Here is a 144,179-nt window from a genome sequence, read left to right on the forward strand (position 1 = left end):
ATGGGTGTGTAGAGTGTGTCTGGTGCTGAGAGTGGGAGGTGTAGGGAGTGGGGGTGTAGAGAGTGGGGTGTGTAGAGAGTGGGGTGTTTAGAGAGTGGGGTGTTTAGAGAGTGTCGGGTGTATAGAGTGGGTTGTGTAGAGAGTGGGTTGTGTAAAGAGTGCAGTGTGTAGAGAGTGGAAGTGTAGACAATGGGGTTGTAGAAAGTGCGGTTGTAGAGAGTGGGATGTGTAGAGAGTGGGGGTGTAGAGAGTGGGGTTGTAGAAAGTGGGGTTGTAGAGAGTGGGATGTGTAGAGAATGGGGATGTCGAGAGTGGGTGTGTAGAGTGTGTCTGGTGTAGAGAGTCGGAGGTATAGGGATTGGGGGTGTAGCGAGGGGGTGGGTGTAGAGTGCGGGTGTAGGGACAGGGGTTTGTAGAGAGTGGGGGATGTAGAGAGTGGTGGTGTAGAGAGTGGGGATATAGAGAGTGGGGGTGTAGAGAGTGGGTATGTAGAGAGGGGGTGGGTGTAGAGTGCGGGTGTTGAGACTGGGTATGTAGAGAGTGGGGGATGTAGAGAGTGGTGGTGTAGAGAGTGAGGGTGTAGAGAGTGCGAGCGTAGAGAGTGGGGTTGTAGAAAGTGGGGTTGTAGAGAGTGGGATGTGTAGAGAGTGGGTTGTGTAAAGAGTGGGGTGTGTAAAGAGTGGAAGTGTAGAGAATGGGGTTGTAGAAAGTGGGGTTGTAGAGAGTGGGATGTGTAGAGAATGGGGATGTCGAGAGTGGGTGTGTAGAGTGTGTCTGGTGTAGAGAGTCGGAGGTATAGGGATTGGGGGTGTAGCGAGGGGGTGGGTGTAGATTGTGGGGGTGTAGAGAGCGGAAGGGCGTAGAGAGTGTAGATGTAGAGAGGGGGGTTCTAGAGAGTGGGGTTCTAGAAAGTGGAGTGTGTAGAGAGTGGGGTGTGTAGAGAATGGGGATGTTGAGAGTGGGTGTGTAGAGAGTGTATGGTGCTGAGAGTGGGAGGTATAGGGAGTGGGGGTGTAGAGAGTGGAGGTTTAGAGAATGGGGGTCTAGAGAGTGGGGGTGTAGAGAGTGGGGTGTGTAGAAAGTGGGGTGTGTAGCGAGTGGGGTGTTTACAGAGTGTCAGGTGTATAGAGTGGGTTGTGTAGAGAGTGGGGAGTGTAGAGAGTGGGAGTGTAGAGAGTGGGAGTGTAGAGAGTGGGAGTGTAGAGAATGGGTGTGTAGAGAGTGGGGTGTGTAGAGAGTGGAGTGTTTAGAGAGTGTCGGGTGTATAGAGTGGGTTGTGTAGAGAGTGGGGTGTGTAGAGAGTGGGTTGTGTAAAGAGTGGGGTGTGTAGAGAGTGGAAGTGTAGAGAATAGTGTTGTAGAAAGTGCGGTCGTAGAGAGTGGGGGTGTAGAGAGTGGAGGTGTAGAGAGAGGGGGTTAGAGAGTGGGGGTGTAGAGAGTGTCTGGTATAGAGAGTGGGAGGTGTAGGGACTGGGGATGTAGAGAGGGGGTGGGTGTAGAGTGCGGGTGTAGAGACTGGGGTATGTAGAGAGTGGGGGATGTAGAGAGTGGTGGTGTAGAGAGTAGAGGTGTAGACAGTGGGGGTGTAGAGAGTGAGTGCGTAGAGAGTGGGGGGTTTAAAGAGTAGGTTGTATAGCGATTGGGGTGTGTAGAGAGTGCGAGCGTAGAGAGTGGGGTTGTAGAAAGTGGGGTTGTAGAGAGTGGGATGTATAGAGAGTGGGGTGTGTAGAGAGTGGGGTGTTTAGAGAGTGTCGGGTGTATAGAGTGGGGTTGTAGAGAGTGGGGTTGTAGAGAATGGGGTGTGTAGACAGTGGGGTGTGTAGATAGTGGGTGTTTAGAGAGTGTCGGGTGTATAGAGTGGGGGTGTAGAGAGTGGGGTTGTAAAGAGTGGGGTGTGTATAGAGTGGGGGTGTAGAGAGCGAGGGTATAGAGAGTTGGGGGTGTAGACAGTGGGTTGTGTAGAGAGTGCAGGGTGTATAGAGTCAGCGTGGGGTGTATGGCGAGTTTGGGGCATAGAGCGTGGGATTGTAGAGAGTAGGGGATGCTGAGATTGTGGTTGTAGACAGTGGGGGTGTAGAGAGTGGGAGTTGTAGAGAGTGGGGTTGTAGAAAGTGGGGTTGTAGATAATGGGATGCATAGAGAATGGGGTGTGTGGAGATTGAGGGTGTAGAGAGTGGGGGTGTAGAGAGCGGGAGGGCGTAGAGATTGTGGATGTAGAGAGTGGGGTTATAGAGAATGGGGTTCTAGAAAGTGGAGTGTGTAGAGAGTGGCGTGTGTAGAGAGTAGGAGTGCAGAGAGTGGGGTTGCAGAGATTAGGGGATGCAGAGAGTGCGGCTATAGACAGTGTGGGGTGTAGAGAGTAGGGGGTGTAGAGTGTGGGGGTGTAGATAGTGGGGCGTGTAGAGAGTAGTGGTGTAGATAGTTGGGGCGAAGAGATTGGTTGGTGTAGACAGTCTGGGTGTAGAGAGTGGGATGTAGTGAGTTGGTTTGTAGGGAGACGGGCATGTAGAGAGTGGGGGGTGTAAACAGTGGGGGTGTAGAGAGCAGGGTGTAGAGAGTGTAGTGTAGAGAGTGGGGTGTGTAGAAAGTGCGTAGGGTTGTAGAGAGTGGGTTTGTAGATCTTGGGGTGTAGAGATTGGGGGTTGTAGAGAATGGAAGTGTAGAGAATGGGTGTGTAGAGAGTTGGTTTGAAGGTATTGGAGGTGTATTGTGTGGGGCTTATAGAGAGTGAGGATGTAGAGGGTGGGGGTGTAGAGAGTGGGTTGTGTAGAGAGTAGGGTGTGTAGAGAGTGGGGTGTGTTGAGAGTGGGAGTGTAGAGAGTGTGGTTGTAGAAAGTGGGGTGTGTAGAGAGTGGGGGGTGAAGAGAGTGGGTTGCATAGAGAGTGAGGTTGTAGAAAGTGGGGTGTGTAGAAAGTGGAGTGTGTAGAGAGTGGGAGTGCAGAGAGTGGGGTTGCAGAGAGTAGGGGATGCAGAGAGTGCGGCTGTAGATAGGGTGGGGTGTAGAGAGTGGGGGGTGTAGAGAGTGGGGCATGTAGAGAGTAGTGGTGTAGATAGTTAGGGTGAAGAGATTGGTTGGTGTAGAGAGTCTGGATGTAGAGAGTGGGATGTAGGGAGTTGGTTTGTAGGGAGAGGGGCATGTAGAGAGTGGGGGTTGTAAACAGTGGGGGTGTAGAGAGCAGGGTATAGAGAGTGTAGCGTAGAGAGTGGGGTTGTAGATCTTGGGATGTAGAGATTGGGGGTTGTAGAGAGTGGAAGTGTAGAGAATGGGTCTGTAGAGAGTGGGTTTGAAGGTATTGGGTGTTTATTGTGTGGGGCTTGTTGAGAGTGGGGATGTAGAGTGTGGGGGGTGTAGAGAGTGGGTTGTGTAGAGAGTGGGGTGTGTAAAGAGTGGTGTGTGTAGAGAGCGGGGGATATAGAGTGTAGTGGTGTAGAGAGTGGGAGTGTAGAGAGTGATGGTGTAGAGGGTGGGTGGCGTAGAGAGTGGTTTGTGTAGATTGTGGGGTGTGTTGAGAGCGGGAGTGTAGAGAGCGGGGTTGTAGAAAGTGGGGGGTGTAGAGAGTGGGGTGTGTAGAGAGTGGGGTTGTAGAAAGTGGGTTGTGTAGAGAGTGGGGGATGAAGAGAGTGGGTTGCGTAGAGAGTGGGTTGTGTAGAAAGTGGGAGCATAGAGAGTGAGGTTGTAGAGAGTAGGGGATGCAGAGAGTGTGGCTGTAGACAGTGGGGGTGAGAGAGTGGGAGTTGAAGAGAGTTGTGTTGTAGAAAGTGGGTTTGTAGAGAGTGAGGTGTGGAGAGTGTGGCGTGTAGAGAGTGTGTGGGTGTAGAGAGTGCGGGTGTAGAGAGTAGGTGATGCAGAGAGTGTGGCTGTAGACAGTGGGGCTGTAGAGAGTTGGGGGTAGAGAGTGGGGGTGTAGAGAGCAGGGGGTGTAGAGTGTGGGGGCTTTAGAAATTGGGGCTTTAGAGAGTGGGGGCTGTAGAGAATGGGTGTTGTAGAGTGTGGGGGTTGTAGTGAGCGGGGTGTGTAGTGAGTGTGGATTTAGAGCGTGTGGTATCGTAGAGAGTTGGAGTGTGGAGAGCTTGAGGCATAGACAGTGGCTTGCATTGAGAGTGGGGGGTGTAGATAGTGGGTATGTAGAGAATGGGCATGTAGAGAGTGGGGGCATAGAAAGTGGTGGTCGTAGAGAGTTGGGTGCGTAGAGAATGGGGTGGTGTAGAGAGTTGTGTGTAGGGAGAGTTTGGGACATAGAGAGTGAGGGGTGTAGAGAGTTGGGGGCATAGAGAGTGGGGACGTAGAGATTGGCAGGTGTGGAGTGTTTCGGACATAGATAGTGGGGGGCGTAGAGAGTGGGGGTGTAGAGATTGGGGGTGTAGAGAGTGGGGATGTAGGGAGTGGTGGTGTAAAAAGTGGGGGTGTAGAGATTGGGGGTGCAGAGTGTATGGGTGTAGGGAGTGGGGGTGTAGGGAGTGGTGGTGTAGAAAGTGGGGGTGTAGAGAGTGGGGATGTAGAGACTGGGGATGTAGGAAGTGGGGTTGTAGAGAGTTGGGGGCGTAGAGAGTGGATGGTGTAGAGAGTGGGGCGCGTAAAGAGTCGGGACGGAGAGAGTGGGGTTGTAGAGATTGCGCAATGCAGAGGGGGGGGTGTAAAGAGTGGGGGGTGTAAAGAGTGGGGGATGCAGAGAGTTGAGGACATAGAAAGCAGGTTGGTGTTGAGAGTGGGGGCGTAGAGATTGCGGGCATAGAGAGTGACGGGCAAAGAGAGTGGGAGGTGTAGAGAGTGGGGAGGTGTAGAGAGTGGGGAGGTGTCGAGAGTGGGTGGTGTCGAGAGTGGGGGCGTGGAGAGTTGGGGGTGTAGAGAGCGTGTTGTCGAGAGCAGGATGCACAGTGCGCGTGTGTAGAGAGTGGGGGAGCTTCCAATTAATCATCGTCTCAACTTTAAATTTCTCATTCTTCCTCTCAGACTCTCCATGGTCTCCCCCTTGCTATACATTTAACTCCAGCCCCACAACCTCCGAGATATCTGTGCTCATTAAGATCTAGCCTCCTGAACATCCTCATTTCATTCACTCCAACATTGGCTGCACCTTCTGTTGCCTAAACCCCACGCTCTGCAATTCTTTCACTAAGCCCCCTCAGCTCATGGTCAAATAGGAAGCCAAGATTGTGAACAGGCTGATACAGTCTGAGATAGTGACCATTGCAGACACACACACAAACACACAGACACACAGATACACACACACACACAAACAGGGCACAATTTTCCCAGAACTGCATTAAGTGTGGTAGCGGGTGGGTAAAATGGAGTCCTATGCACCGATGAAAATGACGGGTTTTCATGCTGTAGCTTCCCGAGCCCGCCTCATTATTTATGCATTCCTGGGAAACACGCCGTTTCCATGGCAGACGGGCTCTCATTCGCCCTCTCGCCATCACCCCACTTTTGCGTCATGCCAGTCTCCATCTTTAAAAGGTAGCCGCCAGCAAAGCACTCATCACCACCAGCTCACCACTGCTGCCCGGGAGACATGGCCAGCGAAGGAAAAAAGACTACAGCCCCCGCTTCAGCGACGGGTCCCTCGAGCGACTGCTGGATGCCGTGGAGGCCGCCGGGATGTTCCCTACCCTGGCCCTGGCTGCAGGATGGGCAGCAAAGTCACCAACCCGGCTTGGGAGGCAGTGGCAGCGGTGGTCAGCACAAACGGCCTTCAGAAGACGACAGTCACCCAGTGCCGCAAAAGGATGAATGATCTCCTCTGTTCCACCAGGGTAAGTCACTCTATTCATCACTCTCAACTCACAAACCCATCACACACTCGCAGGGCCCTCACTCCCTGCCAGTGCAAGGGACATCACCTCTGTCGCACACACCATCATTGTCCTCATCCCATCCATGGGACCACTCACTACCCACACAGGCCAGGTATACTTATCATCTGGCCCGGCAGGCGTCCTGATACACTCTTCCCATCTCTATCCATGCAGGACAAACTGGCTCACAACAGGAGGGAAAGGTTGCAGACAGGTGGAGGGATGCCGGAATTCAAAGTTCTGACAGAATTAGAAAACAGAACCATCCAGCTGGCTGGCGATGACCGGAACTGGTCCTGTGCTGACAGTGAGGTTGGCGCTGCTCTACCAAGTGAGGGTCCAGCAGTGCAACATCCATCAGACAACCATGCTGTGAGTGATGTGTCCTCTTTCACAGGTACTGCTATGCACTAATTATCTCCCCTTGCTTTCACAGGCAGCAGGTGGAGCCCACGTTCCAGGACCTCCAATCAAGCTCCGAAGAAACCTCTGAAGAGGAATCTGCAAGCACCTTCCCTGAAGTCCCGTCACAGTGCTCAGCCACACCCTCCACCAGAGAGAGATACACCTCGGTGGGACAGTGCTTTAGAGTATCCCAGGATCACAATCTGGTGAGCACATCGCACTGTCTGATCCACAGCAGGCAGATGCAGGGACTTCCCAGCTCCCCGGTACTCAGAGGACTGCTGGAGGGCAGAACGTTGCTAAGTCCGAGTCAGATAATGAGCCTCTGGACTCGGTCATGTCACAGTTGCTTAAGCTGCAGAGGCAAGCTCGGGAACATCAGGAAGGGATGTCCGCTGCATTCCTCAGTTTGCAAGGCACGATGGAGGAGTCCGTCCATCTTCAGGCTGAGGTGATAGTGCCGGCATTGCAATGCATCGAGGTCAACACTGGTAGGATGGTGGCAGCCATGGAGACCTTGGTCCAGGACGTCGCTCCTGCACTGCTGCGCAGGCTTAAACCCATTGCTGATGCCATAGTTGGCCTCCAACGGTGTGTATGTGAGTGGGGTGCTGGGCAGCTCGGTCTCACTCCAGCTACCCCTTCCACTCATGAAGTCAGACAGGGGCCCTCGGGCACCCATAGGGAGGAGGATCAACAGGTGCACACCCCGGGGCCATCCACCCAGGTGACTCTGGGAGTGTCCGGCCCATCCAAATCCCCTCTTCCTGTGACCTCCGCAGATCTAGCTCTACAGGCCAAGGAGGGTGCCACTGCCACACAGCAGGACCCCAAAAGCAGCCCGGGGCCCACCAAGTCTCGACCCTCCAGAGGACACCCGCCAAGGTCATCACAGACAGGGCGTCACAGTCAGCAGGCTGCCTCCACCTCCACTGTTGATGTCCGGGGAGCACCAAGACATAGTGGAAGGGTTAGGGAAGTTAGGTAAAAGTAGCTGCACAGCCTGGGCACGGGTGTTGATCACTTGTACATAATGTTCACTATTGTCCATAAACTCCTAAGAACGTCTCTCTGCCTGTGGCTCCTTGTTCTGATGAGCAGTGCTCAGATGTGAAACCTTTCTGCACAAGATAAAGGTCTCAGTCCAGGGCCTCTTCCCTGTGCTCTGTGCAGCCTTCAGACCACAGTGATGGTCCAGCCTCACACTCCCTGGAAACATTACTGATGCCTGCATCTCGGCAGTGCTGGTCATTGTTGCTGGAATGTATTGGGCAGGCGCCATAGAGTTCTCTCATTCTCTCTCTGTGCTCTGAGCACATTTAAGGTGGGGCTGGCCCCCATCACACCAGCACCTGTGACCAGTGATGCTGTGCACCAGCTCCTGAAGGGTTGAGGTGCTGAAGGCGGACACAGATCAGATGCGCTTAAAATTTCATGGCTGCATCTCTGAGATGCCCCTGATCACAGAGTGCAAGCAAGCTGCCCTCGACCAGATAGGAGTCAGACATTCTCAGAGGCTATGTGAAGATCTATGGAGTGTCCTCACTGCATGTTGTCATCATCCTCCTGTGATCGAGCAACTATTAGGGCCTCCACTGCAACTCCATGACAGGAGCATTCTCACAGAGGTTATTGGCGCTGAGATAAGCCAGACTGGAGTCAAACATTCACAACTGCGATGTGAGGATCAACAGGGACACCTCGCTGCATGTCGTCATCATCCTCCACAAATCTGGCAGTTGTGAGGGTCTCCCGAGTACACCTTCCTCATCTAGCTCGTGCGAGAGCCTCATCCCAATCATCATCACCACCGAGGACCACCTCAGCCTCATCCCCATCAGCATCCTCATTGGAGGAGACATGCAGCTCCTCCATCTCCTCCTTAGCCAGCTCCTCTCCCTGTTGCAGCGCCAGGTTGTAAAGGATGCAGCAGACGACGATGATGCGTGATACCCACTGCAGACTGTATTGCAGGGCTCCACCAGACCGGTCCAGGCACCGGAACCTCATCTTCAGCATCCTGATGGTCTGCTCCACCAAGTTGCGAGTTGCTGCATGAGCTTCATCATAGCATCACTCTGCTGCAGTCTGAGGCCGCCGCACGGGTGTCATCAGCCACGGCCTCTGCGGGTAACCCTTGTCCCCAAGGAGCCATCCCTGCAGCCTCTGTGGACCCCGGAAGGCTGCAGGGACCTGCGAGCAACTCAGGATGTAGGCGTCGTGCACACTGCCTGGAAACCGTGTGCATACTTGCAGGATGCGTTTCTGGTGTTCACATACCAGCTGCACGTTCAGTGAGTGGAAGCCCTTGCGGTTGATGAAGTCCACTGAGTGTAGTGATGGAGACCTGAGCACCACATGAGTGCAGTCAATCGCACCCTGCATCTGTGGGAATCTCGAGATCAGGGTGAATCCAATGGCCCTTACATCCTGGCTGTCCCAGTCCCGGGCGAGATGCACAAAGTTGTGTGCCATGGAGAAGATGGCATCCGTCTCTAGACATGCACAGTCATTGGTGACACTGGTTCTCAGTCATCCGCAGGAATGGCAGACAGCGTCTAAAGGCCCTGGGTTTCACTAGGCGCCGACCAGCCACTGTCACTCCTGGGCAGTGTGTTCGGGAGCCCCAGCTGCCCCTTCTTCATGAGGTTGCTGATCCTGCCTTTGTGCAGCCAGATGCCTCAGTCACTCTCTCCTCCATCTTCTACAGTCCCTATAGGCCATCAGGCACACAGCTAGGTCACCAGGATCCATGATCCCAATGTGGTCCTCCTACAGCATGAAAGAGAGACGTGGTTATCATGGGTGGACTTAGCACCTTTCCTGGCCGTGTGTGACCACCCTTATGCTTCCCGGAGAGTGCTGGTCACCCCTCGGATGGTCAGAGATGAGTGCGCTGCATGGCTGCCCTGTCAACCTGCAACATGGTGGAGACTGGTCCAAACAGGGATGCTGAGATTGCAAGGGGCTGTGAGCACCTCCAGCAGTGACTGATACATGGCCAGCGTTGGCGAGGAGATTGTACAACGTGTGCAGTCCAACTGCTCCACCGTCCAATAAAGTGGTGGCAGACTCAAAGTCAGTGCCGAGTGGACGGGGGTGGGGTGGGGGGAGGGGCAGGGGGGTGGGTAAGGTATGGAGCGCTTGGTGGCACTTTAGTGTCTCCGCGTTGCTTCCATGGGCAGGCAGGCTAGGAGCCTGACCCCAATCATATCACTGTGACTGCGCCTGATCAGTCTCAGTTGCAGAGGCCTGGTCAGTTTATACAAGTGTCCCTAATGCGTGGCCATTTCCCTCGCTTACCCTGCCCCCCACCTCGATTGCCTGTGTGAGGGATGCAGCGCCAGGGCAGCACTTGAACCACCTCCACCATCCACCCCCCCCGCCCCACCAACCCCCCTCAGCAGTCGCCCCCGAAGCTGGCCAGCACTTGTCCCCAGAAACCCCCCCACACCTCAGCAATCGCCTGTGGGGCCAGGCATCAGTTGCCCCCGCCCCCCTCGGCGCCTCTGAGGCCTGTAAACAACGGGCGAGCTGTGGAGAACGCTGCTGCTCACTCACCTCAGCTCCCCCAAAGTGAAGGCTGCCAAGTGCATGTCGCCTGTGTGCTGTTGTGAAACACGTCAATGTGCTTTCCCACCAACATGGTCGGGCGGTACGACAGCTTCCAAGAGCCTGGTGGGATGGCCTTTTAATTATAGGCTAATGTATTACAATTAGCTTCCGCCGACCGATGGCGGGAAACGCGGCCCATCATTGGCGGGCTGGGCAGACGATCACGACCTGCCTTCAAACCGTCATGAAGCAGGTCCCGCCATATTTTCCGTGCACGCCACCTATCACGCCCGTTGCTAGCGGGCTCCGAAAATTCCGCCCAGTGTCTTTGTGAAAAAATAACCAAACTATTCACTGTTTCCCTCCAAGACATTCCCTGCTACACGTTCTGTGCTAAAAGGCTGGTTGAAGCTTTTATTTTGGATACTGTCGGGTAGATTCTTACTTTGTTCGACTGTATGATATGACTAAAAGCACAATTCAGCAGAATGACCTACATCATTCTACATTTTTATTTTGATTAACTTCAGAAATGGAGAGACATGTGAAACATGCTGCTGATTTGTTTTCACATGTTTTACACTATCGCTCAATATCATAATGACCCTCCTCACCTCACCCCTCCCCCACCCCCCCCCAACCCCCCCCAAGCTTAACTTGTGTGTGGGCATTACTTTCCATCACCCACCCATCTTTCCAGTTCTGTCCCTCTCTCAGCGAGCTCCTGACCTAGCATGCATGTGCACTATTATTGCCAACAGGCAACAGGCAGCTGCAGAGGGTTCTGGAGACTGAGCATATGTTATGCCTTAGGCAAGGCGAACTGCTTGTTCACAGTGGCAATAGGGCAGAGCAGCTCCTAATCCAGCCTGCACTTTCAAGCAACCAGGAGCATTGGCCCTCATAGCTTCATGCAATCTGTATCACTGCCTATAATTGGACATCACAGCCTGAATTTTACCATTAAAGAGTGGGTCCAAGTCAACGATTACTAACAGCACCGCCTGGGCAATTCTAACACAGGCTACCTCCTAAATTCTGAGGAACAAAGGGACCTTGGCGTGTGTGTCCATCGATCTCTGAAGGCAGAGGGGCTTGTTAGTGGGGTGGTGAAAAAGGCATATGGGACACTTGCCTTTATCAATCGAGGCATACATTACAAAATTAGGGAGGTCATGTTAGAGTTGTATAGAACCTTGGTGAGGCCACAGCTGGAGTACTGTATGCAGTTCTGGTCGCCATATTATAGGATGGATGTGATTGCACTGGAGGGGGTGCAGAGGAGATTCACCAGGATGTTGCCTGGGATGAAACATTTAAGTTATGAAGAGAGGTTGGATAGACTTGGGTTGTTTTCGTTGGAGCAGAGAAGACTGAGGGGCGACCTGATCGACATGTACAAGATTATGAGAGGCATGGACAGGGTGGATAGGAAGCAGCTGTCTCCCTTAGTTGAAGGGTCAGTCACGAGGGGGCATAAGTTCAAGGTGAGGGGCAGGAGGTTTAGGGGGGATGTAAGGAAAAACCTTTTTACCCAGTGGGTGGTGACGGTCTGGAATGCACTGCCTGGGAGGGTGGTGGAGGCAGGTTGCCTCACATCCTTTAAAAAGTATCTGGATGAGCACTTGGCCTGTCATAACATTCAAGGCTATGGGCCAAGTGCTTGTAAATGGGATTAGGTAGGTAGGTCAGGTATTTCTCACGTGTCGGTGCAGGCTCGATGGGCCGAAGGGCCTCTTCTGCCCTGTGTGATTCTGTGATTGTGATTCTGTGATTGTGATTCTAAATGCTGCCCGCAGACAGGCTGCCCCATTAGGGACAGCGGGCTGGTTTCTGTTGCCCAATCAGAGGGCCGGCAGCTCTGAGACCTCCATAGTGTCGCTGGGGTGTGTGGTAGCTGTAGGAGACCTCGGGAGCTGGGCCAGGTAAGCTTTATAAAAATAAAAATATAATCATGGGGCCAAGTGTCCAGGGCGGGGAAACCCATCTGGGGAGATTGTTGGGACTGCAGGGCTACCTTCCCTTCCCTGCCCGCAGCCCCTTCTTCGGACCATTGAGCCTGCCCACAATTTCCCTACCCTCCAAGGCCCCCCACCCCAGCCCAGCCCCCAGGCTGCTAGAAAACCTTAATCGGAGGTATGTTTTAAAGAGGAGAGATATAGAGGAGTGGAAAGATTTTGGGTTAGAATTCCAGACCTTAAGGTCTTGGCAGTTGAAGCAGGATCACCAATTGTGGTGCAATTAAAATCAGGAATGCACAAAGGACCAGAGTTGGAGAAATGCAGAGATCTTGGAGGGCTAGATGATTTTGCAGAGATAGGGAACAGCAAGGCCATGGAGGGATTTGAACGCAAGGATGAGGATTTTAAATTGACACATTTAAAATTTTTGAAGCTCCCACTACTGTGCTCCCACCAGGCTTCCTAAGTCCAGCCTCACACAAGCTCTAACGCAACAGTGGGACATTTCTCTATTCGCAGCACCAGCCTTACTGTAACCTCTCTGCGTGTGACTGAATGCTGAATTGGGAGAGTTTTTTTAACACTGTGAAGTGCAACAGCCAGTTTATTTAAATGTTCACATCTTCACACAACTATTTTTTTCGTTTTTGGAATTAGCAGGCAATTCTTGGAAGAGGTAGCAGGCTGGTTATCAACCTGTATCACTCCTTCCATGGTCAACAAGTGCTGGACTGGAACTTAAATGCAGAGTTTGTGGCTCTGAGGCAGGGGCGCTACCTACTCGGGCACACGACCTCTACAACAGCCAGTAAAGTTTGCACTAAGACCTGTGATAGCCTTTGACATTGAAGCAGTATACTAAGGAAAATGTGTAATTTCTTAAAAATGTCTTTCTTGAAATGAAAAGATAATCTGTAATTGTTGTTAAGAATTTTTGAAAAGGACTTATAAGAGTTTGCATCAATTATAAAGAGATCAATTGTAATTTCCTTGGATAATAAGAAATACTGTTCCAGTGACCTGGTGACATTGACATGGAAACATTACCAGCAGGAAGGAAATTAAGATAAAAAATTTGTGTGTGGCCAGACACAAAGGAGAGTTGCAAGACAAGGTAGAGCTGTAGGCAGAAGGCAATCAGCACATAGATGCCAACACAAAGAGAAAGTAGACAAAGACAGAAAGAGGAACACAGAACTCATGTGAGGTGTGACAAGCAAAGCTTTCTATAAATAGATTGATTTTTGGCAATGAAAAGGAAAAAATTGAATTCCAGAAGTTCTTGGGAAAGTAATTTACATGCAAGCTAAAGGGGACCGGATCCTAAAAAGTTGCATGACTATCTCAGGCATGTGAAATAACCAAGAGTTGTATCAGAGAACCAGGTCGTCAACCAGGTATTATTGGTTGATCAGTTGAAAAGGAACTCTGAAAAGCTTTGCCATTAAGGCTGACATAACCTGAGTGAGAGAGGGTTCATAGACATGTGCCTTGTCGGTGTTAGCCATATCCAGGGACCTCAGGTGGAATTCGCCTGCCAGTGAATGTGACTTGAGGGATAAATCGATTGAGTTGAAAATACTGTGAGATGGCACATGGTGCATCATTTGATGCAGTGCTTGTGGTTGTGTGGGATGTATTTTTGTCGTATCAACTATTTAAAGTGAAATTAATTTTTTTATTGAAGTATCATTTGTCGGTCAATTTACGTTTAATTAACGTTGATTTGTGTTAAAGTAAAAGCTGTTGGTAATTTCTTCATTTGAGGATCATTTGCTAAATTTGGTTACTTTGGTTTATCTTTCCCCAACAGGGATTGTAACAGACAGCTCAATATCCTTCACTATATGGGTAACACCTCTCCCTGAGCAAATTCTTTTAATTCTCCATTAAATATTTGAAAAGTTAGAAGGGTTCCGTGCCTGAACCAAATCACCGCCAGATCCCGGAATCCAGAAGTCCCACCCCAGAAACTGACACCCACCATTTTCACCAGGAGGGGAAATGGGGCAGGAGGATTTCACACATTCAAGGTTTATGGAAGCAGCTGCATATTTAGAGTGTTGCTGCCTTCAAACAGGAACAATTTTGGTCACACAGGTTTCTGAAATGCGATTCTGGGGCTTTGGACATTTGAGGAAAAAGTCTAAAGCTACCAGAATTCTTTGGAAGAGGTCAGGTACCCTTTTGGGAGACATCAGGTACCCTTTTGGGAGAGGTCAGGTACCCCTTTGGAGAGGTCAGGTACTCCTTTGCATTTGTTAAGAGTAGAGATGAATGTGTGTAAAACGTGGTTAAGCTCTGTGGAATTATCAAGCTGCCAAGTCATTTAAACATCCTGTTCTTTAAATTTTGAGAAAAAAACCAGCCTGTAATTGAAAAGAAATGGAGGCTTGCAATTTCACTAGATATTTGTTGACATAAACCTGAGTGCTATCATCATAGCATTATTTCTGCTTGACTGGTTCCACAAACTATCATGAATGCAGGCTCTAAATCCGCAGTTTGATTGACACCTCAAAGTGATTTGAAACAGATTAGCGTCTTTGATGTAGGGCTATGAATGCAAATGTTTGTTTTTATACTGGGTTAAGTACTTGAAGGAAATGCTTGTTTTCATAAGGGATCAAGTATTTGAAGGAATTTAAATATATTGAATGGGCTTTTATCAATGAGAGTTTCTTTTTAAATAATGAAGTCTGTAATAGATACTTAGGACTTTATTTTATTTCATCTCACCATGGCTCCTGAGATCTGCTCATGGTGGATGCAGAGTGAGTTGGTATAGATGGTGTAAGGGAAAAGCATGGTGGATGAGGGGCATGGTTTGGCATGAATTGGCACTAAGTTGGCATAAGGGCGATAAAGAACCATGGGAATAAGTGGGGGCCATGGTGGGGGTGGACATGGGTTGGCATAGATGGGGCAGAGGGATGTTTTTGGTATTTTTTTTTTAACAGCTGGGATGAAGTCCCAGTTCACTGACATGGGTCTTTTAAAAAGGCCATCTCCGCACCTGGCAGCGCTCTGCGCTCTTTCCGGGGATGGCAGCCCCAGTTCCAGTCAACACCTGTTCCACCACATCCTCTCCCTCCCACCCCCACCATCCCCCGTCCCACAGCCCCACCACCACACCGCCCCAGAATGAAAATCTGACCATTCAGGGCACTTTTTTCCCAAAGTTGGATTTGCAGAGTCACGTTTGCGGAGTCGGGAATTTGCCTTACTTTGCACTTGTGGCTTGGGATCAAAAACTTGGCCCAGAGTATGTACTGAAATATCAATTTTTAAGCAATGTCACTTCAGTATTGGAAGCTGAGGAACAGAGGATTAATTTAACTCTGAGAGAGATATTGGGTGTAAGATTTGAGATGGGACGATGGCACAATTTCATAAAATTACATAAAATATACCGTACAGAAACAAGTCATTTGTCCCAGCTGCTCTATGTCCACACATGCTTCCTTCCAGCATTTCCTTCTATTCCTTTCTCCCTCATGTGTTTATCCAGCATCCCTTAAATGCATCTATGCTGGTCGCCTCTACCACTCCTTGTGGTAGTGAGTTCCACATTCTAACCACTTTCTGGATAAAGAGATTTCACTTGAATTACTTGCTGGATTTATGAGTGACCCTTGGGCTCCCCCAGGAGTAAATAACTTCTATGACCGTTCTATCAAACCTTTTATTAAAGACCTCAATCTGGTCGCCCCCTTAGTCTTTTCTTCTCTGGAGAAAAGAGCCCTAGCCTATACAATCTTTCACTGAGGGATGAGATTTCGACACAGGAGATCATTCCCAAACCACCAGCCCAGACTTCCTGTTGATCTGATTGTGGGTTTGTTTCCCACCGAGTTCTGCAAATTAATTACATCCGAAGAATTAAGCAGCTCCCATGCCATCTGGTCACCTTATGAGGGGAGCTGGGGGTTGATGTGTGGGTGGGGGCTGTGGTGTAGGAGGAGAGAACACTGCACTCACTCTAGTGATTTTAAACAGAGCTATTGGTTCACGGAGACTCAAAATGATAATCCCATTTTAACTATGTCGGATTTTTAAATGTAGTGATTCAGAAAATCCCTGGTTTTATCCATGGTCTGCAAGCAGCAGGGCACCTGCCCCTAGGTTATTGAGAGAGAAGTTGGACAACAGTCCCACTCCTGATCTCTATCCAGTGACTCCTGCTGGAAAACACATGCGAATGTCCAGTTAGGATCAGATTGACTTTCCACAGTCAAATAGCCGATTGACACTCAAGTTGCAAAATTTGGTTGCACGATGCCCATATTTTAGATGAAAAATTTAGTTTTCATTTCAAAATGGGCTCCATGGTGAGCATGTACAGTTCTGGCACGAGCCATGCTGAACACCATCTTGGGGTAAATGTTAATGCAGACGGAGGGATCATGCACTAGAAGCATGCTGAGCAGGCAGATAATGACTTCATCAGTAACTAACGCTCATTTGATGCCAGCATTGCCATTTTGGAGCTCAATTATTAAGGGAGTCTTACCAATGCACTTAGAAAGCATAGGCCTGGATTTTATACTTGGCCCGGGAGCATGATCGGTGGGACCGGTGGCGGATGTGAAATCCACTCCTGCCCTCTGTTGGCTCCTGACAGCGATTTCATGCTAGCTGGCCAATTAACTGCCGGCCAGTGTGAAACGCATTCAGCCGGGAGCTGGGGGGAAGGGTGGGTGCCGAGACAAGTGAGAGTGCGGGCAGGCCATATTGCACGAGCTCCCTGAAGGCTGACGACTGCTGTGAAGGTGCCTCAGGGAGATGCAGAATTGCTGGAGGGATATAAGCATACAAAAAATGCCCCAAACTATCTACAATGACACGATGAACAACTGACAGCAATACTTATGAATCATCAAACCTCAAACATATTCAGGCCTTTTATCCCGCCCTGGATGGAGAATGATGAAAATATGCGAACGCTGCATGGCCAATTGGCCCGTGTGCCAAGCATAAAAAGGCACAGGCCACATAAAATTTGGGACAATTGCGTGTTTAATGGGCTTAAATCCCCTTCTAATTGTCGGTGGGTGTGCTTCCGACTCCCGTGTGCGCCCACCAATAGTAATACTTTGCAAGGGCGCCATGACGTTGGGATGCATGCCCGACGTCTTCTCACACAATTTCACACAAGTTCGGGTTAGGTGCACACCTGCTAAAGCTCTGTAAAATTCTGGCCATAGTATGATTGGAACAAGTCAACGTAGTTTTATGAAAGAGAAACCCTGTTTGACAAATTTAATGGGGATGTAACTAGTAGGGTAGATAAAAGGGAACCAGTAGATGTAGTATAGCTGGATTTCCAAAAGGCATTCGATAAGGAGCCACACAGAATGTTATTACACAAGACAAGGGCCCATGGGGATGACGTATTAACATGGATAGAGGACTGACTAACAGACAGGAAGCAAAGCAGGGATGAATGGGGCATTTTCAAGTTGGCAAATTGTAATTGATAGAGTGCCACAAGCTTCAGTGCGGGGGCCTCAGCTATTTACAACCCATATTAATGGTCCGGATCTTCTGAACAGCAGCAATGATGAGTGGAGTGTCACTGCACCGAAAAATTCACCTGACTTGACACTGCTGCTCATTACTTCTGGGGTCTTTTGATTCCGGCTCCACAGAAATGTGCATTGGAGCGCTCCTCAGGGAACTCCACTGGAGCAGAGTAGAGTCGGGGTAAGACAGAATACGACTCCTTTTTATGGCACCAGCTGCCATATGGTAAGTTTAAATGCCCAGTCTTTGAATGCTAATGACTGGTAAAGTTAATGGGTGAGTGGATGAATTAGTAAACAGATGAGTGAGTGAATGAGTAGGTGTGTAAGTGGATAAGGTGGGTAGTTGGGTGGGCTGCTGGATGGGTAGGTGTACAGGGTCCATAGGTGGGTGAGGTGAGGTGGCTAGGGTGGGTAGGTGGGTTTATGGCTGAGGTGGGTAGGTATATGGGTGGGTAGTCGGGTGGTTGAGGGGGTGGTCAGGGATAGTCGTGTGGTCGAGAGCTGGTCGGATGCAGTTGGGTTGGAGGACTAGTTGGGTGGTTGGTGGGTGGCTGGGCAGTCAGTGGGGTAAGTGAGTGATGGGGGTAGTTGTGTAGTTACCCAGGTGTTAGATTGAGCTTTAATCTAACGTTTTGTGGGTAACTATTCAGGTAAGAACCGCAGAACTGTCCAAAGTCTCCAGCCTTAACTCAGAGAAATTCCAGGAGGTTCCTGGCTAACAGGGGAATTCCCAGGGAATTCCCATGTGGGCCTGGCCATCAGGATTTGCGCAGCATCCTGACGCGCCTCTTCAGCCGTATATCCAGGCCTACAATCTGGAGCCTGGAAGATTTGGATGAATGAACTTAGACATATAAACAGAATAATGTATCTAAGTTTGCTGATGATATAAAGTTAGGTGGGATTGGAAGTTGTGGGGAGGACACAAAGGCTGCAAAGAGATATAGACAGATAAAGTGAATAGGTGACAAGGTGGCAGATGCAGTATAATGTGGGGAAGTGTGAAGTTGGTTACTTTGGTTGTAAGAATAGAAAAGCAGAAGACATTTTAAAAGGTGAGAAACTTGGAAGTGTTGATGTTCAGAGAGACTTGGGTGTGCTCGTACAAGGAACAGAAAGTTAGCATGGAGGTGCAATAAGCAATTAGGAAGGCAAACAGCATGTTGGCCTTTATTGCAAGGGGATTGAAATACAGGGATAAAGACGACTTGCTACAATTGTACAGTCTTTTGGTGAGGCCACACCTGGGATACTGTGTGTAATTTTGGTCTCCGTATTTAAGGAAGGATACACTTGCATTGGAGACGGTACAGAGATTGGTCCCTGGGATGAGGGGATTGTTCTCTGATGAGAGGCTGAACAAATTGGGTTTTTATTCTCTGGAGTTTAGAAGAATGAGAGGCGATCTCACTGAAACATTCAAGATTCTGACGGGGTTTGGCAGGGTAGACACTGAAAGATTGTTTCCGCTGGCTGGGAAATCTAAAACACAGTCTCAGGATAAGGGGCCAATAATTTAGAACTGAGATGAGGAGAAATTTCTTCACTCAGTGTTGTGAATCTTTAGAATTCTCTACCCCAGAGGGTTGTGGGTTCTCCATCGTTGAATACATTTAGTGCTGGGATAGACAGATTCTTGGTCTCTCAGGGAATCAAGGGATATGAGGAATGGGAGGGGAAATAGAATTGAAGCCCAAGATCAGCCACGATTGTATTGAATGGCGGAGCAGGCTTGATGGGCCAACTGGGTCTAATCCTGCTCTGGTTCCTTATGTTCTCATGCATCACAACTGGGAGGAATTCCATGTCCTCAGTGTCCAGTTGAGGTGTGATCATACTCCACATCATGCAGGTCAATGCCTGGTATCCTGGCAGGAGTTATGGTCCCTTCATTCTGTGGCAATCCACTGTACCATTTGAGCCACCATGACCAACCAAAAGAGAAGTTACTGGGTAACAAAGGCTTTCTGCTGACCTGAGTGAGAGAGGGTTCATGGGCCTATTATCAGAAACTCTCCCAACCTCGGACAGCCCGCTTCTACCTCCTCCCCAAAATCCACAAACAGGACTGACCAGGTATACCAATCATGTCAACCTGTTCCTGCCCCACGGAACTCATTTCTTCCTATCTTGACTCCGTTCTTTCTCCCCTTGTCCAGTCTCTTCCCATCTACACCTGCAATTCCTCTGATGCCCCACATCATATCAATAATTTCCAGTTCCCTGGCCCCAACCTCCTCCTCTTCACCATGGACGTCCAATCCCTCTACACCTCCATCCCCCGCCAGGATGGTCTGAGGACTCTCCGCTTATTCCTTCAACAGAGGCCCAAACAAACCCATCACCACCACTCTCCTCCGTCTGGCTGAACTTGTTCTCTCACTGAACAATTTCTCCTTCAACTTGTCTCACTTCCTCCAAATAAAAGGTGTGGCTATGGATATCTGCATAGGCCCCAGTTATGCCTGTCTCTTTATGGGGTATGTGGAACATTCCTTGTTCCAGTCCTACTCAGAACTCCTCCCACAACTCTTTTTTCGGTATATTGATAGCCGTTTCAGTGCCACTTCATTCTCTCGTCTGGACCTGGAAAAATTTCATAAAGTTTGCTTCCAATTGCCACACCTCCATCACCTTCACATGGGCCTTCCCTTCCTTGACCTCTCAGTCTCAATTTCTGGTGATAGACTGTCCACCAATATTCATTACAACCCTACCGACTCCCACAGCTACCTCGACTACAGCTCCTCACACCCCGCTTCCTGTAAGGACTCCATTTCATTCTCTCAGTTCCTTCGCCTCCATCACATCTGTTCTGATGATACCACTTTCAAAAATAGTTCCTCTGACATGTCTTCCTTCTTCCTTAACCGAGGTTTTCCACCCACGGTCGTTGACAGGGCCCTCAACCGTGTCCGGCCCATCTCCCGCGCATCCGCCCTCACACCTTCCTCTCCTTCCCAGAACCATGAGAGGGGCCCCCTTGTCCTCACTTTTCACCCCACCAGCCTCCAACTTCAAAGGATCACCCTCTGCCAACTCCAGCATGATGCCACCACCAAACACATCTTCCCCTCACCCTCACTGTCAGCATTCCATAGAGACCATTCCCTCCGAGACACCCTGGTCCACTCCTCCATCACCCCCAGCACCTCGCCCCCTTCCTACGGCATCTTCCCATGCAATTGCAGGAGGTGTAGCGCCTGCCCCTTTACCTCCTCCCTCCTCACTGTCCAAGGGCCCAAACATTCCTTTCAGGTGAAGCAGCATTTCACTTGTACCTCCTTCAATTTGGTCTACTGCATTCGCTGCTCCCAATGCCGTCTCCGCTACATTGGAGAGACCAAACGCAGACTGGGTGACCGCTTTGCGGAACACCTTCAGTCTGTCTGCAAGCATGACCCAGACCTCCCTGTCGCTTGCCATTTCAACACATCACCCTGCTCTCATGCCCACATGTCCATCCTTGGCCTACTGCATTGTTCCAGTGAAGCCCAACGCAAACGGGAGGAACAGCACCTCATCTTCCGACTGGGCACTTTACAGCCTTCTGGATTTAACATTGAGTTCAACAAGTTCAGATCATGAACTCTTTCCTCCATCTTCACCCCTTTTTTATCCTTTTTCAAAATTCATTTTTTTTATCCACTTATTTTTATTTTTATTCATTTATTCATTGTTTTTATCCCCTTGTTATCCTATTTTCAATCCTTTTTTCTCCACCACCGTCCCCTCCCCCACCCCATCCCCACAAGGGCTATCTGTCACTTGTTCATGTTGTTCTTTCCAGAGTGCTTACCCTTGTCCTGCTATTATCACATTCTGCTTTCTATCCTTAATACCACTAACAGCAACATTTTTAGCCCTTACCACTACCATCCCCTTTGTCCTTTTGTTCATGTCACCTTTGTCAATCTCTCCTTTGCCTCCACCAATCGCTAGCCTTCTATCCAGCTTCAGCTGCTCCAACCCCCCTTAAATAGTATAAATTTCATCACATTTCTACTTCTCTGTAGCTCTGAAGAAGGGTCATATGGACTCGAAACATTAACTGTTTTTCTCTCCACAGATGCTGTCAGACCTGCTGAGTTTTTCCAGCATTTCCTGTTTTCGTTTCCTCTTTCACCACTGCCTGGCTAGGTCTCAGTGTGAAAGGAGAAAGACACATGAGTAGGGCTGTGGTGCATTGGAGGCGGAGAGAGAAGAGGTACATCTTTATACCATCTGAACTTAATCAGACCAGAGTGTAGGATGAGCAGGAAGTGGGATATGAGGAGGAGGATGACATTTGAGAATACTGTCATCTTCCATGGTTTCAGCCTTGCTACTGGCCACAGCATGAGACAAGGCTGCTGCAAAGATGGTGCACATCATCTCCACTATCAGGGTCAGAACATGCAGCCATACCTGTCCACTGTCAGTAAGGTGCTGCAACCTGCGATTATATGCCACTTTCTCCTGCAAGACACAGAGACAGAGAAAAGTATGTCAGTGAGCTTGGTGCAGTGTGTTTGGTGTCATGATTGACTAGCCATCAGTGTGTAAGGTGTGGATGTGAAGCTTGCAGCTAAGTATGTGAGGGCAAGGTGAAGCAATGAATGTGAAGTATAAATCCTGATGGGTAGAGATTGTCAGTAGGTGAGTAATGGGGCTATGGAACATTGAGCAGTGGCTGAGGATAGTGGTGCAAGAGGTGGAATATGATATTTGAAGATGCATTCACCCATTTTGAACACTCATTGGAATGTCATTGGACTTCTTACAGCATTACATCCAAATCCTCGGGGCTATACAACTGGTATTGGCTGCCACAGATATCTGACCCCTCTGTCTTTGCACTCTCTGTCAGTCTTCCTGACCCCATGTGGATAGAGCATCTCTCTCCTCCTATCCACTGTCTCCACCAAGGCCTTCAGCATCTGGAAATCTTCAAGCATGCTCTCTCTCCCCTGTTGGACTTCTTCCAGCTGGAATACACCTCTCCTTTCCAAGTATGAACTTGGGCCCTTTGTGGTGTGTAGCCCACTCAGCAATGTCTTTAGCAGTATACTGCACCTCACAGTCATTTAAATGAACAGGAAGCATGAAGTTTGGAAGAAACAGGCCTGGGTTAATACCACATTGAGATTCCAGCATTCAATTTCAGGCACTATCCAATTTTGCTCCCTTAGGACAACACTTGACCAGCTGGAGTAATAGAGACACAGCTACAACTGGTGGAGGAAGTATGTGGGTGGTGGTCTTCCAGCTTCTTGACATTAGGGTAGCAATGAATACTTCTAATCCTTTATGAGACAGGGCAGTTGAGATTCATGGAATAGAAACTCTGGCAGCCCCAGGAGTGGAGGAGCTGGGAAGATCATTTCAAAGCCCCAAGAACCAAATAGACTGACCTCTATAATGTGATCAAGATATATTTATTAAAGATAGTTAATGAATATCAACCCTAACAGGTTCAGCTATTTCAGATACTGAAGCATTGTTTTAATCCTTTCCCAGATTAGATTTTTATGCTTCCATCCTAAAGCTCATCTCCTGCCTGGTTTGAGCTCCATTTTACCCAACTGGCCATTATTAATATGGAAATCCAACCATATCAAGCTCAGTTGAAACTGTACCTCAAGTATTGGGTCCAGTTTTATCACTAAGACACAAGAGTGATATTCATGTGTTGGAGATAGAGGAGCCCTGAGGCTGTTATGAGGGCAGACAGAAGAGATGTGGGCTTTTGAGCCATAAAAGGAAACATCTGAGCGTTGTAGAAACACCTTATAGAGGTGTCAGAGGTGGTTATGGGAATGGAAAGGGGTAATCCAGTTTAAATAAAACTGCAAAATCTGATAGGAACAGGAAAAGGCCAGTCAGCCCTGGAGACATTGTACTAAATAATGTCTGACATGTTCCTCAACTCCACTCATCCACCATTGCTCCATATTCCTTGATACCTTTACCTCTTTCTCAGTCTTGAAAACTCCAGTCTCCACAGACATTTTGGAAAGAGTTCCATTTCTCTATGTCTAAACTATCAAATCTGTTTAGCTTTTGAAGGACTCTGATTAGATCCTCCCTCAATGTCCGATACACAAGGAAACACACGCTAAGTTTTTCGCAACCTGTCTTCACAATTTAACCTTAAAATCCTCACTTCAAAGGAGAGAATAATAAGGGTTCAGATACTGAAGTAGTCAATGTTCAAATGTAGCAAGACCTTGGCAATATCCAGGCTTGGGCTGAAAAGTGGCAAGTAACATTCGCGCCACACAAGTGTCAGGCAATGACCATCCGCAACAAGAGGGGATCTAACCATCATCCCTTGACATTCAATGGCATTACCATCACTGAATACCCCACTATCAACATCCTGGAGGTTACCATTGACCAGAAGCTGAACTGGACAGTCATATAAATACTGTGGCTACAAGAGTCGGTCAGAAGCTGGGAATCCTGCAGCGAGTAACTCACCTCCTGACTCCCCAAAGCCTGTCCGCCATCTACAAGGCACAAGTGAGGAGTGTGATGGAATACTCCCCACTTGCCTAAATGAGTGCAGCACCCACAACACTCAAGAAGCTCAACACATTCCAGGGCAAAGCAGCCCGCTTGATTGACATGCCCTCCACCACAGACACAGAGTGGCAGCAGTGTGTACCATTTACAAGATGCACTGCAGGAACTCATCAAGGCTCCTTTGACAGCACCTTCCAAACCCACGGCCACTACCATCTAGAAGGGCAAGTGCAGCAGACACATGGGAACACCACCACCTTCAAATTCCCGTCCAAGCCATTGTCCAAGCCATTCACCATCTGGACTTGGAAATATATCACCGTTCCTTCACTGTCGTTGGGTCAAAATCCTGGAACTCCCTCCCTAACAGCACTGTGGGTGTACCTACACCACATGGACTGCAGCGGCTCAAGAAGGCAGCTCACCACCACCTTCTCAAGGGCAATTAGAGATGGGCAGTAAATGCTGGCCTAGCCAGCAACACCCGTGAATGAATTTTAAAAAAGGTTTAAACTAATAAAGGTAAATTAGGGGTTGTATCAAGAAATTCTTCACAAAAAGACTGTCACAAAAACACTTGGACTGGGCGTGCAGATAGAGAATTGGAGGAACATTCGCTGGAAGCATTTAAGAAACAATTGACTATTGCAACGGGTCCACTGTATTGTCTTGCTGAATGGATCAAGTTGGGCTCTACAGCATCCCTCATTGCCAGCTTTCATGTGAGGCCATTGAGTTAGTGTCAGCAGGCTCCTCACACACAAAGACAAAGCCAATTGTGTTCTCATCAGGGCAAGTGTGGTGTGCCATTTTAACCCACACACAGCCCCCCAATGCCCAATGGAAAGTGAAGGGGTGGATGGGAAAATACTTGTCCATCAGGGGCTTACCACTCCAAACTTTAACCTGCTCTACTGAGCAGAAGGCAAGGGGATCTGGAACCAAAGAGGCTCAAATGGATAAACTTGCTGACTTTTCTTATGGAGCACTTTAAAGCTTAGGCCACTGTTGCTGCAGACACTCCCCTTTCCCAAAGGCAAGGCTCCATGAGACCTAATGTCAGCCGGAGGCCTCTAGGCCAGACAATTTTCTGGGCAGGAAGCCCAGGAGTTAAAAGAGCATGTGATTCAATTCTGGAGCAGCAGCTGAGTTTCCATCTCACCTCACTACCCATCTAAACACTGAACAGCTAATTCAACACAGGCCCAGTGATCCAACCTGGGCCCCCAAGGCCTGTGTAGCTGAGCTACCCAATCCCTAAAATCAAACTAATTCCCACCTTCACTTTATTGCTAAAGGACAAGCCAGGCAGCATGAACAAACAGTGCATTAAATTCAGAATAGCTTTTTTTTATTTTTTCTCAATTGACGTTATATTACAGGACAGAAAGACACTGAATCCACATCTTTTCAGGAGCTGTACTTAAACATCCATTTGCTTAAAATTCACAGACAGAAGAAATTTTTTAAAAATTCTCTCACTTCATTTACACAAAGTACCATATAACTCGCACCAAGAATAATTATTGCTTTTTCCAGAGAGTTGGGTGAGTGTTGAGGAAGAACACAGCTTTCAACTCACTGCCAGGCACTCTGCACCTCCAACACATTTAAATACCCTGTTTTATGTTTCTCATCATTATAACTGTGCAGGAATGAATAAGGAATTATATCCTAGTTTACCCATTAACAGGAAAATACTTCTCCAAAAAAATAAGAAAACGGGAAGACTAACCCCTATTTACAAGAAGTAAACACATTTTTTAAAAAGGATTTAAGGTTGCACCGTATTTACATTACCCATTAAATTACACATAAATAAATATGTACATTCAGAACACTGGTTCCCTTATTACCCTATTTACCCTGTAGAGGAAACTCTCCCGCTGTTTGAAGAAGAACAAGCTAGTTGCTGGCTGCCTGGCAACCATACACACCCAGCTTTTCAAGTAGATTTGTAACTGACCAAAGACCAGTCTCTGGACCTCAACAGGCCAATTGGCGGGGTCAAGGTCAGAGGGGAAAGGTGGAGTTGGTACGTGTGGCATTTCAGTGTAAATGTTGCAGGTCCGTCGCTGTCATGTTCAGTGCTGGTTTGACAACAGCTGACCTGTGACCCCATGTCATGATCGTGGGAGCTCCCTTGCCCTATAGAGTTAGACTGATCAGCCAACCTTTAAAAAAAAGTGATTATCACCTTGTCCCTGAAATTGGGTCAAAGAAAACTCGCAATGCAAATGGTTAAGATGCTCGTCTGACATTCCTTTGTTTGCTGTTCTCACTCGGAGGTGTTAATCTTTTTAAAATAAACTGTCATCATCTCCGCTGCAATAACTGAGAGGAATTTAAGACAAACCTGTTGAGCATTAATCCAGTGCCAGCCCCATTTCAAGGCTTCTTTCTGATCAGACCCTCTGTAGATCTCTGTCCACAGACACAAGGAGCAGAGGGGAATAGGCCAGAGGACAATGGATAACAGTCTCATCTCCACCTCCCCTGGGCTGTGTACAAGGGGCATCACTGAGTCACAGCACCTCATATGTCTCTGTGCTCTTAATTGTTTAGATGGGGTTAATAGTTTAATTTTAAAATTTAAGCAGCATATTAGAGGACATGCAATGAAAAATCACAAAAAAACACCATAAAATGGCAAGAAGCCCAGAAATCCCTGTTGTCATTAATGGACAGGTATACATTTAATAAATATGTTTGTATAACTTCCCTCAGTTGACTATTTTAACCAGCATCGGCAGTTTGTTTTAACAGATTAATGCCTAGTATGAACCTGTCAAACACAGGGCTTGTCTACAACTATTTTCATCAGTAATTTCTAGGCTCAAATATCTTAATTTTTTTCTCTAATTTCCTAGCCTGCTCTCACTTGTGGAGTAAGTGTAAATTAGAAAGACCAAACCCGCTTCATGCTCAAAGCAGCAGAGGTCAGTAACATGGGGTCATCATTCCAATACTCAACACCCAATCATGCCCACAGACTTAAGCATTTTGTACAGCTAGCCCAGGCAGAGCTTTCAAATCAAACACAGCTTCATTTAACTTTTAAAAAGATATTCAATTGAATTTGTTTCAAATGGAGCCTTCTCCTTAGCTAGCCAAAAGTGTCTTTAAGATGGGATGGAACTGACAAGAATGAACGCTTGTTTGTATCAACACTCAGTTGGAAACCCAGTTTGATAATAACGCAAGTCTAGAATGTAGTCAAGAGTTGACAGAACCTCATTAGGTTCCACTCTCCAACTCCCCATGATGGGCTGTACGTGCAGTTAAGTTGTGAAAAAAAACATGTTTTGAGTCCCTGAATAAAGCACAGCAGTAAATTCTCCACAGGGTTTGTTCAAGTTCAGTGGCCTTTGCATTATGTAGTGAGCAGAAGATGTAAGAAAGCATTGAAGACTAAAACCCTCCATTTGTACCTGCATGGGTCAGAAATTCAATTGACACTTTCACCAGGCTGGTCCTGGGTCCTGTCAAATATATAAGTCCGACCTGCTCAATCTGCATCATCTACTTCAGAGTCCACAGATGATCGCTAGGTCATTCGAGGTTAATGATGGTAATCAAGAGCATGAAACATATTGCCTCCTTTCCAGTGTGTTTTTACATCCAAGCTTCAGCCTAACTAAAGTATTCTAGGTAACATCTATAGTGCATTGGCATCTAAAACCCTGATCCAGCCTGAGATGGTGACCATACGACAAAGTGTAAATGTCGGTGCACTGGTTCCCGAGCTCAGCCAGGGCAAGAACAGGGGAGTGACTGATCAATGATACGCACTGCAAGGCCTAGGAATCACTTGAAGTCTTTCAACCTGTGGCAGACTAGCATTTCCATCTTCCTTGAGGTCTCAGTCATGTTGGTCAGCTGTGGGATATTTGGAGAATTGAGAATCCCTCTGCTACTCTTGTTATCTAGTGAGAGACAGCAAAGGTTTGCTATTGCAAATCAGCTATTCCAGCATGCACAGTCAACTGAAAGGGCTCTATTAATATCAAAGGGCCTGAAGTTTCACAAAGCCTGTGGTTTTATTTCTTCTCTTCCTTTGAAGAAATGCCCAGGCCCCTCTCACCAACTCAGAATGGCAATTTTGAAACCAAGAGCTCACCAACTGTTGGCACAGACCCTGGTGCCAATACTTTGTGCTTGTTCAGTGTGTTGGAGCCTTTCTTGGGTTGGAGAGTGGGTTTGTGGCCTTTGAGGAGCTGGTGAAAGTGATACTCTAGATACCATCAATACTGCAAAGGAGGCCAGGTTGTTTCATCAACTCTCACACTGGCAAATGTAAGTCCAGGATCTCATTGGAAACCCAATGATAAAACATTTAAACTTTGAAGGAGCTGCTTGTGTTTGATATTTGGTATATGAATGAAACAGTTGGTCATGGAATAGTGCAGGTTTGCAGTCTTGCATCTGATGATGCATAGGAGGTACGAGGCAGCACCTTACTGTCAGGTGCCATTTTGTTTCTCTGTTGTTGTTGGGTGTTGACCATGTTCAGGTTGTCCCAGATGCAAAGTGGGGGAGGGGTAAAGTCCGCCAGCTGGTGACCGAAAGCTCATTTCCTGTGTTTCTCATCTTTGTCTGCCGTTTTGTTGGGGTTATCCTGTGGGCTGTGGCCGCTGCCGGTTGTCATGTACATTTTGTCCAGGGCTTTCACCGCTTCATTCAGGTAGTTCTGCAGTGAGGTCATGGCAGCACAGATGGCCGGGCTCCCAAAGCCATGCGTGATGAGGCTGAAGTGGGTGAGGCAGCCCTGGATGCCAGGTTCCAGGATTGGGCCAGGGCGGGTGTTCCCCAAGGGAGACCGGTCCTGGGTCAGCATGTCAGTGAACTCTTTGAAGATTTGCCTGGAAAGGGAACAGAAAAAAAGATATTCACTCTTACAAGGCTGGGCAGAATATGGGAGGATGGTGGTGTAGTGGTAATGTCACTGGGCTAGTAATCCAGAGGCCTGGACTAAAGCTCTGAGAACATGGGTTCAAATCCCACCACGACAGCTGGTGGAGTTTAAATGCAATTAATAAAATCTGGAATTGAAAGCTAGTCTTAGACTGTGAAACTACCATTGATTGTTGTAAAAACCCATCAGGTTCACTAATCAGCCATCCTTACCCAGCCTACATATGGTACTGTCCTCTGAAATGGCCTAGCAAGGGCAATTAGGGATGGGCAACAAATGCCAGCGACATCCACATCCTGTGAAAGAAGAAATAAAAAAACAGGTTTCCTATGATAATTGCAATTATGTAGGCCCAGAGCCTCTGACTGGGGCGGGGGGAGTGGTGGTACCCCAGAAGATGTGCTGGGGGATCCCCCAGAAGGGCTGCACAGAAATTGCCTGTGAATTTTAAACTTCTGATGAACAATTACCCTGCACCAGGAACCACCCGATTTTCCGATTTAAATCGGAGACTTCAGCTGGTTCTGCCTCTCCTAGCAGAATAGTTACCCAGGAAAGGTTAGAAGGATTGAAACCACTTCTAACTCCAACATAATTATGGTACTGACAGCCCTTGACTCCCCAACTATCCCCTCACCTACCCCCCCAACCCCGACTATCCCTGAGAAACGTGCAGCTCCCGACCAGTGTAAGTAAAAAGGAGCAGAGTGGCAATCCAATGGTGATCGTCACTCAACAGAAGTTCTGGAATATACTGCATAGTAACAGTCGGTACCAGTGTTTAAGCTCCACATGAAACTCCTCCCACCTTATCAACATGTCCTTTCCCCCTTGTGCATTTACCCATCCCCATTGTTTTACCTCAACTATTCCTTGTGGTCGTTACAGATGTGGGAGGCCATATTGCCCATCTTGCTTAAGCCATTCAGAGACAGTATAAAGTACCCAGCCCCCACCCAGCCACTTGTTTCTTCAATGGTTCCATGGTTTTCATCTTCTCTGCTCTGTCTGGGAGTCCATTCCATAAGTTGATCCCAATGTGTGAAGAATATTCAAATGTCAATCCTAAATTTAATGTTAAATCACTCTCCCCGCCTAAGTCTGACAATTTAAATATTCAAGCTTAACTTTTTATCATCTTAATTACTCTATAAGATTATGGGGGAAAGATGTATTAACCTGTGCCCATTGGTTCAATGCAGGCTGCACACAAGCTTTGTGCCATCTGCTCATTTAAATGATTGCAGCGAGCAGTTGAACAGCTATGCGCATGAGTAGGGGATGCAAAATCATGGGAGATTAACACAAATTCAAGCCTGTACTATTTATGCCAGCCTACACCTCTTAAAGGGGAGGTGCAGTCTAGCTGGAGCAGGTGCTCAAATTCACTGCACAAGTGAATGAGCTGGAAAAGGGTGAGAGATGGCAGTGAGCTCCAAGGTTCTCTGACATAGCACTGGAGGCTATGATGCAGCAATGGACAGTAGTGAGCAATGGGGGCCAGACTACCCTCAAGCTAAATTCTGAGAAGGTTATGAGAGCAGGTAGCTGTGCAGGTCAATGCCAGCAGTCTAGCCCCAAGTGTTGGAAGAAGTTCAATGACCTCACATGACTGGTCAAAGTCAGTGAAATATCTCCAAATTCTATATCCTACCAACTGCACCATGAGCCTCATTCACTGCTCAGTGCACCACAATCCCACCTTTCACCTACCAACAATCCCCATCAATCACAATTCACCTCACCCTCACACACTTAGCACTGCTGCAAGCCTCACACTCACATCTCACAGCTTGCACACACTGCCAGCTATTCAACCACAACATCAGCTAAACAAAGTGTAGGTAGCACATTCAATGGCACACTCTGTCTTCCTTGTAGGGCAAGGTGGCACACAACCAAAGGTTGCATCAGCTAATGGGTGGATGCCAGGCATAGGTACCTGCCAACTATCTGACTCATAACTCAAGCACACGTGGAAAGCATGCATCTAATAAGAGGCATACTGCAACACAGAATATGAATGAGAAAACCATTGGGGTGTTTAAACAACACATCCACTGCCTGGAATGTTCTGGGGGAGCCCTGCAGTACTATCCAAAGCATGTGTCGCAATTTGTCATGGTCTTCTGTGTCTGGCATATCTCACCTTCATGAGGACACAGCCTTTGCCACCAGGTATATAGCAAGTAGTTGGTGAGGAGAAAAGGAAGAACCACATACCCTTTCTGGCCTGGTTGTCCACGATCAGCTAACGTGACTGTGGTGCCAGTAAATACAACCCCAATTCAAAATTCAACATCGATCCCACACTTTACCATCCATCTGTTAAGGGGGGCGGTAACTACAGCACCCAGAACTAAGAGAAAGTGGTGTGAGCTGGACCCTTGAAGTGAGAACCAAGGTCTTCACTGCTTGCCTGACCACTCCTTGTAGACTTCACCAACTTTAATTAGAATACAAACTCCCCCAAACACTTCTGCCAACTCAGAAACAACCAGAAGCAACCATAGGCAGCTAACCTGAAAGTAGTTGATAATCACTTTAAATAACATTATTGGAGGGTCCTCCTGCTGCTGAACTCATGTTAAGCTGTGCGAGGTTAAGAGGCAGCATCAGCTGGAGCACTGATGTCAAAAATGACACCACTGCAGTTAACTAAGTATTACACAACCAAAACAACAATTTATATTTATATAGCACCTTTAACACAAAACATCCCAAGGTGCTTCACAGGACCATTATAAAACATAATATGACATAAGGGGATATTAGGTCAGATAGCCAAATGCTTGGTCAAAGAGGTAGGTTCTAAGGAGTGTCTTAAAGGATGAAAGCAAGGTGTGGGGAGGAAATTCCAGAGCTTGGGGCCCAGGCAGTTGGACCGATGGCAGAGCAAATATAATTAGGGGTACACAAGAGACCAGAATTAAAGGAGTACAGATATCTTGGAGGGTTGTGGGACTGAAGGAGATTACAGAGATTGGGAGGGGTAAGACCATGGAGGGACTTGAAAACAACGATGGGAGTTTTTAAATCAAGGCATTGCTTTACCAGGAGCCAGTGTATGTCAGCGAGCACTGGAGCGATAAGGGAATGGGATTGCTGCAGGTTAGGACACAGGATTTGGATGACCTCAAGTTTACAGAGGGTACAATGTGGGGGACCAGCCAGAAGTGTGCTGGAATAGCCAAATCCAGAGGTAAAGGTGGCACAAATGAAAGTTTCAGCAGGTGTTGAGAGATGGGGTGAGGTCGAGAGATATTACAGAGGTGGAAATAGATGGACTTAATGATGGCTTACGAACATATGAACAAGGAGCAGGAGTAGGTTATTCAGCCCCTCAAGGCTGCTCCCACCATTTAATAAGATCATGGCTGACCTGATAGTAACCTGAAATCTGCATCTTGCCTACCCCTGATAACCATCACCCCCTTGCTTACCAAGAATCTGTCCATCACTGCATAAAAATATTCAAAGACTCTGCTTCCACTGCCTTTTCAGGAAGAGAGTTCCAAAGACTCACGACCCTCTGAGTGAAAAAATTTCACCTCATCTCTGTTTTAAATGGGTGACCCTATTTTTTTTAAAGTGATCCCCTAGTTCTAGATTTTTCCACATTCTCTCCACATCCACCCTGTCAAGGCCCCTCAAGCTCTTATATGTTTCAATCAAGTCGCCTCTTACTCTTTTAAACTCCAGCGGATACAACCCTAGCCTGTCCAGCCTTTCCTCATAAGACAACCCACCCATTCCAGCTATTAGTCTGGTAAGCTTCTCTGAACTGCTTCCAGCACATTTACATCCTTCCTTAAATAAGGTGATCAAATACTGTACACAGTACTCCAAATGTGATCTCACTAGTGCTCAGTATAACTGAAGCATAACCTCCCTACTTTTGCAATAGATGATAACATTCTATTAGCTTTCCTAATTACTTGCTGTACTTGCACACACAATATCAATCTACCTACTCTGAGTACTTCCTCCACAAGCTCCTCACACCCCATACAACATAATAGCTGGCACAGTCCGCACGGCACATACACTCCAATATTAGACACAGAACAGCACCAAAACTATGGGCACTATGGAGTCAAATTTTGCAGCTAATTCCTCTGATAGCCAGATTCGAGACTGAAATGTGTTCAGTGCCCCACAAACTAGAACAGGGCTTTCCACTTATGTGAAAGACAGCCAGCACTCAAACAACTCCAACATACAACTCAACGCTTATAAAGCATTGCAACTTTAGGAGATAGAGCACATAATCAAAAAACAAATGCACATGGTGTTACTGTTTAATTGTGAACTTGATTTCTCCTATTCATTCCCACTCCCTTCCCAAATAGCACGACTCACCCTTGGTTCTCTCCATGGCTACCAGCAGCCTCCACTGCCTCACCCAAGTAGCCAAGAACTTATGACAGTGAAAGTCAGTGGGTTGTTCCACCACAAAAGGCTTCATAACCAAGTATAAAATCTGTCTCCACCCAAGATCAATGTACTGAACAGTGAACAGGAGCAGAAACCCTGGCTGGCTTTTCTCTTTTGAAATTTGCTCTGCCTACCGTTTCAGGGGGTAAGTTTTGTACCTTCATTACCTGGGTGATGATCTGGCAGGGTTGATCACTAGCCTGTTGAAGACACACCCAGTTTTAATCTCACCAGGTGGAGGATCAATCCTGTCAGAACCCAGGTAGTGAATGTGAAATTCAGCCTCTTAGTATGGTCAGCAAACTCCTCTGGGTCTTTATTGAAATCATTGATCATTGAGTGAGTAGAAATTCCAGAGCAGACCCCTGTCAAACACCATTGTCTGCTTCCAACCACTCTGAAAAACTGCCCTCAACTCTTACGTTGTTTTTTCCCTTCTAACCAGTTGTCAGCCCTATCCCACAAAGCCTGATTTCCTTACCCCTTCATTTTTCCCAATAGATTCCTGTGTGATATCTTGTCAAACAATTTCTGAAAGTCCATGTAAACCACACCCACCATTTCAACCACCTTCTCAAAGAATTGCAACAATAAACAGCCTGGTACTATGCTCTTCACACTGGTGGTTTGAAGTGTTAAGCCATTCAAAGTTGAGTGCAATGGCTAACTCAGCACAGACCCATTCTAATACTCATAATTGTGAAAACACAATCACAGCCAGGTACTTCAGTGAGGAAGTAACACATCCTCCCATTCTTCTCCACTCCTCCTCTCGATGTCTGAGTGGAGATATGCACAATCAGGTTTGCTACCAGGAAGATCCCTTGTTTAGATAGTGTGCTGTGCTCAGCTCATGGATTTCAGCAGAGACAGAGATGAAAAACACACAGCCAGCAATATAACTTCCAGCCCAGTCTCATAGGTACCAGCCTGTGATGCAGTGCCTGAAGAATAACTCAAGCACATAAAGAACCATTGAAAGTCTCAGCATTTTTTTTGAACAGGCATTTGAAATGATGAACAGAGCACTGATTAGGGGTGGAAGGTCCAGAAAATTATATAGTCATTACACAGCCTATAATTCCCAAACTACACTGATGTCAGCCAAGGTTAGAAGTCTTGTGCACTCCGTAGGATATCCTGGTTTAAGCAATGAAACCCACAGCACTAAATTCCAGGGACCAATCACAGGAACATAGGAAATATGAGCAGAAGTAGGTTATTCGCCCTCTCGAGCCTGCTCCGCCATTCAACTAGATCATGGCTGATCTACCTCACTGCCATTTTCCCACACTATCCCCATATTGCTTGATGCCTTTAATAATTAGGAATCTATCACTCTCTGCCTTGAACATACTCAATGACTGAGCCTCCACAGCCCTCTGGGGCATAGAATTCCAAAGATTCACCAGCCTCAAGAGTGAAGAAATTCCTCCTCATCTCAGTCCTAAATTGCATCCCCCTAATTCTGAGACCGTGTCCACTGGTTCTAGACACCCCCCCAGCAAGGGGAAAAATCCTTCCTACATCTATCCTGTTGAGCCCTGTAAGAATATTGTATGCCTCGATGAGTTCACCGCTCATTCTTCTAATCTCTGGAGAAGTCCAATCTCCACAGCCTCTCCACATGGGACAAACCTGCCATCCCAGGAATCAGCCTGGTGAGCCTTCACTGCACTCCCTCTATGGCAAGTATATCCTTTCTTAGGTAAGGAAACCTGCTCCCAGGCCCACACCATCCAGCTGGTGTAGTCAACTACAATATCCCAACAGTCTTAAACATATCTTAATAATTGTCTCATCAGCCAGCTTCACAAGGATAAACCTAAACACTAACACAGCCATGTATTTCCACCTTCACAGACTAGGTGAAAACCTGGTGGAGCCCATTGTCTCCCTCTATAGAACCCATGTGATTTCTGTTCCATTCATTTCTATATATGGTGAGTGATGCTTCCCAGCAGATTACTGACCAGTAGGCAAAGATTACAAACTAGCCCATAGTGCTTTGAGTGCCAGCTTGGCTCAGTTGGTAGCACTCCCAGAGACCCCGAGTTCAAAACCCACTCCAATTCTTGGGCACCAGAGCTCCCATTCACAGCACTGAGGGTACACTGTGCTCTCAGAAGTGCTGCCTTTCATATGAGATGTTAAATGGAGGGTTCTGTCTCTCTGAACTGATGGAGGTTAATGATTCCACTGTGCTATTTGGAAAAACAGCCAGGAGTTCTCCCTGGTGTACTAGATACTGTTCCCCCTCTATGGCGCCCCACCAAGAACATACTACTTTGTTATTTCTCTTATTACTGTCTGTGGGAGCTTGCTGTGCACAAATTGACTATTGCAATTCCCGATATTGCACCAGTGACTACAATTCAAAGGCATTTCATTGACTTTTAAGTGCTTTGGGGTTTCCTACAGTTGCAAATGCAAGTCTTTCTTTTTGTTTATAAAACTAAAGCCCCAGACAAACAAAGCAGGGAGCCCCCACAATAATATTATAATGTCTTTAATGCCGGAAAATAGCCCAAAGTTCTTCAGAATTACAAGGAAAGGAACAGAGACTGTGTCAAAGAAAAAGACATTAGGAGACATTAAACCTGGAGCTCCATCAACATCCTGGGGTTACCATTAACCAGAAACTGAACTGGACGAGTCATATAAATACTGTGGTTACAAGAGCAGGTCAAAGACTGGGTATCCTGCAGCGAGTAACTCAACTCCTGACTCCCTAAAGCCTGTCCACCACCTACAAGGCACATGTCGAGAGTGTGATGGAATATTCCCCACTTGTCTGGATGAGTTCAGCTCCAACAATGCTCAAGAAGCTCAACACCATCCAGGACAAAGCAGCCCAGTGGCAGCAGTGTTTACCATCCACAAGATGCACTGCAGGAATTCACCAAGGCTCCTTGCAAGCCCTCTACCACCTAAAAGGACAAGGGGAGCAGGTGCATGGGAACACCACCACCTGGAAGTTTCCCTCCAAGCCACTCGCCATCCTGACTTGGAAATATATCGCCATTCCTCATTGTCACTGGGACAAATCCTGGAACTCTCTCCCTAACAGCACTGTGGTTGTACCTACACCACATGGACTGCATCAGTTCAAGAAGGCAGCTCACCAACACCTCCTCAAGGGCAATTAGGGATGGGCAATAAGTGTTCGTCATGCCAGCAACACTCACATTCCAGGAAAGAATTTTAAATCGGAATCAGGGGGTCATAGTGTCCAGAAAAGCCTTTCACAATAAATGATCAACAATAGGCTAAGATCATGCTGTGCAATAATGGATGTACCAGCATGTTTGGATGCAATTCCTTGGCCCACGATTTTAACAAGGATGGCAATCTACTCATTCTAAATGCTTTGGAGCATTGTTAAATGTTAAATTAGCAACCAAGCTAACTGATATGAACAGATTAGTGTGTTTCCTTATATTCATTTATGGGATCTGGACATTGCTGGCAAGGTCAGCATTTATTACCCATCCCTAAACACCCTAATGGTACAATTGTGTGTCCTGCTAGACCATTCCAGGAGGTAGTATGGGTCACAGCTAGTGGGTAAGAACAGCAGATTTCCTTTCCATAGGTTTTTATGACAATCCACTAGTTTCACAATCACCACTGTTGAGACTAGCTTTTTATTCCAGAATTACTTAATTAACTGAATTTAAATTTTCCCAGCTGCCATGGTGGGATTTGAACACTTGTCTCTGGATCACTACTCCAGTAACAATAACCACAATGCTACCGTAGACGACATTATAAACTGATATCAATAAAGGCACAGCTCCAGGCCTTAACCTCCATTAACACTTGCATACAAGGATATGAGGTTCACTGCTGCTGATCTCGCACTCATGGTTAACACATCCCTCTCAGTATTCCCTTGTTGAACTCCACTGTTAAGAGAGCACAGAGAGGCAGCAAGTACACAGGACAGAACAGCATCAATCAGAATGTCAAGCCTGGAAAGTTGCCAGTACGTACTCACCGGACACTGTCCACCTCTCTGGAACTGCTCAAAATGAACTTAATGAAATATCAACTGAAAAAAAGAACCTGTTGTCTAGACTGATTTGTCTCTGCCCATTTGCACTAGCTATGCCCCACATGGTTTGAAGGAATGTATGTTCTCTTTGACCAAAAGAATGTTCTTCAAAAGTAGTCAGAGAATGGGGGAAGTTCTGCTTGGTGATATCACTGGCCAGTTGGTGGACGCAGTGTGCAGGAATTAAACCAACCATCCAAAGCCAATGAAAGCAGGTTTGATGAGAACATCGAATTGACAAACAAGGCTTTGCTAAGGGGATTGGCACAGACACAGAGCAACAGGCTCAACAAGTTCTTTTTGGAAGAGCTGCAGAGCCAGGACTGTACAGCAGGGTAAATTTGGTGAATCTGTCTCATTTTAATGCTGTTACGTTTGTAAGGAAGAATCCTTTTCTATTGCTGGAATTTTGACACCCTCAGGCACACTCTCACTGGGCTTTCTTTCCTGCTTGCTGAATCAGGTCAGTGCTCTCCTTAATAAACACCCCGTCACCGTCTGTTTCTGTGGGAACATCCCCAGCTGCAGACACATTTCACTAAAAGGACAGCATCTCTGCCGAGTTTTGGAGCCATCTGTCAGAAACTAGCCGACAACTCTGTTCCATAGCAAAATCTCAACGCACCTCATCACTTACTGTTTGATGGATCAGTTTGATTTTGTGCCATCTCTGTGGAATGGGGGGAATCAGCACCCATCTCTCCCCACTTTCCACTGAAATCAATAGTAACAAAAATAGGGAAAGATGTAAAACAGTCTACCATTCACTGTCACTGTCTCACACAACTACACAAAGTCATGATTACCCCCACTTAGACCAATCCATATAGTCCAAGTGTAGAGAGTCTTTGATAGAATTGCTACTAGATTAGTTCCTGTGCTCTGCATTTCAAACACGTACAGTCACGGGCATGCACACACGAGTAAGTACATAGACACACACGGTACAACTGCAAGCAGCACACACACGAGCGTGTATGCTCACAGGAGCCAACACACATGTGTACACAGACACAAATGAATACCTGAATACATGTACATGTGCACAGGCGAGTACACGCAGCCACTGGCAGCACAGACAGATTCCAAACAATACAAAAGGTCACAACTGCAAGAAGATGATTTTATACAATTGGATTACAAAACCAATTTAGGAGCCAGGAATAATTTTAATTTGTAAAAGATGTTGCCAGTAATGCTGCTGTAATCAGGCCTGTGCACGCACAAGATCAAACGGCAAAACTGCACAGGCAGCCGGAGCAAAGGAAGACATAGGTTTCAGCCCACTTGGCTTAAAACCAAGTCAAAGATGGCCATTAGGATGAAATCTATGCCCACTTTATAGAGCTGACCTTCCACTATTTACCCATACAGTTTGGAATGTACTTCACACATCAGTGGAAGTGGCTGCCGCCCAGCAGCCAGCTTTAAATCTCTTGTCTGCACATTGACTGATTCTCTAACATTCATCCTGGTCCAACTACAGAGAGCAGGCTCAGGCCACAGGAGAGATTTCAGACAGAGGATATAAAAAGAATTAGGCTGTTGAAGATAAGCTACCTAACCCAGCCCTAACTGCAGTCAAATAAAGAATTTGCATTCACAACCTGAGGATGTTCCAAAACACTTTGCAGCCAATGAAGTGTTTTTGAAGTAAAGACACTGTTGTGATGTAGGGGACTCAGCAGCCAATTTAGCAACCAGCTCCCCCAAACAGCAACAAGATAAATGACCAGATATTGACCCAAATCTTCAGTTCTCTGGATTGTTGGCGACTGGACGTACGATGGAAGATGCACATCAGGGTCCTGAGGAAGTTCTGACAGGTGGACCCACATGGGAATTGCCCAGGAGGTTTAAACTTCCAATGGGCTGGTTCCCTGCTCCCCGGAACCCTGCGTGAATGTCTCCAACTCTGAGTGAGAGTCAGAGACTTCAGACAGTTCCACGGTACTTACCTGAATGGCTACACCAGAAATGTTGGACAGTTTAAAACCGGGGTGACTCCACCACCTGACTACCCTGCTGACCACTCCCCACCTGACCTGACTGCTCCCACTTGACCCAGCTAACCACCCGACTACTCCCTGAAGACTGGACTACCACACCCGACCACCCAACTGCCACCCCAGCCGCCCCCATCCAACCTGACCACCCCACGACCACCTGACTACCCACCCATTGACCTGCTATGCACGCACCCACCTATCCTTCTACCCACTCACCCACCCACTCATCCATTCACTAACTCGCACTCAAAGACAGAACATTTGGACTTAACTGAATACAGCAGCTGGTGCCATAAAAAGCGGCGTGTCTGTCTACCTCTGACTCTACTGGGATCCAATGATGTTCCCTGGAGAAGCTGCGCTGCCCATTTCTGCTGCAGCTGGGATCAGAAGATCCCGGAAGAAATGGGTAGCAGTGTCTGGTCAGGAAATCCTTTGCGGGCAGCAATGGGCACTGACCGGAAGTTTCAGGTGGTTTTTGAGGGATATTGGCAGGACATGATGAGAAAGCCCCAGCTACGGAATTTTTTACATCCAATTAAGAGGGTTTAACATTTCATCTGAAAGACAACACCTCTGGTGGTACAGCTCTCCCTCAATAGTTCAGTGTGAGTGTTAGCTGGTACTGCCACCTATCCTCTAACAATTTTACCTGTGGCAGGAGAGGCATTGGGCACCCTGCCTCCTATCAATGAGTCAATTGAGCCCCTTAAGCAGCCAACTAATGGCACCCCCATCCAAACCCAAACCTCCTCACCAGGAACTTCTAGGCTGGCCCTGGCAATAGCACCTCTGCCAACATACCTTTCACTGGTGGTTCCAGCTCCTTGGCATTTGTTTTTCTTTATTCTTTGGCGTAACTGCAAGGCCTGCATTTATTGCCCATTCCCAATAGATTGCTAAGCCATTTAAGAGGGCAGTTAGGAGTCAACCACATTGCTGTGGATCTGGAGTCACATGTAGTCCAGACCGGGTAAGGCGGCTAGCTAACGGAGATTAGTGTACCAGATAAATTTTTACAACAATCAATGATAGTTGTCCTAGCTTTATCTTCCAGATTTATTAATTGAATTCAAATGATGGGAGTTAAACCCATGTCCCTAGAGCATTCACCTACGCCTCTGGATTACTAATCCAGCGACATTACCACTACGCCACCATCTCCCCAAAGGGGGCTGTTATAGTTCTAGCAGTGGCCACCGCTCCTGGGTGGCACTGCTGAGACCAGCGAGCTGCCAGCCATTTGACTGACCAGCAGCTCTTTGACGCAAGACTTCCTGTCCAGGTGAGGGCTGAAATCCTGCCTTAAACTAATTAACACCCCTGTGAGCATTGAATCCCTTTGGAGGCAACCCACAGAAATAGGGGCAGGCTCACCCCTGATGTTTTTGTCTGGCAGGCAGCAGGGCGAGGGGTGGTTTGGGGGATCTGACACCGTGTTAAATCCAGCCATATGTGTTCAAGTGTCTGAAATGGGGTTTGACCCAAGATCTCCTGACTAAGCCCAGGCTGAAAGCCAGTGTTTAACATTTCAGCACCAACTGCCATCTCATCAGATGTAAAGATTCTAACATGATGGGCTATGATTCCTATTACACCACCAACACCAAGCCTTGTGACAATGATGCTTTTTACATTTTATCATTTGAGAGAAACGGTCATCTGGGTTTCACTACAGACACAGAATCCCTTTCCTTCCCCTGCACCACACCTCAAAACTGGATTTTCTTTTTTTAAGTAATGGCTCCTCACCCCAAAACCTTAAACAATAAATGTGATGCTTTCCATTGGCTCAATGGTGAACCATCAAACTGAACGTACAAGGACCCCCCACCAACTACAACCACCACCCCTCCACCCAAATTCAATCCCTAATCTAGTTTTTGGAACATAGGTACATAGGAGCATAGGTACATAGGAATGGGAGTAGGCCATTTGACCTATTGAGCCTGCTCCACCATTCAATTAGATCATGGATGATCATCTGCCTCAAAACCACTTTCCCACGCTATCTCCATATTCCTTGATGTCATTACTCTCCAGAAATCTATTGATTTTCTATTTTGAACATGCTCAATGATTGAGCTTCCACAGCCCTCTGGGGTACAGAAGTCTAAAGATTCACCACCCTCTGAGTGAAGAAATTCCTCCTCATCTCAGTATAAAATTGCTTACCCCTTATCCTCAGATTATGCCCCCTGGTTTTAGACTCACCAGCCAGGGGAAACATTTTATCTACATCCACCCTATCACACCCTGTAGGAATTTTGTAAGTTTCACTGAAGTCAGCCCTCATTCTTCAAAACTCTAGGGAATACAGATCCAGTCTTCTCAATCTTTCCTTATATGACAATCCCTCCATCCCAGGGATTAGTCTGGTGAACATCCGTTGCACTCCCTTTATAGCAAATATATCCTTCCTTACATAAGGGGACGAAAACTGTACACAAACTCCATGTGCGGTCTCACCAAGGCTCTGTATACCTGCAGCAAGACATCTTTACTCCTGTACTCAAATCCCTTTGTGATGAAGGCCAACATACCATTTGCTTTCCTGATTGCTTGCTGCACCTGCATGCTAGTTTCTAGTGACTTATGAACAAGGACACCCAGGTCCCTTTGAACATCAACACTTCCCAACCTCTCACTGTTTAAGAAATATTCTGCCTTTCTGTTTTTTCCACCAAAGTGAATATCTTCACACCTATTCATATTATATTCCATCTGCCATGTTCTTGCCATTCACTTAGCCTGTCCAAGTCCCCTTGAAGCCTCCTTGCATTCTCCTCACAACCTACATTCTCACCCAGTTTGGTGTCATTAGCCAATTTAGAAATATTACAATTGGTTCCCACATCCAAATCATTTATATAGATTGTGGAATATAATGTGAATAAGTATGAAGTTATTCACTTTGGCAGAAAAAACTGAAAAGCACTGCTGGGAAGTGGATGCTAGACGAGGGCAGAAGCATGTTCATACCTGTGGTGAGGTTGAGATAGATGTTAATGCAAGTGCTATGAACTATACTACTGATTGTAGGAATGCAGGCGCATGTCCATCATTTTCAGCTCCATTCCTGTTACTGGCGCCAGTTTTGCTGATTTTAGGCTCCCTGAAGATACTCCACCATCCACCATGGCGCACCTACCTTTCATGTTGTGCCTTCAGAGACCCAGATCAGTTACCAGCACTGACTGCCTGAAGAGAAGCTGAAAAAGCTGAATGTCCATGCAAAAGACATGTATGGAAGGTCGTCAGACTGAGAGTGCGAGGGAACTGAATGAAGGGATAGATTACATTGTACTTGTGCCTCTTTCTACCAATTTGAATTTAGGGAGCCCACTGCTCAATGGATGAAGTTGTGTATCACTGGGCATGACACTGAGATTTACAGATACTCCCCTAAAAGTCCATTGTGACCTCTGTTCGTGAGCAATGCCAGAAAGAATGCTGTTTCAGAGAATAACATTTTGGGATACAGCACATGAGTAATTTGGGTCATGACATGTGGTTCCCAAAGTTTCTCCCCTCATCCCTGGGCCTGTTGTAGACAAACTGAGGGAGATTATTGCTATAATTACACACCATCCTGACTTGGAAATATATCGCCGCTCCTTCACTGTCGCTGGGTCAAAATCCTGGAACTCACTCCCTAACAGCACTGTGGGTGTACCTACACCATATGGACTGCAGTGGTTCAAGAAGGCAGCTCATCACCACCTTCTCAAGGGTAATTAGGGATGGGCAGTAAATGCTGGCCCAGCCAGCGAAGCCCACATCCCATGAGTGATTTTTTAAAAAAATTAGTCAACAATGCCATTATCACTTTATCATGCGACTATCAGAATGGTCGAAAAACTAAATGGACCTCAACCTTTATCTAACAATTCCTATGTTCCTTCACTTGATGTCCATCACAGGTATGGTATTAGTTTTCAGCTGCATAAACATAGAATCATACAGCACAGGAGGCCACTCAGCCTATCATGTCAGAGCTTTGAAAGAGCTTTCTAATAAGCCCCATTCCCTTGCTTTTACCACATGTTTCTGCAAATTTTTTCTTTATAGGTGTAAATCTATTCCACACTTAATAGCTTAATTTTCAGGCATTGTATTGCAGATCATAACAACTCGCTGTGTAAAAACAAATTATCTTCATCTTTCCTCTGATTTGTTTAGACAACTATCCTATATCTGTCTCCTTCCTTTGCCAACTCCCCTGCCAGTGCTAACAGTTGCTCCATCAAAAGCATTTATAACCAGTGTTTATAAAGATTTAGCATAACATCCTTGCTTTTGTACTCCATGCCTGTTTATAAAGCCTGCGCCTTCAAAGTAGTCAAGGAGTGTTCAAATTGTTGATGACGACAATCTCTGTTAGTCGTTTGATCGTTTTTTAGTCAACAAAAGAGATATGCTTTCGAAGCTTTTTGTCTTGCACTTATCAGGACAGTTCACAAGAAAATAACAACAATAAAGGGAACAACAATTTATACTGCATGAGAAGAGAGTGCTGACTGGTTGGCAAGTGGACTCTGATTGGTAGAAGTGTTGCCATGGGGAATGCAATATAATTTGATGTTCCTGTTACTGTTGGTAATTTCTTGATGAGTGCAGGTGAAAGGCTTTGATAGCTTGTCTCTTTTTTCAGCAATACACAATCTCTGTTCTTTCATTTTTCTCTCTCCTCCTCTATAGCCCACTTTTCTCACCTTCTGCCTTGACAAGACCCCCAGGCCACCTCATTAGCAATCCTAACAGGAGGTGTAACTTACTTTGCTGCGAGCAACATGTTCTTTCGGCTGCTGATCTCACTGCGGTCTATATGTTGTCGAGTCAGGTACTCTGCGGCTGCTTTTGCAGGGAATTCCGTCTCGCACACATAACCAAAATCACGGGCTAGATGCACAGCTTCACCTAAAGGTAAGGTATGGTTCTGATTTAGTAACTCAAAGCTGGTAGCATAATCACCCACCCGATGGAGCTTAATGGATAGTAGCGGAATGACAAACACAGGGGAGCTTCTGCATACCTATTAAATATGACTCACATTCCATTCTGGGGCTGAAGAGGGCTTTTGACTTGGTAGTATTCCCCTTCAGAGTCAACCCTCACTACAGACAGTCCAACAACTGGAGACAGCCACTCTCACTCAGGACTCTGGGTTGATATCCAGCAGGATACTTTTGTCTGGAGGCTTTGGGCATGTGTGAGCTCAGAAAACCCTCCTATACAAAACTCAACATCCGGCTGATTGGCATAAAGATAGTTACAGCCTTGGAAAGGGTTCACATTATGGCCTGTCAGCCTGTGAATCCTTCCATTTGCATATTGTTCTCTAAGGGAAGAGTGTGAACATACATACCGGACATGTATGGGAGGAGATTATAAATGGGTGGGGTAGAGTCCATGGTACGGGATATATATACAAGGAGCAGGTTTCATGAGTTTTTCATGTCATATTTTCTTAAAATTATGATCATGTCATATTCAGATGGACGAGTACATAATTGTTTATTTTTGGTTTCATAACCCATGTAGTATTGGTTATAATATCCCAGTTGTTTCTAAGCCTGCTTGGATCTACAATGGGGGTTTCTTGGATGGGGAATGTCATGGGGCAATATGCATTAGTTTTAGCATCCCATGTTTATTCTGAACTAGAGGAGGGAAGAGCAGGTAAATTTTAATTATTTAATGTCCTTGTTTGACTGGTGAATCTTTGGCAGTATCGGTTTCAGGTATTTTAAGCAATTTGGGTTTGAGGTGGGGAGGGCATTTTCCTCAACACACTCTGTGTAACACCATCATAAACCCCTTATATAATAAATTCCTGGGATTGTCCTCGGTCTGCCACACAGTCACTGGAACTTCAATGCAAATCCTAGCTAAACTGAGTAAACATGATTTCCATCAATAAGATGATGTCTGATATGGAACAAGCCTGAGGAATGCCCAGTAAATGTGTTCACTGCACGTCTCAACAGTTATCCTGGACTTTTCAGTCCAATTCGGGTAAAATGGAAAATGGTTGTACCTTCAACTAGAGAGGTCAGCAGGGTCACGTTGGCAGCTTTCCGTCTCCCGGCAGGAAGGTTTAACCCTATTTTGTCGAGCCTCTCACGTAACGACCTTCCTCCATTTTTTGACTTTGCCCTGGAGGTAAAACAATTGGAAAGTTTACTTTTAAAGTACAAAACTGTGTGGTGCAACACAAGACAAAGGCAATTAAGAGACAAGCTTAGATTCCTCTATCTCAGCACTATTCCAATATGTGTGCAGCAGGGTGGGGCTTTCGCCTGCCTGACTTCGCCATCACCAACCCGGGTCATGCTCACTTCACAGAATCTTTATGGTGCAGAAGGAGGCCATTCAGCCCATCGAGTCTGCACTGGCTCTCTGAAAGAGTGTTCTACCTAGTCCCACTCCCCTGCCTTATCCCTGTAATCTTGCACATTCTCTCTTTTCAGGTAGCAAACCAATTCCTTTTTGAATACCTCAATCGAACCTGTCTCCACCACTCTTTCAGGAAGTTCGTTCCAGACTCCGACCACCCTTTAGAAGAAAAAAATTTCCTCACATCACATTTACTTTTCTTGCCAATTATTTTGAATCTGTGCCCTCTAGTTCTTAATGTTCTCTTGAGTGGGAAAAGTTTCTCATTATTTACCCTGTCCATACCACTCAGGATCTTGAATACATCTATCAAGTCTCTTCTCAACCTTCTTTTCTCCAAGGAAAACAGACCCAACCTCTCCAATTTATCCTCATAGCTACAGTTGTTTATTCGTGGAATCATTCTTGTGAATCTTCTCTGTATTCTGTCCAGTGCCTTCATATCCTTCCTCAAGTATTGTGCCCAGAACTAGATGCAGTACTCCAGGTGAACCCTAACTAGTGTCTTACACAAGTTTAACAATCCACCAATATGTCTATGTCCTTTTGAAGTTCAAGACTATCCTCATCACAGTTGACAGCACTTCCCACTCCCATCCGCAATCCGCAAATATCATCCGCAAATTTTGAAATTATGCCCTGCACACCACAGTCTAGGTCATTAATATATATCAGGAAGAGCAAGGGTCCCAACACTGACCTCTGGACTTTCACAGAAACATTGGCCAAACTTTTGTAGCAGTTTAAGGGGAAGCCTGGTTTACTTCAGATAAAGAGGCAAATTCTACTAATATAACCCAGCCAATCTATTGACTCTCATTCGATTGATTTTTTAAAAATATCTTTTTATTCTCCCTTTGGAGAATTGTGAGAGGTAGTGGAAGGATTTGCAAGCTGCCTAATAGTCTACAGTGTGGAGGCTCCTTCCATGGCCAACACCAATTTCAAACCAGCCGATGGGCTGGAGTGGGGCGTATTCATGGGCTCCCACAACCCATTCAAAGAGGGCATCATTCACACCAACCAGATGAGCTTTCAACTTTTCATCTAGAATTCAGGGTCACAGCGGTCAGTACAAGGCAGAGCAACATAATTATTCAGCAAAAGGTTCAACATTTCAATTACTTTGACTGAAAATTCACATAGCGTAAGTTTAGTCATGTCAACTAGATTGAGCGAGATTGATCCAGGACCAAGGCAGCATGGTGACCAAAGCTGGGAACTGAATGTTCAAGGGTATTTGACATTTAGGAAGGATTGGTGAAAACAAAAAGGAGGTGTGTAGCGCTGTTTAATAAAGGATGAGATCAGTACATTAGTGAGAGAGGGCCTTAGGTCCAAAGATCAAGGTGTAGAATTAATAATTTGGGTGGAGCTAAGAAACAGCAAGGTCAGGATCTTTAGGTCGGCAAGCGGTGGAGGGGGGGGGGGGGGGGGGTGCCGCTCGCCGATGTGTAAAATGACGTCGGGCAGAACTCCCAACTTCACCCCGCATCATTTCAGTTTTCATGTAGGTGGGGGCACAGCCGAATCAGCTGTAGGCCTGCCGACCTGTCATTGGCCTATTGAGGCCTTTGACAAAGTCATTAGCCTCATTAATGGACCTGCCCTTTCAACCTTAGGGTTGGCGGGCAGGCCGGGAGCCCTGGCGGACTTCAGAAAAAGCATGAAACCTCATCCATGGGCGGGATGAGGTTTCATGAGGGTTTTTAAAAATTTAATAAATGTTTGATTTAAAGTGATGGACATGTCCCAACTCACGTGACAATGTCACATGAGGGGATATGTCAGGGAAATTTTGTTTTTGTACCTTTACCATTTTGACATTTGGAGCTAATCTCCTTGAGGCAGCACTTAGTCTCAGGGAGGTGAGTGTGCTCTTGCGCGCATGCATGAAAGACCACACTCTCAGCTGAGGGATTCCCCCACCCGCACAGAAAGTGCATAGCACTTCCTGAGGGGCCAATTTGTAAAATGACAGCGTGCCCCCGATTGGAGGCCCGCCTGCCCGTGCCCACTTCTGCACTTCCCCCCCAACGGGGGAAAAATTCTTCCCCAAGGAACAACAAACATTGGTAGGAGTTGTTCATAGGCCACCAAACTGTAGTGGTGATGTAGGGCATGGTATAAATCAGGAAATTAGAGGTGTATGTAACAAGGGTAATACAGTCATCATGGGGGACTTCAATCTACATTTAGACAGGCTAAGCCTAATTAGCACTAATGCTGTGGAGGACAAATTCCTGGGATGTATATGAGATGGTTTTCTAGAACAGAATGTTGAGCAAACAGCAAGACAATGAGCTATTTTTGATCTAGTATTGTGCATTGAGAAAGGGCTAATTAATAATCTCCATGTAAAGGAGAAGAGTGACCATAATATGATGGAACTTTACAATAAGTTTGGAAGTAACATAGTTCAATCCAAAACTAGGGTCTTAAATCTAAACAAAGGAAACTATAAAGTTGTAAGGGGCAAATTGACTGTGGTAGATTGGTAAACTTCATTAAAAGGTATGACAATAAACTGGCAATGGCAAGCATTTAAAGAATTAATACATGGTTTACAACAAATATACATACATTTGAGGCACAAAAACCCAACAGGAAAAGTGATCCAACTGTGGCTAACAAGAGAAGTTAAATATTGTATTAGATCAAATGAAGAGGCTTATAAAGTCACCAAGGATAGTAGTAAGCCTGAGGATTGGGAGCATTTTAGAATTCAGCAAAGGAGGACCAAAAAACTGATAAAGAAAATCTTTCAAAATTCTATAGATTCTGGAACGGTACCGACAGATTGGTAGGTAGCAAGTATAACCCCACTGTTTAAGAAAGGAGGGAGAGAGTAAATGGGGAACTACAGACCTGCTAGTTTGATGTCAGTAGTCAGGGAAATACTAGGGTCTTTTATAAAGGATGTGATAACTGGACACTTAGAAAATAATGGTATGATTGGGCAAAGCCAACAAGGATTTGTGAAAGGAAAATCATGTTTGACAAACCTGTTGTTTTTTTTGAGGATGTAACTAGCAGGATAGATAAGGGAGAACCAGTGGATATGGTATATTTCAATTTTCAAAGGCTTTCAATAAAGTCCCACATAAGAGGTTAGTAAGCAAAATGAGGGCATATGGGATAGGGAGTAATATGCTGGCATGGATTGAGAATTGGTTAACAGACAGAAAACAGAGAGTAGGAATAACAAGTCATTCTCAGGATGGCAGGTTGTGACTTGTGGGGTACCACTAGGATCAGTGCTGGGGCCACAGCTGTTCACAATCTATATCAATGATTTGGGTGTGGAGGCCAATTGTAATATTGCCAGGTTTGCTGATGACACCAAACTAGATGGGAATGTGAGTTGAGAGGAGGATGCAAAGAAGCTTCAATCAGATTTAGACAGGGTAAGTAAGTGGAAAAATGCAGTAGGAAAAACAGAAATGCAGAGTATTTCTTTAAAGGAGAGAGATTGGGAAGTGTTTATGTCCAAAGGGACCTGGGTGTCCTTGTTCATAAGTCACTGAAAGCTGACATGAAGGTGCATCAAGAAATTAGGCAGGAAAATGGTATGTTCGCCTTTATTGCAAGGGGATTTGAGTACAGGGGTAAAGAAATCTTGCTGCAATTAATTGTATAGAGCCTTGGTGAGACCTCACCTAGAGTGTTGTGTACAGTTTTGGTCCCCTTACCTAAGGGAAAATATACTTGTCATAGAGGGAGTGCAGCAAATGTTCACTAGACCGATTCCTGGGATGGTAGAACTGTCCTATGAGGAGAGGTTGAGGAGACTGGGGCTGTATTCTCTAGATTTTAGAAGAATGAGGGGTGATATCATTGAAACATACAAAATTCTTACAGGACTCTACAGGGTAGGTGTAGGGAGGATGTTTGCCCTGGATGGAGAGTATGGAGCCAGAGGACATAGTCTCAGAATAAGAGGGTGAATCTTTGAAAATCTCTATCCCAGCCAGCTGTGGAGTCATTGAGTATATTCAAGACAGAATTGATAGATTGTGATATTAAAGACATCAAGGGATATGGGGATAGCATGGGAAAATGGCATTGAGGTAGAAGATCAACCATGATCTAACTGAATGGCAGACAGACTCGAGGGGCCAAATGGCCTATTCCTGTTCCTATTCCCCATGTTCCTATGTTCCCAGTGGCTCAATAGAAAAGGTGGCACATTGTGCAGTGTTTTACTACACAGGCCTAGGAAGATCCTTTGTGTCATTGATTGCGAAAATGAATATTAGGGCCTTGTTTCTATAGATAGGAAATTCAGCCTGGGTTCCTATTCATACAACTCTACAGCACAGAAACAGGCCCATTTAGCCTAATTGCTCAATGCACTGTATGTGGCTCCTCCCACCTAATCCATCGAACCCGATCACCATAACCTAGTTTACTCGCTCTTATGTACTTATCTAGCTTCTCCTTAGATGTTCTAAACTAATCATCTTAACCACTCCATTTGGTAGTAAGTTCCACATTCTCACCATTCTAATTCAATGACCTAGATCTTCCCTTTAGCGGTGATGCTGGGGCAATGGCTGCAGACTGTCAAAGATCGCTGCACCCTTACCCTTCTGTGTCTTTCCAGCCAGGACCTCCAATCCTGGATGCAGCAGTGATGCTTCAGCGCAGCCATCCCCAGGGAGGAATAGCAAAGACGGGCAGCACAAATAATACATCCCTTTTTACATAAGATCCTGTATTCAGCCAAGCGTTTAAAGATCTCGAAGGTTTTCAGGGTGTGAGAGAGCTTTTTTTAAATTCGTTCATGGGACAGGGGCTTCGCTAACTAGGCCAGCATTTATTGCCCATCCCTAATTGAGTGTCCTTGAGCTCAGTGGCTTGCTAGGCCATTTCAGAGGGCATTTAATAGTCAACTACATTGCTATGGGTCTGGAGTCACATGTAGGCCAGACCAGGTAAGGCCATCAGATTTCCTTCCCTAAAGTGAGCCAAATGGGTTTTTACAACAATCAGCAATGGTTTCATGGTCATCATTAGTCTTTTAATTCCAGATTTTAACTGAATTCAAATTCCACCATCTGCCGTGGTGGGATTCAATCCTGGGTATCCAGAGCATTTCGTTGGGTCTCTGAATTACTAGCCCAGCAACAATACCACTACACCACCACCTCCTCACTCAGTGAGTGAGGTATGTAGTCAGGTCAGGTTGGGGTTGGTGGGGTTGCTTGGTTTGGGGTTCTGAGGGTGTCAGGAGTATGGGGCTTATGTGTGGGAGATGGTGAGTTGAGTCATGCTGTTAATCACTGAGTTACACCAGAGATGAAACAGTGCAACAATTCTCAGGTAAACATTTGGGTATTCAGTGCATATCTAGCCCAAGTCTCCGACATTGATATCGATGTTAGAGCCATTCCATGAGGTTCCCAAGAAGCGCAAAACAGCCCATCAGAAGTTTAAACTTCCAAGGCAATTACAGCGCATATGTGCGCACCAGGGCCTCTGATGGACCTTAAAGCATAAGAGTGGCAGACACCTCAGCATTCGCCACCACTGGCATCGGAAGTTCTGGTCCAATGTGTGAAGCAATTTGAAAGGTTTTTGAGGATTTTCTTTATGCTCAAAGTACATGAAAGGCTGTATCCCATTCACCAGTCCAATCCTTCAGAGTGATGGCTCCTGATATTATTCATTCTGTCAAATACTGTTGACTATTTCAATGCAAAAGTTCCAGTCATTATGACTTTACATACACGGAAAGAGAAGTGTTAAGTTAATTAAAGAGACCTCATCAATTCAGAGGGAACTAATCAATGCCTCACATTTTAAAAATTGCATGAGCGAACTCAAAATATTAATAAGGGGAGTAAGTTTTGGACAGAGATCCCGTTTCCATAGAATCATAGAATAGTGAAGCACGGAAGGAGCACATGGAGCCCATTGAATCCGTGTTGGCTCTTTCAAAAACAACTCAAGTTAGCCCCACTCCTCGCTCTTTCCCCATATTCCCCCCAAAATTTTCTCCTTCCAGTATATATCCAATTCCTTGTTGAAGGTTATGACTGAATCTGTAATCAGCACCCAGTCAGGCACTGTACTGCAAATCTTAACAACTCGTTCCATAACAAAATGTTTCCTCATGTCGCCTCTGGTTCTTTTGCTAATCAACTCAAATTTGTGTCAGCTTATTACCAACCCTTCAGCCACTGGAAACAGTTTCTCTTTATTTTCTCTTATCGAAAAGACTCATGATTTTAAACACCTCTATCAAATCTTCACAACTTTCTCTGCTCCAAGAATAATAACCAGTCTATTCATGTAACTGTAATCCTTCATCCCTGAAGCCATCCTAATAAATCCCTTCTATCCACACTCTAAAGCCTCCACATCCTTCTTTAAAGTGTGCGCCCCGAACTGGGGTCTATGCTGCAGCTGGGGCCAAACAAGTGTTTTAGCATAGCTTCCTAGCTTTTGTATTATATACCTCTATATATCTCTACATATACTTCTATTTTGTACTATACACCTCTATTTTTAAAGCCCAGTATCTCACATACTTAATTCACTGCTTTATTAAGCTGTTATGCTACCTTCAGATATATGTACATATACCACCCCCCCCAGGTCTCCTTCTTCTTGTATTTCTTCTTTATAATTGTAATATACAGCATATGCTCAGGCTTCCTACAAAAATGTATCACCTCACACTCTTCTGTGTCGAGTTCCACCTGCCAAGTGTCTGCCCATTCCAGCCTGTCTTTGTTCTCCTGAAGTCACTATCTTCATCACTGTTTACTACATTTCTCAGTTTTGTCACTGGCAAACTTGAAAATTGTGTCCTGTACCCCCAAGTCCAAGCTATTAACGTATATCCAAAACAGCAGTACTCCCAACACCAAATCTTAGTGAAATCCTCTATATTCAGCCATTCACTAGAACTCTCTGCTTTCCATCCCCTCACCAATTTTGTATCCATGCTGCTACTGTCCCTTTTATCACATAGGCTTTAATTTTGCTAACAAACCAAATATGAAACTTTATCAAATGCTTTTTCAAAAGTCGAAACACAATATAAGCCACACTGCCCTCATCCTCCCTCTGTTACCTCAACAAAAGTCAAACATGATTTCCCCATTACAAATCTGTGCTAACTTTCCTTTATTAGTCTGTGTTTGTCCAATTGGCTGTTAATTTTCTGGTTGATTACTGTATCTAACAGCTTCCTCACCACTGCCATTAAACTTATTGGCCTCTAATTGTCAGCTTCATCCTTCTCCACTTTTTTTAACAAGGGTGTAACATTTGCAATCTTCCAGTCCTCTGGCACCATGCGGCCTCCCGCCATATCTAAGGAGGATTGGAAAATTGTGGACAGCACCTCCACAATTTCTACCGTTCTCTCAGCAACCAAAGATGCATTCCATCTGGGCCAGGTGACTTATACAGTTTAAGTACTGTCACTGCTACCTTTCCAGTACCCGCTCTTTATCTATTTTATTTCATCCAAAATCCTGATAACATCCTTATTCACCGTGGCTTTGGCAAAGTTCTCTTCTTTGGAAAACACTGATGCAAAGTACTCATGCTGTGCCTTCTGCCTCCACCAACAAATATCCATTTCTGAAATTTACTTGCAAAGCAGGTGAGAAGAAACCAACACAATACCAGACACCAGCCAGGGTCTAACCTAATTCTGTCCTGTATCCAATTTCTCCACAGTGTCGTCTTACCTGTCCTATTGTCTCAGATTCTTCCTCGCGACTTTCTCAATCAACCAAGAACTCTTTCTGGCTCAGAATTCATGGAACTTCAAACAGTAAATTCCCCAAAATGTCAAGAGATTAAACAGTAATTAAATTTATATTTTCTGCTTGCTCTATCAATTTTGTAAATACCACACAAGCTTCATGAGCATAATGCTCCCTTTAAACAAAAGTCCCCCACCGGTAATGAATAAGAACACAGGAATTCCAACAGCAGGACAAGGCTCGTCCTTTAAATTAATCAACCCCACCCATTTGCCTTTTCATATACTTCAGCCTTACCTGCCAGCATTTAATTGCTATTCAAAAGCACTTATCCAGTGTGATTTACCAATCTTTCCTGGTAACTCATTTCACAATTCTGAAAATAATTCTCTCTTCTGACATTTCCATTTGTATCTTGTGTCTCTCTGGGATTTGAACCTGTGACTACAATGAATGATTTGTCCTGATCTGCTTTATTTTGATTGAGCACAATGCTATTTCAGCATTTATACAGCACCTTCCATATTTAAGCGTCTCTTTCACAGTTTGGACAATGGATTAGTGACCGTTGGTTACCCAAGGAAATTTTCCCTATCGATACTGAACAGTTTGTAGTAAACAACCTGGCACAATCAGTGGCTGGAGAATTTTAAGCTTTTGTCAAAATCAATCTATTTAAAAAGCTCGACAGATCATGTTAAGAGTTAGCAGCATAAATAGGGTGAGGCAGACCATGTTTGGCTCCTACAGAAGACTTGAAGCTGAGGGACAGCTGCAGTGTGGTCCTAAGGTCTGATCATTTACCCTTTGAAGTCCATCCAATGCATCCATAATTGACCTCTCCACCATCTGTAATTTGTTACACTGACTAATACACTAACTTGTCTAACACCCAATACTGGATGAGCAGAAATTTTCTATTCTTTGAGAATACCAAAGCCAATGTCTGCATGTCTAGTTCTTTTTAAAACTGTTTCTAAGGGTAAAATGTTACATTCTCCCGCTGGTGGGTCTGTGGGCAGTGGGGGACCTTAAAATTTCTCGGACAGCCTTCCCACCGGCTCCCACCCGTCCCGACTGCTCTGCAATTTTACACTTGGACAGGTGAGGCCTAGACCAGTTGCCCACCCTTGCCTCATTTGAAGCCTTTAAATGGCCAATTATTGACCACTTAAGGGCCATTTCCCACCCAATCTCAATTTTCAGGCTGGCGGGAGGAGTTCAGGGTGGGGGGTAGCCCAAAAATGAACCGTGTTCAGGCCTTGGGCAGGAAGAGGGCACAGCCATCAACAATCCCCCCCTTTAACATTGGGCACTCCCCCTGCTCAGAATGTCCAGCCCCCACAGTTCCTACCTCCCTCTCCCAGTCTCTCTACCAACAGCCCCACCTCACCCTCTGCCCAACTGCCTGGGCCTCACCTCCGCTCCCCATCCGGAGACCCCTTCACCTCCTTGTCCTGGACTCCCAGGATTTAGACTCCAGGGACTGCATGCAGTTCCATTCCTGTCCGCTGCAGGGACTAGACAGTTAGCCAATCAGATTGTCCAGCAGGTCTCTGACATGGGACTTCCTCCTGACTCAGGGGCGAAAGTCCCAACTCCAGCCAATTAACACTTGTTGGAGTGTTAAATGGCTGCGGGGCAGGCAGTAATGGTGGGGATGTGTTCTCTGCCACTCTTCGGATGTCAGGAAGGGAAACGTCACCATTCTAAAAATCCTTGCCTAAGATGGAGGACATCCGAGCCCTCAGCCTCAAATGAGAGTCTACATAAGGGTTTATCTGGAGCTGTGCAGTTACAAACACAGGGAGTGAAATTCGGTTGCAGCACTAACTTGAAACAGGCTCATTGTGTCTTGCCAGCCCAGAGCAAATTTACACTGAGCCTTCTCTTCTCTTCCATAACAGAAAAAGAGAGGAATTGGGCAGAGTGTAAAACGAACTGCTGATTCAATTAGTACAGTTCAATTTCACCACCAAAATATCCAATGTGACTTTGTGTGTTATTGTGAAAATTTAAAGATTTACACTTCACTACAATGAAAATTGTGGAGCTCTTGTCATGCACTGGGTAATGTTCCTGCTTCTAGACCAAAAGCTCTGAGTTTGATTCCCACCTCAGGACTTGACAGCCAAGAAAGGTGCATTCATAACACAGTCAAAACAAGTCGAGTATCAAACTGCAAATCCCTCCAACACTTGCCAATGACAGGTGGGGAGAGATTCCTAGTCGACCATGTGAAAATTGGAGCCTCTACCATCACTATTCATAGTTCCAGGCTCCAACATGTATGTAAAAGTAAATATTGCCACAAAACTCAGACTTGAACCCTTAATAATTTTAAAGATCTTTAATAGGCCACCCACAGTCTTCCCTTTCTTAGAGAAAAGCGTCCCAGCCTTTCCTGACAGTTATTACTTCTCAGTTTTAGAATCATCCTTGCAAATCTTTTTTTTTTCATTTTCTCTAGTGCCTCTACATGCTTCTCATATTTTAGAGACCAGAACTGTGCAGAGTACTTTAAATGTGTCTAACCAAGGTTCCATAACAACTTCCCTGAAGGAAGATGGTCTAAAATGTTCAAGGTGGCAAGGAACATTGGTAGACATCATACATGCTTTAGGCACTTAGTTATCTTAGATCAGCATTGTGGGATCTGGAAGGTGTTCCTGGTAAAGTAACATGAAAGTCGATGTGTGAAGTTCTCAGCCGCACCATAGCTACACACAGGGCTGTTCCCGAATCCCCAGGTGTCATCATTTGCTGCACACCTTCCCAACCCACATTTAAAACAGGTAACCCTGCACCAGAACTGGCAATGTGTGGCTTGTTTTTAACTGCATTATCTTGGCTCAATTGATAGCAACCATGGGTCAGTGCCAACCATTGGTTGACGATACTAAGGGAGTGCTGCAATACTAAAGATTGGACAAGGTATTAAATTGAAAGAAGAGCAGAAAGGTCTCCTGGTCAATATCTTTCCCTTAACAAGCATCACCAAAACTAAGCTTTCCTTGATGATATTGCTGATGCCATTTGGCTACAGTATTTAATTATATTGAGGCGTCAGGCATGGCCCAGTGGTTTGCATTGTCAAAGATTCTTTGTTCAAGCACCACTTCAGAGAGTTTAGCCTATGATCCAGCCTCTCACTTCAGTACAGGACCAACAGAGTGCAGCGCTGCCAAAGGTGCTTTCTTTCAGATGGATGCAAACTACCCCATGCACTATTCAAAGGGGAGCACGGGAGTTCTAACCAATATTTATCCCTCAACCAAAACTCACTGAAACAGATTGCAAAAGCTTTCCAGTTTCTCCATCACATATGTTCTGACAATGCCAATTTCCATACCACAGCTTCCTTATCTGAAGATTCCCCTTCATTGTGGTTGACAGGGTCCTCAACCACATCTGTCCCATTGCTTGCACTCCTGCTTTCATGACTTCCTTCCCCTTCCCACCTTGTCAGAGCACAATTGAGTCCTCACTTTCCACCCCACCAGCCTCCTCACTCAGCAGATCATCCACCACCATTTCCACCATCTTCAACATGATGCCGACACAAAGATATTTTCCCCATTCCCTCCCCTTTCATCATTCCAAATGGACCATTCCTTCCATGACACCCTGGTCCACTCCTCAATATCCCCAACACTCACTCCCCTACCCAGCCAACATCCTGGCGAAGTCCAAGAAATGCATCATCTGGTCTTTTACTTTTGTCCTTCCCACTCCAAACACTCCTCCTGAAGCAGTGATCTACTACTGCTTTTTTCAATTTAGTATGCTTTATTCTCTGCTCACAATGTGCTCTCCACATGGGGAGCCCAAACACAGATTGGCTGACTGTTTTGGGGAAGACATTCATTTAGTCTGTGCGATACAATAAACTTGACCCTGATCTTCTGGTTACGTGTCATTTTTATTCTCCACACACTCCCACTTTGACGTCCCTGTTCTCAGCCTCCTACACTGTCTGAATGAAATGTAAGCTTGTGGAGCAGCACCAGCCATTTTACAGCCTTCTGGACTCAGCATTGAATTCAGATCATAATTTCCGCCCGCATATCCCAGACATGAAAATGATTCTGCTTTTCCCATTTACACTTCCTCTCGGCACATTCTTTACTTGTCTCATTTCCATCTTCTTTTGCTTTGCACCATCATCCCTTCTGCCATTTAATCACTCCAGACTTCCACCCTATCACAGACCTTCCCACTCGTACCACCGCACCCCCACCACCGCAACCCCCGCCCTCTGCACTTGTTTAAAATCTGTTACATCTCTAACTTCTTCGAGTTCTGACAAAAGATCATCAACCTGAATGGGTGGAATCTCACTGGGTGCAAGCTTGGAGATGGGAAGGGCATGTCATTAGGTGGGATGGTGGTATACCGGAACCCCAACCCCTTCCTGCCTCTGCCAGAATTAAGTTCTGGATGGGAAGGTCCATGGTCAATCTTGCCCCCTGCCACCAATTGAGGCCCTTACGTGGCCAATTAATGACCATTAATAAGGGCCTCATCCTTCAGCCTCCCAGTGGCGGTGGGGGGGTGTCCGTTACCATGCGAAATGCACGGCACTAAAACCATGCGGTCAGTTTGTCACCTCCGAGGGGGCTTCCTCAATCAAAGTGCCTGATTGACTCAACATTGGGAAGGGTGGGGGGGGGAGAGTGCGTTGGGACCCACCCCCTGCTGCTTACACCCCTGCTCCCTTCTTAACCTGCGAAAGCCCCCTCCCCACCCCACATTACTTCCCTGTGGCTTGAGTCGCTGCACGATGCTGGGACTCCAGTAGGTGTTTTCCAGCAGCAGCCATGACCTCCCCTGTGAAACTGCTGAGCACAAGAGCTGCCAGCCTCTGACTGGCCAGCAGCTCTCGGTAGGCGAGACTTCTGCCCCTAGGGTCTTGATTCCAGGGGAAGGTCCTTCGCTGACCTCACCACTGCCTGATTGGTATGTGGTTCAGCAGGCCTTCCTGAAAAGAGGCAGTGCAGGTCTCTTGCTGGCTCTCCAGGCAGCAGGTGAGACTGCTAATGCCTCAATAAGATCCCACCCTTTAACTCCATTTCTCCCTCCTTTAACATTGCCAGGTCTGCAGAGTATTTCCAGCATTTTCTGTTTTTATGTAGTAAAACAAATTATCTAGTCATTTATTACACTGCTGTTTGTGGGAGTTTGCTGTGGCCTAGTTGTCTGCCATTTTCCGACATTACAACAGTGACTATACTTTAAAAATACTTAATTGGCTGTAAAGTGGTTTGGGACTTCCTAAGGTCATAAAAGGTGTTTTATAAATGCAAGGTTTTGCTTTCCTCTTTATAAAACAGTTATTAAACTCCAGCCAAAGCAGATTTTTGAATGCATTCCAAAAGTAATTTACTTAAATATTGGAGTACTATCGATATTCACATATTTACTAATTTCTATTATTGCAGCTCTCAATCTTAAAGCACATTATTATAAAGCATCCCTCTCCCTTGTCCCCGAAAAATAATTAACAGCCAGCTTTTTTCTGCAGTTTCTTCACTCACCTCCGCAGGACTCCCCCAAGAAGGGATGCATTCAGACACTCAGGTGGAGACAAGCGCCTCTGGACTTCTGCCACCGTCACCTTGTACTTGGATGTAGAACTCAGGAGCGAGAGCCGACCAGGAACTGAACAAAAGACTTCATTGGGATTGGTAACTCCCCCGGTCAAATTGTCCTTCTGGTAGGACAGTGCAGACAATGCTGTACTTTTGGACATTGATATTGGCCCTTGGAAAGGAAAAACAATATAGGTTAGTTGGTAGATTAACGAAAGGGCACAAATAATAACTCTGGCTGCACTTAGGTCTGTGATAGCCAGAGAGTGGGCAGCTTTATGTCCTTGAGCCCCATATTGTAAACAGATGGGAGCTGGGTATTTATAAACTCTAACAAAGGGCTAAGCATTTTCAGCATGTTTGCCAAATATGTTTGCTTACAGGAAACTGAGAGTGTGCATTCGTTAAGGGAGATAGGGAAGGAGTTTGAATTAAGTATGCGAGGCATACCAATTCAAAAGCACATCCACTATGCTGTGTTACAGGTACCATGGAATTCAACTGAATTGAAAATATGGGATTATACCAGTGCGAGTTCAACTACAGAAAGACTCCAGCTTTAGGCAGGCTGGCTGATGCAAAAGTTCTAAGTCAGAAACTAAAGCTCAGGAATTATGGTTCTTATTATAAAAATGAACGCCCAGACTTCTAAGCCTCTCTAAAGCTGGAACCCAATAGCAGCACCCAAACAAGCAGAGCCAAATCCATTAAGGGACAAGTCAGCATCTGCCACCAACTCACTACAAGGACACTGTCAATCTTTGCAATTTCTCCATCCACAATTTACGTGAAAAATTGCATGAACAACAACAGCCTCCATTTATACAGGATCTTTAACATGGTTGAATGTCTCAAGGCATGTCACAGGAGCATTATTGAAGGAAATTTGAGACTGAGCCACATAAGCAGACATTACAGGCAGATGATCACACTTGGTCAGAGATTTAGAGCAGCGACGAAGAATGAAAATATGGAGAGACTTAGGGAAGGAATTCCAGAGCTTTGATAGCTAATGGCATTGCCTTCAATGGTGGAGCAATTAAACCTGGCGATGTGCAAAAGGCCAGACTTGAAGGATTTGAGAGGGTGGTGGGGCTGGAGGAAGTCACAAAGATAGGGAGGGATGAAGCCACTGGGGTTTGAAAACAAAGATGAGAATTCTAAAATCGAAACATTGCTTGACCAGGGCCAAAGTAAGTCATTGAGCACAGAGATGATAGGTGAACAGGACTAAGTGCGAGTTAGGGTATGGGTAGCAGAGTTTTTAATCTGCTTAAGTTTATGAAGGGTGGGAGATAGGAGGCCGGCTGGAGGTGCTGGATAGTCCAGCCTTGAGGTTACAAAGACATGGCTGAGGGTTTCAGCAATCACAGATGTCCAAATGTTAACCTTAAGCCAATCCATATTGATAAAAATCAGTATGTTCCTATCTGGCAGGAAAGAGAAAACATTTCTGGATGCTATGAAGTGAGTCACCAAGGTGAAATTATTGATACCTCCGGTCTAATGGATATTTTCTGTTCTTGAGAATTTTTGTAGCCTTTTACTACCCTGGCACAGAGGAACTGAATCGAGTATGTACGGTTAAAGCAGACATTTTAATACCCCCTACAACTGAAGTGTATCCACCATTCCTCACACACTGTCTTGGCGGAGGGAGGAATGTTCACCAAGAATACAGGAGAGCTCTCTGTTCTTCTTCAAATCATTCTAAACCTTTAACATCCACCTAACCAGGCAAACATGGCCTAACATTATACATGGAGGAAGCCACCTCTGGAAATGCAGCACTCCTTCAGTACTGCACTGGAGTGCCACTCTGGAGTATAGAACTGATATATCAAATGTAATGCCTTGTCGACCACAAATGCATTGTGAGCGCACTTTCTCCATTACACACCTTCCCAATTATACAAGTTTACACAAATTTCCAGCTGAGAGAGGGATGGGCTACCAACCACACAAGACAGGTCAGAAAGGTATACTATTCACACTAACAAAAGTGAAATAGCTGTGTGTCTCAGTGTAATTCATGCTATAACAGTTCTTAGACATGAATGGGAGATACTTGTCCAGTTCCGTTTAATAAAAATTGCGCCCCTTTCAAAGTCCCAGCAGTATTCTGTGGTCGATTAAAGACAATATCACGATATCCACTAAAAAGTGGCATGAAGCTGTTCCTTTGACCTTGACCTGAAGTATTCTTTTCAGTTCTGGTCTTGATACTACGAAAACGGTATTGAAGAAGTGAAGAAAGTGCAGGAGGGATTTACAAGGATGTAAATAAAATGAGAGGATGTCACTATCAGGAAAGGCTGAGCAGGTTGACTCTCTTTTCTCAGGAAAAGAGAAAACAAAGAAGGAAACTCGATCAGTATTTAACCTTATGAAGGAGTTCAGTAGGGAGGAATGTGGAGAAATTGTTCTCAACTTGTGAGCAGCTCTGATGTCTTAAAGCTTTCTATCCATGTATACCTGTTCACATGTGCCTAGAATTAATAGGTGAACCCACAATGTGTTTAGCCAATCCCTTGTGAGCAATTGCTGCTTTTTATATCATTATAAAAACACACAGCACGGGAGTCCAGAACAGGTGGACATGAATATACAATAGTTACTTACAGATCAAATATAGAATTTAGGATCTTTACACTGACAGTGGTGAGAATGTGGAACTCGCTGCCACATGGAGTGGCTGAAGCAGAGTACTGATAAGTTTAAGGGGATGTACAGTATACATAAAGAGGACGGGAGTAGGGACAGAGGAAGAGGACATTAGAGTAGGAGTGGGCTTGTGTAAAATATAAACACCAACATGGATCAACTGGACCAAATGGCCTCCTTCTTTGCAATGCTACATAGTTTAACATACTGGTGCACACAGTAAACCATATATCCAAGGGTTTGTTAGATACAAGGCACAGAGGAAAATATTAACTTTCATGTCTTGTAAGAGGCCTTTCAGGTCCTATTTGTCCCCAGCATGACAGATACTGGACTTCCAATCAGAAGGGCAAAGATTGAATCCCAGCTTGGCTACCAGTTGAACTTGCCCCTTGTTGTTGAGTAATTCATGTCAGTTGACAACTGGGTTATTTTTTATTTAGTTGAGCCACACATGGAAAAACTCCAAAGGTCCCAGATTCAACTCCCCAGTCAGGACCGAGTACTCTGTGGCTCAGTCTTGACTCCGTGGAGCTCCGCACATCAACCTACCAGCGCCTTCAAAACTTCTAGGGAGGAGCTGATGCAGCTGACACTCTTTCCTGTGATTTACTTATGGTTTCATAGCGAATATCCTAAATTCTTTTAATTTTGTCCCTCACTGCCAGCTTGTATACCTTGCTCAATAGGCACCAAATGGTCTTATATCACTAGAGCTTTACTATACATTTGCCAATGGTGTGGGACACAAGGAAATCAAATATTTACAATAAGGAGATTTAAAAACAGAGGTAATAGATGTCGACCATCTATACATACTTATACACATCAATATTAATCTCAGGCAGTTATCTAAAATAGTTCCTTTATCACTCTATTCACAGCTTAGCAGCAATCCAGTAGAAGACTAGTCTGTAATCATTTTATACTCTGCAAATTGTGTTACAAGCAACCAATCTGGCACCATTAAAAATGGCAAACCAGGAAATATTTACATTTATATAACGCATTTCACAACCTCAGGAGGCCCCAAAACATTTCATTGTCAAAGAATTTCTTCTGAAGTGCTGTTTCTGTTGTAATGCAGCAGCCACTTTATGCACAGCAGGGTCTCACAAACAGTAATAAGATAGATAGAAAATTAGATAGATAGACAAGATAGGCATCAGCCCCAATGCCAGGGAGAACTCTCCTGCTCTTCCTTTAAAGTGTTACCCGATATTTTATATCCACTCAAATAAGCTGGGTCTCAGTTTAACATCATAACAAAACTTGGCACCATTAACTGTGTAGCTCTCTCTCAGTATTGCAGAGCATCAACATAGTTTATGAGTTCAGATCTCTGCAGTAAAATTTGAACCTCCGACTCAGAACATGAAGACTTCATGATGACACAAATATCCTTGTGGATAAATAGAACCCATGTTCCATATCATTGACTGGTGCCCAATAACCCAATAAGCGACATAGACCAGGATTTTCTGTTCGCCCCCGCACACCAACGCATAAAATGACACGCAGTGACATCGGGCATGCATCCCAGCGTCACCGCGCGTCATTCCGATCTTTCATTTAGCGGGCGTGCAGCCGAACTGTCAAAGGCCATTAATAAACTAATTAAGTGATTTGACAGGGCTGCCCGTCCAACCTTAAGGTTGGTAGGGGTCAGGTGAAAAGCCCAGGCGGCCTTCGCAGTTTTCATGAAACTTCATCCACGGGCAGGATGAGATTTCATGAACGGTTTATTAAATTAATAAATATTTTTTAAACATTTGATACACATGTCCCAGCTCATGTGACGCTGTCACATGAAGGGGTATATGTAAATGATTTTTACCTTTTTTGTTCTGAATTTTGAAACTGAACTTAATCTTCCTGAGGCAGCTCCATGCCTCAGGGAGATTTCTGCACTCCTTTGCGCACATGCGCAAAAGAGCACAGGCCCCAACTCTCCCTCCTCCCCCAGCACGCACAGGTAGTGCTGAGCGCTATGAGGCATGTGTCACACTGGGTGGGCCTTAATTGGCCCATCCACGTAAAATTCTTCCCACACTTAACCCTGTTTCTCTCTCCACAGATGCTGCCGGACCTGCTGAGGTTTTCCAGCATTTTCTGTTCTTTAGTTCAGATTTCCAGCATCTGCAGTATTTTGCTTTTCTCCTTTACCCCGTCCTGAAAATGATGTTGATAATGGCTGAGCAGCAGAAGTCTGTGAATGATATTTGAACACATTGAGGATGAGGCTTCTGGCCTGGCCAATTTGACCACCAGAACCAGACTAATGGCCAAGTAAAACTGCAATGGACAGGTGGAAAAACCACTAAACTGTCCGGTGGTCTACACGCTATGTAACAACAATGTATAACTCTGTAACAGCAATGTTGTCTAAGGTGGCTGAAATTATACACAGGCTGCATACTCTAAGTAACTTCAATAACTCTCAAAACCAAGTGTTCTCAATTGAAAATCGCCATGTGCATGAGCACTGAGTGAAGCCCTGAGCCCTATAGATTGGGAAAGTCCTGGACTTGTCTCCTAGCCGTGTGATCTGATCTCAGCCAAGGCAGCAGCTGTGGTGCTATGATTGATCTCAGTGTTCTTCTGGGCCACAGGAGGGAGATAGGAATTCATCCAGGGCTCCCAGCCCTGATCACCATTCAGCAACCCTCTGCTGCCTGTTGAGGGTGTACGGAGGGTCAATGAGGATTGAACCAAGCTTGGCTGTGAACGGCTGAATTGCCAACTGGCCTCAAGGCACTGATTCACACATAGTGGGCAAGGACGAACACTATGGAACTGAGCCCAACTTCAGTCAGAACAATGGCGGTGGGGGGGGAAAGAAAACAGGAACTATTCAGAGAGGTAGTTTTCAATATGCAACCTCTTTATTTTAACCAGAGAAATACATCCCCCAGAGAGTTCAGTTGGTTAACACTATCAAAGGTGAATCTTTTCCTGAATCCAGGAAAAGCATTTTACTGGAGCTCACCATAACTGGCCTTTTATTGGTGGATAAACGAAAGACTACATCTATCTTGTTCACCTTTTAACAATTTGATAGTCGCATGACATGATGATAGTGAAACTCTTTCGAGTTACCAACAGTCACAGATTGCAACTCTTTCGAGTACAATCACAGTTCTGGTTTCCGGGAGTGGGACATGAACCCACAACCCTCTGATTCAAAGGCGAGGGTGCTATGAACTGAGCCACAGCTGACACCTCTATGAAGTTGCTGACTAATTGTTGCAATCAATCTCTATCAATCAGTCTAGATCAAATACAGACATGAGGTAAGGAAAGCTCCAGAGGTTGAAAGCTTCAGGAACCATACTAACCAAACCACTCTTAAATATGCTGCACTTACCACATGTCATGTCTGAAATTGCTCGTATATTCTATCCCACCGCTTATAGTGAATGTGCTGTTATTGATTCTATTTTACTGCTATAAAAAGTGGGCAATATAACTGGTATTTCTAAAATTAAATGAAAAGCATATATCAAGTTATTTTAAAAGAAATGGCATTGTAATTGTATTATAGGAGCTTTGAGTTCAAGCTGTTAATGTCTTATTTTTTGGTCTGCAAAAGCTCTTCAAAGGACTATGAAAGCCCATAGCTAAACACAGGTATAAAACGTATATGTGCACTCAGAACCAGTTAACAAGAAGCTGGCAATGCTCAGCTTTATTAAGCGCAGAGGATTAAGATAATTGCACTTTAATGAGGTGTCAAAAACTGCTTGAACAGCTCAGACTACCTGAGATAGCAGGCACCCTGAACACATTGTAAGCAGCACCTTTGTAATTGATTCTTATGGTGATGGGAAATAGCCTTCATTAACTGGCTGGTTAATCCATGGCTCATCTCAATCAGGCACTGTGCCTACCAAAATGTTATTTTCAGAAAAAATCCATCTCATTTGAATTTGAATGAATCAATATTATCTGCTTCCACCATCTCCCTGGGGAGTTCAGTTCTGTAGGTTGGCCATTCTCTCACTGAAACAGTGCTTCCACAGATGAGTTTGCAATTTAGCCCCCTTCAAGAGCAGTGTCCTCTGGTTTGTCAAGGTGAAACCACTTGTCATGCTCGTACATTATCTGTTATATCAAAGTATCTGACCTGATTACGACTTGTCTGCTTAAAGTATTTGGATTGACCAATAGCCTACCTTTTAGGTACCTGGCTACCCAATAGCTCAGGGGTTCTCAACCAGAGGTCAAGGTTCACCATAAATAACCAACAGGGTTGAAGGAAAAGCCTGATTTAAAGAAGAAAAATGCACCATAGAACCGTAGAAAAGTTATAGCACAGAAGGAGGCCATTCGGCCCTCTTGTCCATGCCAGCCCAAGGACAACCAGGTGCCCTTTCTAATCCCACCTTCCTGCATGTAAAGATGGGATTCAGCTAAGCAAACTGGTGGACCTGGCCTCAACTAGAACTTCTGTTTAATTACCCACCCGGAGGCCTGTGTGATGATAGGGGCAGCTGCTGCTGAGTAGAGGCCCCCATTTGCTAAGAAGGGAGAGAGATAGTGGTCACCGGTTGCTCAGCACAGTTCCTCTGACTCAACGTTCCTCTCACAGGTCCCACTGTATATTTCATCCCTCCAATATTTGTCCCAGGGCCATGCTGCAATGGATTTCTGCTTTCCTGACATTCCTCCTCCAGGCCGACTGGGGGAACTGACTCTTTTGCTTACCTCCTTTGCTCTCTGAATCCTCTCACTGCCACACGCCATGTCTGGCATCTATAACTCATTCAATTCAGGTGTCCGGTGGTTATTGAAATCAGCCAAGGGCTGTTCTACGTGTAAGCGCACATCAGCTCCACAGCCAGATTTGAATCTTTTGTCCTATTGTTGTATGGTCACACTTGTCAGTCAAGGAAATTGGCAGAAACTGCAGGGAAGAAAGGGACTGCTTGGATCAAACAGTGAGTTACTGTCTTCATGGAGGAAGATTGGAATAAGTCAACATTAGGAAACTCTTAGGAATGATACTTCCCAACAGCAAAACTAAAAAAGCTCACAATCTCATTTAAATATTCTGCACTGTCACATTTCCCTTAATTTTGTCTCCTCTTCTCTTCAAAGTATTGAGTCACACTGTAGTGTAGTTACAAGGTGCCTTAGTGTCAATCTAAGCCCACTCATTCTTCACCTGTGAACCTATACCTTGAGTGGCAGCGGTCTTGCGTTACCAAAGGGTGGGGTGGTTTGGATAGGGCTATCACAGGCAGACCTGACCATTCAGCCTCCAGTTGTGAATTCAAAGATCCAGGATTGTCCTAGAGTTGCCAGGAATAAAACATTAATCTCAGCATCACTGTGAGAAACTTAGGTAGGAAAGCATGCAGACCTTAAAAAAAAAATTATGTTTTTTTCACTTTCATTGTACACTCATTTTTATTTCTAAAACTATTGGAGTTCAGGAAAAAAGGCAGTTTTGACTAGCAAAGAATGAGGACCAGGTAATAAGTTAGGAACAGCAGTCAGGTAGTTGGAGGTGAGGGGAGAAAGGGAGACTGAGGATCAGGTCATTGGGGCTCATATGGAGGGAAAGAGGACCAGGATTTTCTGCAGTGGCAAAATAGCAGCAGCAATAAGATGGTGGGTGAGAATGGCACTGAGAACAGAAGGGCTGTGATATTTTTATAACGCAGGAGTGAGGACTCATAAGCAAAAGAGCCACCTCCTGTAAGTGGGCATTTCTCTCACTGATTAATAGTCCATTTCCTGTTAAATAGTCTATTTTTCCTTAGTTCTGGTGAAGAGTCATATGGACTCGAAACGTTAACTGTATTCCTCTCCGCAGATGCTGTCAGACCTGCTGAGTTTTTCCAGGTATTTTTATTTTTGTTTCAGATTTCCAGCATCCACAGTTTTTTGTTTTTATCCTGTTAGTGGGTTTGTGGCTCACTATCCGATAGCTCCCCACCTAATGCAGTTTTATATGTAAGAAGGTTCACTCAACTGATTCCTGGGATGGGAGGGCTTATCTTATGAGGAAAGGTTGGACAGGCTGGGCCTGCACCTACTGGGGTTTAGAAGATTGAGAGGTGATCTTATTGAAACATATAAGATTCTGAGGGAACTTGACAGGTTGGATGCTGAAAGGGCGTTTCCCCTTGTGGGAGAGACTAGAACTAGGGGACACATTTTAAAAATAAGGAGTCTCCCATTTAAGATGCGAGACGGTCGTGAATCTTTGGAACTCTTCCCCAGAGAGGGATGGAGGCAGGGTCACTGGATATTTTTAAGGCAGAAGTAAATAGCTTCTTGACTAACAAGGGAGTCAAAAGTGGTCGGCAGAATGTGGAGCTGAGGCCACAATCAGACCAGCCATGACCTTATCAAATGGCAGAGCAGGCTTGAGTGGCCGAATAGCCTACTCCTGCTCCTAAGTCATACGTTTGTGTGTGTTCATATGTTTGCATAAACACTAATTCAGCCTCAAGCTCAGAAGAGCAGCTCAACCTACACCTGTGTGATACTCCACCATTTCCCACACCAGGCGATCCTACTGCATGTTGAAGTGCAACTGAGTTCAATCCAACTAATGCTGAATTAGGAACAGGTTTGTATTGTGGCTTTGTGGTCGCTAGGGTCTGAATTGACACCGCCCTTCCGGTTCTGTAATCCTCAGTACCTCATCAAGCAATATAGTGTTTATGCACTCTAGCAGGATGAAGCAATAATGCCCCAGTATAAACTATAACTGCATTGGGATAAACCAGTACTGTACCATGCTCAGTAATTAGAGAAACATGTCTTACTCATCCTGGGTGTTCATGAACAAAGTACTAAGCCATGTAGAGGAAGTGAGACAAAGGCAAAATGCCACAATTGGTCAAACCTTCAAAATTCAGCTCAGCCCTCCTCCCCTCTCTCCCCCAATGCCACCACCACCAGACACAGATAATCTTAACAGGAAATTCACTGAAAGGATGCCACATGTTCTGAGTTTTAATAAGAGTCTAATGTGGAGTGTAGAGGAATTAGAATCAGAAGTGTTACTGTGACATCAGTTTGATTGAATTTAGATCAGAAGACCAGCAAAGCAATGTCTCCATATGTTGGTTATTTTTAATTTGACAAATAGGTCTTTTGCAAATTAACCCTGCTTTAACCAGAGTGAACATACAAACAGAGGAAAAAGGACAAAGAGTAGGCCGTTCGGCCCTTCGAGCTTGCTCAATCTTTCAATGAGACCATGGCTGATCATCAACATCAATTCTCCAGTCCTCTGGCACCACCCCTGAGTCTAAGAAAGACTGAAAAATCATAGCCAGTGCCTCTGCAATTTCCATTCTCACTACTCTCATCCAGTCCCGGTGCCTTATCAACTTTAAGTGCAGATAACTTATCCAATACTTATCAACATTAAACCCATCTAGTGCCTGAATAACCTCCTCTTTTATCATGACCTGGGTATCATCTTCTTGGTACAGACAGATGCAGAGTATTTATTTAGCACCTCAGTTATGGCCTCTGCCTCCATGTCTAAATCCCCTTTTTGACCCTGGGTCAAAATCCTGGAACTCCCTTCCTAACAACAGTGTGGGTGTACCTACCCCACATGGATTACAGCAGTTCAAGAAGGCAGCTCACCACCACCTTCTCAAGAGCAACTAGGGATGGGCAATAAATGCTGTCCCAGCCATTGAAGCCCATATCCCATGAATGAATACAAAAAAAAATTGGCCCTACTCCTCCTTTTACCCTTTTACTATTTATGTTCCTGTAGAAGGCTTTGGGATTCCCTTTTATGTTATCTGCCAGTCTTTTTATATACTCACCCTTTGCTTCTCTCATTTGCTTCTTCACTCTGAAACTTCTATATTCAGCTTGGTTTTCAATTGTATTTTCTACCTGACGCCTGCCACAAGCACATTTTTTCTTCTTATCTCAATTTCTATCGCCTTTGTCATCCAGGGAATTCTGGATTTACTTGCTTTTTACTGTCAAGGGAATAAACCTCAACTGTCCCCGCATCATCCTTTCTTTTAAGGTAGTCCATTGTTCAGCAAACCATTTTTCCTGCCAACTGGCAACTCCTAATCCAAATGTGAGGGTCAGCGTGTGTGTCTCGCTCACTCCCAGCCTCAGGGTGCTCTCTCACTTTTACTCACCCACTGTGTGAGTGAGGGCGAGTATCTGCTGGTGTGGGGGCATGAGAATCCTGAGATTGGGAGAGAGCCCGACACACACCCACACTCTCTCCCCCAACATTCTCCCCACACCACTCTCCTCCCCCGACCTTACTCTTCCTCCCCATCAACATTCTCCCCCACAACCCCCCCCACCCACCCAACACACTCACTCACTGGGCTGAGTAATATGCTCTGTGATTGGGAATGTTTCCACCTCATGAAGCGTATTATGGGGCATGATGATGTCAGTTACGAAATCATCCCACCGGTTTGCAATAATACAGTCCACAATCGGGTCAAAAAGTCAGAAACCTGCCTGCGTTAATTAAGAATATATTTAAAAGTCAATCGAGCTAATTAGTTTCCATCATACTGCAATAATATGGTCAGAAGGTAATAATACACCTTCAGGGTCAGAGTTACAACAGGTGGGGAATGCGTTTTTTTTAAGGGCAAGCTAGTTTGGAACGGTTTTAGACCTGCAGCTGAGAGCAGAGTGTCAGCTTTGGAGTTCAAACTCCATTGACCACAGGGACTGCTCATTTGAGTGTGCAGAGTGACTTTTTGGATATTTTTTCATGAAGAGGAATCTCCTGTCATCCAGAGGGGTCTTTGATTGATCATTGAATATTCTGTCCATAACCCAGGAGCGAGGGTGAAAACTTTCGGAGACAGATGGGGATTGTGGTCTCAGTTGGAGACACAACCTCCAGTGAGGAGGAGAGAAGGATTAGGAGGAGGAGAAGGTTGAGAAAAAGGGAACACAGGAAGGCTCAGGATGCTGTGGTTCCTCAGGTAAGGGACAGAGCTGTGCCAGACCCCAATGGTTAGGAGGAGCCTAGAAACCCACATCGGAGGTGCAAATGAGCTTATGCCACCCCAACGGTATTCAGGCAGCAATTCAGCCACCTGCCACGGAGTGAGACTCAGTGCAGAAGATGACTCAGGCTTTCAAGGGCCATGGTGACATCACTGTGTGAGATGCTCACAGGGAAGATCTCATCCAGCTGTCTTGGGAGCCACCCGATGCTGGTCACATTGAAGGTGACAATGGTGCTTTACTTCTTCACAACAGGCTCATTCCAGGCAACCTGTGGAGACCTCAGTGGGATAACACAGCCTGCTGCACACCATTGTATCAAGGTGTTCACAAATGCAATGTTCCCAAGGCCTGGAAATTACATGTCATTCATGCAGGATGTCCAATGTCAAATACATAGAGCCTGAGGATTTATAGCAATTACAGGTATCCCCAGGTTGCAGGGAGCCATTGACCGCACGCACATAGCCATTAAGACTCCAACTGGACAGACATGCAGCTTCATAAACTGAAAGGTCTTCCTCTCGATCAATGGAGGTCATGCAGGTATATGCCAGGTACCCAGGCAGCAGTCATGACTCACATCCTTAGGAACTCTTAGATTCCAGACCTTTCCACTGGCCCAGATTCCTTGGAGGGGTGGATACTAGGAGATAAGGGCTATTCACTGAAAAGATGGCTAATGACACCTGTGAGGGTGCCCAGATCAGAGAGGAGGCACCATGAGAGCCGCGCCAGCACCAGAGCCATAGTGGAGCAGACCATTGGTCTTCTAAAGGTGTGATTTCTATGCCTGGACAGATCTGGATGTGCGTGTCCCTGATGGTTTGCTTTACACTCCAAAACATCACCGTCCAAAGTGGAGATGCCCTGGAGGATGATGACATGCTGGATGGCAGCCAATCTTCTTGAGGACGAGGGCAATGATGAGTTGAGGAACCACATGGTGCTCCTGCTGGTGGCCTTGGCTGTGATCAAGTGGATGGCCATGACATCAGGGACACTTTAATACGGCATGGGGTTCTACAGTACACCTTGCCACTGCTACAGAAGGGGTTTGGTGAATCCTTGGTCCTCCTTTTCCCAACGCTCAACACGAGCTGGTTATGTTGATCATATACTGCACACAGGAGGACACCAAGGGCAGCCTCACTGAATCAGGGGGCAGTTTTTCCCCTTCCAGACTGCCTCTCCCCTCACTCTGATGGCATAGATATCTATGCATGGAAATCTGTAATAAATGTACAACTGCTCAGTGCCAAAAGGTGGGAGACTTGTTGAGTTCTAAAATTTCTGCCACCTATGAAGATTGACATGGTTGGCAGAGATTACCTAAGAATTAAATTGACTTACCTGGCCAGACTGGAAAATGTACAAATCTTTTCGATGTAAAGTAGATGCACTCAATTAATCATCTGATGGATCACCTGAAAGTGTGGTGCCAGGGGTTCTTTACAGTGCCAACCATTACCTTGTTCTCGGTCACAACCTGCAGCCTCAGAGACCTGGCATCCCGCCCTCCAGCACGCATTAGGGATGACAGTCTGTAACCCACCCTTGTCACTAATTCACGCAATTAGCGTATTATCAGGCACTGATGGTGGTCCTGGAAGTTGAAACACCACCGACCAGGTGCGGAACCCACCGTCGGCATGCAATCATATTATTCAGCCCACTCTCTCACACTCACACTCTCTCACACTCACACCAGTCAGCCTCTTCCCCCACCCCTCCACGCTGGGCTCCATAGCATCTCACCACTGGGCCCCAGCAGTCTCTCCCCCCACCCCCGGACGCGACAGACTCTCTCCTCCCCCTGTGTCCCCGGCAGACACTCCCCCCACCACCGGACCCGGCAGATTCACTCCCTCCCTCCCCCCGTGACCCAGGCGGACTCTCTCACCTCCCCCTGTGGCCCAGGCAGACTCTCTCACCTCCCCCTGTGGCCCAGGTGAACTCTCTCACCTCCCCGTGACCCAGGCGGACTCTCTCACCTCCCCCTATGGCCCAGCAGACTCTCTCACCTCCCCCTGTGGCCCAGGCAGACTCTCTCACCTCCCCTTGTGGCCCAGGCAGACTCTCTCACCTCCCCCTGTGGCCCAGGCAGACTCCCTCACCTCCCCCTGTGGCCCAGGTGGACTCTCTCACCTACCACTGTGGCCCAGGCAGACTCTCTCACCTCCCCCTGTGGCCCAGGCAGACTCTCTCACCTCCCCCTGTGGCCCAGACAGCCTCTCTCACCTCCCCCTGTGGCCCAGGCGAACTCTCTTACCTCCCACTATGGCCCGGCAGACTCTCTCTCTCTCACCCTCCCATATCCGCCCCACTCCCACCACCGAAAACCTGTTTATCCCCAGAACACACTGCCGCTAGTGTTCGCTGCTCCTCCAATCTCTAGTGAACCTATTAGCAGCAAACATGGGAGAGGAATGGCCTGTGATTGGAGGAGCAGCCTCTTGGAGAACTTTCAACTTCCCTTACACGTCACACTGGCATTTTGAACAGTGGCTCCGGGGGTCACAATCCAGCTCATGGGCCACCGGTTGGACAAGCCTGGTTTAAACAGTGCACAATAGCACCAGGAAATCGCCCTGCAAGAAACTCTGTCCGGCTCTGTTCAGGTACAACCTGTCCAGCCTGTACAGGTCCCGTTCTCCCAGGGTTTGTCCCAATATCCCAAGAATCTAAAGCCCTCCCTCCTACTTCATCTTTCCAGGCACGCATTCATCTATCTTATCCTCTTATTTCTATATTCACTTTCATGCGGCACTGGGCGTAATCTTCAGATTACTACTTTTGAGATCCTGCTTGCTGATTTTCTACCTGGCTCCCTAAATTCTGACTGCAGCAAAACATCCCTCTTTCCACCTATGTCATTGTTACCGATGTAGACCATGACTGCTTACTGTTTTTTAAAAATTTATTCATGGGATGTGGGCATTGCTGACTAGACCAGCATTTATTGCCCATCCCTAATTGCCCCTGAGGTGGTGGTGATGAGCTGCCTTCTTGAACCGCTGCAGTCCATGTGGTGTAGGTACACCCACAGTGCCGTTAGGGAGGGAGTTCCAGGATTTTGACCCAGCGACAGTGAAGGAACAGCGATATATTTTCAAGTTAGGATGATGAGTGGCTTGGAGGGGAACTTGCAGGTGGTAATATTCCCATATATCTGCTGCCCTTGTCCTTCTAGAGGATAGTAGTCATACGTTTGGAGGGTGCTGTTGAAGGAGACTTGGTGAGCTTCTGCAGTGCACCTTGTAGATGGTACACACTGCTGCTACTGTGCATTGGTGGTGGAGGGAGTGAATGTTTGTGGATGTGGTGCCAATCAAGCGGGCTGCTTTGGCCTGGACGGTGTCAGGCTTCTTGAGTGTTGCTAGAGCTGCACTCATCCAGGCAAGTGGGGAGTATTCCATCACACTCCTCCTGACTTGTGCCTTGTAGATGGTGGACAGGCTGTGGGGAATCAGAAGGTGAGTTACTTGTCACAGGATTCCTAGCCTCTGACCTGCTCTTGTAGCCACAGTATTTATATGGCTGGTCCAGTTCAGTTTCTGGTCAATGGTAACCCCCAGGATGTTGATAGTGGGGTATTCAGTGATGGTAATACCATTCAATGTCAAGGAGTGATGGTTAGATTCTCTCTTGTTAGAGATGGTGATTGCCTGGCACTTGTGTGGCACGAATGTTACTTGCCACTTGTCAGCCCAAGCCTGGATATCGTCCAGGTCTTGCTGAATTTGGACATGGGCTGCTTCAGTATCTGAGGCGTCGTGAGTGGTGTTGAACATTATGCAATCATCAGTGAACATCCCCATTTCTGACCTTATGATGGAAGGGAGGTCATTGATGAAGCAACTGAAGATGGCTGGGCCTAAGACACTACATGAGGAACTCCTGCAGTGATGTCCTGGAACCGAGATGATTGACCTCCAACTACCACTACCATCATCCTTTGTGCTAGGAATGATTCCAATCAGTGGAGAGTTTTCCCCCTGATTCCCATTGACTCCAGTTTTGCTTGGTCTCCTTGATGCCACACTCAGTCAAAAGCTGCCTCGATGTCAAGGACGGTCACTCTCACCTCACTTCTGGAGTTCAGCTCTTTTGTCCGTGTTTGAACCAAGGCTGTAATGAGGTCAGGAGCTGAGTGACTCTGGCAGAACCCAAACTGAGCATCAGTGAGCAAGTTATTGCTGAACAAGTGCCGCTTGATAGCTTGACTCTCCCCTTCAGGCTCTGCGGCTGCTCAGTGACATCCTTGGCCCTGGCACCAGGGAGGCAACACACCATCCCGGATTCCTGTCTGTGGCCAGAAAAATGCCTATCTATTCCCTTAACTATCAAACCTTCCGTGGGACCTAATCGAAAGCTTTCTGAAAATCCAAATACACCCCATCCACTGGTTTCACATTATCAATTCTGCTGGTTACATCCTCAAAAAACTCTTTAAGTTTGTCAAACATGATTTCCCATCCATGGTTATGCTGCCCAATCCTATCATTTTTGTAAGTGTCCAGTTATCACACCCTTTCTAACAGATTCTAGCCTTTTCCCCACTGCTAATGCCAGGCTAACAGATCTGTATTCCCCGTTTTCTCTCTCCCTCCTTTCTTAAATAGTGGGGTTACATTTGCTACCTTCCAATCTGCAGGAAACGTTCCAGAATCTATAGATTTTTGGAAGACGGCCCATCAATGTAACCACTATCTCTGCAGCCACCTCTTTCAGTACTCTGGGATATAGATCATCAGCTCCAGGAGATTTATCAACTTTCAATCCCATTAATTTCTCCAGTACTACTTTTTTACTAATACTAATTTCTTTCAGTTCCTCATTCCCGCTAATCCCTTGGTTCTCTAGTATTTCTGCGAGTTTTTTATATCTTCCTCCATGAAGACAGACACAAAGTATTTGTTTAGTTTCTCTGCCATTTCCTTATTCCGCATTGTAAATTCTGTCTCCACCTGTAATTGACTCACATTTGTCAAAGGAAATGTCCTGCCAGCATCTACTTTGTGAAACTGTTTACCACTCTTATATCACCTCTCATTCTCCTCAATCCTAGAGAATATAAGCCTTGTCTACTCCACCTCTCCTCAAAGGACAATCCTCTCATTTCAAGAATTAGTCTAATGAACCTCCCTTGCACTGCCTCCAAGGCAAGTATATCCTTCCTTAGGTAAGGAGACCCTATATAATTATGATAGGACTCCTGTACTCCTATACTCCAATTTTTAAGTAATGAAGGATAAGATACCATTTGCCTTCCCAATTCTTCATGTGCATTTCTTGAGTCATATACAAGGACATCTAAGTACCTGTGAATACCAACATGTCCCAGTCTCCCACCATTTAAAACCTATTCTGCTTTTCTCTTTTCTATCAAAGAATTCAGGCTTGTCCCTGGTTTAACTGGAGGCAAACAGAGAAAAAAAGGTCACTCTTGTTTTGAGTTCTGTTCAGGTGGCACCATAAAGCTAGGCCAATACCATCTCAGGACTGGATCAGAAAGAGTACATCCAGTGAAGAGCTGAACCCTTGGGAGCTTAGTGAGGTCCCAGCTCCAAGCTCCTGCTTGTGGTCATTTTGCTAGTGTCACCTGGGAGAATGGCAGGACTGCTTCAACTGACCACAACTCTGCTGGATAACAGCCAGCAATCCCACACCAAATAATCCACTGCTGGAAAGTGCTGGAGCGAGGGTGGGATTAAGGTTGGCTGCAATGCCTTCTGCAGTCAAATATCCCATTGAAACTTATCTGATTAGGCTCGTGATGAATCATGATGAGTTTGGTCATGTATCAAGGTACTCCCAGCCCCCACAGCATGGTGACTTCAACTAGGAGTCAGGGCCTTCAAGAGAGAACAAGAAAACTGGCAACATAAAGAGCAATCGATGGTGAGAGGTGCTGCTCCTGTGTTAGGATTCATGGGGAATGTGAACCCATTCATGGTACACATCCAGAATGAGGGCTTTAGATTTGTATATCCTGACCTCAGTTCACCGAGGGTGATCACACATCCAGAATTTAACAAGGTAGAGCTGGCCACCACCTTCATCATTACCTGAAAGCATTTGAACAAGGGGCTAAATCACCCTCCGGATGCAAGAGTCTGGGAGCAGACACATACGTGGACATTAATTCCTGCACAGCATGGACCCGGCCACCACCTATGCACGCACAGCATGGGCCCGGCCACCACCTACACACACACAGCATGGACCCGGCCACCACCTACGCACGCACAGCATGGGCCCGGCCACCACCTATGCACGCACAGCATGGACCCGGCCACCACCTACGCACGCACAGCATGGGCCCGGCCACCACCTACACACACACAGCATGGACCCGGCCACCACCTACGCACGCACAGCATGGGCCCGGCCACCACCTACACACGCACAGCATGGGCCCGGCCACCTACGCACGCACAGCATGGGCCCGGCCACCACCTACACACGCACAGCATGGGCCCGGCCACCACCTACACACGCACAGCATGGACCCGGCCACCACCTACACACGCACAGCATGGGCCCGGCCACCACCTACACACGCACAGCATGGACCCGGCCACCACCTACGCACGCACAGCATGGGCCCGGCCACCACCTACACACGCACAGCATGGACCCGGCCACCACCTACACACGCACAGCATGGACCCGGCCACCACCTACACACGCACAGCATGGACCCGGCCACCACCTACACACGCACAGCATGGACCCGGCCACCACCTACGCACGCACAGCATGGGCCCGGCCACCACCTACACACACACAGCATGGGCCCGGCCACCTACGCACACACAGCATGGGCCCGGCCACCTATGCACACACAGCATGGGCCCAGCCAGCTACGCATGCACAGCATGGGCCTGGCCACCTACACACGCACAGCATGGGCCCGGTCACCTACGCATGCACAGCATGGGCCCAGCCTTTCACACGTACACAGAATGGGCCTGGCCATATACACAGACAACATCGACCTGACCATCTACACATACACAGAATGGACCAGCCCATCAAGAGAGCACAACATGGGCCCATCCACTTACACAGAAATAGCATGGGACTGCATCACTTCTTTCCAGGAAGGCCGGCTGCATCAAGTGCCAACCAGCCACTGAACTGGTAGAGGTGGGCCTTCCCTAGGCTCAAGGACCCTAGGGGCAGATGTCCCATTCGCCAAAAGCTGCCAGCCAATAAAAGGCCGACAGCTCTATTGAAAAACAGCACCACTGGGGAGGCTATAGCTGCTGCTGGTATGACATCCACTCAAGGCCTAGTGGAGCCAGGCCAGAGGTGAGTGATGGCAGGAGGAGTAGCAGACTGCGGGTCTCAGGGAAGGGGGGTGGGCAGCAAAGGGGGTGGTTCCCAGCGTGCCCTGTTCTGGATGCTGGGTTCCTCAATCGGGCACTGGGTGCTTGTGAAACCCCCCCGGGTGGCCTCCTGATGGAAGATGAGAAGTACCATTATGGGAGCGGGGGGGTGGGGTGGGTGCGTGGGGGTTGGGGGGTTGGGAAGATGGGGCACTGCTGTCCATGCCGCTATCACAGAGCTGCAAGACTGAAAGTGGCACAGCCACGGCCAAAATTATTCTGCTGGAGGGGTTTCCTCTCCACGTTGATGCCCCCAACAGCCCTGAGCCTTCATTTTTCTTACTTACTCTGAAGCCTTTTGACAGCACCTCCGTTGTGAGGTTCCCTCGCACTGTCCACCTGCCTCAGCAGCGCTCACCTCTCCCAGTGGGACTACCAGCTGGCCAGTACTCCAGGCCCTTCCACTGGATCTCCCACACCCATCTGTTGCCCACCATCCTTAATTAGACAGTGGACACAGAGGAGGCCTGTTAAGTGGCTACCTCCTTTAAGATCGTGCCAGAGGGCATGCCACCAGCACAAGCACGATCAGGACTCACAAATGATCCCGCTGCTGAAAAATGTTAAAGTGAAGAAGATTCCACCCAGTGAGCTCATCTGTTTTGGATCCAAACTGAATTGGAGTAACTGAAACTAACTGGAGGTTACAGAACAAGCACCTGATCAAATTATTAAATTCTGAAATCTAGTCTGTTATTGCAGCCACTTTAAAAGATTGGTTATTATAAATTATGTGTACTTCCCTAGTTTGTGAGATTGTTAGATAGTGACTGAGTTCATCATCGACAACAGGGATTCAAGGTGATGATGAGTTAATGTTGAATGTAGTGAAGATAACTGCAGTTGTTAGGTTATGCCTTGGAGAATGAGAATACAGTTGAGATCTAAGGAAACTTCAACATCAGAAAGGCAGTGAATTTCTGTTGGATCCTGGTCACTAGTTAAGTTGAACTAATGGATCCGGGTTGCACGCTTGTTTCAGGATGACTGAGTTGGTACCATAGACATAGCAGTTCAGTAGACAGATCTTATGTAGAACACATTCTATTTATTTACAATAGAACTCAGCAGCTACGCTTGTGTACTTACAACTGAAACCCTGTCTCTACAATACAGACGCTTACCCCAGACTACTCACTACAGAGTACTAATGTAGTCCACGCTACTCTGCTATTGGGTAATAAGATCATGTGATCTTCTATTATAACATTCTTCTTAAAGGTATTACACATCAGATTACCACAATTTCTGTGGTGTGTTCAGGATAATTTCTGCTACAATATGTCCTAGAACCAATAGGAAGCAGCCCATATTAGATTTAATAATGAGGAATGAGCCAGATTTAGTTAACTGCCTGTTGAAGATATTCAGTAAGAATTTCATACGATACATGTCAGTTTATACCTCTAAGGGACAAGAATTCTACTTGCCAAAAATAAGCCATAAACCACTAGAGAGGTAAAAGGCAGCATAAAACAAGAAAAGGCATACAGAATGCAAAGATTAACACAGATCCTGGCAAATAGAAAAGAATCAAATGATGGCAAGCAATTAGGAAGGTAAATATTGGTCCTTATTGCAAGGGATTGGGGTACAAGAGTAAAGGAGCCTTGTTGGAATTGTACAGGGCTTTGGTAAGACCACACCTGGTGTATAATGCACAATTTTGGTCTCCATGCTTAAGAAAGGGTATACTTGCATTGGAGGCAGTACACTGAAGGTTCACTAGATTGACCCCATAGAATGAGGGGGTTGTCCTATGATGAAAGGCTGAGTAAATTGGGCCTAAATTCTCTGGAGCTTGGTAGAATTAGAGGTGATCTCATTGAAACAGTCAAAATTATGAAGGGGTTTTACAGGGTGGACACAGAGATTGTTTCTGCTGGCTGGAGAATTTAGAACATGGGGGCACAATCTCGGGATAAGGGGCCGATCATTTAGGATTGAGGTGAGGAGAAATTACTTCATCCAATGGGTCGCGAATCTTGGAATTCTCCACCTCAGAGGGTTGTAGATGTGTTGTCATTGAATATATCTAAGGCTGGGATAGACAGATTTTTGGTCTCTCAGGAAATCAAGGGATATAGAAAACGGGCCGGGAAGTGGAATTGAAGCCATGATCCGCAGGCTCAAATGGCCAAATGGTCTACTCCTGTTCTGATTTCTTATGTTCTTATGACGACAAAATGTGACAAACCCATAGTAAGAGGCACAAAGAGGAAGTATGAAAAGAAACTTGCCAAGGAGTACCAAAATCAGCGCAAGCATTTTTACAATTCCACCAGGGAACCAAGTATTGTCAGCAGTAACATGGGCCCCTTGAAAACTTATAACGGTGATATTCAAAGATAAGAAAATGGTGAACATTTTGAATAATTACTCTGCATCAGTATTTATAGTGGAGAAAAGAGGTCAGCACGCTGTACATCTTAGGGGAAGTAATATTGAATCAGGGACGGGGACTCATCAAAATTAATGTAAGTAAAAGAACAGCAATGAAGAAAATAATGACAACCAAGAGTGATAAAACTCCACATCAAATGGTTTCCATCCCAGGATTTTTAAGAAAGTATGAAAGAACATTGCAAGTGCTGGAACTATAATCTTTGAAAGTTCTCTGGTTTTGGAAACTATTCCTTTGCATTGGAAATTAACACATTCTGCTGTGTTATTTAAGAAAAGTGGGAGGGAAACCAAAGAATTAAAAACCAGTTAGCCTAACCTCGTGTTGAGAAATTACTAAAGTCTATAATTAAGGATAGAATAACTGAACACCTTGAAAATTTTCAGCCAATCAGTGAAAACCAGCATAGATTTGTTATGGAAGTTGGGAGAACTTCAATCACAAGACTATGCCCTGTTTTATTTCTGGGATTTGAGAACTAAATTAACTATTTCATTTTCAATTTTCTTTGCATTTACTTAAAATCCGTGTGTTATTCTGCTACGCTTGGGGCTGAAGCTAGTTCTGTCCCTTCCTTTCACAAACAGTGTGGTTTAATTTAGTACAGGTGCATGCTATGCCGCTTAATCCAATCCAAGCTTATCCAGAGAAGAGCCACAATGGACTTCCTATTCTTTGTTACAGGTGATGATGATTTTCAGGGCTATGTCAGTGTTAGTGGCATAGAATCATCACCACCTTCTCAAGGACTTTTAGGGATGTGCAATAAATGCTGGCCTAGCCAGCGACACCCACATCCCATGAAAAAAATAATTTAAAAAATTACTGGGGGCATTTCTTTCACACAAAAGCAGCTGCAAAGTTATGGAGCAGTCTTTGCTGAAAAGGCAAAATATTGTGGACGCTGGAAATCAGATAAAAATAGGGAATGCTGCAAAAGCTATTGGTGCAAGGAGATCATTCAGTAATGTTGAGAATTTAAAATCAGTTCTGCAGACATCAGAAGAATATTAGAAAATGTCACAGCATGGTGACATGCAAGACAAGATTTTGCCTCTCGGAGGCTTGCTTTTAACTAATTCAGAATCCTATCAGCGACTGAGACAGTGATCAGGGTGGAAGGAGGGTGGGGTGTAGAGAAATATGGGACTTACACCAAAGGTAATTGCAAACACTCCCATCTCTGTTGTAAAACCATCATTTGGTTAAAAAAACAGAATATTTTGCATGGGGTGCTGTTCAATCGCTCACGAAGGATAGTCGTTTCCATTTAGGAACATGGGATCAACAACATTTTGTTTTATATAGTTGGTTCATGTACAATGCTGTGCAAAATATGATTTCAAGAGAGGAAGCAAGTTTTATGTTTCTAGGTCAGTCGTCAAAATCAATAAGGAAAATTTTGGTAATAAAATTGTGATAGAAGAGAGATTCTTGGCTATAAATCCTGAGCCCTCAAACTATTCAGGTGTCAGGAACCAGGGACCGGTATTCAGGAATCCAAAGAGAGTCAGATTATTAAACAACAAGTCCTGTCAGCCCACTTTGAACTTAATCTCGGGTCTCCAGGGGGAATTCAGGCATAATTCAGTGAGATCATTAAAGAAAGAACATCTAAAGGGTTTCAGTAAAAGAAAGATAAGGGTTGCATTGAATGGTAATTTTTTTCCAGGGCTTATGAATGAGGTGGCAAAATTGTATCAGTGAACACATAAAGTAGAGAAGAGGGAGTGACTGAGGGTACATAGTAGAAACAGGAAGCTGACAGCACCAAGTGGGGTCTATGGTCATCGACTGAGGTGAATTTCAGAAAATCGGAACCAAAGGGATAAGTGCAAGTGCGCCTATAGGTAACATAAATGACTGGGACACAATTCACCTACAGACACCAATTTGGTATCAGTACCAAACTAGAAAGCCATACAAGTGTAGTTCAGAGTAGTTATATAGGATTTTCTTGGAGATGTTTGTGTCCTTACTTATACTGAACAATAAGAAAAATGCCTGGAAAAAGTCAGCAGGTCTGGCAGCATCGGCGGAGAAGAAATCAGTTAACGTTTCGAGCCTTCATGGCCCTTCGGCAGAACTGAAGCATAGTGAGGAATAACTATGCTTCAGTTCTGCCGAAGGGCCATGAAGGCTCGAAACGTTAACTGATTTCTTCTCCGCCGATGCTGCCAGACCTGCTGAGTTTTTCCAGGTAATTCTGTTTTTGTTTTGGATTTCCAGCATCCGCAGTAGCTTTTAGCTTTTTGTTTTTAACAAGAAAAATGCATTTGATAGCCTCGCCATGGCCATGCACGAAGAGTTAAGCAAAAACTCACGGACTGCACCCACCTCAATGATCTTTTCAAGATTGCTTGAAATCTCAAGAATGGTTTGTATTTGATGCCAAGATTGGCATGATCTTCAGATGCTACTGTGTGCAAATGTGTTACGTTACACGAGGCAACTATGGACACAGCCATCCATCCAGACAAAGGACAGATCCGGCCATCTCTAAAAATGAGCTAAGGGACAAAAAGCTGGGAGTAATGGCAAAGTCCTGTTTTTTAGACTAGAGGGAAGTACACAATGGTGTTCGCCAGGATTACTGCTCTTCTTGATACAGATTAATGACGTGAACCTGGATATAAAGACATAATTTCAAAGTTTGTGAATGACACAAAGCTTGGAAATATAGTAAGCAGCAAGGAGGATAGTAGCAATCTTAAGGAGGACAAAGGCAGATTGGTGAAATATGCTGACACATGGCAGATAAAATTTAATGCAGGGACGTGTGAAGTGCTGCACTTTGGAAGGAAGGATAAGAACAGGCAATATAAACTAAAATGGTTCAATTTTAAAGAGGGTGAACAAACAGAGACCTCGGCATTCACATATGCAAAATCTTTAAAGGTGACAGGGTAAGTTGAGGGGGCTGTTAAAAGAAAGCAGCATAACGGATCCTGAGCTGTGTATATAGAGGCATAGAGTACAAAAGCAAATTCCACAATTGAACAACGCCTACTAAAGAATCCTGATTGTTCTAAGAATTGCACTGACAACCAAGTTAAGATTATCGGTCGGGCTCACAGTATGGCTCACTTACGCATGCTAGAAGCTACATATATTCATACACAGGGCCCTGTACTTTGCAGACAGATGGAGCACATCCACGCATAACCAGGGAACACAGATTTAAGATAATTGGCAATAGAACCAGAGGTGAGATGAGGATTTTTTACATTCAGCGAATTGTTATGACCTGGAGTGCACAGCCTGAAAGCATGGTGAAAGCAAATTCAATAGTAACTTTCAAAAGGAAACCGGGTAAATACTTGAAAAACAACCAGTACTGTAGGGAGTAAGCATATTTAGGTTGGGAGGAAACCATGAGCTGTTTTCCCCAAGCACAAACTGCTGGTTTCTAATCCTGCCAACTAATGGCCTCCAATCCTCCTCAAATAAAATGTGATTTTAAAAAGATGTAATTTAAAACTAAATTGTGCAGCCAGTGATGTTGTTTTGATAATTTGAGCACAATTTTACTCATCTGTGTGCATCTTTAAGATATCAGCTTAAATCACTGTTTGTACAAGGTTAACTACTCTCTAAACCAGTCAGCGCCAATGGCTGGTACAATTGGACACAGCACCAAAGTTTAAGAGGAAATCAGCGAGTATCCCTGAACTCATCATCGTCTGGATATCATAGAGTGCCCACCATGTTTGAACAACCGGCTGGGGCACATACAAATAAAGGTCATTTGTACAAGGTCTCTGGAGAGGTCTGAAGGAAAATGTTGAGATACTTACAAATAACAAGAATGAGATAGGTCACAGAGAGTTGGAGTTATTGTTTAAGAATGAGATGCACTACTCAAGGGATTGTAAATTGGCACAGCTACCTCCAGGCGAAGGGGAGAGGGGAGCTACAGGTCACATCCACAAGTCATCCCTTTACATCAGTTCCTGTGGTGTTTGATGTCATTGTCATGCAATCTTAATACTAGATTTTGATCTGACCACACTAGCAAGACCTGGTGTTGTAATCTAGGATCAAGGCATGGGATAAATATAAATGATTAACAGGGTCAGCAGAGGGACTGAGTGAAGGTGTCTAGATTATCCAGGGCTGTGATCTGCAGCCAGTGAAGCAGGCTGATCTGGGATCAGTAAAGATCTCTAGGTCATTGGAGCTATGATCCGAGATCAGTGAAGGAAGCTGAATGGAGGTGCCCCAAATGTACACAAACAAGGCTTTCAGTGGGGCACACCAGCACTGAACTCATATTGGTACCCACTGTGTCTCTATGCTCATCTGTGAAACAGGGACAGGGTAACTCCAAAGAATGAGCAGATTGAGAGGTTACTCATAGGTGCAAAGAACTGAACAACTATGTATTAACGGAGCATTGTATTATAAACAGGGTATCAGTAACCAGCAATGAAAACATTTAACTTTAGTCATTGTACCAAGGACATTTTTTGTAAGAAATCTTAATTGGGTTCCTACCACCATTCTCCTGTTAGTGCCTCACACAAAAACGTTTTTGCTTGTCCTGGCCAACAATTTGTTTGCAATCAACACCATCAAAAAAAACATTATCTAGTCATTTACCTCTGTTCTGGGGAACTTGTTATGCAAAAATTGTTACCACATTTGTCTACAAAAAACATCATACACTGCCCTTCAAAAATAACTCTTTGGCTGCAAAGTGCTCTAGGGCACCCGGGGGACATGATAACGCAATATATAACTACAACCTCTCCTAGATATTCTAGTGGGATTGGACTTCATCCAAATCCATCAATCAGCAGTCTGTATAACATAAGTAGTACAATACTTTCAACAGTTTAACAGCCTTTTATCACTTCCTACAAAGTTGCTGTTCAAAATGGCTACACGTAGATACATACAAGTTACAAAAGTGCAACAGGGCACTCAGCCAAACTGTTGGACAAAGAATGAAAGTAAGAACGAGCTACCAAAGGAATGAATGAGCAAAAGAGCAAAAGGTGTGCATTGATATAGCACCTACCATGACCTCATGAAATCCTAAACCACATTGCAGCCAATGAAGTATTTCCTAAGTGTAATCATTATTTGAATGGTGGAAAATGCAGCAGCCAATTTGCAATTAGCAAGATCCCACAACCATTAATGAAAAGAATAATCACCTATTTCAGTGATGGCACCTTGAGCCTTGGTTTTAATATTTCATGTGAAAGTCACAGCACAGCACTTCTCTCAGTAGGTCAGTGAATAGTGCAGTCCCAGAATATACCACTCCACAGACTTCCATTTTACATCACAACCCCAGAACCTCTCATAAGATATAAGCAAAATACTTCAGATGCTGAAAATCTGAATCAAAAACAGAAAATGCTAGAAAAACTCAGCAGGTATAACAGCATCTGTGGAGAGAGAAAACAGAGTCCATATGACTCTTCTTCAGAGCTAAAGAGAAGTAAACATGTGATCAAATTTATACTGTTTAAGTATGGAGCAGGTGAAGCTGGATAGAAGGCCAGCGATAGGTGGAGGCAAAGGAGAGATTGACAAAGATGACATGAACAAAAGGACAAAGGGGGTGATTGATAATGGTAGTGGTAAGGGCTAAAGGAGGTGCTGATAGTGGCATTAAGGATAGGAAGCAGAATGTGATGATAGCAGGACAAGGGTAAGCACTCTGGAAAGAACAACATGAACAAGTGACAGATGGCCCTAGTGGGGGTGGGGTGGGGGAAGGGGATGGTGGCAGGGAAAAAGGATCGAAAATAGGATAAGAGGTGGGGATACGACAATGAATTAATAAAAATGAAAAAAAAAATAAAGTGGATAAAAAATAAATATTGAAAAAAGGGGGTAAAAAGGATGGAGGAGAGAGTTCATGGTTTGAAGTTGTTGAACTCAATGTTAAGTCTGGAAGGCTGCAAAGTGCCTAGTTGGAAGATGAGGTGCTGTTCCTGCAGTTTGCGTTGAGCTTCACTGGAACAATGCAGCAGGCCAAGGACAGACATGAGAGCAGGGTGGTGTATGGAAATGGCAAGCGACAAGAAGGTCTGGGTCATGCTTGCAGACAGACTGAAGGTGTTCCACAAAGCAGTCACCCAGTCTGCGCTTGGTCTTTCCGATATAGGGGAGACCGCATTGGGAGCAGCGAATGCAGTAGACCAAATTGAAGTGTGAATGAAGTGCTGCTTCATCTGAAAGAAGTGTCTGGGCCCTTGGATGGTGAAGAGGGAGGACGTTAAGGGGCAGATGTTGCACCTTCTGTTATTGCATGGGAAGGTGCCGTGGGAAGGGGATGAGGTGTTGGGGCCGATGGAGGAGTGGACCTGGGTGTCCTGGAGGGAATGCCAACAGGGGTTGGTGAGGGGAAGGTGTTTAGTGGTGGCATCATGCTGGAGTTGGTGGAAATTGCGGCAGATGATCCTTTGAATGCGGAGGCTGGTGGGGTGAAAAGTGAGGACAAGGGGAACCCTATTGTGGGAGGGAGAGGAAGGTGTGAGGGTAGGGGCGCGGGAGATGGGTTGGACACGGTTGAGTGCCCTGTCAACCTCAGTGGGTGGAAAACCTCGGTTAAGGAAGAAAGAAGACCATGTCAGAAGCACCGTTTTGGAAAGTGGCATCATCGGAACAGATGCGACGGAACTGAGAGAATGGGATGGAGTCCTTACAGGAAGCAAAGTGTGAGGAGCTGTAGTTGAGGTAGCTGTGGGAGTCAGTGGGCTTGTATTGAATACCGGTGGACTGTCTATCACTAGAAATTGAGACAGAGAGGTCAGGGAAGGGAAGGGAAGTTTCAGAGATGGGCCATGTGAATGTGATAGAGAGGTGGACATTGGAAGCAAAATTGATAAATTTTTCCAGGTCCAGACAAGTGCATGAAGCGACACTGAAACAATCTTCGATGTACCGGAGAAAGAGTTGTGGGAGGAGGTCTGAGTAGGACTGGAACAAGGAATGTTCCACATACCCCATAAAAGAGACAGGCATAACTGGGGCCCATGCAGGTACCCATAGCCACACCTTTTATTTGGAGGAAGCGAGACAAGTTTAAGGAGAAATTGTTCAGTGAGAGAACAAGTTCAGCCAGACGGAGGAGAGTGGTGATGGATGGGGATTGTTCGGGCCTCTGTTCAAGGGAGAAGCGGAGAGTCCTCAAACCATCCTGGTGGGGGATGGAAGTGTAGAGGGATTGGACATCCATGGTGAAGAGGAGGCGGTTAGGGCCAGGGAACTTGAAATTGTTGATATGATGTAGGGCATCAGAGGAATCACGGATGTAGGTGGGAAGAGACTGGACAAGAGGAGAGAGAACGGAGTCAAGATAGGAAGAAATGAGCTCTGTGGGCAGGAACAGGCTACCATGATCGGTCTACCGGGACAGTCCTGTTTGTGGATTCTGGGGAGGAGGTAGAAGCGGGCTGTCTGGGTTTGGGAGACTATGAGGTCGGAAGCTGGAAGATCTCCAGAGGAGATGAGGTCAGTGACAGTCCTGGAAACAATGGCTTGACGTTCGATGGTGGGGTCATGGTCCAGGCAGAGGTAGAAGGAAGTGTCTAAGTGTTGGCGCTCAGCCCCTGTGAGGTAGAGGTCAGTGCGCCAGACAACAGCACCACCCTTGTTGGCAGGTTTGATAACAAAGTCAGGGTTGGACCTAAAATAATTTTCATCTATTTTCATTTTTATTTATTCATTGTTTTATCCCCACCTTTTTCCATCTTTTTTCTCCACCACCGCCCCCTCCCCCCACCCCACCCCCACTAGGGCCACCTGTCACTTGTTCATGTTGTTCTTTCCAGAGTGCTTACCCTTGCCTTGCTATTATCTCATTCTGCTTTCTTACCTTAATGCCACCATCAGCACCTCCTTTAGCCCTTACCACTACCATTAACACCCCTTTGCCCTTTTGTTCATGGTATCTTTGGCAATCTCTCCATTGCCTCCACCTATCGTTGGCCTTCTATCCAGCTTCTTCTGCTCCACCCCTCCTTAAACAGTATAAATTTCACCACATTTTTACTTCTCTTTAGCTCTGAAGAAGAGTCATATGGACCCAGAATCTTTCATCTCGGGAGAAGGGGAGGTAACGGGCTTCAACCAAAAGCATGGCCAAAGAGGTGTGTTTAGACATTGAAAGATGACATGAATGTAGCACGGTGATAAAGTTCAGGCTAAGAATTCCAGTGAGCAAGGGAGTGGTGGTGTGACAGCTGTGGAAGGACTGAGATGGAACAATATATCAGAGTTAAAACAGTAGATACACAATCTGAAATGAGGATAGGACATCGAGTGTGTTGGAGAAGAATACCCTTGTAAATGAGAACTCTAATCACTCTTCCATTTCCAACAGTGGACTTCATATTTGGTGACAAGAGGGTGTGAAGCTCACCTGCTAAATGCCTTGAAAGTTAAACATTACATGACAATGGCCAGAGATTAGGGCAGATCATACCTATTGTGCAAACACAGTAGAGCGGTTGAATTCCATCAGATAAGGATTTCTCCCATAGACAGGTTTCCTCAGTGAACATTTATTAGCTCATAATTTGGGTGTTTGCCTTACTTAAGTGGTTTCCAAAAAAATAACTATTACCAAATATCTTACTGGAATTTAATCGGCTTCACAAAAAATGAAACCTGAGTGTAACTCAAGTAGCTGCTGCATTAGCTAAACTAGAACAATTTGCACCTTTTAAAACATACAAAGGCACTTCACAGGAGCAAATCAAACAAATCACATTGACTAAGAGCTTTTTGTCTTAATTTTTTAATCTGCTAATGTGTCACCCAGTCAGTTCCATCAACAAAATATTTTAGGTACATTGGAATAGGAGTAGACCATTTCACCCTGTGCGTCTGTCCGCAATTTAGTTCAATCATGGTTGATTTGTTTCAATTGACCTACCACTTGCCTCTCAATCATCAAGGACTGAGGCAACAACGCTCATTTTGATTGGTACTCCAACCACCACCTTAAACATTCACTCCCTCCACCACTGATGCACAGTAGCAGCAGTGTGCCCCATCTACAAGATGCACTGAGTCAACTCACCAATGCTCCTTAAACAGCACCTTACAAACCCACAACCACTATCACCTGGATGGACAAGTGCAGAAGATGCATGGGAATACCACCACCCATAAGTTCCCACCAAACCACACAACATCCTGACTTGGAAATGTATCACCATTCCTTCACTGTCACTGGGTCAGAATCCTGGAACTCCTTAACAGCATTGTAGGTGTACCTACACCACAGGGACTGCAGCAGTTCAAGAAGGCAGCTCACCCACCACCTTCTCAAGGGCAATTAGAGAAGGGCAATAAATGCTGGCCTAGCCAGTGATGCCCACATACCACAAATGAATAAAAAAATCTGCATTATAGTACTGCACCCAAACCCTGGCAGGTAAACAGTGAGTTCAATGCTGGGTGTGGGGAACTGATGAACTAATATATTACTGATGTTTCCATCCTAAACTCAGGGGAGGTGTCGTGGTATTGTCGCTAGACTAATAATCCAGAGACCCAGGGTAATGCTCTGGGTTCGAATCCCACCATGGCAGATGGTGGAATTTGACTTCAATAAAAAGTCTGGAATTAAAAGTCTAATGATAACCATGCCGAATGTTGGAAAAACTCTTCTGGCTCATTAAGGGAAGGAAATCTGTCACCCTCACCTCGTCTGGTCTGGTCTACATGTGACTCCAGACTCTCAGCGATGTGGTTAACTCTTAAATGGCCTAGCAAGCCACTCATTTGTATCAAGCCACTACCACCTGGCATTGACCTAGGCACCGGAAACGTCAACGGAAAACTCAGCCCCTGCCAACCCTGCAAAGTACTCTTTATTAACATCTGCGCCAAAATTGGGAGAGTTGTCTCACAGACTAGATTAGTCAAGCACCAGCCTGACATAGTCATCCTCACGGAATCATACCTCACAGATAATGTCTCAGACACCACCAACACCATGCCTGAGTGTGTCCTTTCCCACTGGCAGGACAGACCCAGCAGAGGTGGTGGTACAGTGGGAGGGAGTTGGCCTGAGAGTCCTCAACATTGACTTCAGACGCTGTGAAGTCTCATGGCATCAGGTCAAATATGGGCAAGGAAACCTCTTGCTGATTACCACATACCGCCCTCCCTCAGCTGATGAATCAGCATACCACTTGGAAGCGCTGAGGGTGGCAAGGGCACAGAATGTACTCTGGACAGGGGACTTCAATGTCCACTACCAGGAGTGGCTCGGTAGCACCACTACTGACCGAGCTGGCCAAGTCCTAAAGGACGTAGCCATTAGGCTGCATCTGCAGCTGGTGGTGAGGGAACTAACAAGAGGGAAAAACATACTTGACCTCATCCTCACCAACCTGCCTGCTGCAGATGCATCTGTCCACGACAGTATCGGTAGGAGTGACCACCACACAGTCCTTGTGGAGACACAGTCCCGCTTTCACATTGAGAATACCCGCCATCGTGTTGTGTGGCACTACCACCGTGCTAAATGGGCTAGATTTCAAACAGATCTAGTAACTCAAGATTGGCATCCATGAGGTGCCATGTCCAAGTGCAGCAAGACCTGGACAATATCCAGGCTTGGGCTGTCAAGTGGCAAGTAAAATTCATGCCATACAAGTGCCAGGCAATTACCATCCCCGAGAGGAGAGAATCTAACCATGGCCCCTTGATGTTCAATGATATTACCATCACTGAATCCCCCGCTATCAACATCCTGGGGGTTACCATTGACCAGAAACCGAACTGGGCTAGCCATATAAATATTGTGGCTACAAGAGCAGGTCAGAGGCTGGTAATCCTGCGATGAGTAACTCACCTTCTGACTCCCCAAAGCCTGTCCACCACCTACAAGGCACATGTCAGGAGTGTGATGGAATACTCTCCACTCACGACACCATCCAGGGCAAAGCAGCCCACTTAATTGGCACCTCTTCCACCAACATTCACTCCCTTCACCACTGACGCACAGTAGCAGCAGTGTGTCCCAACTACAAGATGCACTGCAGGAATTCACCAAGTCTCCTTAGACTGCACCTTGCAAACCCACGGCCTCTACTATTTAGAAGGACAAGGGTAACAGACACATGGGAACACCACCACCTGGAAGTTCCTCTCCAAGTCACTGACCATCCTGACTTGGAAACATATCGCCATTCCTTCACTGCTGCTGGGTCAAAATCCTGGCACTCCCTTCAGAACAGCACTGTGGGTATACCTACACCACAGGCACTGCAGTGGTTTAAGCGGCAGCTCACCAACTTCTCAAGGTCAACTAGGAGTGGACAATAAATGCTGGCCCAGCCAGCGAAGCCCACATCCCAGAAATGAATTTTTTAAAAAGATTGTCATTCCTGAGCCAGCCCCTAAAATTCATGCCACTAAATCTACCTGATAAATGTCAAGCTTTGGTAAATTGATGTTAATGATCCTAGGCAAGGATTTCTTCCAGTGTCCCAGTCCAACATCCCTCTTGCAATCAACACCACCAAAAACAGACTATCCATCTCCCATCTCATTGCTGGATGCAAAACACGATCACCTGGAGCATGCCTGTACTCAAAATATTATTCACTGGATGTGAATCATTTTTGGATGTTCCTGAAAGATGTTGTACGATTGCAAGGCTTTCTGTCCTTTTACTGGATTTTGCTAGTACTGTTTTTAATCAGCCAAATACATCAACAAGCTCACAGCTGCAAACACACACACATACGCACACACTTCTGTCCCATGTCAAAGGAGTCACTTCCTCCTACTCTTCCTGAGTTTCCATCTCTTGAAAATGTAGACCCCTGTAAATGTGGCATGGTGTTTTGCTCAAGTAGTCATTCTTTATGCTGATATTTAAACACTGACTATTAGACAATGGACTATTCTATTGCAGTGGGCATCAAAGAGGATTGCCTGCTATATATCCCTGGGGTGGCCAAACATGCCACACTTCCCAGCAGAAGTCACCAGGTTGTGATCAGGGATATAAACTCTAGCTGATTTGCCAGATTAACTAAAAGCATTTGACCCAAGTGGTGACATGAAGGAGGAGGAAATGAGTTGTGTGACATTCTTTTAATGGAGTCATTGACCTGGACTCAAGTTATCAAAGGCACCAAAGGATGAAAAGTATAATGCCAAATTCTCTGCTGAGTGGAGTGAAGCTTTACAGCTTTAATCAGCTGGCAAAACACACAACTCTACAAAAAAAAATCATGGAAAACAATGAGCAAAAGTAAAGTAAGATTGAAAGCAACAAAAATATTGTGTTTCTCTAGTGCCTTTCATGACCTCAGGATGTCCCAAAAGTACCGAGATGTAGTCTCTCTTGTAATGTAGGAAATACAATGGGCAATTTGTGCACAGCAAGGTGCGAGAAACAACAATGAGATAAATTGTCAGATGGTTTTTAGTGCTAGTTAAGGGATAAGCATTGAACAGCACACCAGGAGAACAGTACTGATGAAAGGTCATCGGTCTGAAATGTTAACTCTTGTTTCTCTCTCTCCATGGATATTGCCTGACCTACTGACTATTTCCAGCATTTTCTGTTTTTATTATCACTGGTAGAACTCCCCTACTCTTCTGCAAACAATACCACAGGATCTTTTATATTTTTTAACATTCATGATATTAAACTGATAAGGAAAACTGAATATTTCAACTGAAAGGCAGTATCTCGGACAGGGCAAACTCCCTCAGTATTGTACTGGAGTGTCAGTCCAGTTTATGTGCTCAAGCTTCTGGAGAAGGAGATGGGTCATTTCCAGCATCTTGGCATCAAATGAAAGGAGGGGTGGGGGGTAGAGAGGTTCTCAGGAGTCACAAGTGTTGCCTTTGGGATTAAGAATCCATCACCTATGGAACTGTGGAGCTAGTCACAATGCCCATCAACCCAGTAGAGTTCTGCTGGGAGTCACCCATGGGATCAACTCCACTCATAAACATTAGCAAGGACTTATTTAGAAATATTCAGCCTCTCGCTCCTGTTCCTCCAGTCAATTAGATAATAGTTGATCCGAATCTTAACTCCATAAACCCACCATTGATCTCTATCCCTTGCTACTCTTAACGAATAAAAATCTATCAATATCAGCTTTGAAAAATTCAATTGCTTTTGCTTGACTCCTAACTATGCCACCATGCCCTGGTTTATCGGTGTCTTTTTTGCTTTTCTCCTGTAAAGTCCTTGGGATGTTTCCAACATTAAAAGTGTGGTCTAAATGTTGGTGTCAATTTTAAATGTCAATTTACACCCTGCAGGCCTTTAGAATTTCCCCAATAACAGGACACACATGCTGGCTCACGGTCTCACGTGTGCTCACACTCTCACATGCACACTCTCACACATACCTTCATGTACACAAACAAACCTACTGCCCTGATTCCTGATAAAGCTGGGCATTCCCTTAAAGGTCGACATTTTTGTGCATGGATTTCTTATTCACTGGCTTGCCTTGTTACAAAATTCGTGAGTCGACAGATTTAAAAAAGGGTGATTTTTAATTCTGGATAAATCCTCAATGGGACTTGAGATATATACAAGCTAATTGGAGCAGAGATTGATGCATTATTAGGGGTGCAAAGGGCTCCTTGGTTCACACCTATATGACCCAGGGAAACAAAGGGTTGATATAGCCCTGCTCTTGGGCGTGTTAACCTGTAAACCACTCCACACTCCAACACTAGCTTTGTGATGTTAATCTGGAGATCAGAGTGATGACCTGGAGGATGTAATGCAATCTCCAACCAGGTATAAAATCTGCTCAGAGCTTCCATTGCCTGCTGTTAGGTGAAAAATTTAGACAGTGTAGGCCATTGATTGCTGTTTACATTGGCTGAATTCAACTGAGGGGCAGTGTATGCAAAGGGACATCTGAGTGAAACCCAAATTACAGCTTGAAGTCTCAGATTGCAGTGTTCGGTGTCATCAAGCCAAACCCACAGTAAACATAACGAGAATTCACCAGAACAGGGAGTGTACAACCAGAAACATAATACAAATCATTGCAGCTCACCTAGTAGTGGCCCCAGTTAAAGGGACAGTAGTTTAAGGTCCCCATGTAATCCCCAAACTTGGCAGCAGGGTATTGCTGCGAGCATTACTGTGCACCAGGTATCCACATCAAGATGCTTGCAAGGGGCTAAAGGCAGATTGGCATCAGTGAGACGAGAGACTGCAGGGATTATAATGGTTCAAGAAGGCACCTGACCATCACCTTCCCAAGGGCAGCTCGAGTTTACCAATAAATACCAGCCTTGCTAGTGTCACCCACATCAAAACCATGCATTTAGACAAGGTACTGTGCGGGCATTACAGAAGTTTTTTGAAAAGTAGATAATTACATTCTGCACAACGGCTTAAAACGGACTAAAACTCAGTGAGACTAGTTTAGTTTTCCATTTTTGGACACCTTATTTAGCTAACAGCTTTCTGTTCAGTGACCAATCTGATTACATAGAACAGGTTGGGTGGGGGGGTGGGGGGGGATGAACAAATAACTCACACCCGCACTCTCTCCACACATCCAATTTCCTTCATTCATTCCCCCCACCCCATCCAGCCCAGATGCCGAAAGACCCCTACTCCGACAGCCCAAAGCCGGCTGTTAGTTTTCTCACAAGTTGTTAACCCATTCATGTGGGTGGGCGGGCTGCTCGGCTGGATAAGGCATCACACCCAAAAATCCTCATGGGAGTCGCTGAATGGCAACTGACAGGGAACCCTATCAGGAAGCAGAGTGCATCTATCAGCAAAGGTGCAGAGAAGCCATCCGAGGCAAGACCTATCCTCTCTCTTAGATGCTGCAGTGCCGAATGTACATGGGTTCTGGCTAAACTGGAGCACAGCAGAGCTGGTGTCTGACTGCAGATCGGGAGAATTGGGCATGGAAGCGGGTTCTGCTAAGGAGTGGCTGGAAAGACGCAAACACTCGATCGCGAGTTCAGACCCTTGACCGCAGCGTGAATAAACACTGAGCGATTCTTCTTTCTTACCACGGACAGATATTAATGTCACAGCATGAAGGTACACAATCAGGGCTGAGTCAGACCAGGGCAGTGTCAAGCAGAGCTGCAACCCTATGAGCAGCAGCGCGGCCCCTCTAGGCGGGAAGACCCTCACTGGAGCCGGGGTTAATGTCCCTAATGTAGCTGGAATTTATGTTTCAGGAAAGGGATCTTGTTCCCATCTCTTTGCACCAACATTAAACATCAATGAATCTGGTTTTACAACTTGGTTAGATGCAGAGTTTGCACATTTCCGATCCTATTTACCAAGGATTCTTTGAGCGGAGCTGAAAGGTCAGAGAGTGACAGTACTGTAAAGGCACAGGCTTTAAAGATGAGTAAGAGGCAGCGCCAATTAAACAAAGCCAGAATCTCATAAACAAGCCTGATTCCTATCCTTCAGTGTTGGTAAGTCACTGGCAAAGGACAAGTTCAGCTATTCCTGGAAGCTTCATCACAGTCACCCACCCGCCCCACTCTCCCCGCCATTGGTCACCGCACACGCCCCTCCTCTAGGTGTACAATCATTTGGAAAGTGAATTGACCTGAGTGACAGTGAATAATTTTTTAACCCCATTCTGATATTCATAAAACTTGTTAAAAAAAACGGTTTTTAATGTCCCTCTCATTTTTCACTCGGGTTCACTTGCTGCAATCTCCCGGACTCCTGGGTTCCAGGGCAATCCTGCAGGATTGGCAACCGAGTGTAAGTGCTGGTTTCGCCCCTTGTGAGGGTGGAGGAGAAAGTCGTGAAATGGATACCAAAAAGTTAGTTACCCTTCTACATACAGTTAGTTACCCTTCCGCAAACAGTTACAGATGCAAAGTACATTTCACCAAACAAAAGCTCCACTTTGTATTCAAACAACTGACTGACCCCCATCTCCCCGAACCCGGAGTCCGTCAGAACCACCTCCCCGAACCCGGAGTCCGTCAGAACCACCTCAAAGCCGAGTGTTTAGAAGAATATGGCCTTTCAGCCCATCCTCTGTCATCCTTCCGGAAGCACCTGAACCCTGACATCTCTGCACACCACTGTTAAAACCAGCAGCATCCTGTCAATAACAATCCTTTACACCAATAATAATGAAGAATAGGATGGGGTCAATGGCGCTGGTAGTTGATTTGTTCATCGATTCCTGTCCCTCTGCCTTTCACTATCTCCCCTTCCTTCACAGTCTGGCCTTTCAGTGTTGGGGATGGGGGATCACTGTTGGATTAGCAGTTGCTCAGGGTTGAACTCTGGCCAGTTAGGACAGCATAAACTATTGGGTCGTTTGGTAAAAGGAGCAGGATTTCCCGAACAGACTGTACAGGAGTCAGAAACTTTTCAATGGGCTTTTGGACTCTGGGTTTGGGGGATGATGCTTCCTCATTTATTCATCGTCAGTTTGATGGGCAAAGGGAGAAGATTGTAAATTAAATATGAGGTTTGCCCCCGCTCAGAAACAAACAGCCCCGGCACCCACCCCGATCCCCGTGGGGACACAACTTCGTGTAAAAGGCTGCGGGGGTGAGACCCAAACACAACCGTGACCCGCCATGGGAGGTTCTCATTAACCCCGCTAGTGATTTAAACCTTCAAGAAATGATTGATCAAAATGTGGCGTTTCCCAGAGGCGATCAGTGCAGCCAGGGTCCCGGGATGAGTGTTTGCAATGAGTTGGGGGGCGGAGAGACTGTGCTTACCTTTCTTTATAACTCCGTGATCCTGGACCATCAGGCTCGGCTCTTCCGTGTGCTGCAAAGCAAAGATAAATGCGGTGTTAAGGGCCGGCTCCGCGCTGTAAAACCCCTTGTGGCTGTCATTGTTCTACATGTGGCTGATTTCAGACCCGCTGCCACTACAGAGCTGTCCTTTCCTGCGGATAACCGCGGGCTCCGGCTATTACAAGCAGAGGGGAGCTCAGAGGGAAGGTGACATAGGTGCACACAGGCCATTCGGCATCTGGTGACCCTGCTGGCTCTTTGAACACAAACCAATTGAAAACACTCCGGAAAAAAACCCCTTCAAAACTATCAGAATGAAGCTGCGAAAGCTTATTTGTAACACATTAAAATGAAACAATTAACACAACGTGGTAAATATATTCAAATTAATATTTAAATGACATACTTTATTAAAATGAGAGTATCCGTGGAATGCTTATGTCAGATCTTCATTTTTTTACATATAAGAGGCAGGAATGAAACAGGTAGTTTAAAGTAAATGATTCGCATTAATATATATTTTAAACAATAATGATTGATTCTGTCGCCGAGTCCCCCCATTGCTACTTTCTGGTTTTCCCCCTCAGTGAACGGGATTCGCTTCCCGGTGTCTTCCCAAAGTTCCCAATTTCTAACAAGCCCCGGCACGTGTGTTGTGTTCTGGATGTTTCAGAGAATATGATGGGGATCTGTCTCCCACCGCCCTGCTCATTAATACAGGCTCTTTGTTCAGAGCTCGTCTCTTTTAATGACATCGACCGGTCGCCGCTGGCTCGCCTTTTGCTGTTTCCTCTGATACATCCCGTCTAGAATTACCCAGCAGCTTACACCCGCCAAAAAACCTCTTCATTCTGAGAGATAGGGTTTTAAAAACGAAAACATTAATTACTGGGGGAGATCCGCATTGGTTTAAACATTGAGACTGAGATGATTATATATCTGTTTAATGGTGAAGTATTTGAAGCCGCTCATTACAGACATGTAAAGTGATACAGCGCGCTGGAAAATAAGAGCCGAACACTCGTTCTCTCCAATTGATTAATAAACATTAACATCTAAATACCTTTCTGACATTTAATTTACAGAAATTGTCTAGTTTAAAAGGAAGAGTCTTTCAAGCACCACTTGTTATCTACTTGTCCACGGGCTCTATTGAAATACTCTCTGTGAGGGTCTCTCTTGGAGTGCCTATTATCTGAAGACAATTAGGACTTTCATCAGTGCAGGGACACGGGAACACCAGATCCCGTATCGCGGGGACGAGCAGCTTGTATTAATGGGTTATTTGGCACTATTAAATCTAGCCCAGTGACATCTGAGCCTCCTGACACACACTCATCTCCAATGGTAATACTCCATCCCAGCTTTTATATAGACACACTTTTTTTGCATCCAAAACTTAAAACAGGATCGCGCTTATTTCTGCTCCAGTTGGGGTTTTTTGGGGTAGGGGCTGGGGAGAGCCGTTCGGCCCCTTTTTGTACAGCTTTTCCCTCTGTGCCTGTCGGTCTAAATCGACAGTATATCTGCAGCCCGAGATCTCTGGGTCTTCTCAATAACGCAGTGCTATTGAGTCACCTCAGCGGACACCTTGTATTCATTCCGGCAGTGCCGAATTCAACAATTAAAAGTTAATGTGCAGTGATTTATGCTGGGACTAATTAGAAATCCATTATTTAGTTGCTTTTTCCTGATAGTTAAAAAAAAAACCATTAGTAAGATATTGAACAGAGGATGAAGAGGTCTAGCTGTACCTGCACCTCCTCCATTGTATGGACCACATCGTGCATGTTGAGGTTTCCTGCCAAGGTCGTGTCCATGTGCTGAGCCCCGGGGATGAGGATGTCTGGGCGCCGGATCTCCCTCCTGGGCTCCAGGGCTGAGAGCTGAGCCGCCAGCCCGCCTCGCTGCTGCTGAGACAGAACCTCCTGGTTCTGGCGAGCCTGCCAGCCCGAGTGCTGCTGCTGCTGCTGCTGGTGGTGGTGGTGGTGTAAGACGTTGATAGAGTAAGGGTCGCCCAGGTAATGGTCCGAGGGCTGGCTGTAGGCTAGGGGCTGATACGGAGGGGGAAAGTAGGGCGGTTGGAACTCGGAGCTCGGCGTATGAGAGAGAGGAGGTGCCGAGGAATACAAGTGCTGGGTAACTGCCCCGAGTTGGGGCAATCTCGGAGTTCCGTTGCTGGTGCCATCGTGTCGGTCCTGGGGAGATACGGAAATGTTTCCATTCAGGTTATTGTGAAGCTGTAAAAATCGTCACTACCCCATTCATCAGATATTCAGACACCTAAATAAAACACATGATTCTTTACCCTTGGAAAAACTGCCCTCAGCTCAGCGTGTACTATTTTATATACGACTTTTCTCTTGAAATGTGTATTTTAAAAAGTTAATATTCTAACTTTAATTCCTCGTGGCCCCTAACCAGCCTGATGCCGATGAAATATAATATTGGAGGCTCGGGGAAAGGGAGTTGGTGTCTGAACGCCAGAAGATGGGGGAGATTGGGACCCATCCCAATCGTTAATTTTTATTTCGCAATACTGAACAAATCAACAGCCCAACTTCTACTCTCCAAACTCTAGACAGTCAATCCCCAGTCAAAAAAATCACTTCCAAGTCGCAATCCGGTCAGAAAATTTCAGATTTGAACAAATCTCCCGACAGTTCACTAATGCTTTTTAATAGTAATCCATGCCTTGCAGCCCACCAGACCACTAAACCGCCTGAAGGAGAGCCATGCAGGCTCAAAACGTTAACTCAGTTTCTCTCTCCACAGATGCTGCCAGACCTGCTGAGTTTTCCAGCATTTTCTGTCTGTATTTCACACTAAATCGCCTGTGCTTTCTGTAAGAAATTCAAGTGTTGTCAATATGTTGATCCAAAATTATTTCGAATCAATCCTGTTTCTCATTGTCCGCTCTCACAAGCGCAATCTGGTATTCATAAACCAGAGTCACTGTCTGGCTCTGGAGTGAAAATTATTTATTGAATGTACATTTTTATACTCAGCTTAGACCAAAGTAACATTGCCAAAAGTGCAACCCACAACCCAAATACTAAATCCAAAAGGTTTGTATTTGCATCAACAATAATGAAAAATTAAAGTTATAATTTTCTCTATCGTTTGAATACCGAATGGCGATAGCTGATAAAATAACTTTCTCCACGTTCTTAATCTCGTGTCGATCCGATTGCCCCACCCAGAGACCACTCACAGTGACAGCACACACACAATTGAGCGAAAACAGGGGCTGACTCAAACTAGGGCAACCGTTTCTTCTCCCCGCAAAGCCGAAACTGATGTGATTCGAGGGGCAGGGAAAGGTAGCAAGACGGCGGACGATTGCTCCTCAAAATACAGCGTTGCAAAGATGAGTTAATGGTTCAGATTGCTTGGGGAAGGGGCCGGACAGAATGGAACACGCCGGGATTTATAAATTCATTTTCATTCACGTTACACTGACAGTTGAAGGGGGATTCAGGCTGGCAATCAAGTGTGAAGCCGGTTACTATCTGCTCTCTGTTCTCGATAATCGTTTTCGGCGGGCGAGATAAGGCGGCGCTGGGTTCCGCGACTGTGGGCACCAGTGTAGGGTCGCTGGTCTCCAGTGGAAGAATTCGGGAAGGAAGCACCTTCGGGTCCTTTTTCAAAACTAACAGCTCAAGGCTACACGGAAGAACGAGGTGAGGGGGAAGGAGGGGGAAGGGGGTGGGGGGGTTTCAATACTGTGGAGCCCCTGAGTCCGAGTATGAGGTGTCATTCGCTGAAAGGAGGGAGTTCGCGGTCGCTGGACACCTCCCCTTCCTGCTCGGCTTTCCCGGAGTCACTCGAGCTCTCACTTGATGTGAAATTTCCTGATTGAGAGACTAGTCAAACTGGATGCTCAGGTCCGGGCCCCCGCCAGTCCCTGAGCAGCTTTCTCCTCCAATCTGCTGGCCAAGAGTTACCGAGCGGCCACGAAAGCGGCACCGTGTCTGAAACTTCATTTACAAAAAGGAAAATAATCTCCTTCAATAAAAATAATCTTCAAGTGTTCAGTTGAAACCGCGCAATCTGTTGGTAGAAAAGTTCTGGCTGAAGAATATTGTGCCCTGGATGTGACATTAAGAAGGGATTTCCCTCTAAGGTTAAGTTCACGGACATGAGTGAACACAGGAGGATGAGTGAGACAGGGAGGGTGATTGTAAGTTATTAAACTGCCGACTGTGGCACTGGGGATTTAATCAGACACAACTTCTCGGACTCATTTCGAACATTGTTCACTGAGAAAAGGGAAATGTGTCCAAGTGAACTGGATTGACCACCGCCACCCCCCCCCCCACCCCGCTCAACACCCCCGTTTAGAGCACATTCTCACCTCGCAGTCTTCTTCATATTTGACATTGTCAGCTAATTTCCACAACATGTTCGGTCCCCGCGCTGAAACCAACCCGAGAGCAGCCCAAGCTTCACAATCCAAGGAAGCGAAAGTGTTGTGATCGGAAAGCTCCTCCTGCCTGATCTCCCTCGAATGGGCCAATGCTCTGTGCCTCTCCTGCCAATGAGGATCTAGTTCCACAGGCGGAAACCGATCAGAAACCCCGCCCAGGGGGCGGGGCTTCGCCGCCTGACGACATTTACACGCAAAGCGACGCAATCGAGCCGCCGGCAAATCAGAAACCTCCCGGTGAGGGGCGAGCCTATGAGCTTTGAGGAGCGGCTTACTGCAGTGTCTCATTCCGCCGGGTGGCTCAGTGTGGAGGGTCCGGACATCCTGCTCAGAGAGCAAATGCTGCCGTGTTCCAGCGACCAGGCTCCCTTCAGTAGCGGCCCCCTCCTGAATTCAACTCCCAGTCCAGTCCCGCTCCACGCCTCAAACATCATTCAAAACCAGTCTCTCGCTAATTACACAACAGCAGCAAAGCAAAATACTGCCGATGCTGGAAATCTGAAATAAAGTCAGAAAATGCTGCAAATACTCAGCAGGTCTGGCAGCATCTGTGGAGAGAGAGACAGAGTTAACGTTTCCGGTCCGTATGACTTCTTCAGAGCCACAACAGGAGCCCTTTAACAGAACCCTGGCGATTCACGAAAAGCCATCAGATCCAATCCATGACACTATTGAAATGTAGTTGTGTTGACGGTGTCTCTGGATGGCTTTAATCGACCTATACACATTGTTCCAGGCTCGGTGGAGAAGGGAGCCCAGCTCCCTGCTAATCCTGGCGGTCACACACCTCCACTAGTAACCCATGCACAATCCCTCTGTGGAAATCTCTGCTGCTCCTTCGTGAAAAGGTTTGATTTCTTCATTGGCTCTTGTCTTGTTTCACGCTTTTAAAAAAAATAACTCGAAACGGTTACTCCGGAAATCTCGGCTAACGGCGATTCTCACCTCCCAGCAGTTGGTGTGCGATCAGTTGGATTTGGTGAAATTTACGTTCAAAGCCCCTCCTTCACTTCTGCGACTGGATAAACTGGGAGAATCAGTTCAAAATGCAGTAAGCGGAAAATGAATAAAAAGCTGCAGCATCCCTTCATTTACACTCACCCTGAGAACACCAGGAGAGGCGGTGACATCTCAGAGTTCCCCCACTCTCACTCTTCACCCGAAGGGTCAACACCACACTGCAGGAGATTCAGTGTCTTTTTAATATTTCTTCAGGGTTTTCTTAAAAGGGGAGGGGACAGGAGGAGGGAGGCTCACCTGGCAACTGAGGGTAGGAATTGGGATATTTAGATGGGCCCCAGATAAGAATCAGATTACACTCCTTCGGCAAAAGAACTGACCACAACAAACCAGAGACTTCAATCGAACAAATGCCCTTCTCTCCATTGATACCGTCCGCATGCTGTTCGCTTCACCCGTTTAAAGGGGGATACAAGCGATTTGAGACATGCACAGCTTGCCCATTCCCCAGTCTCCTGCGGGATACAGGAGGATCATTGGGGGCAGGGGCTGATGTGACTTGTGTCTTTCTTAGGATTCCGCCGCTCTTGGGCGGGAATTTCCCAGCCTCTCTCGCTGGGTTCCCCCCACATTCCACTTCTCCTGCAACACACACTGACTGACAGGCAACAGGGTCAGCTCGAAGCCTGAACTGCTGTCAAATGTTCGCCTGAACCCTGCGCTAACTAGACAGACTGCTCGCACTGATTAAAATATCTCAGTTATTTGCCGAGTGCGCCGCCGGCAAGACGCTGAAAGGAAACGGGGTTTCCTCGCTTAGTGATGCAGTGTCTGTAAGAATTCGTCCTGTTACTCTCTCCTTTGAATACACTGCACTTATTTTTAATGATAGGATTACAGTTTGCTTTCATTATTGTTAAAAGATTCTCAGTAAACAGCCTGGCGCTTGCTTTCTCTGACATGTGTTAATGCCCCCGGATCGGTAGTGATTTGGTTTTGATGATTTACACAGCTCTCTCATCCTAGATATTACCATCTGGCTGCGGACACTCGGCCCCTCGATCGGCTAACACTCGGTCGGTGTTAGCTCTCCTGTTTCCCAGCCTCTTTCCCGCCTTTTTATTCTTTATTTCAAAATAGTATTTTAAGCATTTTTAAATTAAATTCTAAACGCTTGCCTGGAAAGAATCGCAGGTATAAGCAGCCCTCTGCATGCAAACTCATCTTCTACAATCTCCCTTCCTTTCTTCAGTCACAACCCTCGGCTTGTGCACCTTGATGCTGATTCATCAACCAGCCCAAACAGCTTTTGGTTATGTCCTTTGTCAATTTTTAAAGACTCGATTGTATCCCTCCTTAAGCTCCTCTGTTCTAGTGAGAAACACCCAGTGTTTTAAATCCTTCGCTTCATTGGGACAATTGAACCCGAATGACTGTACAACCTAGTACAATGCCTCTCTGCATCCTTCTTTTTACAGTTCAGTTATCTGCCGGTAATATGGTGCATTGTAAAACTTCAAATACTAAACGGTATTATATATACACCCATACACATATATGTAGTATTGTTATGACCAATAAAACCGAGAGTGCTGGGAAATCTCAGCTGGAAAAGCTGAGCCGGTCTGTGGCAGCCTCTGTGGAGAGAGAAACAAGAGTTCTGAAGAAGTCACATTGGACTCGAGAGGTTAACTTTGTTTCTGTCTCCATGGAGCTTGCCGACCTGCTGTGTTTCTCCAGCGCTTTGATTTTATGTCAGATCTCCAGCATTCGCTTTTACTTTATTAGTAAGATATGACTGTACATTGTGCTGTATTTTACTATATAACCAATTGTGAATTGTGAATTATATTTTGTAATTTTGTATTGTTGACGGCTATTCTACTGCATTAAATTATAGCATTGAAATGGTTCTACTGCACTGTATTCAATGTTATAATGTATATATTATATTATATAATGATATATTATATCATACGGTGCTATGATATAGTGTTATATTTAATAACACTGTAGACGCTAAGACTTCATACTGTGTTAAATGGCACTTTGTTGTATCATAAATTTATATCGCATCATGGCTTATTATTCTATATTGTACACGAGCGGTGTTACAGAGATCCATGCCATGATACACCAGACTTCCCTCTGCAGTTTACTGATTCTTGTATTACTCTCTCTTCTGCATATTAAAAAGGTAATTGAGAAGACAAAATAACAGCCGTGCTTTCGTAACATGGCTATTGTATCTAGATAAAACACATCGTCGCTATTAGCTGCAAGTGTGTTCAGGAACTCGGTGAAACATCATTACTGCAACTCAATATTTAAAGAGCAGCCAAGCGGCCGATAAAATGTTCTCTGGACTGCTGGCGCTGTGTCTATCGAGGTGAAAACTCAGCTCCCCGTACTTGCTAATGGCCGGCGACACACCTCCCTCGACAATAGTCTGCATTACCATTTTTGGTGGGGTCCACCATAAAGTGAGGTGTTAATTAGCGGCATTGTCCCTGCTGGGGAATCCCATTTGAAATGTAGAACAGTTTCAGAGACTCAGAGGGTTATTCAGAGATTGGGATCAATTAACCCATCCACACTTTTGAGAAGACTCGAATCCTCCGCACAACTTAAAAATTGGAAACTGTGTAATTACAATGTATAAAATTCCTGTCTCACCATGAACCCCAGCCGTCGCTGTGAAAGGGGATAGGGGCTGGGGAGGGGCGTTAAGGGATTCTCCTGAAACCCCGAACGGTGGATGTCAGCAGGCCAAAGCAGAGGAACTCACAGGCCTCTGTTTGCATTGATTCGTTGGAAAACAAAACAGGTGTCCAGTTAAATGCAGTCACTGGCACAGGGCTTCCCAAAAGTATCAATCAAAATAGTCCGATATATTAAGGAATATCCGTGTTTGAATTCCTAGATCTGAACATTAGTTGCAATTCCTGGGTAGTTCCCCCGCCCCCGCCTTTCTTGTCCGAATAAAGAAAATATTTCAAACGGCGTTTCTCTTTAACAAACATAACACAGCTCAATCGCTTTAAAAAAAAAACTTTAAACAACAGTGAGCATTGTGTCCGGGGTATTCACTGGTGCTAGCAGGATTTCGTTCAATATGAATGTGAACTGCTGGCCAACCTTTAAACGAAAGCTGCGGATTTGGGGGGGTGGGGTCACTTATTCATTACAGGTCTGCAGGTTTCATCTGTGCTGGTGGCCTGCCCTATGGACTTGTGTTTTTGTTACAATAGTTTGTCACTGCACTTGTCCTGACCTGCCTGTATGCGTATGTGTGTTCACCTCCAATACGGTTGCAATCACTCAGAAGTAGTAGGGCAGGTATAGCTGCCAGTAAAAGGGCTAATGGGATCTCTCTCCAACAGAACACAGAAGGAGCTCATCTGGGGTCTGCGCCTCGGGGAGGAGATATCCGTCTCAAACGGGATGAGGGCGAAAAGGGTTAAATTGTAAGGACAGGTTGCACAGACCAGGCTTGTGTGTGGGAAATTAGCTGAGGTGTTTAAGATGATGAAAGGTGTTGATAGAGAGAGAACCATTTCCTCTGATGGGTGAGTCCAGAGCAAGAGAGCATGATGTTAAAATTAGAGCTAGATAATTCCGGGGTGAAGTCAGGAAGAAAGCTGAAAGGCTCTGCTCGGGTTTAGTGAAACATTTGAAAACTAATATTTAGTATATTGAGGGTTATAGTACTAAGGCGGGTAGAGAAATATAATACAGATCAGATTTACTACTGTTTTCGATGTTCTTATGTGTCAGTATATCTATCCATTTCATAACACCATCGAGCACCGAAGGAGGCCATTCGGTCCATCGTGCCTCTGCCGACCCTTTGGAAAAAAGCTATTCAATTCGTTCCACATCCCCGCTCTTTCCCTCTAACCTTGCCATTTTTTGAACATTTCTCTGTTATATATCCAATTTCCTCCGGGAGTTCCTATTAAATCTCTTTCCACTTGTTCAAAGAATGAATTCTGGGTCATAATAAAAACGAATATAAGGATTCACAGCGGATTCCCTTAACAAACATCTTGTACATTTGCCAAAAGTCTATCGGGTGTAGCACAGGGCAATACGAAATCTAATTCTATACGAAGTGTAATGATGCCCATACCGTTCTCTGCAAGGGTTTACCTGTCAGCATGCGTGGGGAAAACGTTTTCCTAATCTTCCTTATTTTTTTAATGACCGTTATGCTGACATTCCCTCTGTGGAATTATTGCATTTTTTGCGGGATGATTGTATTCCCCCAAGGAGTTAGATGCGCTTAACTGAAATCAAAGGTTTGTGAATGGGAATACTCTTGTCACAGGGTCAGTACCTGCAGAAAAGGACCGGAGACAGGGAGAAGGGCTCATTTTATCGACTTTTTCTAGGAGCCACGTTTAAAGGACTATTCAACAGCCACCAATCCGGTGCCAGTTCTAGCCTGCGATGATAATGAAGCGCTACTCAAGATAAGCGCCCTTAAACCCCCGCCTCCTTTTTTAAATACGTCCCCTTCGACACACTGGCGATATCATAGCTCTCCTCCCACCCAAAAAAAATAAACCTTAGTTGAATTCCTCCTCCTTACTTTGGAACGAAACAAGCCTCAGAGTTAAAATCTCGCATGGAACTGGAGGCCAGTTGAGACGGTTCAGGTATAGTAAACCCTGGCATTTGGTGTTTGTTAAATTACAGTACAGCCGGACTGGCCTTTTTAACGAATAAATCCTCCGCCGTCACACCGCCACCTCCGACAATGCCCGGCGTGTTACACAAAAGGCGCAGAAATTACCTCCTTAATAAAACATTGCACCAGAGGAATTTTTTTAATACCCCAGCAGCCACCCCCGCTTTAAGTCGAATGGCAACGGGCATTACAAATATTCTCAGCCGTCAAAAGTTCCCCTATTTCCATGTGACTCTTATCAAATTGCCCTATCAGCTCTGAAGAGTCATTTTGGGCTTGAAACGTTAACTCTGTTTCTCTCTCCACAGATGCTGCCAGACCTGCTGAGTTTTCCCATCGTTTTCTGATTTTATTTCTATCAAATTGGTGTCTGATCGCTTTGGGATTTTTACTCTCCTAAATTGTACTGTTCTCTCTGTTTCTCCCGTGCCCAGATATTGTGTGGCTGTGGGCGAGCGGCAGACGGTGTATACAGAAGATTATAACGCGCCGGATCTAAACTGTCCTTTTTCATTTGTCCCCAAGTCTGGATATAAAATTAATTTCACAACAGCTCGCTAGCTTTGAAATGGAACAGTGAGATGTTAATTAGTGAAGCTCAGAGCCTCTCTCACAAACTGAAGAACACTTAGAACTGAAGATTTCACATTCACTGACCCGATGTCACTGAGCTTCTGTTAAACACAGCAAGTATATGAAAAATTCAATAGCCCGCTTTCTACCAAATGGTCACTCCTGTTAAACGAATACTCCGGCTTTGCATGAAACGATTCCCAAATCTACTAATTGAACGCTGATTATCCCTCACCTTCAATCACACCCCAATGATCAGTAACTGTACATGGCTGTACCAGCTGAATACAGTGAAGCCCGGTCCACTTTCTAACTAATTTACAACACTCTAACCGACTATGCAACGTTATACATTATTGTTTTATTTACACGTAATTCGTTTACACAACACAAACACTTAGTTGCTCGCACTGAAAGTGATATTCTTTGCAAGGCGTTTTGTCTGAAATCTGCAGTTTAAAGTACAGCAGTCTCCGCCGTCTCACCTTGTCCCCGAGTTATCCTGCTAATAGTAATTAGAAAACTGCTACATAAGAAGACGATTGCTGTAAATATGAAGGGTGCACACCACCTTCCCCCTCCCCCTCCCTCCTTCTGTCTCTTTCAACATTTTGCTGTTTTCAAGTTTAGAAAGTGCGTGTTGGCTGGGCCCTTCCTGTAGCCAGGCTCCGGTTGGAGGAGAGACATTATCCTCCCAGTTCCCAGCGAGCGGCCAACTTTATTTTAAGTTGCAACTTGCTTGTGGTGAGAAAGGGCCCGGGGAATTGGCAATTACAGCAGTGACTACACTTCAAAAGTACTTCATTAGCTGTAAAGGGCTTTAAGATATCCTCTGGTAGTGAAAGGCGCTAGATAAATGCAAGTCTTTCTTTTACTAACAATTCCCTCAGTGCACAGGGAGCACCGGCTGTCTGCTAGGAAGATTCGGTGTTCGGCCCCAAGCCCCAGCACCGGTAAACAGAGGTTCGGTGCAAAGGCACTTGCTGCCGGATCAGGCCGAACCGCACTGTGCACACCGCTCCCTCAGGGAACTGGGACATGTCCTCGGATCCGAGGCCCCTTCCCGGAGGGACTGGCTCGTGGCAGCGATCCGAGCCGCATTAACCGCTCATTCGACACATGTAACCCTCCCCGAGTCACATTCAGGGTCATTGCCGACTCTGTGTGCCAGCACATGCGAGATGCGGGCATAGGAAGCTCCCCTTCGAAAGTTAGACCCTCCCTGTGAATATAAAATAGGACAGCAAGTGAATTAAAAGTTTAAATGGTTCCCTCCCTCCACTCTGTACAATCCCACCCCCAGAGCTGAGAGTCAACTCCCTGATGACAGTAGGTCACTGTGGGCCTGGACTCCACTCACCTGCCAGTCGCCTATTTTCCCCAGTAACGACATGCTCGGTCCTCGCCCGATGCTGCAACGTGGAGGGGCCAGTGAATGCGACAGAGATTTTACTCGGCTCTCAACCAGCAGTCACTGTACCTGGGCGAGACATGCGCCTGCGCATCTCAAGCAGACCCACCTTGCAATCATTTACCTGAGAAAGAGTCGACAGTCTCCAGTTGCACAGAGACGGCTCCTCTCCCCTGCTGCTCGTCCTTATGTTTCTATCCCTTGCCATTCAGTTCTGTTAAAGAGACGGTGGACTCCCTTTGTCAGTCGGAGGCTGCACACATCCCTCCCAGAATTTCACACCCACTCTGTTCAATGAGAACTGGGTGTAAACAATAAAGTTCAATTCCTTTACCAGACCAAATCAAACCTGAACTTCGAACATTAGAGAGAAAAGGGAAAATACCAAAATAATTAAAGCAAATATTTCTGAGTGAGAATTGATTCTTAACACTTATTGTGTTAACTCTGTCTCTCTCTCTTCACAGATGCTGCCAGACCTACTGAGTATTTCCAGCATTTTCTGTTTTTATTTTTTAACACAGTTTGTGTTAGAAGTTATCAATCTCTAGCCGCTCATTCCACCCCACCACCCCCCATCTTTGTCTCATTATCTCCATTTCTCTCTGAGTCTATCTTGTTCTCACTATTTTCTGTTTCTCTTTATCACTTACTGCCTCCCTGTCTCACTCTTACTATTTGCAGTCATTCTGCAGGTCGCCGACCGCTTTCTCTCTCTCGGCAGAGACCCTGCTCTGAGATGCGAATCAAGAATTTCCCCCTACCCCAGCTAAGCAGTTGGGAAACGGCCACGCCGTGTGCTACCTAAACTTCAGGCCTGTGACTTGTCCTGGTGAATCTCAGGAAGGGAGCAGAGGGCAGAGCCGGACCAGCTTATAAAGCTGTTTCCCGTCCGGGGCGGGGGGCTGAGCGGGACCCCCCCCCCCCCCCCCCCCCCGGGGCCTCGCACACATACCTCCAGTCCCGCGTGCAATGTGCAGCTTCTGACGAAGGTACTCTGACCCCACAAGTTATTGCCTGGGTCCTTTAAAAGAGTATCTTTGCCCGGAGAATGTTCCCCCACTCCGGGGGTCAATGCTCAGAGTGAGTGAATGGAGTGAGATCCGGATCCACAGGCCCTTCAGATAATGATTGGCAATGGCCAGAGACCAACAAGTTATATTTATATAGCGCCAATAATGTAATGAATCGTCCCTAGGTGTTTCAGAGAAGCATTCTGAATCAAAGTATAGCAGTGAGACACCGAAGGAGATACTAGGGCAGATGACAAAAGCTCAGTCAGAATGATAAAATTTACAGGAGTGTCGTAAAGGGGAGGGAATTCCAGAGCTTGGGGCCTAGGCAATTGAAGTAGGGTCAGCAATGGTGGAGCGATTATAATTGGGGATGCACACGAGGCAGAGTGAGAGGAGCGTAGATATCTCCCAGAGTCCTGGGGCTGGAGGGGATTTCAGAGATAGTTGAGGGACAAACAATTTTGGAAAGGGCAGTAATGGGTTCCTGGAAGGCAAAGGTCTGAATTCGGGTCAGAGATATCAGTCTTTTGAGCGGGGTCCTTGCGCTCTGGATGAAGGGTGTGTTGACCATCTTCCCTCCTCCCCACCCCCATACGGTGTCCAGACTCATCGACCCAGCACCAGGCCTGGCGTCTAAACGCCTCAAATCATGGAGAGCTCAGTCCGCCGCAGCTGGTCTCATGAGTTCTGAGGAAGGATTGCACCTGGATTGCGAATGTGCCCCTGTCTCTCCACAGATACGGGTGGAACCGCGGTGTACTGTCCAGCAGACCTGGGTGCGTGTGTTTGGCTCCTGGACTTTGCTGATCCCATATCTGGAGATTTCGGCGCGGTGGTTTGATAGGCCGGAGATTGAAGTACTGAGAGTGATTTCTCCTCACCTCCCAGAGTAAAGGGGGAGGCGGTGATGTTTACAGAGTTCTCCTTGCTGGCTTGACCCTCTGACCCGAGCAGTTGGAAATTTTACGTGACATCAGAGCTCTACTAGCCATTTTTGTACAAACAGAAAATATTGCAACTTATTTTAGTAAACTGCATAGAGAATTACTCTCACAAACACGCGCATGTTATAAAAGCAAAATACTGTGGGTGATGGAAATCCGAAATAAAAACAGAAAAAGCTCAGCAGGTCATCTCTTCACACAGGCTGCCAGACCTGCTGAGCTTTTTCAGCGTTTTCTGTTTTTACTACACGCACATATTAATTTACACACATATTCACATGTCAGTGTGTGTGTAACCTCAAATAGGTAAATTATACGGCTAGTGTATTTTAATTTAGAATCTCAGCTGGTGGGTGGTTTGTGTGAGACTTCTGAGAGAGTGAGCCTTAGATTTAATGAAAGGGATTATTGTAACTAACATGGGATTCAATGAAAGAAAGGGTGAGAGATTTGGACTGCAGTCTAAACTGTTGTAACAGCTCGGGGACTGAGAGTCGTGTTCTGAAGCGCACGGGCTCAGGCACACAACATTAACGAGTTTTAAAGTATGTTTTGTGGATCAATTTTTTACAGTTTTTTTTTAAAAGTAAAAATATTTGGTGAAAGGCAAATTTCAACGTGGTTTATTGAGTTATTTGCTACTGAAATGAGTCGATCTTTTAAATTAAATGAATCCCATTTTGATCACCGCGAAATCTGTAGAATAAACCAGGGTTATAATTAATATAGAGATAGGGTGTAAATGAACAAACATAATAGATAGACAACTAATAAACTAATAAATATGATGGATGTGTGTTAATGAATAAATACGATTGGGTGATATTTAATAAGTTCACTGGATGGGGTAATTGTGAGGAGATATCTGGAACCAAACTTTGAATAGAGAAAATGGACGGGTAGTCTGAATTTATAACCCGGTACAGACCCAGAGCAGTCGGTTGGGGTTTTACGTTCGTCACAGTTACCAGGGAGCAGGGGGGTAGTGTAGAAACTCTTTCGAGTTATCAACAGTCACAGATTGCAACTCTTTCGAGTACAATCACAGTTCTTGGTTTTTTTTTCGGGATTGGGACATGAACCCACAACCCTCTGATTCAAAGGCGAGGGTGCTATGAACTGAGCCACAGCTGTAGAAGTGGCCCTTCAGGCCAGGCGCTGCTAATTGCGTTTGTTCGAGACTACGGTTGTGATCTGCTTGTCAGGCTGCAGGGCCAGCAAATAGAACCCTTTCAGTGGGAGAGGGTCTACAGGTGAATACACGATGGGAATGGGCAGTGGTCCAATTTGGGGCAGACACAGAATCTGAACTAAAGCAATACTGGAATTATGTGAACACTTTAAAATACATGATATTTAATAGGCATACTGGCGTGATATAACATATTCTACTCCCATGAATTATCCTAATTAAGTAGAATAAATGATATTTCAATCCATAGTAACCGCGCCAGTCAGGTTCAGTTGAGGTCAGTCTCACATATGAGTCAGAAGGATGTGGGTTCAAGCCCCACTCCAGCCACTTGAGCACAACACCTAGGCGACACTCCAGGAAGTGCTGCACAGTGGGAGCTGCTATCTTTCGGGTGAGACATTAAATTGAGACCTGTTCTGCCCTCTCAGGTGAATGTAAAATATCCTCTGGACTTATTTCGAAGAAAAACAGTGGAATTCTCCCTGATGGCATGGCCAACATTTATCTCGCAATCACTGCCAGAGATTACCTGGTAATTTACACATTGCTATTGTGGGAGTTTGCTGTCCCATTCCTAAATTGCAACAGCAACTACATTTCATAAAGTACTTGACTTTGAAGCGATTTGGGAATATTTTATTTATGTAATAATTAAACACATTCTGTATAATGTAGTAGTGTTATATAATGTATTACATTTTTATTGATAAAATGAAAAAATAATGATAGTATTAATGATAATAATTAAATGAATACAGTATATTATATTCAAATATATGTTTGAATGGACCTATATTTTGACAGCCTATATAGATATATAACATATAATTGCATTAAAAAATATATATAATGCTTGCAATCGTTACACCAATATTGTGTTCTAGGTATTTGCATTAATTAAGCCAATTCCATATTGTAATGCTACATTTGTAATAATTAATATAAAACTATATTAATATAAATATTAAGTATTGTTACTTTTATACTTCTTGGTTTTATTTTGGATTCCACAACTCTGATTGATTTGTGACCGACTTAAAGAGTGACAAAATGGATAGTTATTTATTACCTGATCACAAGATGTACAACTAAAGCCTGAAACTGCTCTCACGGTGAAATGCGTTGGCGTAAAATCGTTCTGTGCTGTTCTTGTCCTTCGTTCAGAAAGTGTGAGCTGGCTCCTGGGCTGCCCTCAGCTCCGAGGGAGTTTGGACCCAGCAGATTGCAGTCTGTTGGTTCCAGGAGGGGCTCTCCTTCACCCACAAATCTAACCTTCCAGTCACATCTCACCCAGTACATCAGAACAGAGCGACAGAAATATTCGGGATATATCCCCGTGCAATTACTGCTTGTTCAATGTCAAACAGAAATGTACTTGGAATATTAAAATATATAAAATAAAAATATTTAATTATAGCTATTATAAATCTCAAACCAATTTCTATGTAACGCTGAACACGCAGCGAGACCACGGGAATATATCCTGAATATATCCATCTGTGTCCTGACATAAAATTCTGTATCTGAGCATAACATGTCTAATTTGCATATTTTCGTTAATTTTGTGTATTAAAGCTGTTTACGATAAATAATATTGATGGATCATTATTCTGATATGATGAGTAAATCAATATCCGAATAGTGCACAAATGTGGAGATAGAAAGAATTAAATTATATTTAATTTCAGAGCTGCCTTGCTGTTTATTAAACTTGTTCCCAGCTCTTTCACTAGATTAAAATTCCAGGTAAAGTTACCTGATCCACTTCCTTAACTCTCCTGTTTGCTGCGAAGAGGGTCTAGTGATTGCTTCCAAGTGGGTCTTCCTCTTTATACCCCTCCTGCTCTGAATCTGGAATTGCCCCCACAGCCTGGCAGGAGAGCTTGCACTTTGCATTGTGAACAGAGAGTTGGGAATTAGCTGCAGAGGCGGCTTGAAGTGCAGAGTGCACTGCACAGGCTTCCTTCTGAAGATTTGTGCTGTCTACACATTTAGGCTTGGCCATGTTTGGTTAGAGAACTTGACTCAGTCCAAGAGGCCCTACAGGCCTCAGCATCATTCCTCCCAACCCCCATGCTTCCTATACCTTCTTCCAGCACCTCACACCTTGCCCAAGAGGTCCTTTCTTTGTGTGCCAGCTAACAAAATGAAGTACCCATTTTCAGTGGGCTCCTTGCCTGACTTCAATTGATTCTGGGGGTGGAAAGGATCTTGCTGACAGCTCCCAGTAGATCACAGGATGTTGATGTGGACCCTCCTGTGTATTTAAACCCAAAAATAGGGGCCATCTGAGTGTAAGGCAACTGCCTTGTTTAAAAGATCGAGGATATTTGGATGTATGTTCTGCATGTTACACCAGAATCATCCTCAACACCAATCTATTGACTCTGTGCATCTGAATGGCTTAGAATAATTCTAGGTGCCAGTTCTGAAGAAGAGTCACATTGGACTGGAAGCATTAACTCTGTCTCTCTCTCCACAGATGCTTTCAGACCTGCTGAGTTTTTTCGGCATTTTCTGTTTTTATTATAGATTTCCCACATTTGCAGTATTTTGCTTTTATTTAGCTCTTGGTACTGGGTAAGGTTTCCCTCCATAGTCTTCCACTAAGCGGTTTTCACAGAAGATGGAACATGACAACTCGATCCATTCCCTCCCACTCCAAGTTCCTCGCCAGCCCTGAGGAGATGTTCTTAACCCAGCTGTGGGACACTGGCGGTTCTGCTCTACATGGCACAAGTCTGGCACACACACTAGTCCTGCACCATGCTGGTCACCTGAGTTAACCCCCCCTTTATCTTGAGATCTAAAATGGACCATGTCCACAGGTACATGATGTACAAATCTCTAGACAAAGGGAAAGAAAACTTACCCAACATCACCCTCCCCCTGATGGCCACCTTTGTGTGTGGCTGCATCAAGCTATGCATTGACCCTCAGTACGCAAACACCAAGTGTCACTATGTGCTGAGTTCTATCTGTTCCCGATGTTGTGAAGGATGGATATGACCATGTTGCTATGGAACACTCCATTCAGTTGGACTGTGCAATACTACCTGTCCTTCATGAAAAGGTTTATGCAGAAGATACCTTTGATCACAGGTCCATCAGGCAGCAATCTGCATGTAACGTCCTTGAGGACTTGGGGGAAAAGGAGATGGTGGATCCTGTTGGATGGTTCCCTGAGCAGACTGTCATAGTCATTTGTCAGAATGCCTCATCGCCAGAACTTTCAAAAAAGCACCAAGATGTAGCTTGGTAGGTGGTGAGAAAGGCCCTCCCTGTCAGATCCTTCCTACATGCCTGGAGTCTCACCCCCTCTGACACTGCCCTTGAGGGGTCTGCTAAGGGTAAAAGACCAACATCTAACTCCTTCTGGAACGTGCCTTTGCAAAGCAGTTCTGGAGAGAATTGCAGTGGCTTTTGTCGAGGTTCATCCCGAGCAGTGCTGTGACACAGGACTCTGTGCTCTACGGGCTGTTCCCAGGGACACACACTGAGACAAACATTAACTGCAGCTGGAGGATCATCAGCTCGGTGAAAGAAGCTCTTTGGCCTGCCCAAAATTCGCTGTTCTTCCAGTGAAAAAGCTGTCAAGGGCCAAATCTGGCAGACAGGCCAGGACAGACAAGGTCCAGGATGATGTGCTGAGGGACACAATAAAGCTCGGAGCAGGTGCTGCAAAGATGCAATGGGGACAGACCACCGTCAAAGACCTTCCCATCATAGTCCCACCAAAACGCTGGAAACCATCTGAAACCTCAGCTGTATATTTGACATGGACTGAATACTGTAATGGCTGCAGCTGCTGACTGCAAATGCAAAGGGCGCACTCCTTGCACATGTAATTGGCATGCCTGTGACATCACTGACAGCACTGGCCTCAGGAAGCTGCCTGTATCAGAGATGGAACAGGCCAGACTCCGCCTGAAAAGAACTGAGCTGGAAACTACAAACAATGCTCTATCCTCTTCTCAAAAAAAAACATGTGTATTTTTAAATAAAAGTAGTAATATTTAAGCAGATTGTATATTGGATAATTATTGCATGAGAGTCAGACAGTTCCTGAGATAACTATTTCAAGAGAGGTGACGAGATCTTGGGAGAGGGGTGGCAAGCAGAGCAGCGAGGGCTTGGGAGGAGATGGCAAGCGAGGGTTCGGGGGGTGGCCAGCAGGGTGAGAGGGTGAGCAGGGTGGCGAGGGCTCAGAAGAGGGGCAGTGAGCGGGGCAGTGAGCAAGAGGCAGTTAGAGATCAGGAGATAGTTGGTGACTGGGGCAGTGAGCAGGGTGGCAATGGCTCAGGAGAGGGGCACTGAGCATGGTGCAAGTGGGAGGCAGACAAAGAGCACACAATAATGATGTCAGCGGTGGGAAACCTGCATGCACCCGCAGTGGACAGTGTGGGTGCTGAGTTGACGTGCACAACTATTCCCAGTTGGCATCAGGAGTTACAGTGTATTGTAACTATAACTTTTAACTATAAGTAGAGTGAGACAACCTCAGAGAGCCACATACTATATTGAAAGAAACTGATCTGGTTTTCACTTTGTATAATGTTACATTTGAACTGTTATGCCATGCACCTTTACAAATCAATAGAGCAGAAAAAAAGCTGGGCTTCACTGTCTCTATCTCAGTTCCTTTCCCAAATTAATATCAACTGCTCTTGATCACAACTAGAGCATGTACTCAGTTGTCACAGAATTTACAACATTAACAATCCATACCATCCTTTCAATCCATACCATCCCCTATATCCATACCATCCTCCCTATCTGTAGCATCTCATCCATCTATACCTTCTCTTCTATCCATTTCACTCCCTCTGTCCCCTACATCCATAATATCCCCTTTATCCGTAATTTCCCCTATATCCACACCATCCCCTTTACCAATACTGTTCCCTCTATCCAAATCTTTCCCTCTATCCTTACCGTCCACTAAATCAATATTGTCCCCTCTATCCATACCATCCCCTCTATCTATGCATTAATTCACACCACCCTCTCTGTCTGTGCTGGATCCTCTATTATTGTCATTCTCTCTATCTGTACTGTTTCCTCTATTCATACCAGTCTCTCCATCCGTATTGGTCCCTCTGCATATACCGCTCCTTCAATCTGTACCATTCTCACTATGCATACCATTCTCTCTATCGTACCATTCTCTCTATCTATACCATTCTCACTATCTGTACCATTCTCTCTATCAGCGCCATTCCCTCTATCTGTACCGTTCTCTCTTATCCATATTGTTCACTCTATCCATACCATTCTCTCTATCTGCACCATTCTCTCTATCCTTACCATTCTCCCTATTTATATCTGCATCCAGCTGTAACCCCTGTAATAGATTTTAATTTTGGAACTTGATTGTACGTTCCCCTTAGCACCATAAAGATGGCCTACCACACCACCCTGTGACAACCCATGTCCAATCTGCTATTCCCCAAATATCATTGTTTACATTTTCCGTACCTTGAAATTCCTTTGGTCATATTTTGACTATTCTTTTAGTGAAATGCATTGGCTCACTCTGCACTCCCCAGTGTCAGGAAATCCAACATAAAAACAGAAAATGCTGGAAAAACTCAGCAGGTCTGGCAGCATCTGTGGAGAGAGAAACATAGTTAACTTTTCTAGTCCGTATGACTCTACTTCAGAACCAAAGAGTAGAAATGTGATCACATTTGAATTTTATGAGCATTTTCTGTTTTTATTTCAGATTTCCAGCATCCGCAGTATTTTGCTTTTATTAGGAAATCCAAAACCTGCTTCTCTCTTATGCTTCTTTCCTTGATGTGTCTTCAGTGCAAAACTATAATTTGAGAATAGGAGGTACGGGAGGGGGAAGGTGGAAAAAAAACAATGCCTTTGATTGGCAAACTTTTTCAGCCTCCTTGTTGTTCTTTGTCGATCAAATAGTCCTGGTGGCTCAGTGGGTTGATGCAGTGAATAGATAAGCTGTGCAGCCCAGAAAAGTCCTTGGCTTGATCTCCACTCTGTGTTGAGTTAGCTGCTTTCCTGATGTGCTGTTAGGGATCTTCTATTCATATAGCAATAGATCAGAAAGTTTTCCAACTCCCAACATCTACTCAAAGCCATGCTTTGCAGTGCAAAGCGTGGGTGGGTCAGCATCCAATGACAGACAGGATTAGTCACTTGTAGTCAGGGCTCACACTTGAATAATGCCTGCTTGGGGTTTTGCTGATGAATATGAAACCAGACCCTGCAGAAAGAGTATGGGCTCTTGAGATTGAGTTGGCAACTGTGAAGAAAGATCTGCATTCATATAGTGCCTTTCACAATCTCAGTACACCCCAAAGTGCTTCATAGCTAATTAAATATTTTCGATGTGTAATCACTGCTGTAATGTAAGAACTTCACTTTGGAGAGTTTGCTGCTGCCCTGGTGAGAGATGGCAGGAGATTCCTCTCCTGATGCACATGCCCCAATGCACCATAGTGAAAGGTGCTGTTCAGATCCCACAGTATAATACTTGAAAAATTAGAGAGCATCACTGGCATGGGAAGGTTGTTGCAATGTGATTCTCACTGGGATCGGTTGTGTATGCTCCAGGAAAATTTCTCGGAAAGCTGTGTGGATCTCGCTGTCTGCTGCTGTTTATTTCAGCCAGCAGTTGCTAGGATAAATTGTCTCTGCTCTTCATGTTCCACATGTGGATAATACTCACTATCCTATCGACTGGTTGTATTTCTTCAGGGTTGGGATAGCCTCTGCGGCTATGCCCTCACTGTGCAGCCCAACAGCTGGTAGTTCGTCCCTCCCTCTGATATTTGGTGTTTGCATTGCTTAGGCCATTCCGAGAACCTAACTTCCTGGTGACATCAACTTTAGCAAGAAAGTACATGTGAGCATTAAGTGATATCTGGACCTTTAGGCAATGACGTACACGACCTAGGTGCTGAATTCCAAACAGAAGCTGTTCACTGTCCTTCTGAATTCCTTATTCAAGTATTTAAATAGAGCCATGAACCTTTTTCTCAGTGAAGGTCTGCATTATGTTTGTTCTTTAATTACTACATCTGGTCATTTGTTCATATATGAACTTTGAGTTTTTTTCAGTTTTATCATCTCCTGATTGCTGAGCTACAGTTCCATAGCCCCCACTCCCTCTCCTATAGGTGCTGGTTCGTGGGGTACAGTTCCATAGCCCTCACTCCCTCTCCTGTAGGTGCTGGTTCCTGTGGTACAGTTCCATAGCCCCCACTCCCTCTCCTGTAGGTGCTGGTTCCTGGGGTACAGTTCTATAGCCCCCACTCCCTCTCCTGTAGGTGCTGGTTCCTGGGGTACAGTTCATTAGCCCCCACTCCCTCTCCTGTAGGTGCTGGTTCCTGGGGTACAGTTCCATAGCCCCCACTCCCTCTCCTGTAGGTGCTGGTTCCCGGGATACAGTTCCATGGGCCTCACTTCCTCTCCTGTAGGTGTTGGTTCCTGGGGTACAGTTCCATGGGCCTCACTCCCTTTACTGTAGGTGCTCGATCCTCTGGCCTGTGATACCACAGGCTCTATCAGCCACCTGGCATCTGCATCCATTTGTCATGTTTCAGCCTTGCTGATTGCCCTCAGACTATTTCAATGTGGGTGGTTTCACAGTCCAGCCCCTTCCTTCATCAATATTCAAAGAGCTCTATAATGCTCTCGAGGGATCATCTGTGGGAATCCATTCTCTTCTCTAAGAGCATAAAGACCAAGTACGGCGACTTGATCCAGCTGATTCGGGGCAGGCCAGAAAAAACAAACCTGACATCTGGACATTTGGCCAGTTATGGAATGTAGTTACCTGCATTTTTAGTTTATTATATTTATACATGTATATAACATAGTCACATATCCATACGTTGCTTCACTATCCAGTGTGCACATGGTGTGAATAGGATTTAGCTTGGCCATGATGCTCTCTGCAGTTGAATAGCTGACTCACCATCCAGTGACTAGGCCCATGAGGGTTGATTATTTGTAAGGAACTTTAAGGCCTGTGGAACTTTACCTTGCTGTGTTTGTGCCTTCAGAAAAGTTGGGGAAATGGAAGGTAAACAGTGTTTAACGGAGCTGTGCTTTTAACTGTACTGAATGACGGGTAGTGCAGGAAATGTACAAATTGCCTTTTCTATATTTTGGAATTGTTTTTTAATTCTGTTCCAGTCAGCATACCTTACTTATCTAACCACTTCTGAACTCAATCCGAATACGCTGCTCGATACACTGAAGATGTTTTTAAAATTTCAAATGCATAGCAAGTAAGAAAGCGATGAACTGAAATGCAAGCTAATGGGGCTCTCCCATGATAATTAGACAGATACTTGGACTGTTTGTGTAATTACTTTGCATGTAACCTGTCACTAACCATATAATTAAATCATGATCACCATTTGTAGCGATATGAAATTTAAAAAAATTCCCTAAGTATAATTTTGGATTAAAAGTCCAATTTGTTTTGTATTGATGAGCCAAGGTCTGTTGTACAGGATGCCAGCAACAAGACTGAAAATGTTTCCAACTTAGCATATTAAGAGAAATCAGGTATAATCTTCCAAAATTCATTAGAATCAGGGAAAATAATGTAGGAGTGTAAGATAATAAGCTTTACATCTTATCAAAAAAGAGGAACAAACAGATCAAATTTAATATCAATGGTGAACAAATTACGAGGTTCTATCATCAAGGAGTAAACCAACACTTGGAATACTTCCCGAGTCAGACAGTCAAGGATTAAGACTCATTTCAGATTTGTGAACTCCAACACTAGACTGACACTTGAATGCAGTCCTAAGGCAACTCTGTGCTGACAGAGATCTTTCCATCAGGCATTAAACCAAAGCCCAGTCTGTCCTCTCAGGTGGATGTAAATGATACTATGGCACCTGAAGAAAGGTAGTTCACCTGCTGTCCCGGTCAATAATTATCCTTCAACCATCATCACAAAATAAAACTGCTTTATTGGTCATTGTCTCATTGCTGCTCAACAGGAACTTGCTGTGTTCAAGTTGACTGTCCCCTTCCTGTCCATTAAAATGAATAATTGCAAAATGTGGGTTTGTAACATTCCAGTTAGTGCTCCGTGTTCACATCACGTTCCACTTCACCAAGTGCCTGATTATGGTATCAGGCCTTGGAGAAAGAGGCAGCAAATTGTAAAGAACAAATGGCAGCTGTTATGGATGAGGAAATGAGGGAACACTATCAAGGGACTAAATGGCCTCCTCTTGTTTCTATAAAAGATACATATATCAGGGGGTAAAGGTTAGATGATTTGAAGCTGGAGTTTTAAAAATCTATACATAAAGAAATGAAATATCTTCTGGAATATAAGTAAATGATACTTAAAAGCCAGAGCTAAATAGATAGAATTCGGCAAGGTAACATCAGGGATGAATTCCCAGGACTGTATTAATGTGTAGATAGTTAAATAGCCTCTTGCAGGTATATCCACCAGTGCACGAAGATTTACATAATCATCTTATGCACTTAGTCCCTGAACATCATAGCTGTCACCAGTGAGATACTAATGTCAGGTCGTGTAGGGCATGGGTTGATGCTCAGACAGCAAATTCCTCAGCTCCTCAAGGTCAATAGGTTGAAAGTGCAATTGGCCAGAGGGAAGAGTTCACCTGGCCAGCAGCTGCACAGAAGCTGATTGCACAGGGCCATTGGTCTCCTCACTTGCAGGAAGAGTCAAAGGAGGACGTGATGTTTTTTATAAGATGTGTTCCAGAAATTAGGTTTGTGGTCTATAGCATAGAGCAAGCTTTGAGATGATCTAATTGCAGTTTTCAAGATTTTATGTAAAGAATTGATAACACTGAACCAAACAATGTTTGTGATGTTGATCATTCAAATACTGATAAAGAAGTTAAAAATGAAGAAGTGAAGATTGAGAAAGGAAGTTGGATGGAACATTTTCACTGGAAGGGGAGGAGACTGCTTTACAGGTTACCATGAAAAATTCAAACAGGAGGCTTTCTGCTTTGGGTGCAAACAGGAAACTGGACGCAAATTGCACTGCAAAGTGAAGCTATAGTTCAAGTTTTCCCATAAGTTCATTTGCATTATCAAAAAACGTAACTTCTTCCATAAACCAGTGTAGTCGACCATCACAATTGAAGGTAATCATTTATTGTTTATCCTTTGCATTAAAAACATTAATTGATGTATTTAAGAGCGGTAACCTGGTGCAGTTTAATATAACTGAAAGTGGCTAGCATCAGGGATGATGGCCCAGGAATGGTACCGCACATCAGGCTACATAATAAGATGAGAGCCCATGGTGTTGGGGGTAGTATATTAGCATGGATAGAGGATTGGCTAACTAATGGAAGACAAACATCTGGGATAATGGGGGCATTTTCAGGGTAGTGGAGTGCCACAGGGATCAGTGCTGGGGCCACAATTATTTACAATATATATTAATGACTTGGATGAGGAAAATGAATGTACTATTGTCAAGTTTGCGGATGACACAAAATAGGTGGGAAGGCAAGTGGTGAGACAAAGAGTCTACACAGGGATATAGAAAGGTTAAGTGACTGGACAAAAACTTGGCAGATAGAATATAATGTGGGAAAATGTGAGGTTATGCACTTTGGCAGGAAGAATAGAGGAGCTGAATATTATTTAAATGGAGAAAGACTGCAGAAAGCAGCAGCACAGAGGGATTTGGGGGTCCTTGTGTGTGAATCCCCAAAAGCTAGCATACAAGTTCAACAGGTAATAGGGAAGGCAAATGGAATGTTGGCCTTTATTTCAAAGGGAATAGAATATAAAAATAGGGAAGTCTTGCTAAAACTATACAAGGCACTGGTTAGTCCACACCTAGAATACTGTGAACAGCTTTGGTCCCCTTATCTAAGGAAAGATGTGCTGGCATTGGAGGCAGTCCAGAGAAGGTTCACTAGGTTGACCGTGGATGTGGAGGGATTTTCTTATGAGGAGAGGTTGAGTAGGTTGGGCCTATACTCGTTGGAGTTTAGAAGAATCAGAGGCAACCTTATTGAAACATATAAGATCCTTAGGGGGCTTGACAAGGTAGATGCTGAGAGGTTGTTTTCCCTTGTGGGAGAGTCTAGGACCAGAGGGCATAATCTTGGAGTAAGGCATTTAAGACAGAGATGAGGAGGAATTTCTTTCTCAAAGTGTAGTGAATCTGTGGAATTCTTTACCACAGAAGGTTGTAGAGGTTGGGTTCTTAAATATATTCAAGGCTGAGACAGACAGATTTTTAACCAGTAAGGGAATCAAAGTTTACAGGGAAAAGGCAGGAAAGTGGAGTTGAGGATTATCAGATCAGCCATGATCTAATTGAATGGTGGAGCAGACTCAATGGGTCGAATGGCCTACTTCTGCTCCTACATCTTATGGTCTTACAGGAAGAATTTTCCCATCGGCAAGTGAAGGCGGGGCACACTCGCCGACGCATAAAATGATGCACGGTGATGTTGGGCGGGCGTCCTGATGTCACCGCACGTCATTTAGAGTTTCAGTTCGGTGTGCGCGCACCCGACTCGGCTGTGTGCCTGCCAAACTATCAAAGGCCTATTAAGGCCATTTAAAACCTAATTAATTCAATTCAATGAGCTGCCCATCCAACCTTAAGGTTGGCGGGGGGCAGGCGAAGAGCCCAGGTGACCTTCGCATTTTTCATGAAACCTCATCCATGGGCGGGATGAGGTTTCATGAAGTGTTTTAAAATCTAATAAAAATTTATACTTTTATTCTTTGAAATGTCGCAGCTCATGTGATAGTGTCACATGAGGGGACATGTTTTAAAAGTGTTAAAAATCTTTCTTTAAAACTTTAGCACTGAAACAAATCTCCCTGAGACACAGAGGTGCCTCAGGGAGATCTCTGTGTTCTTTCACACGCATGCGCGAAAGAGCACAGGGAATCTCTCAAGGAAATCCCCCCCCTGCCCGCACAGGGAGCGCTCAGTGCTTCCGGGCGCGCGTCATGCTGGGCCAGCCTTAATTGGCCTGCCCACATAAAATGGCGATGCGTCCCCGATCGGGGGCGCCGATCGGGCTTGCGCCTGCCATCGCCCGCCCCGGCACAACCCCCCCCACAGGGGGAAATTTCTGACCTATGTATTGTTGTTGTTACAAACCTCATAGAACTTGATAACTTTTTAAAAAGAAAGGAGTCCCCATGACGTCAACAAAAAGAAAACCAAAGGGCAAGATTTCACTTTATAAAACTTGTACTGTAAATGTAACAAACCAACTAAAATCAATATAGTTCAAACAATAATTATCAGCTGAATGATATTTCAAATAAAAGTTTAATTTCATTTCAAGTAGTTCATATAACAAAGATATGCTTTGTGCAGTTATAAGCACTCGCATTACTTCCCATACAAATGTGGAACCATGTGTAATCACAGTCTTTCCAGCTTGGCCTTCATTTTGTAGGATCTCTCACTTCCCATCCAACTGTTTTGGCCCTTGAGTCGCATTCACCAGCAGCCGTATTCCATCCAAAGTCCCTCAATACAGTTACCACTGACAAGACGCACATCAACAAACCCTCTCTCACTTGGGTCACGACAGTCCTGATGGCACAGAGTCCCCAGAGGCTCCTTTATCTCACCTCTTTAAATGGTCTAGTGGGCTCTGGTACCACTTCAATGGCAGACATGGATATTGTCCAATCCACAATCCTTTGCTTTTTCTGTCTTCATTGTTCTGTTCTTTCCAACTATATAGCGCACACAGTAACAGGCTCTGTTCTATTCTCAGAGCCCTGCTTCAATGTCAGGATTTGTTCGAAGACTGCCAAACAGAGAACTGTTCCATTCGGAGAAAGCCTTGCTTGTTTTCTCTTTGCATGATTCCCAGTGTCCTGAACTGCCAAGCTAGAAAACTTAGGCTGAAAACCAACCCCACTGCACTTAGCTTTCTAGCCACCCTTTGCTTCTTAGCTGTTCATCCCTATGGCAAATCCAGATCACATAGGCATTTCTTAGAATCAGTTTCATGATCAGGAAACCGATTATTTCTCTTTCAAAATACACCCCAATCCACTTTGTTCTTAAAGGGACATCACACAAAAGAAAATACAGAATTTACCCAGGACAGTGTGCAGATATTTGAATTAATTTCATACTGTTATATACATGGTGGATGAGGATTTACCTAGTGGTCTCACATACTTAGCTCCTGCACATCATAACTGTATTCAGTGAACTACAAAATTGAAATCACAAGGAATAAATGTTTTTATTAAGATTCTAGTCCTCCATTTGTCGTTAAGCTGATTGAAAGCCACTGAAAATGAACTCAAAAAACTATATTGGACCATTTTCTAGTTTCATTGGGGATACACTATTCAATTTCTTAGTAAATGAAATATTTTAAATACGCAAGCACTTTTAAAACTGGCTTACTAATGCCTTTTTTACCTAAATAACGTACAGCATTTTATTTTGCTGTGAATAGCCTCAGCAATGGTCTAGCTCAGTACCTTCAGCAAAAAAAAGAGGAGGCCCTGAGAACATTTCCAGTACTTTTGCCTGAGTAGAATTCCTGTTTATAAAATCTTACTTCCTGTTGTCATGTACTATCACATCTTTCTGTCAACATTCTCCACCATTCTAATGGAAATGTCCTTTGTACTCTGCTGCTGTAGTGCCACATGCATCTCCCTGAAAACAAGTTCACATTATACAGAGCTACTCCAGATCTTCAAAGGCAATGGGTGGGAGTCGGCAGACCTAGGCCCCTCATTATACATGCCTGATTTGAGGCATGCCCAATCCCCTAACTAGTAATATTGCAGGCAAAAGTTAAGCACATTAGCATAAATTATCTAAAGTTTAAATGCGGAGCCTGCTTGATAAGTCTGAGTGCAGGTGAGGGATCACCCAGGCTTGCTGCTGGATTATTTTAGATGAATGTATCAGTGACCTTGTGCCTGGCCTGCGCAAGCAGGCCTCTTAATGGTAGATCATGTTCATTAGAAACATGTTTATTGTAATTTGTGGTAAAAGTTGGCCCCATTCTTTAGTTGTTTTTTTTCTGGAATGCCACCTTATTTCTGAGCAAAGCCATTGCTCCTCATCCCATTACCCCCCTGGGGAAACAATCTCTTAACATCTACCCTGTCAAGCCCTCAAAAAATGTTATGTATGTCACTGAGATCACTTTGCATTCTTCTAAACTCCAGAGAATGTAGGCCCATTCTTTCCTCATTGGCCAGCCCTCTCACCCCAGGAATCTAATGAACCTGCATTGCATCCCCCCTAAGGCACATATATCCTTCCTAAGGTAAAGAGCCCAAAATTGTACACAATAATCCAAAGTGCGATCTCACCAAAGCCCTGTAAAATTGCAGCAACACTTACTTACTCTTATACTCAAACACCCATGAACTAAAGACCAACATACCATTTGCCTTCCGAATTGTTTGCTCCACTAGCATGACAACTTATTGTGATTCATGTATGAGGGCAACCAAATGCTCCTGAATATCAATATTTAGTTGTCCCTCCCCTTTAAAATAAATTCTATTTTTCCTTTCTGCCTACCAAAGTGGATAATTTCACATTTTGCCAGATTACACTCCAATTGCCAATTACTTAACAAGTCTCTAGCCTTTTGCAGAATCATTGTGTCCTCCTCACAATTTGCTTTCCTACTTAGCTTTACATTTGCTTCAGCATTGGGCATATTACACTCAGGCAATCACTACCGCAATTTCAATTATTGATATAGATTGTATATAACTGAGGCCCAAGCACTGGTCCTTGCGGTTCTCCACTAGTTACATCTTCCATCTTAAAAATGACCCATTTATCCCTACTTTATGTTATGAATCCTCTAACCAATCCTCAATCCATGCGAATATATTTTCCCAATCTCCTGAGAATTGTTGAACATTATGACAAGACAGCAAAACATCCAGTAGTGAGACTGTTTCAAATTACAGGCTATATTGCTTTTATGTGTAAGAACTCAATCAGGAAGAGTCAGAGCTCTTCTTACAGCTGCTTCTCACTAACCTGGCTTTAAGAGGTGAAGAACCTTCATCAGGCAGGAGAAGTTGCTTCTCGGATGCAAATGCTCGGTTACAATTGTAAACAGTAACAGTCTACATATGATCCCCAAGCAAAACAACCAATCATCCTGCACTATTAACTTTGCATCTGAATGAAATGAACATGCACCTGAAATCTCCAGGCATGTTCTCTGGCAGGTGAATGGTAAAACTCCTGGTGAAATGGCATAAATATTTTATGACAGTTCTCTGCACATTTCTCATGTCTTCCTGACAAAGTCATGACAGGTAATAGGGAGGATCATGTGGAAATTCATGGCCACGATTAATTTTATTCGATCATTCATCAGTTTTAGAAATGTTCATTAATGACCAGCTTGAACAAGCATGGGAACCTTTAACAGCAGCCTCTCTTTAAGAGCTGCCCCATGACTCTAGCCAACTGCTGCCAGAGGGGAACGTGCATAGGGAGCATATCTAAATTTAATCTCTGACAAAGCTGTCAAAGAACTGTCAAGCTGTCAAAGCTGGCAAAGAACTGTCAAAACTCATTGGAACTGTCAAAGTTGTAAATGGATTTAACTCTGCTGGGCTTTAAATGAAAAAAAAAAGTCTGCAGTTCTCAAAAAAAATCAGTGCTTGATATTACATTCTGTCCATTGACATAAGCCTGAGGGTTATCATTATAGGACTTGTACTGCAATGACTGATGTTACAAACTAACATCATCACAGTGGAGTGCCTGTTAAGCGAGCAGTTTGATTGACAACAACTTTCCATGTATTGAATGTTTTTTTTATCAATGAGAGTGTTTTTTGTTTAAAATAGTGGCATCATCAATAGACACATAACCTTATTTCATGTCAGCATGGCTCCTGAGATTTGCCAATAGTGGAGACTAGGCATGTTGGCATGGAGGGTGTAAGGGCAAAGGGTGGTTGTTGGGGGCATGGGTTGGCATAGGGGGTATGAGGGGCCATGGGGGTGTATGGGGAGGGCATTGGCTAGCATAGGTTGGCATGCGTGGATCATGGGGAATGTGTGGGGTTGGGGTGATGGGCGAGGGCTGGGGGCTGTTTTTGTTTAAATCATTTTTTATTAAATTCAACAAGGTGCTGGAGCACAGAAGCAGGCATTCCACTCAGCCTGTCTCTGCACATAGCAGCCTCTGCACTCGTTCCAGGGGTGGTGGGTGCGACTTCTAATCCAGCCCGCCCCTCCAGAAGGAAAATTGGAACCGCGAGCTGTCATTTTTAAAAGTCAGGTTCACAGAGTTGGGAATTCTCCCATCTCTGCCTACCTGACTCAGGAGGAAAAAATCTGAATCTAAGTTTTCTATCACACAGTATCCTTCGCTAACTGAATCTTGCTCAGTTTTCTAGCTCAAAAATGGTGGTACTCCTTATCTCCATCAGTCTTCTTTTCATCAAGCAAGGTACAGGCATTTCAAAAACAAGCTTGTCTTTCAATCCTGTCTGGTGTCTGGTGCCTGCCACCATCTGAATTAATGGTTTTTGCACCATAGGTGTTGGTGTGTACACCATGGGAGCTGTCTAAGGAGGATTGGTGGGTTGCTGCAGTGCATCTAATACATGTCACTGCTGTCACTGTGCCTCAATGATGAAGAGAGTGAATGTTTAAGGTGGTGGATGGGCTGTTTTGCCTTGAATGGTGTCAAGCTTTTGGAGTGTTTTTGGAGTGCATTCATAGGCAAGTCCATCAACTCCTGCCTTGTCCTTGTAGATGGTGGACAAGCTTTGAGGAGTGAAGAGGCGAGTTATTCACTGCAGAATTCCCAGCGTCTGACCTGCTCTTGTAGCCAGAGTTATCATATGGCTAGTTCAGTTAATTTTCTGGTTAATGGTACCCTCCAGGTTGTTGATAGTGGGGGATTCAGCGATGGTAATGCCACTGAATGTCAAGGGGAGATGGCTAGCTTCCCTCTTGTTGGAGATGGTCATTGCCTGGCATTTGCATAGCGCAAATGTTACTTATCACTTATCAGCCCAAGCCAGGGTATTGTCCAGGTCTTGATCTAATTGGACATGGACTGCTTCAGTATCTGAGGAGTCGTGAATGGTGCTGAACATTGTGCAATCATCAGCAAACCTCCCCCCAACTTCTGACTTTATAATAGAAGGAAGGTCATTGATGAAGCAGCTGAAGATGGTTGGGCCTAGGATACTACCCTGAGGAAGTCCTGCAGTGATGTCCTGGGGTTGAAGTAATTGGCCTCCAACAAACACAACCATCTTCCTTTGTGCTAGGTATGATTCCAACCAGCAGAGAGTTTTCCCCGTGATTCCCATTGACTCCAGTTTTGCTAGGGCTCCTTGATGCCACACTCAGTCAAATGCTGCCTTGATGTCAAGGGCAGTCACTCTCACTCACCTCGGGAGTTCAGCTCTTTTGTCCATGTTTAAACCAGGACTGTAATGAGGTCAGAAGCTGAGTAACCCTGGCAGAACCCAAACTGAGTGTCAGTGAGCAGGTTATTGCTGAAAAATTGCTGCTTGATAACACTGCCGACGACACTTTCCATCACTTTGCTGATGATCGAGAGTAGACTGATGGGGCAGTAATTGGCTGGTTTGGATTTGTCCTGCTTTTTATTGACAGGGTACATCTGGGCAATTTTCCACATTGGTGGGTAGAGGCCAGTAGTGGAACAGCTTGGCTAGGGGCGGCAAGTTCTAGAGGACAAGTCTTCAGTACGACTGCTGGGATATTGTTAGGATACATAGCCTTTGTTGTATCCAGTGCCTTCAGCAGTTGTGAATTGAATTGGCTGGAGACTGGTATCTGTGATAATGGGGACCTCCCGAGGAGGCTAAGATAGATAATCTACTTAGCACATCTGGCTGAAGGTTATTGCAAACGCTTCAGCCCTGGCTTTTGCATTGATGTTCTGGGCTCCCCCATCATTGAGAATGGGGATATTTGTGGAGCCTTCTCCTCCAGTTACTTGTTTAATTGTCCACCACCATTCATGACTGGATGTGGCAGGGCTGCAGAGCTTATATCTGATCTGTTGGTTGTGGAGTTGCTTAGCTCTGTCTATCACTTGCTACTTATGCTATTTGACACACAAATAGTCCTGTGTTGTAATTTCTCCAGGTTGACACCTCATTTTTAGGTATGCCTGATGCTGCTCCTGGCATACCCTCCTGCACTCTTCATTGAACCAGGGTTCACCCCCTGGCTTGGTGGTAAAGATGAGGTGAGGGAAATGCCAGGCCATGAGATTATAGATTTTTGTTTGAATACAATTCTGCTGCTGATGACCCACAGCGCCTCATGGTTGTCCTGTGAGCCATTAGATCTGTTCAAAACCTATCCCATTTAGCACAGTGGTGGTGCCACACAGCATGATGGAGGGTACCCCCAGTGTGAAGATGTGACTTAGTTTTCATGAGGACTGTGCGGTGTTCATTCCTACTGATACTGTCATGGACAGATGCACCTATGACAGGTAGATTGGTGAGGACAAGGTCAAATAGGTTTTTTTCCTTCCTGATGGTTCCCTCATCACCTGCTGCAAACCCAGTCTAGCAGCTATGTCATTTAGGACTCGGCCAACTCAGTCAGTAATGATGCTACCGAGCCACTCTTGGTGATGGACATTGAAGCCCCCCACCCAGAGTACATTTTGTGCCCTTGCCATCCTTAATGCTTCTTCAAATTTGTGTTCAACATGGAGGAGCACTGATTTATCAGCTGAGGGAGGGCAGTATGTGGTAATCAATAGGAGGTTTCCTTGTCCATGTTTGACCTGATGCCATGAGACTTCAAGGGGTTTGAAGTTAATGTTGAGGATTCCCAGGGCCACTCCCTCCTGACTGTATACCACTGTGTCGCCACCTCTGCTGAGCCTGTCCTGCAGGTGGGACAGGGTATACCCAAGGATGGTGACGATGGTGTCTGGGACATTGTATGTAAGGTATGAATCCGTGAGGATGACTGTGTCAGGCTGTTGCTTGACTAGTCTGTGAGTCAGCTCTCCCAATTTTGGCACAAGTGCCCAGATGTTTAGTAAAGAGGACTTTGCAGGGTCATCAGGGCTGAGTTTGCCATTGTCATTTCCATTGCCTAGGTCAATGGCAGGTGATCAGTCTGGTTTAATTCCTTATTGATTTTTCTGTTATGGTTTGGTACCATTGAGTGTCTTGCTAGGGCATATCAGAGGGCAGTTATAACAGTCAACCATGTTGTACTGGTCTGGAGTCACATGTAGGCCAGGCCAGGTAAGGACGGCAAATTTGCTTCTGTAAAGGGCATTAATGAACCAGATACGTTTTCCTTACAATCCGGTCATTTCACGGTCACCATTACTGAGACAAGCTTTTAATTCCAGATTTATTAATTAATTGAATTTAAATTCCACCAGCTGGGATACTAACTCGTGTCCCAAGAGCATTAGTCCAGTCCTCTGGGTTACTCGTCCAGTGACATTACCACCACCCATCCACTTGAACCATGGTACTGATGTTTGCACCAAGGATCGTGGCAGTGTTTGAGCCATCGGGTTTGGTGGTGTTGTGCATCATGGATCTTGGTCCTTCACTTAGGTTTCTGAATTGTAAAATAATGCAGGTGACCCACAATTAAATTGACTCACAGATGATGGGGTGGAAATTGGAAATCGAATCTACTACAGCGCTGGTGTTTCTTACTTTGATATGTAGCTTTCATTCGCTGGAAGTGGCAAGACTCACTAACAGGCATCAATAACATCTCTGAGTTCCTCTCATGGTGTCAATATTTCTGTTGAAAGTAAAACTTTTCAGCAGTGAAAGCTACTGCTGTTGTACTTGGTAAATTTCAAGTTAATTGTTATGTACTTCATCTGACTTAACTACAGATTTTATTAAAGCCAAAATAACCCTTCATTTGAGATGTGATCCTGAAAGCGGCCAACAAAACGGATCATTTTCATGCACAAAGTTCAGAGAGACCAATAATTGAAATACTCAAATAATTGCTCATATGACTAGAAATGTTCAATTTTCTCCTACTCATTACATACTAGAATCTGCCCCAGCCTGAAGCGACTATTAAGTGCCCTATTGCCAGAAATACAAAACAGAATATCTTGTAAATAGTTATCAGCACTAACTTTTATTTCATAAGGTTAGGAGCAAAGCATCAGGATAAAGGTTAAGGAGGATGTGATTGAGGATAGGAGGCAGTGACTCATGGTGAAACAGAAGGAAGTTTGAGGCCTTCGCCAGATGCAGTGTCACCATTGCCCATTGTGTTTTGAGCTATATGGTCTGGCTTTATGTGGGCCGTGTGAAAAACTTGTAAAATACCAATAATTTGCTTAGCAAAAAAAGTGAAAGAGCTCTTCAGTTCGATAGCAATTAAGACTTCACCTTGGTAATCTGTCACCGCCAGGGAGACGTAAACCTTTTCCAATCATCCAATAGTGTTATAACTGGCTGATAGATAGTCACGGGTTTTGCTGCATTTCCATCACCCTCAACAGTCTGTTTGCAGCAAAAAAAGGAACTGCAGTGTCACATTCTCCCAAAGATTGGACTTTGCAAAATGGAGTGATTATTCCAGCTACCTACCTCAATCACAAACTACTGCATTTTTGTGCTTTTGTTTTTGACAAACTACATTTTTCATAAAATCATACAATATAAAAGATGGATATTTGGCCCATTATAATTGTGCTGGCTCCAAGCTATGCAATTTGTGCCAATGCCCTGCTCTTTCCCCATAGTCTTTTTCAAGTATTTATTCAGTCCCCTTTTGAAAGTCACTTTTCAACCTGCTTCCACTACCTGTATAGGCAGTATGTTCAAATCATAACTCTATACATAAAAAATTCTCCTTATCTGCTGCCTGGTTTTTTTGTCAACTATTTGTGCAAAAGCTATCTTATCCATCACACTTTAGATATCCTATTTCAAAAATACCCAAAAAACTGAAATGGAAAGTCAGGTACTTTGTGCAGAATTCTTTTGGCCTGAAACCTACAATTTACCCCTCCCCCAGAGAGGCTTCACCCTTTCATTGCCATCTCCCCAGATCAGCTGATAGAGGCTACACGGATGTAACACTGAAGTATTGGTGTCCTCGCCAACATTCCTTCCTTGACTAACAAAATAGCTGTCATTTCTGTCCACATAACGACAATCACTGCTCTTCAAAGTTTGGGAAATGCCTCATGATGTGTCTGAGAATGGGATAAAGCAGCAAGTCAATGCCACTTTTTCATGGTGCTGTTTAGATATACATAGCCCTGCCTTTAGATCTATATGATGCTGTGATGCCTGGAAGGCAAAGCCCTCAGACTGACAGCGTGATGAGAAATGTCATCCTGTACCAATAGGCTTCACTTTCAAACACCTCAGAGAGACTTTGTCAGAGCCTGGAAGCATTTTGAAGAGGGTATTGTACAGAGTTTTGGGTTTTGACAGTTTTGACAAAAAGCCAGGCAAACGGACCACAAATAAAGCTGTGCCTTGAAATAAATCCCCCTTGCTCTTTATGGTGCGTGAGGTAGAATTCAATTGCGTTGTTTTACCCTGGGGTATCCAAGGAGCTGCTGCTGGGAGGAGATAGGTTCTCAGGTGTCAGTCCCTATTCTAAGGAAAGGGAGGATGCACTGCCAGTATAAAGAGGGGTCACTCAGCTAACACTCAGAGTCAGACTCAGCACACACAGCAGTACATGGCTTGACTTGAATGCCTGTTTATTCTCAAATGTTAGTGTGATTATAATCTAATTCGTCAAGCAGGAAATCAGAACGACTGGGTGGAACACCCCACCCAATATTACATTCCACTGAACTCAGTGGTAAGTGAGATCAAGCAGGTGTTAACAGCTAACATTTCAATTGATCCAAAGAGTTCCCCACAGGCCGGTTAGATTAAAATTGCCCCAAATCTATTATTTTGTTCTCCCGCTCCACCAGCCCCAGCCATTCCGTGAAGCTGCTTACCTGCTGTTTGAGGTATTGGTTCCATGCCCACTGAGATGTATTCAGCTAGTCAGATATCCCTCTGGCTTCAGTGCAGAACTGGGTTGGGTATTTGGTGCAAATGGGAACAATATAGAGGGGCAAGGAGGTGTTGGTGTTGCGTCCAATATTTGTGGTAGTTCGTTCAAGCTGCAGGTGGTAAGTTTTTAAATGCTGGCTCTGTCTTTCAGTGCTTAGTGCAAGTATGTAAAACAAGAAAAAAAAACTTGCAGAAAACTAAAAAGTAAACATAAATAATATAAATAACCTTGACTAAGATATGGCAGCAATTTGAGTATTAGGACTGCAGTATGTGGGAGTTTGTAGATATCGAGACTGTCCTGAGCGAACAGAGCTGCAGTAGATGTCTCTGTCCTGAATCTCTTTGCCTCCAAATCATTGGGCTGGATGCAAGTTGGAGACACTCGAACACATAAGGGAGGGGAGCAGTATTTGGACAATTTGCTTCAGATTTTGGTCACATACGAAAATATAAAATAAAGATAGAAGTAGGCCATTCGGCCCCTCAAACCTGCTTCACCATTCAATAAGATCATGGCTACCTGTTTGTGTTTTGAGTTCCATACTCCCATCTAACTCTGATAACCTTTGATTCCTTTGCCTAACAAGAATCTATCTACCTCTGCCTTAAAAATATTCAGTGACCCTGTCTCCACCACCTCCTGAGGCAGAGAATTCCAAAGTCACACAATCCTCAGGGAGAAAAAAAATTCTCCTCATCTCTGTCCTAAAAGGGTGACCCCTAATTTTAAAACAGTGCCCCCTAGTTCTGGACTCACTAGAGGAAACATCCTCTACCACGCCCACCTTGTAAAGGCCATTCAGGATCTTATACACTTCAATCAAATCACCCCTCACTCTTCTAAACTCCAGTGGAAACAAGCCCAGCCTGTCCAACATTTCCTCATAAGACAACCCACTCATTCCAGGTATCAACCTAATAAACCTCCTCTGAACCACCTACAACACATTTACACCTTCCTTAAATAAGGAGACCAAAACTGCACATAGTACTCGAGATGTGGTCTCACCAATGCCCTGTATAACTGAAGCAAAACATTCTTACTTTTATGTTCAATTCCTCTGATAATAAAGGAGAGCATTCCATTAGCATTCTTGATTACATGCTGTACCTGCATCCTAACTTTTTGTGACTCATGCACTAGTTCACCTAGATCCCTCTGCACCGCAGAATTCTGCAGTTGTTTACTGTTTATGTTATGCTCTGCTTTTTTATTCTTTCTTCCAAAGTGAACAACTTCACCTTTTCCCACATTATACTCCATCTGCGAGATTTTTGTCCATTTACTCAACCTATCTATATCTGTCTGCAAATTCCTTATGGCCAGGATTTCCAGGTTGACGAGCGGGGGACGGTGTCACCCCGCGTCATTTCAATTTTCAGATCGGCGGGGGCTCAGTCGATCCGCTGTGTGCCCACCGACCTGTCAATGACCTATTGAGGCCATTGACAAAGTAATTAAAGTAATTAGTGGACCTGCCCATCCAACCTGAAGGTTGATGGAGGGCCGGGAGCCCTGGCGGGCATTGGAAAAAGCATGGAACCTCATCCAGGGGCGGGATGAGGTTTCATGTAGGTTTTTAAAAATTTAATAAAAGTGTATTTAAAAGTGATGGACATGTCCCAACTCATGTGACAGTGTCACATGAGGGAACATGTCAGGGAATTTTTTTTTTCTGTTTTTAAGATTTTTTATTGTCGAGCCACTCACCCTGAGGCATCACTTAGCCTCAGGAAGCTGAGTGCGCTCTCTCGCGCGCACGCACGAAAGAGCACACTCTCGGCTCAGGGAATCCCCCCCCAGCCCGCACAGGTAGCGCATAGTGCTTCCTTGCAGACGTCACACCGGGCAGACCTTAATTGGCCTGCCCACGTAAAATGGCAGCGCGCCCCCGATCAGGGGCACCAAATGGAGGCGCACCTGCTCCTGAACTTCCCCCCCAACGGGGGGAGAATTCTGCCCTATGTCTTCTTCACAACATACTTTCCTACCTATCTTTGTGTCATTTGCAAATTTAGCTACCATGCCTTCACTCCCCTCATCTAAGTCATTGATGTAAATTGCAAAAATTTGAGGCCCCAACACAGACCCCTGTGGGACTCCACTCGTCACATTCTGCCAATCAGGCAAAGGTCCATTTATGCAGACTCTGTTTTTTGCCAGCCAGACAATCTTCTACCCAGGCCTACACCATGAGTTTTTATTTTCCACAATAACCTTTGCTGTGGCACCTTATCAAATGTTTTTTAGAAATCCAAGCAATCTCTACAGGCTCCCCTTTATCCACAGCACACGTTAATCCTTCAAAGAACTCTAATAAATTGGTTAAACATGATTTCCCTTTCACAAAACCATGCTGACTCTTCCTGATTACCTTGGATTTTTCTAAGTGCCCAGCTTTAATGATCCACTCTAACACCTTCCCCACGACAGACATGAAGCTAATTGGCTTATAGTTTCCTGTTTTCTGCCTCCCCCCGTCCTTGAACAGAGGTTATATTTGCTACATTCCAGTCTGATTGAATCTTTCTTTCACAGAATCTATGGAATTTTGGAAAATTAACACAGATACTACCTCATTAGCCACGTCTTTTTAGACTCTAGGATGTAGTCCATCAGGACCCGGAGACTTGTCAGCCTACGCCTCTATCAGTTTGCTCAGTACCACTTCTGTTGTGATTGTAATTTCACCAAGTTCCCCTTTCCCTACCACCTCCTGATTTGCAGCTAGTACTGGAATGTTTTTGTACCCTCTATAGTGAAGACAGAAGTAAAATATTTGCTAATTTCATCCGCCATTTCCTTATTATCTACTATTAACTCCCCACTGTCACTCTCTGAACGACACTTTACTTACTCTTTTCCTTTGCAGAAACTCTTGCTATCCAGTTTTACATTTCCAGCTCACTTTCTCTCACATACAAATTTCTTTCCCCTGTTTAACCTTTCAGTCATTCTCTGCCATTCTTTATACTATGACCAATCATCTGGCCTGCCACTCATTTTTGCACAGTTATATGTTTATTTTTCCTTAAGTTTGGTGCTTTCCTTAACTTCTTTAGTTAACCATGGATGGTGGGTCCTCCCGTCAGAATTTTTCTTTATACTGGGAATGTACTTACTCTGAGTATTCTGAATTATCCCCTTAAATGTCTGCCATTGCTTCTCTATTGATCTATCCCCTAGCCTAGTACCCCAATTAACTTCAGCGAGCTCAGCTTTCATACCCACATCATTGCCCTTATTTAAGTTTAAAATACTAGTCTTAGACCCACTCTTCTCCCTTTCATACTGGTTGTAAAATTCAATCATATTGTGGTCGCTGCTACCTAGGGGTGTCTTCACTCTGAAGCCATTAATTAATTCTGTCACATTACAATACCAAGTCTAATAGAACCTGCCCAGTGGTTGACTCTAGAATGTGCTGCTCTAAGAAACTATCTTGAAAGCATTCTATCAACTCCTCATCCAGGCCACTGCTGCCAATCTGATTTTTCCAATTTATATGTAGATTAATGTCATCCATTATTATTGCCGTCCCTTTATCACAAGCACCCAGTATTTCTTCTTGTATACATTATCCTACATTGTGGCTACTGTTAGGGGGCCTGTAGACCCCTCCCACTAGTGACCTTTTCCCCCTACTTTTCCTCATCTCCACCCAAACCGATTCTACATCCTGATCTCCTAAACCAAAATCACCTCTAACTATTGCACAAATGCCATCTTTGATTACCAATGCTACCCCTCCACTTTTACCTAGCTTCCTATTCTTCTTGGAGGTCATATACCCCTCAATATTCAGGACCCAATCCTTGTCATCCTGCAGCCAGGTTTCCATGATGGCTATCAGATCATAGTTATTTACTTCAATGTGTGCTATCAATTAATTTACTTTGTTATGAATGCTATGCGCATTCAGATACAGAGCCTTTAGATTTTTAATTTTCTTTGAAACATCTAGTCTTGATTCTTTGTGCATTCTTAAATTTTTTCTCTCTGTCCCTTCCTGCCATTCTCCAACCATCATTTCCCATATTACTATTTTCCTCTCTTACCTTGTCTCTACTCTTTGATATACCACATCTTTCCACATTTGATCCTTGCCGCCTCTATTTAGTTTAAAACCCTCTCTACTTCCCTAGTTACGCATTTTGCAAAAACACTAGTCCCAGCACGGTTCAGGTACAGACCGACCCAAGGTTACAGCCCTGACTTTCCCCTGTATTGGTGCCAGTGCCTCATGAATTGGAACTCACCTCTCCCACACCAGTCTTTGAGCTACCTGTTCATCTCTGTAATTTTATGTACTCTATGCCAATTTGCACGCAACTCAGGTAATAATCCAGAGATTATAACCTTTGAGGTTCTGCTTTTCCATTTTGTGCCTAGCAAGTCATACTGACTATGCAGAACTTCTTTCCTTGTCCTACCTGTGTCATTGGTACCTACATGGAAGACAATGACCGGATCCTCCCCCTCCCACTGCAAGTTCCCCTCCAGCCCTGAGCAGATGTCTTGAACCTTGGCACTGAGCAGGCAACACAGCCTTCTGGACTCTCGCTTTTTGCTGCTTAGGACAGTGTCAATTCCCCTTATTATACTGTCCTCTACTACCACTACTTTCCTTTTTGCTCCCCCCACTTGAATGGCTTCCTGTACCACAGTGCCATAGTCACCATCCTGCAGTCCCCACTCTCACCCAAACAAGCTGAGAGAACCTCAAACCAATTGGACAATTGCAGAGGCTCACACTCCTGCACTCATGCCCTCTGGGTGCCCTTACCTGCCTTATTTGCTGTCACACTCTTCTGTCCCTGGCCACTGACCAAATCAGAAGACCCTATCCTAAGTGGTGTGTCTGCCTCCTGGTATAAAGCATCCGGGTAACATTCCTCCTCCCTGATGTGTTGCAGAGTCTGCAGCTCAGGCTCCAACTCAATGACTTTGAGCCGGAGTTCCTCGAGCCGCAAACACTTACTGCATACGTGTTTGCCCTGGATCACAATGTTATCCAGGAGCTCCCACATGCTGCAGCCTTGACACATCACCTGTCCTGACATCCTTAATGTGTTTTAAATAATTAACAGAAACCTGCCATCTTTGCCTGGTCTGGCCTGCATGTGACTCCAGACCCACAGCAATGTGGTTGACTCTTAACTGCCCTCTGAAATGGCCTAGCAAGCCACTAAGCCAAGGACAACTAGGGATGGGCAACAAATACTGGCCTTGCCAGTGACACGCACATCCCATGAAAGAATAAACAAAAAATAACGTGTTTTATTGCTGGTAGTATAGGTTCTGAAGGCATTGCCTGATTGAACTGAACCAATAATAGACAAGGAAGGACCCAGGGTCTGTATGGAACCCTTGGCCTGTGCTGAACCCAAGGATCATAGGGTGAACAATGGAACATAGAGACATTGGTGGAGGTCATTTATCCCCTTTAGCCTGTTCCACCCTTCAATTAGAATATGGCTGTGACCTAACTCCATATATCCACCTTTTCCCCATATCCTTGTATAACAAATATCTCTCAATCTCAGTTTAAAAATTTATAATTGACCTAGCATCAATTGCTGTTTGCAGAAGAGAGTTCTAAACTTCCACCATCCTCTATGTGTAGAAGTGGTTCCAAATTTTCTCACTTTATTATTTTCCTCTCTCTTTTTATTTCTTTTCTCTCTGCCCCTCCTAGATCCTTCTCTCCTGTCATTCTGCCTCTTTTCGTTTCTCCCCTGTTGGGTATTTTGTCCTCCAAAATCCCTAGCTCAATCTTTCAGTTCTCCTCTACCTTCCTACACTCCTGATGCCCTCCCGGCTTGACTCCCACTTTAATAAGCCTAAAGGTTCCTTCTTTGCCTCCCTTGGCATCCTCCGTAGGGCCCATCAAGGCACTTGCACTCTCCCCTTATGAGCAATAACCACAAGTGCCCCAAACTACTCAGTGACCTTCCTACCATCACAGTGGCTGGGACCTCATCTTGTCAATCTCCTCCCTGTGGATTCTGTCAGTGATCTACTTATCACCACCCACTCCTCACCTCATTCCAGAATGTGAAAATACTTGTGAACAAGGCCTTTGCCAAGCATGAACTTATTATGGATGATTACATCAACACAGTGTCCTTAATACAAACCTGGCTGAGGGTTGATGACACTCTCCCCCTAAATGAATCCTCCCACCTGGCTACATTTTCCATTATTTGCCTCAGTCAGGGTATTGCAGTGATGATGTGACTGTTATCGCCAAACCACACCTTGGTCTTACTCAGAATGGTTACAGCGTAGAAAGAGGCCATTCAGCCCATCATGTCTGTGCTGGTTCTCTGAAGGTGCAATTCACCTTAGTGTCACTCCTCCACCTACTCCCTGTAACTCTGCACACTCTTCTTTTTCAGATAACAATTTGATTCCCTCTTGAAAGCCTCCATTGAACCTGCCTCCACCACACTCTCAGGCAGTGCATTCCAGATCTTAAACCACTCGCTGCATGATTAAGTTTTTCCTCATGTCTCCATCGCTTCTTTTGCTAATTAACTTAAATCAGTGTCCCCTGGTTCTTGATCCTTCCACCAAGGGGAACAGTTTCTCCATATCTACTCTGTCCATACCCCTTATGAATTTGAAAACCGCTATCAAATCTCCTCTCAACCTTCTCTTCTCACCACATCTGGAGTACTGTGTACAGTTTTGGTCTCCTTACTTAAGAAAGTGCATAATTGCATTAGAAACAATTCATAGAATGTTCACTTGACTGATTCCTGGGATGAAGGGGTTATCTTATGAGGAAAAGCTGGGCAGTTTGGGCCTATACTCATTGGAGTTTAAAAGGATGAGAGTGATTTCATAGAAACATGAAGGTACTGAGGGGACTTGATAGGGTAGTTGCTGAGAGGAAGTTTCCTATTTGGGAGAGACTAGAACTAGGTGACACAGTTTAAAAATTAGTGGCCACCCATTTAAGCCTGAGAGGAGGAGAATTTTTTTCTCTCAGATGGTCGTTAGTCTGTGGAATTCTCTTCCCCAGAGAGCAGTGGAGGCTGGGACATTGAATATGTTCAAGGCTGAGTTAGACAGATTTTTGATTGACAAGGGAATCAAGGGTTATGAGAGGCAGACAGGAAAGTGGAGCTGAGACCACAACCAGATCAGCCATGATCTTATTGAATGGTGCAGCAGGCTCAAAGGGCTGAATGGCCTACCCCTGCTCCTAATTCTTTCATTCTTGTGTTCTCCTCTCCAAGGAAAACAGTCCTAACTTCCCCAATCTTCCTATGTAACTGAAGTTCCTCATCCCTGGAACCATTCTCATGAATCTTTTCTGCATCTTCTCTCATGCTTTTACATCCTTCCTAAAGCATCCAGAACTGGACACAATACTCCAGTTCAGGCCAAACCAGTGCTCTATTCAAGTCTAATATAGCCTCCTTGATTTTGCATTCTATGCCCCTATGAATAAAGGCTAGTTTGCTATACGCTGTATTAATCACACTCCAACCTGCATATCGGAAACTTGCTGGACTTTCAAAAAGGGAGGCTGTCGGGAATGAGCGAGAGAGGAGTGGGGCATAAAGTAAGGCAGGAGAAAGTGCGAGTTTACTGCGAGAGTGGCGGAGAGCAGCGAGAACACAGTGGGACATAAAACAGCAATTCCACGAGGAGCCAGACTGTGGGTCCAGGGCCAGAGTTCGAAAGAAAAATGGAGGCATGACATCACAAGGAAGCAGGTAAGTGATTGGCTGGTGAGTGTTTCCTATTTATCTTACTTAAACTAGGGAATAAACTGGTGTGTCTTATTTTTTTTTAAAGCCAGGTTTATTGCTAATAGTAAAGTGTATTAAGCACTAGCAGGGTTTATCAGTATTAGTAAGGTTTATTAGTATTGGTAAAGGTTTACTAGCAGTAGCAAGGCTGGTTGGTTGGCAAGTGGACTCTGATCAGCAATACTCAAGTTCTGTACTACTAAGTGACTATAATGAAGTATTAGATAGGTTGTCTGCACTTAAAGTTGATAAGGCACTAGGACTGGATAAGATGCATCCAAGGATACTGAGGGAAGTGAAAGTGGAAATTGTGGAGGCACCTGCCATAATTTTCCAATCTTCCTTAGACTCAGATGTCATGCTACAAGACTGGAGAATTGCAAATATTACACCATTATTCAAAAAAGGGTGTAAAGATAAGCCCAGCAATGACAGGCCAGTCCGTTTAACTTCAGTGGTAGGGAAACTTCTGTAACCAATATTTTGGTACAAAATTAATAGTCGCATGGACAAATGCAAGTTAACAAAGCAAAACCAGCATGGATTTGTTAAGGGGAAATCATGTTTAATTAACTTGTTTGAGTTTTTTGAAAAGGTAACAGAGAGGGTTGATGAGGGAAATGCTGTTGATGTGGTGTACTTGGATTTCTAAAAGGCATTTGATACAGTGTCATACAACAGACTTGTGAGCAAAGCTATAGCTCATGGAATAAAAGGGTCACTAGCAACATGGGTACTGAATTGGCTGAGTGACAGGAAACAGAGAGTAGTGATTAATGGACGTTTTTCGAGCTGGAGGAAGGTTTGAACTGGAGTTCCCCAGGGGTCAGTGTTGGGATCCTTGCTTTCCCTGATATATGTTAATGACCTAGGCATTGGTGTACATGGCATAATTTCAAAAGTTGTGCACGATACAAAACTTGGAAGCATTGTAAAGTGTGAGGAGGGCAGTGTAAAACTTCAAAGGGGCATAGAGAAGTTGGAGGAATAGGCAGGCAAGTGCCAGGTGAAGTTCAATGTGGAGAAATATGAAGTGATCCATATTGGTAGGAAGAACATGGAGAGACAGTATAAAATAAAGTGTACAATTCTAAAGTGGGTACAGGAGCAGAGGGACATGGGTGTACTTGTGCAAATATGTGCATGACAGGTTGAGAGAGTGGTTAATAAAGCATACAGTATCCTGAGTTTTATTAATAAGGGCATTGAGTACAAGAGCAAAGAGGTTATGTTGGACCTGTATAAGACACTAGTTCAGCCTCAGCTGGAGTACTGTGTCCAGTTCTGGGGGCTGCACTTTAGGAAGGATGTGAAGACATTAGAGAAAGTACAGAAAACATTCACGAGAATGCTCCCAGGGATGAGGAACTTCAATTATGAAGATGGATTGGAGAAGTTGGGACTGTTTTCCCTGGAGAAGAGAAGGTTGAGAGAAGATTTTATATGCGTATTCAAAATCATGAGGGGTCTGGATAGAACGGATAGGGAGAAACTGTTCGCACTCATGAAAGGACCAAGAATGAGAACGTACAGTTTAAAGATATTGGCAAACAAAGCAAAAGTGATATGAGGATAAGCCTTTTTCAAACAGTGAGTGGTTAGAGTTTGGAATGCACCGCCTGAGAGTGTGGAGGAGGCAGGTTCAATTGAGTCTTTCAAAAGAGAACTAGGTTTATCTGAAATGAAAGAGTGTACTGGGTTATGGGGAGAAGGCAGGGGAATGGCACTAGGTGAGTTGTCATTCAGAGAGCTGGTGCAGACACAATGGGCTGAATGGGCTCCTTCTGTGCTGCAACAATTATGTGATTCCAGCGCAAAGAGTTGTCCTTGACTTTCAGACTGGCACATTCCATAGTTCAGGGTTACACACTGACGAATGCACTAAAGCTTGGGGCAGCTGCAACAAAGGCTCAACCCGGAAAGGCTACTGTCTACGGTCCTCCTGTCATTGTACACTGAGAGGCTGGAAATTGTGTAAAACTGTTTTTAACATGAAATGTAAATTGTAAAAGTAATCTGTAATTATAAGTTTAGCGAGACGCCTCAGTTGCCACATAACATATTGAAAGAAACTGAACGTTAAGTAAGGTCAAATTTGAACTGT

The 144,179-nt window shown here is 45.2% G+C and overlaps 1 protein-coding gene across 3 annotated transcripts; it reads right to left on the reverse strand.

The window, feature by feature from the left end:
• Positions 1-25,087: 25,087 nt before the first annotated feature.
• Positions 25,088-109,415, reverse strand: tfap2c (transcription factor AP-2 gamma (activating enhancer binding protein 2 gamma)). 3 transcript variants are annotated; one of them, XM_078555504.1, is made up of 7 exons: positions 109,253-109,415; positions 98,817-99,260; positions 97,042-97,093; positions 58,840-59,065; positions 45,217-45,335; positions 43,955-44,096; positions 25,088-28,620 (listed from the first exon to the last, which is right to left on the reverse strand). In XM_078555504.1, the coding sequence occupies exons 1-7, from the start codon at positions 109,334-109,336 to the stop codon at positions 28,329-28,331; spliced, it is 1,359 nt and encodes a 452-aa protein (XP_078411630.1). In that variant the 5' UTR covers positions 109,337-109,415; the 3' UTR covers positions 25,088-28,328. The 3 variants fall into 3 exon arrangements, with proteins under 3 accessions (XP_078411630.1, XP_078411629.1, XP_078411628.1); XM_078555503.1 differs by lacking the exon at positions 109,253-109,415 and adding an exon at positions 109,078-109,169; XM_078555502.1 differs by lacking the exon at positions 109,253-109,415 and adding an exon at positions 101,420-101,811.
• Between the last annotated feature and the right edge of the window lie 34,764 nt (positions 109,416-144,179).

The sequence above is a fragment of the Cetorhinus maximus genome, chromosome 13 (assembly GCF_964194155.1).
Source record: "Cetorhinus maximus chromosome 13, sCetMax3.hap1.1, whole genome shotgun sequence".
Lineage (NCBI taxonomy): Eukaryota > Metazoa > Chordata > Chondrichthyes > Lamniformes > Cetorhinidae > Cetorhinus > Cetorhinus maximus.

What these genes read in the sequence shown, in the direction of transcription:
- tfap2c (XM_078555502.1), bottom strand. Translation starts at nt 101,779, where the DNA reads ATGAGACACTGCAGTAAGCCGCTCCTCAAAGCTCATAGGCTCGCCCCT. An exon ending in ATACAATGGAGGAGGTGCAG is followed by an intron (nt 97,094 to 98,816) that starts GTACAGCTAGAC and finishes TTTGCTTTGCAG; the next exon opens with CACACGGAAGAGCCGAGCCT. An exon ending in AACATGTTGCTCGCAGCAAA is followed by an intron (nt 28,621 to 43,954) that starts GTAAGTTACACC and finishes TTCCCTTTCCAG; the next exon opens with GCAAATCTTCAAAGAGTTCA.